The following is a 144,179-nucleotide window of genomic DNA, read 5'->3' as shown; positions in this document are numbered from 1 at the left end:
GTGCTAGTCACATACATCTCATTGCGACAACATTATGATAATTGTAGCGTCTGAATATTGTCTCACAGCATGTCTGTTGGCAAAAAGAAGCTTCAGTCATTCAGTTTGATATTAACAGAAGGTTAAAGTACCCATTTACTTGTCTCAGTCTGCTGTGGGCACTGGCTTTCACCTTCAAACTATTTTCCAGAGAAATTTAGCTAATTTTCTCTGGTCAGATCGTACAATTATAGAAAAATCTATTGCCCAGTGTGGACATGGGAGGAATTGGCTGGTATTGTAATGCATGTATTTTAATATTTGTTGAGGCATATTGTGCCAAGTTGGCGGCTGCGATGCCTTTTGCATTGATAAATGTCAACTTGAATTCTATGTCGTCAAGTAATGTCAGGCAAAGTCACGGAGAATTGATGAGCAGATTATTGTGGGACTTAGTGAGATGCTGTTTGAATATGATGACAGTGTTTGATTGTAAATGTTAATAACATAATTCACACCTAATGTGTTTTGCATTCACACCTTCAGCTCTACCTAATGGGCTTTACCATTAGTCAAGTTAACATTGCGGTATTAATACCCGTGAAGCTTTCATTAATGCCTCTGCTTCATCTACTTTCGGTGTTGTTTGAAATGAAGAGTCTTCACAGTACTTATGCAAACAGCTCGTCTTTGCACATGGATAACTTAGCTCAAGATACAAGAATACGCATACACAAAAAGGTTTATGATGTTTTATTGACTTGTGTTTAAGGTACTGGTGAAGATCTGCCCCAGGAATTACAATACACTAGGCTGTGCTAAAGCCTTATACATTGATAGGAAAGTTGGAAATTTGTGCAACAATTTATTGAAAAATGTGCAAACTCACATGGACATACAGTATATAATAATCATTAATCAGTATTTAATTGCTACTTCAAGGAGTGGGAGGGGCTGCTGGCTATTTAATCAGGGGTTGCAAAGCCTCTAGAGGACTAGTGTGTGCCAGAATAAAGAATAAAAATAAAAAGACTGGACTGTCAACCTTCTGAACAATTTATTTCTGCCTCCACCACTTGGTCAATCCTCACAGTCAATAACTGGTGTGACCGCCTTTATTCTTCAACACAGCCTGAACTCGCTTACGAAGCTTTCTTAAAATTTATTTAAGCAGTCTTCAGCAATAGTCCTCCAGACTTCTCATAGGACATTCAAAGTTTTTCTTTGGCTGCCTTTTGTTTTATTCTGTCAAGATGATCCCACACTGCGCCAATAATGGCTCCAGGGAGGCCAATCCATGACTGATAAGAGTTGCATTATGTGCTTCTCTGTACAAGTGGGCTTTTATTCTATTGGCACTGTGTTTGGGATCATTGTCATTGAAAAATGAAGCTGCTGCCAATCAAATCTGCCATTCCCAGGTGGATTAAAATTGCACGGTACTTTCCTCATTTATAATTGCATTTTTACAAGATCTCCCACACCTCTGGCTGAAACGCAGCCCCAAACCACGACAGGGCGTCCACCGTCATCTATAGATGACTGTAAAGACTCACTGTTGTACCTCACTGACCACCTCAATTTTTGAGCCAGAAATTTCAAATTCACTCCAGCTGTTGCATAATTTGCAGTAACTCATTTTTCCCCTCCCCATTTTCATTTCTTAAGAGTGGCTTCTTGACAGCCACCTTTCCATTGAAAGGTAATTTTTCTGATGAGGCTTCATCGGACAGATCAGGAATTTTTTTAATCCTTTGTCCTCCACTTGTCCATTTTTCTCAAGAAAGGAAACACTGCACACCATGCCAAGATATGCCAGAATTTCAGCTAGTAGCTGTTGGCACAAAATAATATTTTATGCCTATTAAATAGTGTGTGTTTTTCTTACATTTTCTTTCATTTAGATACAACTAAAGAAATGCCCCAAAATATGTGTTTTGCGGGAGGCTGCTATCAACAAAGTGCCTAAAGATACAATTTAAAAGTGGTTCTTTGCCAAGTTATTTGTTGTTTTTAGACTCAACTCTGGTTCATATCTTGAATTAGGGCAGTGACAAGTGGTCAGGTACAACAACTGGACTGAAACTGAGTGAAAAATCAGTTAGTCTCCAAAGAAAAACTTTTGGAAAGCCTGGAGAACTTTAAAAATATAAAGAAAGCCTGGCTCTCTTGAAGAAAAATATAAAGAAATGAGGATTGGCTCAAGTGTAGATAAGTATGGCAATTTTGGTTTGTCCAAAAAATAATAATTTTAACGTATACCTGAGGATATGTGTAGGGAAGCTCATTTATAATTTAATGAGTGGAATATGTTAACTGCACAGCTGTGCTTCTTATCGTCATTTGCTCCCCCAAAGGTGTTCGGGCCAAAAGAGTCCCCAAGGCTTCCAGAGCACCTTTTAAAGGTTCCAGGTGACACCAAGTGTAATTGACGAGGGGATGAAATGGGTATATAATCCTTTATTTTAGATTACAGGTTGTAGGTCAGGGGCCAAAATATTTATTTAATGTTTATTGCTTTTTTCTGTAGTGGTGAAAAGCTGTTATTATTAGTTATATAACCCCATACAGTGGTATGATTGGTGGGTCAATTACAAGCAGTCTATTCGTGAGTGGTAAGTGAGATCATTCATAACAAACAGGTCAGTGCTCTCAATAACTTTATCATCAGAATGGCCCTTTGACATTGTTGACTGAGTGAAAACGCTGTTGACAAATCATGAAGTATTACTTGTTGAAATGATAAAAATCCACAATAGGATATGCAATACCAAAATACAGATTGAATCAGGAAAGGCATTTTAAAAAAGGAAGATTATGCAATGCTATAACAAGAATGAGCAAAGAGTCAGTGCAGATGTAAGGATTTAAATTATGAATACATTATCATCTTTTTTGGAAAATTTAGATTAAACATTATTGGCAGAATATTAATATTAAAATTTTAAAACTATTTCTGGATAGTAGCCACATAAAGAAGAGAGGCACACATATACTTGTTGATTTAAGGGTGGAACAGCAGAGGCAAATTGTCTCTCTGGTTGCCTTGTATACAGTACACAAGAAATGTCTCCTGGGGCGCACTGAGATGCATCGTCAGTGATGTATCATGGGCTCGTTGGGTGTCTCAGGTCTTTCCCGCCACACCAGCTGTAAGACATCACTGTCATCAGTCCTTTGCTAACACAGAGAGACAAATAACAATGCCTATGGCCAATGTAAAACACCAAAATGTTGTTTTCAATATTTACAAATGATAAACAATGACATAATTTCCCATGGAGGCCCTCTCCCTCTCCCCTGAAGTTACCAATTCATTCACCTCCCTGTTGAGAATTAGCTATAGCTCACTTAAATGACTCCTTCCCCCGTGGCTGTCTGGAAGACTGACAGCGACTAAACGCAACAAGCCAGTTTTCTGAATAAAATATACCTGCACCTGCCTTTCAAAGACAAAGAGGTGTTTGTGAACAAGCATCTGGCCTTGGGCTTTATTCTCTCCTTAGTGTGTGTGTGTGTGTGTGTGTGTGTGTGGTGTGTGTGTCATTGGGCGTGCATCTGTTAGTGGCTGAGATGCCTCAAAAAGAATGTAATTAATTCATGAGAACACAACCATATCCTTAAATCCCATAGGAGTGTTAGTGAACCTATGGCCACTGAACTACTTTTCTCATTAATTCTCCCTCAAAGTTCATTAAAAAAAATCTCTTTAAACATAATTCTTACTTTGTCTATTCGGTCAACAACTGAATAAATGTATGAATGTATAAATGCTGGACAAATATCTTTGAACATAATCTTTTCTGAAAGGTGTCTAGGAAAAAAATTCACCCACCATCATTTCTAAGGTTTTAGGCATCAGGATAAGTTACCAAGTGTTAAAATTAGGCAGATGAATAAGAATCTCAGGTAAGCAAACTCGTATGAACCACAATATATAATATATTACATGGCGTTATTATTTATTTAACAGAAACCAAGACTAAGCCAAAATGAAGAAGTAGTGTGTGAAAGTACACCCTTATTGCTTCCACATGAATTAGGAGGGTAAGTGGCAGCCAGGTGCTAATAATAAGATACACTTCATTAACTGACTAGTGAGCAAGTGTGAGCACCTCTAAAAACAAAACAAAACCAAGGAGACATTTTGGCAGTTTGCTGGGCTGAAACATGGTGTGTCTCAGCATATTACCGAGGAGAAAAGACAGCGGTGATCTTAGAGAAGCAATTGTTGCTGTACATCAAAGGGTTAAAAGGCCATTTCCAAACTATTTCAAGTCCACTGGTCGGCAGTGAAAATTTTTTTCACAAGGGCAAAACATTCAAAACAGCTCCCAGTCTTCCCAGGAGGGGATATCCCAGCACATTATCCCCAAGGTAAGATTGTGTAATGGTCAGAGAAACAGCAAAAAACCCAAGAACTATATAACAGACTCTACAGGCCTCAGCTACCATGTAACATTTTAAAGTTTATCACAATATAATTATAAAAAGACTGATTAAGTATATAGTTTATTTGATATCACACCTGTATTACTGAAAATAATGTATCACAATACAAAGAATAAAACTATAACTAAACTTCTAAGGTTCTTACAATGTAGAAACAGTATACTGCATAATACAGTGTAATACACATGTATGCACTTAGAGATCCTTAAATAAAGTTTATCTTCATTATTCACCAAGTATCCGTCGCAAACTACAATCAACTAGGTATTCAGTTCAGATCCTTATAATAAAATACCTTGTCTGTTGAGTAAAAAGAGTAAAAAACAAACAATCAAAACAACATTAAAAATGGGAATAGCAGGAAAGTGCAGGAAAAAGGAAAAGAGTGCTTTTTCTGTCAGTCTACTGCTCTACTCACATTCAGTCTGGTGCAGCAGGAAAGAGGAAAAAATACATATTGTTCTTATACAAAAGAGTCCTCTTCAGTTGTTTAAAATGTCATTTTCCTCCTGTCTTCTACAAAAGAAGAACAGCTATATTTTGTTCCTGTGTGCAGAATGAAGAGAAACACCCCAGTGAGGTCACTCATCCATAGTAGGACCTGGGAAGTTAAATGCAAATCCAACATCCGTCACCCTGGGGAAGCCTGAATGTGGAAAACCTTACTTAATCTTCCATCCTTCAAAAGTGTATCTGGAAAAAGGGGTTGAAAATAAGTAATGAATGTTACATGGTGAAAGGCCATACAGTAAATCATTATCTACTAGGCAAGGATTGATGTTAATGCTGAGAATCTGACATGTATTTGTAAGACTTGGAGCAATCAGTCCTGCTAAATCTGCTCTATTCAGAAAGAAAAGATGAAATGATGCAGGGTTAGAAAGGTCCCACTTTAATATATGGAGCACAGTACTCCTCTTTTCAAAAGTCTCTCCAGAGCTGCGTTCCACCACAAATTTGTTTAACACGTGTAACATCAGGGAGAGTATTTATGTGTTATTTTTCCCCACCATCTGAGTGCATCATCCATTACCACAATGACGAAACTTTATACCTCTTCTTAACATCTGAATAAAGTATTCATCATATTCCTGTCCCCTGGAAACACCAAAGCATCCATTAGACCCCTTACCTTTAAAGTCTATGTTATATTTTTAACGGAGGCAAAGCCCACCCTAAAACATGGATACTTTAATCTACTTCTGCTCCAAAATAAATATTAACAAACGGCTCAACATTTTGATATTTTGCAACTTTCAGCACATAAAGAACGTAAAAAAAAATACAAATTCTAATTGCAAAAAATAATCCAGGTGAAATAATCCACCTGTCCAAAGAACACACTTCCTTGTTGTCTGTAAATGTCAGTGTTACAATGGTAGAAACTGCAAAGAGAAACCCAGTCCTGCTCCCACCTCGTCACAGTTACTGCCCTAATAGAAAATGTGCTCTGCGTTAAGAGCTTGTTTCACTGAACTTGTTTCATTGGTAGGACTTCAGCGTGAGCCATCACGGGAGCCATCAATGATTAAGTGCTCTCCTCACTCCTTAACAGGATCTGCAGGTGTGGGGCCGCAATCAATCATCTCTTTAATATTGTCAATTCTCATCCAGATTAAGCAAACACCCTTTTTCTCTCTTTCTGCTTCCCCTGCACCGTGTAAACGTCTCTCTCTATCGTTCATAAACACTGCTATAATTCACAGAAATCCTTCTGAAAATAACCCTATTGGTTAGATTTCTGTCATACTGGGCAACCTTTTGGCAGTTTGCTTGTATTTGGCTTCCATAGAGAGTAAGTATCTGACAACTGAGAACAGGAAAAGTGCACAGCCTTTCCACATGAGCATCCAGACAGATTTATTATGACTATTATGATTTTTTTGTAAGGTATTCAAGACCATTTGGATTTATTAACCCCTGAAGCCTAATGTCCATACAAAAATGAATGCTCAGACAAATGTTTGCAAAAACACCCCAACATGAACTCAACAGTAACCCCTCCAAGTCTCTCCTCTTACGACACCTCCTCTCTTCCACCCCAACTTCACAGATGCAAATCTTTCAGTCATCAAAACACAAGTTCAGTAAGAAGACCTCGCCTCACCCTAGAGTTACTGCCCCTACGTATTTAGGCGACGCTAACTCTTCTTCTCTCTCATGTTCTCATGTTGGTTTATTTGATCCCATCAAAGACCAGTACTATCTTAAAGAATGATCTGGTACTCACCAACCCTCAGACACCTAAATAGGTTTATCGATCCACATATCTCAGCAAAGACTCATCCTTCACACCGACTTCAGCACATACGGCAAAATACCACTTTAATAATCTTATCTGGGTAGATGCCACAGTCATCGCTGATATTCCTCATGAAAACACCATTACCTGTCCGTCATGCTGGAATTAATCTTGTGGTTAAAGGGAAGTTTTTCTTCTTTTTTTAAATGCCTATCCCGACCTCTGTGAGTCAGCTCTCTGAAAGTCACCTGAAGAACCATGCCGGTTCTTTTCTTTTCCATGCATAACCCACAAGCTCAACCCAGACATCCAGTTTATCTGAAACTCATCATACAGTTACAGTTACAATCTTTATTCTGCCCTTTATTAAAACTAAAACTAGATATGAAAAACATTTTTGTCAACTAAAACAAAAATTTAAAAAGCCCAAGCACACCCGCCCACCCCATCAGCTTATTATAGCAGACGGGTAAAAATGATTGTGAAACAAGAAAATCCACTTCAACTAACTGAGACTAAACAGGATTTTTTAAAAAGTCACAGTGAAATAAAAATAAAAACTAATTAGAAAATACAAACTATAATAACTCACATTCATATCTTGGTGTTATTTATATGTCACTATTTTCATGTACGCAGGCAGCTGTGGATACTGACAATATAAAAGTGTGAATGATGGACGTGTTTCGAGACTGCACAACCAGTACAGTACAGCCCTTTTCAAGAGGCAAGTTTTATTTTATTTTTTTTAAGGTCAATTTTAGCAATTCATTTTTTTGTGTGCAAAAGAAGAAAATTGGCTTCTAATTTCAATTCTAAATGGTGAACCTGAGATACTCAATCCAGTATTAAACATGATCCCTGCACGGCTGCAAGAATAAACAGGATGTGTACAACTTTACCAAACCTAAACTGGCTGTAGGTGTGAGTGTGAACATAGTCTGTCACTCTGTGTTAGGCTTGGCAGCCTGTCAAGGGTGTACCCCTTTCATTGGCTGACGGCCGGGATGGACTCCAGCCCCCCTGGATGGACGGAGGGATCTCAGCGCAAATCTGAGTAAGAAAGGGACCAAAAGTTTGACCTCAGTGAGCAAGTGTCATTGCCCCCATTGCTAGGTATTAAGTAACTGGTGCCTGATAAAAGAAGAAACAATGCCAACTTAGTGACAATCAGCACAATGGACATGAAATTGACCTACCAAATCCCAAATCACAGGGGAGAATGTACTCTACTGAAACATGGTGAAGCTAGAAACTGATTCTGTGGATAGATCAAAAGCCAAAGCTACCACATAAAGTCTTTGAAAATGCAGACGTGCACAGGTTCCCACATTTAGAGTTGTATTTTTGCTCATTTTTAATTACCACACTGATGTCTTTAATCTCTTTGATATCAAAGACACTAGCATTGCTGCATTAAAGTGCCATTTTTTTAAAGATATGAAAAGGGACTCACAACATGAAACTGTGAAACACTGTAACTACACGTTTTCCAGTTTTACCACATCTTAGCATCGTAATGATCATTTTCTCTCATTAAAGCGTTATAATCCCAGAGTGCCCCTGTGTACATACATGTACATGATCACCATCTAAACATGTCTTCATCAGCATACAGACTCCACAAAAGAAAATTTACTGTGTTGCTCAAAGGCTCAAAGTGGCAGCTACTGACAATTAACAAGATGGAATGGTTTCTTGCATGTTACTCAGTGTGTGAGCTGATGCTGTGAATCAATTAACACTCTTTAAAAATTACTGGTTTGTTTTTATTGGCTCTCTTGCATGTCACAGTGGTGACTGATTTTCTTTTAATAAGCATACTGGTGCAGGCCTCCACAACAGTCTCAGTTTCTCACATGGCCCCTTGGGAAAATTAATCGCCCACACCTGATTTAGCGCTTAGAAAGAAGAATAAACAGGATTATGGAGACTGTGCACATTGTAGTTCCTCCCTTGGTGCTCCTGTAATGCCACACTTTGTTTTCTATTATTTTCTCATTCCTGTTAAAAACTTTTAAACCTTAGTTTCCCCTCCCCTCTCCTGACAGTCTTTCTTCGTATGATTGCAGTGAATAATTTATCGTTACCAGGATTTAGTCTTAACTTTAAGAGGAAGTTCTAGGAAAATGTCGTAATTCTGAGTATTTTCATAGAATTTGCACACCAGGGGCTGATCTTAGTAGGTGGTTGTGAGAAAGGAGCCTAGATCAGAGGGATGACCAGTGTTTGTGAGATCAGTTAAATAGCTCGATTTAGCTTAGTGGCAGCAGTTAATATTAATAGGATTTGTTGTACATCTGAGGTTAAAGACCTGTGGGGTCTACCTTGTTAAAACTAGACACTAGTTATGCAGTGACACTCTGTGAACACAGGTGTGCCCTCGAACCAAAATCACTGCTGTTTCACTTGTCAAGAGAAATTCATTAAGGCAAAGGGGGGTTAATCCCCACTGCTGAGAGCGTAGCCACAGAACAGATTTTACAGTGTGTGCCTACATTATTTTACTTTCATGACATGCATATTGATCAAAGAATGCATTTCCATTTGTTGTTAGTGGCGATAGTACGATTACACACTTGATTAAATTTGTGACTACAGCCCGGTCGCAGCACAGGGTAATGAAATCTGACATCGTGGCTGAAAAAGTGTGCAGAAACCGCCACCGTAAAACAGATGAATGTCCAAAATTTTAACATCTACCGTTCCCTCTACCGTAGCCTCTCTGTAACCGACAAGAACTGAATACTCAAATAGACAGGGTCAAGATGTAGATATGCATTTTTCACATTTCCATATTAATCAGACTTTAGTGTTGCTCCAGTGGGTCATCATGACCAGAGGATGGTAGTAGAATAGAGTTTTCTACTCTAGTCATTAAAAGCGGCCCCAGACGAGTCCTTAACTCCAGGCTCCCAGTCATCCGTCTCGTGTGTTTATGCCGCCACCACACCTCCTGCATCTTAACGCACACTTTCTCTGCCCTTAAAAGTGGAAACACTTATGTTGTTTCAGGAATGCTTAAATAGGTGATAGAAGAACCAATGCGATTTGTTTAGGTGAAGGGTGTTTTTGAAAACCACAGCAACGTAGACCATCTATGTTTTTATTCTATTCTCTAAGTCTCACAACCACTTGATTTTGTTTTCTAAGTTTGGTAATGGAAAGTTGATGATTTGGGTTAAAATATACACATGCAGTATTGTGCAAAAGTGTTGAGAGTTTTGCTTGCAAAGAGCCAGACTTTTTAAAAGTGTTCTTCATCAATATTTCTCCAAGTCTTTCAAGGCTTTCCTTTGGACTTTGCCTGCTTTTTTTAAAATCATTTTCAGTCCAGACCTTGTGCATCAACATTTTCAGAGAAATATTGTTTTAATTGTTGAGCCACTTAATTCAGTTCAGGTCCGTTCAGTTCCATTTTATCTATATATTGCAAAATCACAACAATCACCTTAAGGCACTTTATGTTGTAAGGTAAAGACAATAATAATAGAAAGAAACTCCAACAAGCAAATGACCCTCATTAGCAAGCAGTTTGTGACAGCAGGAAGGACAAACTCCCTTTTAACAGGACGAAACCTCCAGCAGAACAAGGCTCAGGGAGAGGCAGCCAGCTGCTATGATTGTTGGAGGTGAGGAGAGCAAAACAAGACAAAAAGCAGCTGTGGAAGAGAGCCAGAGATTAATAATATTTAATGACTAAATACGGAGCTAAAAAGATATGGTAACTGACCTATGAATCAATCAGGCATGCAAAGGCACCTAACTCAGTGGGTTTAACTAGTGTTCTACACATAGCAAACCACTTAGCACAGAACCAATTTTTAATTGTATCTTTAGGTGTTTTGTTACCAGCAGCATGGCAAAAACACAAGGTTTGTTCCCACTGATGTGCAATATGTCTTGAAGCTCAACAAGTGTAGGACAAAAGAAGAAGTAGCTGGCCTAACAATAGCTATAGCAGATGAACGACACCTGAAGTATCTGACAGTCATATCCTTAAGAAATAGAAGAAGAAAAAAAAAAACAGACTCAGCACCTGAGAAATATATCTGACGAGAGCAACTGGGGTCAGGCGAGGGAACGGCGCCTGTCCGGTTCTCTCCCGTGCACGAGAAACATGAAGAAGCTTGCTTACTTGTGTCTTGCTTTGCAGTGTAATTATATTGCCTTCAACGTTCCAGCGAATAGGTTTATGCTACAAACCTATCAATGGACCTCTATCAGTTGTAGATTGGCCTCCAAAAGCCCCAACCTAAGATGTGGCTCAAGACTTTTGCACAGCGCTTTATAGATTGTCAGAAACATGTTAGAGTGCTGAGTTTAGTTTCCTGTGATGATATTTATAGGCATCTGCTGTAATGCCACAAAACATGTACAACCCCATCCCTAATAATGTAAAGCATAAAAGTTGATTCATAAATCTGAGTTAATTGAATAAAAATGTGTTTTGACTTTTATACCATCCACTACTATAGTTATTTGTTCACTCCTTGCTTTATTTGACCTGAATCTAAGCCTTTTTAGTTTCTGACTGGTATTTGGGTAACGTGTCATTCAGAGCAATTAAGCTGATCATTTTCGATATACATGGTTCTAAGCTCCATTTATTTCTCCACCAGGAGAGATCCAAGCTGGAATTATGTGATCATTGCCATTCTTTGTTTGTGATAATCAAGGGGTAATCATCATCCCCATTACTGATTTTCTTCTGCCAAGTTGAGAAGCAACACTGTTTATTTGCAAGTCAGACAAACCAAAACTAGATGGAGAGGTACTGTAAAGCTTGGGTGATGGAAGAAGCCAATAAGTTCAGTTGGTGCTCCAGATCAATTTCTTAAAAAAAAAAAGAAAAAAAAGTAAATACTAAAACGGGCATTAGCCTTGGAGGAGAATGTGCTCTCCGAGTGCCTTTCCAGTTCAATGTTAATAAGTGTCAATGCAGTGAGGATGAGTTTGCATCATTTGCACTCCCTCAGTTGCATGGTGCTGTGACTCTGACAGATAACAAACAGCTGCACCATAGGGGATGCGGCAAACCAATGCATCATGAAAGGAACCGTCACCCATCCCTTCTTCATCTTCTCTATATTCTCCTTTCATCTGCTCTTCACACATTCTGCTATTCCATGGCCCATGTCAATCCCGTAATTTGTATTTGTCGGTGTTCGCTGCTCGTCTTTGAAGGCCCGCTGTGTCTCGCCTGGAAAAGAATGAAAAAACATTGGCAAGTAGTGTTTAGGAGGTAGAGCAGTTCAAAGAAAGGATCAATCCTTCCTCATTTGCATAGTCGTTGTTTGCTAGGCACTGTCAGTGCTACAAGGTTGCACGTCATTCTACAAGTAAAGGAGCTCTGTCGCCTGAGTCCATATACGAAGAAGAATAAGAGGAATTTTTCTAGGTGACATTGTTATAGAAGTAGCCACTCAAACCGTGAATATACAGAAAAATACATAGAGAGTAAAACAAGACAACACAAAGCACTTGTTTTGTTATCAGCAGAGAACTAAACTCGAGTCTCCTAAAGAGGCTTTATGATAGTAGCTTGCTACACCAAAGTGCTGTCTTACTTTCCATGGAAAAGACAGAATTAGGCCATGAAAACACCCAAAGGAGTCCAATTAAAGTCTATAATATTAGCAAGTAACAGTGAAAACAGTGGGGTTAATAGCTATTTAGCTATCCAGCTTAATTACCAGCCTGCAGCTTTCTGTGAGTCCTACAAATCCCAGGTTTGCAAAGTAGTGCATTGAAAGACCCGAGGCTCTGTCAGGTGCATTGTCTCTTATCCTGGTGCATGAGACATAGATTTAATGAAGTGTTACGATTTTACCAGATTCTATTATTATCATTGCGTGGAAGGAAGGTATTATACATTGAAAAAAATAACATTAAATGTAAAGAGAAAGGTAAAGACAACCTCAGAGATACTTTGAGGAGTTTAAAGTGGGCCATTAGGGCATTGCTCATTACTTGGATGAGTTTACAGGGCCAACGGTAGTGATGCTGACAGTTTTGCAAGCCATTTTAAAGGCTCGGCGCTCTGGAAGCTTAACAAATGCTGATAACAGAAAATACAGCAGGACGTTCAAACTGAACTGTGCCCTTTAGACCACAGTGAGAGTTGCAGGAGTGTCATTCTTGAACAATAACTTTTCAGTAATTAAAAAGGTATGTCCTGCATTAGGAGAGACTGGAATCCAGACGAACCCAAATGCATAAAAACAGCTGCAACACCTACAGTAGTTTAACTCTGTGGATAATTGTAGGAAATACACTTTATTAATTTTAAAAGATCAATAATAAGCATACACCCCTGCAGGTAGTTTGTGTATTCTGATTGTTTTTCCTAATAGGTGGGGTAAAAATAATGCTAATGCTATTATTTTTGCAGACATTAAAGCTATTCAGTGGAAATACAAACACGTTTCTGAAACTAGAACAACGTGAAGTGAAATCTTGGACAAAGTTCATACTCCTTAGATCTGCTGTAACCTGCTCCCACCTGAATAGTCGCAAATTATTAGATAAATAATTGATAATAATTTGTATAAATAATAAAAAAACAGCCAGTGACTCACGCTGTGGTAATCATACGTTAGAAATTTTGTGTCATAATGTAGAGAAGACCCAGATACAGACACTAGTAGATGGGTATTGTTACCAGTTTTAAAATATCTGAGAAAACACATTGTATGAAATAAGGCCTTAAAACTGGGACACTCATTGTACCTATAGCACAGCTGAGCTAAGATTAAATGTAAATCAGATGCAAATGACATGCAAGATAGTAAAGCTCCGATACATTAAACATATTTGGCTTAATGCCCAGTGACCTCCAAAACAAACTGCTTATAGGTACACCCATAGGACAGCAAACATGAGAAAAAGCCCTCCAGGGCAGCGGTCACCAACCTATTTTGCTCCACAGACTGGTTTATGTCCGACAATATTTTCGTGGACTGCCCTTTAAGGTGTCGCGGATAAATACAACAAAATAAAACCAGTACCGGTACCAAAAAACACAGAAGATTTATTCATAACACACGGGAAAAGACCCAGTGGCCCGGTACCAAAAGACTCCGTGGCCCGTGTGTTGGGGACCGCTGCTCTAAGGTACCAACAAACAAGCAAAACAAGCCAAAGTTCTGCTGTAGCTTTCTCATTTAGTGGGAAATTAGGATAAAATTCCCTACAGAGTCCTTTTGCTGCATATGTGGGAATCTGGAATCTGGCAAAGCCCACACATAAAGAGAAACTGTGATAGTACTCTGAAATGATTAAACAGAATTAAATGAAGAGGACAGGTTTCTGCTGTTCTTAGAATCCATTAATCAGTTTGTCTGCTATTGGCTAAGAAATGGAAAATTATGCTCCAATTGATGGCATCATCTCATCATTTAGTCTGATAAGATTTCCAGATTTCATCCACAGTTCTTTAACACTGTTCTGTACAAGAGTGTGATGAACTTCCAGCTGTAGCACATCCAACAGAAACGACAATGTGCATACTGTGTAAAGTCCAGATTAAATTTTCTCCAGATTTATGTTTAATCTTTCCTGCTATCCAGCAGTGGTTATAGCTACATGCTACAGTTACCTCGGGGTGCACAGGACATTGGCAGGCAGTGGATGCAGAGGTCCACTCCGAAGCTGCCTCTCTTTATGATTTGGAACCACACAGCAGCACTGAGGATGTACTGATTTGACTTGATATTTTATTGACTAGTTTTCTTCTGGCCTTGCAGCATCCAAATAACTCTCTGGAAACTGTATGTGGGGACTAGATATTAAAACAGCTGTAATGCAATACCTGTTAAAGCCATTACATTAAAGCTACAAAAAGTTCTTATCCAAAAGCCACTTTAACTGTTTTTATTTTGTTTTTTTAGCTATAGCTGTCTGTCATCATTCCTGTCAGTACTCGTGGACAAAAGAAGACTAGATTAGACTGTTCTTTGATAGATTTGTGATTGTTTGGATAACAGCAATCAGTCCTGATGTGCACAACATCAAGCCAGCTGATTTTCTTTCATCGAACACCTGAACAAAACAAGAAGGGGAAATGAAGTGTAGTGTACACAGTAATATTACATTTAATATTAGTGAAGTACATCCTTTAGAACCTCCCAAAAAAGATATCACACATGAAATACATGAAGCAAACAGATTTAACGCGTGCCATCATTAGACCTGGCTGGTTGTGATAGAATCAGATGCTCATGATCTTTACGAAAAGATGGTCAAGCAAAGATGGAGCCGTAGAGTCTGCGTCTTTTGTCAGTATCCACGTTCATCCTCATATCTGCACCGGAGATGAAGATTCTGTTCCTACCTCCCAGAAGTATTCCCACCAGTAAGCACCAGCTCATTGTTTAGCCTCTTTAATCACTATAATGATATCTAAAAGCCTACGACAGCTGCAACAGGCTCCAGGCCCTCCGGTGACCCTGAAATGAATAAGCAGTTAGGAAAATGGATGGACATCCTTATGCTATTTTATGTTATCAATGCTCGCACTCTACTCAGTTTTCTTCAATTGCTATGTTGTTTTCCTGCTACTGTGTTACAAACAGGAGCTCCAGCATAGCGAATCACAGTCCCAAAGCCCCACATCATCAGTCAGCGGATCATAGGGTGGAAATGTAAGACTACAGGGAGTGCTATCCTGCACAGCCTGTGATATTTATGTCTGAGATTTAATGAGGGGGTCTCTATCATCATGGGCTACATTAAGCTTTGTATCACAGCACACATCCCTTAAGACGTTCCACACATGTGACGAATCCAAAACCTGTTAACTCCTGACATAAAGCACATTTCAAAGAAAAACAAAGAGGGCTTAAACTGAATGACGGAGCTTCACTTAAGATCCATAAGCTGCACAGTGAAGAGTGACATAATTTGGGTGACGCTCAAATACAAATACCACCAGTCGAGCGTTTCAAAACTTCCTGTTTGCTAAGCGCAGCCATTTAGAAGACTGAAGAGAGATGAAATGCCTTGTTTCAGACAGTATGTGAACTGAAGAGAGGCCCAGTATAAATTAGGATTATCGCAAAGGAACATAATATAACACCTGGGGCTCAACTCTAGCTATGAATTTAGTTTTTTTTTCAATTAAACATTTATATTGTTGCTTACTAATTAATAAAATGGAATTTGAAACTTTTGCTGCACAATTGCAAATTTTACGGATCTGGGTCCACAACAACAAATGCAAAATTCCTGCTTTAGTCTGTCACGCGAGGATTTTAGAGTCAAAGTCCTGTTTTGACCTTGTTCTTACTCACTGATATACATAAAAACAACTCAGTGGAAAAAGAAGGTGCTCTCCCAGTTCTTACCGATACAATAGCGGGCTCAGAAATCAGTCGCTTTGGTGTTAGAGATTCATCCCATGAGCATAAGAATGACACATCTTAACCTTTTCCCTGATTACTTATTCATATGAGAACAGTTCAGAGAAGTGTGCTCTGCTCTGGGCTTTTGAAAATATTCCATTTCCTCTTTTGATTCTCCTTTTAAATTAACATGAATGGAATCATCAGTTTGCAAGTAAACAGAGTGCAGTGCTGCTGAGCCGCTGGAGTGCACGCGGGTCTGGTCCCAGTCCTTCTGCGGCACTGTAGTATGTATCTATCATTTTTCTGTTTTTACGTGCTGAACAACTATCTTTATTTGTCTCTTTTTTTTCTTCCTTTTTTTGTTTTGTTTCGGGGAAACTAGAGTTATTGACTGACCATGCTCTCAGCATCTCATTTTGAAATTCCATCTGGCCTGATAAATAAGTAATGCTACTCTACACCCCAGTGTGTAAATTCTGCCCACGTGTTTCCTGATGTGTTTGTTCAGGGTAAATGCAATGAAGTGCAGAGATATTTTTAGATGTTTCAGTCAATAGTAGTAAGAGAGAAATCTATCCACAGCTGGAAAGAGTTAAGATTCTCGGACTTTTTCGCTGTATTTTCTTTGTGCTCACACAGTTGTTCCTCTTTCACTTTGTGAGAGGAGTTACAGGGGTTTATTTGCAAAAGAGGCACCTAAGAGGTGAACCAGTGTTGTGTCTACACATAATACACAACTTAGCAAAGAACTCTTTTTAAATGGCATCTTTATGCACTGTTCCTTCCAGCCTGTCACAGAAAGACACATTTTTTGCTTTTATTTCTTTAGCCGAATCGATCAAAAATACCACAGTTAACACTCTTTATCTCACCCTCTATCTCTGCATGGTGTGCAGGGCATCCTTAAAGAAATTAAAGGAAAATGGACAAGTGGAGGACAAAAGAAGAATCTACAGCATATGAAAGTCATGCTATTAAGAAATATGAAAAATCCAGCAACGACCTGAGTAATGTAGCTTCAGTTTAGCCAAAGCAAACCCAAAGTCTACCCAAAGGGCGGATTTTGCCTAATAAAGTTCAGGATGTGGTACAGAATGAAGGCAGCCTCCACATAATGACTCTCTGCTTTATGTTCTGTATTTTGCTTCCACATCTTTCAGTAAATTGCTGCATCTTTTTCTCATTTTGATAGGCTGATAGGTAAAGGCCCTAACATCTGAACATATACTTACAGATTTCATTAAGCATGTTCTCTAGGCAGGTTTAAGTCATGTGTGCCTGGATTTCACAAACTGGACTGTGTAGTTTTTATTTTTATACTACAGGTCACTGATGAACAATCATTGGCATTCGACAAAAGTGCTTTTCAAATTCTGTTTTTCAGTCTCTTGTTTGCTGCAGCGCTTCAGAGGACCAGCATTATCACGCAAGTGTGACCATCAGGGTCTTGGTTTCCTCTCTATTCACCTTTATTATCCTGGTCTGAAAACAGACAGCCATCAACAGCTTTGGTGGACTGAAATGATTACATATGTTGGACTATTTATGTCTGCTGTGTGTTTGATAACTTTTCAGGGGCAGAGTCAGAGATCTTCCGATCAGCAAATCATTCGGTCAGTCTGCCAACTTAACCTCTCTGGGAAATAGGCCTACAGATTCTACAAATCCATATGCATGTACATGTACAATATGCATAGATCTCGAACTTATTGCTTGTCTTTAAGGACTTGTTTTTACTGCACAGACAACAATGGCTTTTTAGCTGAGGCTGTGATAGACATGTGACCTGTCTGGGCGTGTGCTGCCTTTCCCAAAAATAACAGCTGGGATAAACTCCATCCTTCTATAACCCCGAATTAGATAAGCAGTTTAAAAAAATGGGTGGATGGATGGATGAACTTTTGAGTCTCAATACGTGCTCCTAAATCATATTTAATCAATTCAGTGTGCCATTTTTGGGACATGTCAAAGTGTATAGAACATCTGAACTGTAACCCAAATTGAATGGCCAATTCTTTGTTACAAAAAACAACAAAAGGGCATCTTTTTAAGAGGCTCCCACTGTGGGCTGATTCAAGATAGAAAGCGCCACAATAGCATGGTGCTTTTGGAAAGATAAATGTACCCTTCAGAAGGGTCAGACCTTCAAAATGTCACTTCTTAGATTTAGTAAGGCATATCCCACTCGCAATCTTTAAGCAGTGCCTGTAAGAAGTTGTTGTCCCTCATAAATCTAGAAAATGTCCACTGTGCTTTCTTTGAGACACAAATGAGAGGAGGAGGACTACATTAGGTAAGGTGAAGGTTTTTGTTGAGATACAATAAAACAAGTTAGAGGGGGCGAAGCCACTAAAGCACACCTACCGTGTTATCCATGTCATTAAAAGACATGTACGTTTTTAAAAACCTGAAATAGTATTTTCCTCTAACGACGACTATTCAGGTCACTCATGGAGAAACTACATGTGGAGAATATATAGTGATTTTATACACACAGCATCGGCTTCTGTGTTGAAAATCAGGTAGAGTGATCTCACTTATCAACCTGCATATCAATTTCTTCCAGCACCCGGCTCCCCAACATCACCTGTGGTCAGAGATGGGCAGTAACGCGTTACAAGTAACGCGTTACTGTAATCTGATTACTTTTTTCGAGTAACGAGTAAAGTAAGGGATTACTATCGCAAAAACGGTAATTAGATTACCGTTACTTTCCCGTAGGAACGCTGCGTTACTGCGTTACTAAAACCGCGATTTTTTGCGAGAATGTCTCACGACAGTGACGTAAGCGAGTGCGCCGTTCGTGGCAACAACTGTGTGCAGATCAACAATGGATCACATATCGAGTGCGGGAGAGAGTATGAGCGTGCAGCGTTTAAAGTGTGGAAGTACTGACCTTACTTTGAGTTTGATTCCATAAAAAGTGACAAAAACATTAGTGTCCGCTGATCACTGCGTGGGAAGAAAACTTCTTTTTACAGCGAAAAAAACCCCTAAACTTCCAAGCAAGCACCGAGTGCACTACGACATAATGGGAAACTCACAGAGAAACTCGCGGATTCTTCAACTGACCGCTGCGGCACACCTGCACCAGGGTAAACCTCCGCCTACCCCACTCCTGCTTTACAGGTGAAAATAGAGCAACAGGACCGCTGAGTCTTTGACTTTATTTATTTTCTGCTGTGTTTTACTTGCATCTATTTGAAAGAGTGAGTGTAAACACAAAAAATATTTTATTTTATGTGCTGGAATGTGCAGAAAATAGGTTTAAATGTTAAACTAATTTATTCAAGTCAGAGAATGGTGCATATAATTAAATTTTTGCTTGATGCATAAAGTTAAAAGATTAAAACTAATAAAACAAGTTTTAAAAAGAGACTTTTCCATTTGATTACATTTTGTATGATGGATTATGCAGAAAAAGTAGAATTGGGCTGAAAGATCTATCGCTTTATCACCTATTCAGGTTGTAAATTGTGTTTTTAAAAAGTAACTAAGTAACTAAGTAACTAATTACTTTTGAAAATAAGTAATCAGTAAAGTAACGGGATTACTTTTTTGGGGAAGTAATCAGTAATTAGTTACTGATTACTTTTTTCAAGTAACTTGACCAACACTGCCTGTGGTAGTCGTTAACCCGGGCCCCGACCAATTTGGAATATAAGCCTAAATTTTGATGATCCGAATGTTTTGTTTTAACTGTCCTTCATGCAACCCCTCCCCATTTATCCAAGCTCGTGGTCCAACCATGGCTGGGTTAAATCAGTGCATGATCCTTCCCAGAACAGGCCCAGGATTCACTGGCATGGAATACAAGAAGACTTGGATCGCTTTTCTGCTGTAGCTTTCATCCACCTTCCTAGTGATTTTCATGCACCCACAAAGTCAGCATCCTTCTTTTCCTTACTCCAGTGGGTGACATTACCAGGAGCATGAACTCTGGATGGCTCTGCTCTTGGGATCTCAGGACCACACGAGCTTCTTCACCACAAAAGATGACAATCCACAAAAAAGACCAGCTCACAGTATGTAAAGACTTTATGGTTAACGATCTAATGTATTCTTAATTTCTACTTAGCATCAAGTAACACAACATGCACAGCTCTGATTAATCTGTGATCTTTTAATACCAGCTTAACAGCTTTCTTATTTTCTCATTATGACCTGTTCCTTTGTGTATGTATGTGTGTGTGTGTGTGTGCATTAATGGTTGAAGGATGGCTTAGATATTCTTTCCCCACTTAAAACATGTTGTTGGCTCACCCCTGTGTGAATTTGAGTCTTTTCACATTTGCATAAATAGACATGTCCTCTCAAAAATGCAAAGATGTTAGAAAATTAACCCTACCATAGAACCAAGTCCGCCAGAGCTTATATTATATTTTTACATGCTGTAGTGCCATTTTTGGGCGCATTTCAAGTTGATATACATCAAGACAACCATTATAGCCCAAATTTTAATAAAATCTACGCATTAAGTGCATAGTACTTACATAAATTGCAAAACAGTGCAATAACCTACAAAAAAATTGAAAATCGTTTTTGTTTTTTAACATATATTTCTAGTTAGGGAAATTTAAGAGGCTTATCCCTCAAAACTGTAAATACAAAAATGTTGCACAAAATAGTTTCCCACCACAGGAAATTTAGTTTGTATTTAAGTGTCTTCATAGTTTTATTTTTTAAATACACCAATTTTCATATACTGCAGGAAAAACAAAAATGAATATTATAATGCAAATTTGCAAAATAACAGCATATGCATCAAAATAAACTATTTCCAGCAGTGCAATATGAGTCCTAAGTATCCCAGAAACGACACAGAAAGTCAAACATAACTTTTAAAAACACCAGTATAGGCTCATAAGGCCCTGATGGTTAAATAAAAACCTACATTTCCGCAATAGTTCGCGATAGTTTGCGCTGATGGACGTATGAAGTGTTACAAACAGCTGATCGGATCGGCAAAGCGTGTTTCTGGAATATTATGTTTTTGTTGCTACAAATGCTTTTTATGCAGTTTTGTGGAAGGAAACTGTGACCTAGGACAAGCTGATGGCATAAGATGTAAGTACAACTCCTCTGGTTTCATATGCAAAAAAAAAAAAATTATTGCGCTAGCTTACGTGGCTGCAGTGCTACCGGGATTTAAAAATAGTTAAGCAAAACGAAGCGTGTCCGCTCCGACCGGCTTTAAAGGGTTAAATACATCTTAGGCAATGTTCTTGAGAGAAAAATAATTCATTTAGATACACAAATGAATAAGCTGCTGGGCTAAATGTCATTTAGAAAAGAAAAAAAAGTGACACCATAATTTATTCTACAAACAGCTCCCACACTAACAAAACCAAGAATCCTACTGGGATTATTTAAAGGCTTTGAAAGGAATAACTCATTTTGCGTATTTCTCAACAAATATTTCACTTAATTTTTCCTTCTCTGCATTATAATCTTTGATCTAACCACAATAAGGAACATTATACTTGTATTTATACCAAATCAAAGTAATCTAGCCTTTTGGACATGTGCTTTTGCCTCCCAATGAAACTTTCTTTCATCACACACACAAACAGGGCGAGACCTCTGTACTTCCCCTCCCTGTCCTCATGACTCTGTCAGGAAGTGCTGTGTGGCAGGCAGGAGTTGGACCCAAGATGCAGGCACTCAGACTCAAGGGATGAACTCAAAAAACTCAGCTTTATTTGCTGACAGGGGAAAAGCATACAAAACTAAACTGGGAAACTATAAACTTACACTTTGCAGAGAGGCACACGAGGAAACACACAGCTTGAGGGACGAGGCAACACTGACTCAGAGAAACACAGGGTTTAAATACACTGGAAGGAATGAGGGGAATGAGACACAGAGGGAGGGCACAGCTGGGAGACATCAGAACGGAAGAGACAAGGAAGCAAAGTAGGATACACTCAGATGAGACACAGACCTTCAAAGTAAAACAGGAAGTAGCACAGACGCAGACTTGACTAGGGGAGACAGCGCAACTAAGAAACACAGAGACCAACAAAGAGACACAGAGGGCAGCTACTAAATACTCAGTGAACTAAACAGAATACAAGAAAGCCAAACTAAGACAACAAAGAGAACTAAGATCATAATACAAAAACTCTCAGACACAAGCAACTCAACACTGGGTCACCGACCCAGGACCGTGACAGACTCTCCATTTAACTGTTCCATTAAACACTAGAGGGCCCGCAAAAATGTAGTGATTTATTTATGACCAAGCATCACGAAGCACATTTTCAATCCTGCTATGTAAATTCAGGCCTGTTTCGCCGAACATAAAGCTCGAAATAAACGTTCTTTTGTATATCACAGGCCAGAGAGGAATTTCTCAGCAGGGCGACACTGAGGGTAAGTATTATCCTCAGTCAATCCTAATCACATAGACTATCTGGATGCATGAATGTAAGAAAGGATTAATTACAGGATGAAGGAGGCTCCATCGTCATTCCCATTTTTCAATTTAACTGGATTATCATCATCTTCCTTAGCGCCATGAAATTGCCTAAGCTGCCCAGAGTCTGATACATATTTGCCCACAGATACTTCTGCCCTTCAGTGAGCAATAGAGGAGAGAGTAGAGGGGAGCCATTATCCTCCACAAGAAGATCACACATTCATATCCCCTTCCTTTCTGCTGTCTCAGTTTTTAATGTTCCTCTGCCGCCTACCTGCTTTCACTCACTTTCTCGCTCTCTTTTGCTCCCCAGAAGCCTCCTCCTATCTTTATTTTCCTCTCTTTCTCCATTTCTCTCTTCCACTCAGGTCTCTTTACTATCCCACACAGCTGTCCATCATTCTCCCTGCCGATCTCATCTTCTCGTTCCCTCTCTGCTGTCATGGCTTCTGTCCCCTCTCATTTCTTTCATCCTTCCCACGTTCATTTAATCTTTCAAATTAATCTGCTTAATGAGCCCAGCTTCTGTGCAACTGAGCAGCGCCACATAAATGTGTACGTACCAATCTGCAAACAAAAACACGCGCAAAGGTGTCTTTGCACGTCTGCGCGCATGCACAGTGATGCGCTGGCGCACGCCGGAGGCACCTTTGCAAATAGGAAGCATTCAGGTCACGAACAGGAACATTCAAACATAGGTAAATGACCCAGCACAATGTTTCAATAGTAGTCATCACTCTTTTCCTCTAATAATACTGACAGCAACCAAAAAGAAAGGAAGTCTTTGATTTATGTGTCCAGTGATTTGATTGGGTAACCCTTTCATGGCACTTCATTAATTAGCAGATGGATACAAGTAAATGGCAGGGTGGAGTATACCATAAAGGACTAGTCGGGAGGGGCTGAGCCTTTTCCCATAATTAACTCCTGCATCTGAGGAGACATGAGCTGGATCAAAGAGCATGTGTAATAACGTCCACAACCAAAAAGCAGCGAGCAGAGTTTTTCTATCATTTGTCTCTTTTCTGATGTCGTCTCTCTGTAGTGGGCACTTGAACTTTCATTTAGTTTACAAGTGTTTTGAGAGAAAGACTTGCTGGCACTTATACAAGGCTACAGGCTACACGAAAATCTCTGTGCTCCTCCTGGGGAATTCAGAAGTGGGTTCAAGGAAGACATCCCTTGGGCGTATCTGTAAAACCCAAAGAATCATTTTCAGAACCGACTCCTTTCTGTGTCAAGGCTCGTCTCCGAGCTCCCTAAGCTGTGTCATCTACACAAGATAACAAAATACTTTATTTATCATAGTTATTTGAGAAATTCTTCAAGATATCAAGTCAAAGCTATTCAGTAGCTCTTATCTTTCGACTCTTTCACTGTTGTTGACTTTTGTGATTTTTTTTTAAAATCTATGCGGCTTGTCTTTACTAGTTCACCTAATCAGAACATACCTATGAGGTTAACAGTGAAATTCTAGCTCCAAAATCTAGCTTCAGTAGCACAAAAGTGTACAGCTTTAGGCTCCTCCCTGACACCGATGATTATGCCAGATACTATTCACACATTTATTAAGGATTGAAGCAGGGGTGGTACAGTATGTGACCCCTTGTGAGCCCTTTAAACTAAAATATTTACCTCAGTGAGGAGGTGTGGCTGACATGGGTATTGTAGGTGTGACACATTCTGTCAGAAAAACGGAAATAAAAATGTAATCTGAAATAATGTGCATTCAATGTAGAGTTAAATTTGTAGGATTTAACTGCACCGAGTTAAATCTCTGTTAAATCCTGGTATTATAAACAATGTATGTGCAATGTTCAGTAACTAGTAATAAACCATAATTAGTGGTACTTTAATCTACAACTGCTTTTATAGTCACATAGTGAAGACATATAATTTATAATGTCCGGAATCATTAAGGCTGTGTTAAAATCCCCTAAATACTCAGAAACATTCATTTATCTTCAGGCTGAGGAATAGCAGAGACAATTATATGATTCAGCTGATGGAAATGCAACAAAGATCAAGTTGGTTTACAACAATAAGCAGCTTAAGATGTATAAGGAACAGATTTCATGTAACTGTCTGCTATAGAACATAGATGATTTCTCACAGAAGACTATAACCACAGGCATGTTGTCACTGTGGTTTTCAGTGAAATGACTGAAAAAATGATAAAGTGGACAAATATTTTTCTAGTTTTCTGTATGATGGTGAGCAAATCTCACCTTGAGGAGAGTCCCTGGGATACTGGTGCTGCTCTAGCATCAACCTGATGGAGAAGAAATGTGGATGGATGGCCTCCAACAATAAAAAAGAGTACAGGAGCAGTGTTACAGAGTTACATCAAGCCTCTAAATGCAAATAAACCAACACCTAGATATTATACATTTGTGTTTCTTTCTTTCAGAGTGGTTTCCGTTTACGCGTCACAAACCGTATGGTCAATCCAGGCAAAACTGGGCTTGTAACTTGGGTGAAATGCAAATTTAAAAATTGGGCTCTGTATACAGCCGTCCACTCTGGATTAAGTTCCTCACTTGTGGAGTGCGACAATCTTCATTATCATCCTCATCACTGTCACTATAATTGTGCTTGAAAGTTTCCAGGATTTGTGTGGTATTGCAGAAGCTTTAATAATGACTTTGTGAACCTAATTTGGTGTGAGCTGCAGCTCTCCATGTCAAAACCTTCTCGTTAGTTAGCCAAGTCCCTGTTCAGCTATGACCCATGCTTTCACTTTGGACCATCTTTTTTAATTCAACTCAAACAGGTAAATGTTGATATATTTTATATTCATTACAGGTTAAACTGAAATAGTAATTCTAGCTTATAGCTCATGTAAAACAGAAAATCTGTAGCTCAAATCATAAGAATATTAAAAATCAAAAGGATAAAACAAAACAAACAATAATGAAAAAGGTTCACAAAACAGAAATGTCCAACTACAGGACTTGGCTGGGGCTCCTTTACCATGAATTACTGCATCAGTGAAGCGTGGCATGGAGGTGATCAGCTTCTGGCACTGCTGAGGTATTATTGAAGCCCAGGTTGCTCTGCTTTGTGGCCTTTTTAATAATTTTTTTTTTCGGTCAGGGGTTTTCATCTTTCTCTTGACAATACCCCGTAGATCACAGATTCATTATGGGATTCAGGTCAGGCAAGTTGGCGGGCCAGTCAAGCACAGTAATAACATGGTCAGCAAACCATTTGGTAGGGGTTTGGCACTGTGGGGTGGTGCTAAGTCTTGCTGGGAAGGAAATCAGCATGTCCATAAAACCTATCAGCAGATGAAGAGGCTCTAAAATCTCCTTGTAGACATTTACATTGACTTTTCACCAGTTGGCAGATGTGATTCAAAACGCTTTCTTAAGCCATTTTCAGAAAGTGTTCTGGAGGCATGTGTTGAGCATGGCCATCTTGGAGCGATGTCCAAAATCTCATACACAGAAAAAAAAAAGCACACTGTTACTGTGGTAACGCTTCTTGTTTACAAAAATGTGTTTATTTTGTGATGGTGCTATGATGCGCATGTGAATCCCATCAATTACACCCAACAAGCCCAAGCCTGCCATGCCCATGAATAGCCTTTTGTGAGAGTGCAAGGTGTGGACGTCCAGTGGAAATTAAATGAAATGCATCACAATGTGAGGATGTGAAAGAGCTGTAATCATTTGTATGATCACTCTGCCGATGGAAAGCTGTGACAGACCCAAATCATTATTGCTACACTGCTGCATTTTTCCACTTGCCAAATATCTTGGTGTTGTGATCACTTTCATTTCAGGCTTTACAGCATTACTGCACTGGGTAGGAGATGTAATGAGATTGCAACCACAAACATCATCCCTGCATGATCTAATCTGTAGCATTTCATTAACTCAGTGTCATTCAGCGTTTGGAAAGGATTTCTCCTACGCCCTCTTTGTCTCTCCATCACTTTTTGTTCTGGTTACGAAACTCGTAAGCATCGTAAAAGTCCTTTTAATGAATCTTTCTTACTAATGCAAAGATTTCCCCCTAATTTTAAGGAGAAATTCATAGAAAACTTCATAATTCCATGAATTTTCTTACTAGGAAGCTTTTAGTTGGTGGCTTATCAAATTTCATTTCATTTGGCAATTTCAGTGATTTAAATTAAAAATATAGCCAGATAGCTACAGGGCTAGACAAATTGAACATAAATGTAACATTTTGTTGGATAAATTAAGAGTTAAAAAATTCACAAATGGAGCACAGGAAGCACAAGAAAGAAGAGACAAACATGGTGGAACATATCACTCTATGTACACTGCTGCCTGATTGCAGAACAAGACACAGGTGAATCTCCTGAGGACGGGAGAGAAAAGAAAAGTCCAAAAGTCAGAAATGAAACTATAATAAAAACAAAACAAAAAACCCCAACCTTTAAAGCATGAAGTGATCAAAAGACAAAACACTAACACAGCCGTGACATCACTAACACAAAATGTGATTGCAGAGACAGGGGGACACTGAAGGTAGAGGAACAGAGGAGGAAACACAAGAAACCAGCTAATATAACCAGGACCACAACAGAGAGTTTGAACAGATTTCAGAGTTTCATTCTCAGACTCTTCTCTCAATTCACTAAGTGCCTGATACAAGACTCAGACTGCCCTGCATGATCCATTTTACCCACACTTGTAAGACTTCATACTTTTCCATACTAATGTGCTTGACTGCTGAAACTAAACACGGCTCTCCCTCCAGGAGTTAAGCATCTAAATGGTTGGTTGCAATGGCGATGGGACCTAAAATTCAGAGGACATGGCTGCAAGTCATGTTCATTAAAAACACATTCAGATGCAACAAACCTCTGTCATGTCACCAGTAACCATATAAGGGGAAAAACTGGTCCATTGAAAAGTTACAGGAGAGATCCCATGTGGATCCCTTACAGATGTAAGATTTAATAATTCACTAGAGCCTCCAGTTTAGTAGCTTGGCATCTATGTTTTTAGGAAAACTGAACGTTATAAAGCCTGATCATGTAAAATCAAATCACCTTTATTTTATAGCACCAATTAACAACAATCGTCACTACAAAGTGCTTTATATTGTTAAAAAAAACCTACAACATTGGAAAGACACCCCAACAATCATACAACCTCTTACAGTATGAGCAAGTCTTTGGTGACAGTGGGAAGGAAAAACTCCCTTTTAGCAGAAAGAAACCTCGAATAGACCAGGCACAGGGAGGGGCAGCCATCCGCTGGGTTCGACTGGAGCTGAGGGGTAAGAGAAGAGAGTAGAGAGAGATGGGACAAAGACACAGTGTGGGATAAACAGCCAGAGTTTAATAATTACTAATGATTAAATACAGTAGTGGTGTATAAACACACAGGGAGTTAAAAGAGATGAGGGAAGATCACTGAAACACACTCTGGAGGACAACGACAGGTCCCAAGCACTATCTCCAATCACACACCACCAAGAAGCTAGGTTCAGCCGAGACACAAAGAGGAAATTTTAAATTTGCACTCTCCATTTATAATCTGTTTTTGCGAGGATCTGAATGTGACTTCTTTATTTAGAGCACAACGAAGTGTTTCAATTGCCTCAGTAGTCTGCTGACTTGCACATTCAGTTTTCTGGGTTATGAAATGTTATGGATTAATCATTTGAGATGTGATCAATTAACACACGAGTCAGCTAAAAAACAAAACAAAAAAAGACAAAAAATAAAACGCAGACGAGAACATTTCTCTCACATGCGACAAAACAAGGCAGCGCGTCTACAAATGAATGCATCTGCGCTCATCAGTCCCTCTTTATCTCTGTTATTCAGTGTTGATGGGCTCTGTTGCATCCATACTTCCGTACCCAAAGTGCAAATCATATCACAACTAAACTTGTATCCTCTCTATCTATGAGCGTCAGAACAGATGCTAACACACGGCTTTCTTGAATAATTGATGCAATGGGCCGGTGACTCCACCAGCAGTCTAACATCACTGGCCATGGGTGGAATGAATCTGCGATGTAGTTGCAGCAGCTGCAAGGCACATCTGCTGAGAATTAAACTGGAGATAATTTATCAATAGATCCATAAAGCTCAGAGAGAGAAGTCTCTGTGTTGTGCTGGTAATATAATAAGGCAATGTTAGAAGTAAGATGCTGCTTAAGGCCACAGAGAGCAGGCTAGCTTGCATGCATACACATAACCTTTGATCTGTGTGGTAATAAGTTCGCTGGACATTCGTCTTGTAGCATGTGCCATCCTGTGATTAAGCATCAGTGTCCAGGAGCTCTTTTTCCAGCTGAGGGCAACAACACAAAAATCTCTTGCTTAAGCTGTTCAGTGAAGCTGCGTCAGTTATGTAGCTGTGAAGTAGAGGATATTCTGACTTGTGTGGGAGAGTTTGCTGTTCCTGTACTGCACATATTCATGTTCAGCAGGAAGCCCAGTGGAGGACTCCAACAGTAAACTGCTGTGTGAACGTGTCATTTTTTAAAAGTGTAGTCAAAATGTTGTCTTGCTTAACCGTATCAAACTGATTTGGGATTTAAAATTTTAATAATTCACTTGCTTACTCACATCACAGGCAATAAGTATTCTTATGAGTTAAATGGAGATTAAAGTGATTATGAATGGAAATTTCAAAAAGCAGCAATGGATAGATGTTATTTTTTAATGAATTTTCAGACTTAAGGGCCTCCATATGAAGGGCATGTACTGTATGTGAGGAAGCATACAGGACAGTAACCACACTCAAACTACTCAAGCCTGTTTTCAGACTTATCACCACATGGGTTAAAGGTACAGCTATACTTTATTATCATTTTCATAGCACAGTCAGTTCTTTCGAGGCGTGTAGTAATTTCTGTAAACACTGAAATCTTTCAACTTTGGAAAATTGCAGAAAATTAATCCATCTGAACAGCAAAGGATAGCAGTCAGGCAAACTCCAAAAAATATGTCTATTTTACTGTATTATCGAAAGCATTTTATTTCAAGCCAAAACTAATTAGTGAATAAACTGCCAGCAGGACAAGCTGACTGTGGCTGAAAGTGGATGGTTTGGGTCATAATTTTCTTTTCTTTTTTTTTTTTTGGTGTGTGTGTGTGTGTGTGTGTGTGTGGGGGGGGGGGGGGGGGGGGGGCAGATCTATGAAAAATAAATGTGCAGCATCTTCTTTTCATGTCTTTCTTCTGAAAACAAACAAAGAACATTTGGCTTTTATTAAACGAATGACAAGCATATTATATTTTTATTCAACTGGCCCAACTCCCTTGCTAAGGCTTCAGCGAGGTAGGCACAGACCAGTCAGTAAGTGCCAGGCAACCACTGTTTGCTAAAGAAAAATGTAGACTCCTCTACTGGTTTGTGAGGCGCTGCTGGTTTTTCTTGGGTGAAATTGGTCAGATTTTCATGCTGCACTACAAGTTCCCTCATCACAAGCAGTTTTCTGTGGTCACTTGCAGTTTAGAAGATGGCAAATTGTCTGCAAACATTGCCCAACTACTCTCTAAGTCTTAATCAAACTGTGAAAAGTGCTGGTTTATATTGCACTGATTTTTAACCCACACAGAAAGAATGATATATACACGTTTGACATAATTTCACTTTCAAAGTAAAACTTTAAATATAACTTTTAAAGTAGAGTAAAGAGTAAGAGACTTTCAAAGTAAAACTTTGGAAGTAAAACGTGTCTGCAAACACTTATCAATTACTTGCTGATCAGTAGTGAAAGCTGAAAAAGAGCAACGCAAACTGGAAACTTGGAAGGTTTCCACAAGTTTCACACGGTCTCTCGGTGAGTGGTTGGCGAGTTGGTTGATGTTTGGAGACAAGTCGTTATCGTTCTTGCAAACTACAGGCAACAGCGTCAACCTGCTACCACCAAAGGAACTGCGAGGAGAAACAGTAGTTTTAAACCTCCTTGCAACTAATTTGTAACCAACCTAGTGAGCAGTGGTCGCCAGGGGTCACCAATCAATCCCTAGGTCTGTGTGACCGATACCTAAGTAAACACAATACGTGTTAAAAAAAAAAAAGTATGGTGCAATTTAAAACTCCTGTTTGTTATCAAGGTCGGAGTCACATATTTCTTGCATAAACAGTGTCACTCCATCACAGCAGAAAATTGAAAAATAGCTCTGAGAACCACCTTTCAGCAGATTTATCCACCTTAAAAATTACCACTTGCATTTTTCTTTGTGGTTGTTTCCATCATATTCCACCAAAATCTGCTTAGTTTGTGACTTGCATAGCACTCTGCATTCATCACAGCTGGGAGTAACAGTGAGGCAAAAGATGGTGACAGGTTACCCTGCAGTTGACCCATGATGATGGCTTTCCCTGCTCTCTAGATAGAACCCAGACTTTAGAAAGGACTTCTGTGTTGTTGCCATCTTCAATCATTTTTCTGATCTTAATTACACTGTTATAATAATTGACAGCGCCAAAGGCCAGAGCTTTCAAAATGAAGCCAAAGTTATAAAAAAGGATCTGCCTTTCTCTTTCCTGCTAGGAATCAATCCTCCATGAATCATAAACCCGAAAAAGCATCAGAACTCCTTGAAGCTTTACAGGCTCTTTCTTACAACCGAACCAAATCATCATGAGTGTCAACAGGCAGTACCTCAAAATCATCAATTACCAGCATAAACTCCCATATCCCCTTATCCCCACACGAACCGGCCATGCCTTTATACTAAAGCGTCATTAGTAAACTCACTCATCTGTAACTCAGTGCCAGCCTCAGCAGGGACCGAGCTATATAGAATATGCGTTTCACTCCGATTGAGGTGAACATACAACACTCATTCACCTGTTTCATTTTCTAAAACGTATTGATCCCATGATCCCCACGAGCCCATGTGAGCAATCCATCAGAAGTCATTGAGGTTATTTAGCCGAAATTATAATTGATCTTTTAAAAGCTGACTGCGGGACACCGCAGGTTAAAGAACATCTTTTCCAGCCCAAGGAGAGCTGCTTAAGCGAGTATTATAAGTGGGACTCGTGCTCTGTCAAGTGAGCACCCCCTCAATTAGAGTTAAGCTTAGACATCAATGGAATCAGAGGGGAGGATTTGACTGCTCTTCTCCCTTCCCTCGGATTTTGTGGCAGCCAACGTCTGTATGCAGCAGCCCTGTTTCACAAAGCAGATAAGAGCCATTGTGGAAAAGGCGATTCATTGGCCTTATGCATCTGCAAGGACATTCCAAGGGCTATCCACATAAAGATGTACTATAGTGTCTGCATTAAAAGCAAGGTATTTGCCTTTGCTTTAGGCTTTGCACTTAACATTCTGACTGTTTACCAGAAACCAAACGCTTTAATTAAGGTGCAGTTCAAAGCAAGCTGCCTGCTGTTCTCACAAAACCCGCAAGCTGAATTAGAAAAATAGCACAAATTTTCTTCTAAGTGCGCCATTAAAGCAAAGCACTGTGAACTCAGAATTGATGCAGAATGCAGATTGATTCGCACAAAGACTTGTGATGCTTTCATTATCTTTTGATTGCATTTCCATTCAGAATTTAAAATGATACTATCCTTTTGCCTGCCAGCAAACACAACCGGAGCCGGATCTGCAGTAGTTCCCCCTCAAGCCAGGCAGCATAATGCAGCCTGGTAAGAACACGTGCTCTTGTGTTTTCTGAGATTTTTGCATTGAGATGTGAAGATACCAAGTCAGATAACTTTAGGCCAGAGTAAAATATCTCATGAACTTGACAGATTTCCATTAAATATTATACAGAATTTCCCGCTGCTTAGACCTCCTTATGACTTGGAGGATACCCTGACATTTCCTCTAATTCTGCCAGGAAGAGGCTGCTTACTTTGAAAAATGATTAAATCGTGTTTTCATATGAGTTTAAATTTGATGTCACCATCAGGCTTTTAGAACAAATACTGTTTCTCTAATAAAAAAAAAAGCCACTTCCTCAGCAGGTTAGCATTGTCAGTGTGAGCATGTTATGCACTGCTGTGCCAAAGGACATCCTCACAGAAGTCCTGGCTTGGCTGACACTTTGTCTTGTTAACTGAGAAATAACACTCCTTACAGAAGAAATAGAGCTTTAATAATACCCGAGGGGAATTTGAAGGGATGGGAAATTGCTTTGAAATAGTTGCTGAAATATGTGAAAGTTGCAAAATTATATATGAGCATAAATTCCGAAATTACAGGAAAGCATTCATTCATAGCCTGGAGTCGTGAGGCGACATGCAGCTGATGATGTCACGTGAGGTTGTCAGGTTAGCGGAGGGAGACATGTAAACAAGAAATAAGGTGACAGGTTGAAAATTCCCTCGCTATGTTGTATGGACTGTGGCGTATGGAAGTTAGAGACTGGAACAGTCAGTCTAATCAGGGAATATCAGCACGAGGGCCCTCTGAGGTCCCTGCACACAGAGGGAGAGTGAGACTGCAGAAGATGGAGAGAGGATTAAAAAAGAGGATGTGGGGGAGCGGGGGCATTAGCAGGGAAGACTTTGGAATAAAGACACAATATAAAGTTCAAAATGGGAGATTCAAATGCCCTGAATGTAAAATGAAACCATACATCATTTCAAATATTTTACTGTGAAAATCTGTGACAACCAGCTGTAAGCAGATAATCTCCTTTATCCGGTCAGATTATGACAAAATATAGACTTTATAAGATGGCTTGAATGTATTATGGCTTAATTTTGTGCTTTTCAACTTATGCTCCAATCTCGCTGTTAGTCTCATACCACATTAAGGAGACGGCTCTTCCTCTCTGATGCTCAGAAATTGTAAAAAGCAACTTTCAGCCTTGTCATACATGTTCAGTTTGGTAAAGTCTTATGAAAATAACATAATCTGGCATCATACATTATCCCATTCATGTTATGAATTATAGTCTGTAGCACATTGGGTCTTGACCTTTGCTGGGCCCCATGAGGGATGCTTTTCCTTCACAAAATTAAGAAATTAACGGTAATATTCTCTGTGGTAGGTTTTGATTTTATATGTACATATAAGAGCTCAGCTTGAATGTCTTTCCCATCGGTGTTTGTGTCAAGATGTGCAAACAGTAATTCAGCCCCAGATTTCAGCTGCAGTCTGATTTGTTTCTGTGTGTTTGCACACTTTGCCACAAATGAAATGAGATCACACCGGGGATGCTGCCTAGCTCTTTCTTTAGTCATCATTGTGTTATCTCCCATTTCTTTCGTAACTCCCACCTAGCTGATGTCTTGAACTCAATTCCGTAACTTCCATTCCTAAACAGCACATCAGCTTCTTCTACCCTCCCATGTCACTACTGCATCCCTGCTCCACTTGCTTCTTGTTTCAAATACAGAATGAGTGCAAACCATCCAGAGGTGAAAATTTAAGCCAGAGCCAGAGTGCAAAAAACTGGAATTCCTCAAATGGCCACTTGAAGCCGATACCAAAGGTTTACAGCAGAGCCATGTAAATATCTTTACTGCCTGATTTAAATGCAATGGTTTTGGTCTCTAAAGCTCTTTAAATTATGCTAAAGTTGTGCGTTATTAGGCGAGCGGCCGCTTTGACTGACAGGCAGAGGTCAACACAGGCTTCTGCTGAGGCTTCACCTCCACTAATCCACGAGCCACTGTGTACTTTTATTGTAGCAAATGAATCAGGCTGTCAAAGAAGTGTGTGTTCATGTTTTTTGGGTGTGTTGAATTGTAGTATATATCTATTTATATCTTAGCATATATATCTTTTCAGGCATTTAAGTATCTCCGTTTGTTCATCCCACCCACAGGTGGGCTTTGCTGTAAGTCCAGCAAATGTTACCTGCTAACAGCTAGCTGCTAACTACTGTAACTTCTGGCTAAAAACAGACTTGACAGATTGTTGACAAACTACCAGGAGACTTCACAAAACCTACATACCTCTTTCTGTAGCCTGTGGCTTAGTCCACAGACTATAGAAAGATGGATTCAGTGGGTTAGGCTATAGTCCTAATATCATCCACTTGCCTCGCAATCTCTGGATGATGATCTGTGTCTCCAGAAGAAATGTAACCTTTTCACCCTGTTCACAGAGCTACTTTGAGCTCCATGTGAGCTTCCTTTTTCATATAACAATAACAACAACAACAACAACAACAACAACAACAACAACAACAACAATAATAATAATAATAATAATAATAATAATACGAACAAGAAGAAGAAGAAGGGAGACAGGCATTCATTGCTCACATGTACAGCTAATTTACAAACACCAGAAAACCTAATGTGCATGTCTTTGGACTGCAACAACATGCAAACTCCAGCTGCATAAAAGGTGGATCTTGTTGCTGTGAGATGACAGTGCTGCACCACTGCGCTTCCCCCTGGAGAAAATCCATCAAACCATTTTGGAGAGTTTTTGTGTTAAATCCTATGAGGGCCATCTTTCAAGTCATTAGTCAACTGCAAGTTAAATAATTAATGGATTTTTTTGGCAGACTAAATGTCTCCTGTGATTCTAACACGAATTAGGAGCATCAGGTTTGACAGCAGAACGATGTTTAAAGTGTCCACACCACCGGAATTTATTAATCCAGAGGAAGGAAGGAAGGATCGAAGGATAGCGAGATACATCGATACATAGATAGCACTTTAAACACATCCTTTCAAAATGTGGTTTTAGAAGAAAGATGAATTCACCCCAGATTAAAGTTTTATGATTCTTTGTCTGGGTTTGTCTGGCAGACTCGACTGACTGCACAGTCTTGATCAGGCTGGCAAAATAAAACACCCCAGGGATGGTAGAAAGGGATCAGCCAAGAGTAACAGGACAGCGGGTCATTACACACAACAATTGTCTTGTGGGCTGTGGAGCTGGAGTGGCGGATTGCTATCGGTGAGGTAAATGTGTGGGTGTATTGCAGGGTCACTCTTTAGCAAAAACGTAGCTTTTTTGGGGGGATGTGTTTCTTTGTCATTGCTCAAACTTCATCCTAAACTGTCTTTATTCCTGAAACAAACTGTGCCAAAAAATATCAAAGTAAAATGCTGCTTTTATTTGCTTTTTCACACATGACCGATCCCCTCTAAACAAAAGTTAAGGGAAGTGTTTCTGTGTTTAATAGGTATGTGAAATGGGAGACTGCACAGTGGATACAAACAGTACAAATTCACACAATCACAATTCCCTCCCAGCATCTCCGCAGCGTCCCGGTTAGACATTCAGCCATTGGCTCGGAATGACCAAGCCCACAAAGGAAGACCACTTCTTCTTTATGGTTCACGTTTCTATCCTTCAGTTTAACCCCTTTCTGATAAAGTTGCATACGTTTTACTTCATTTAAAACATTGCCATCGATACCAAATTATGTTTAAATTATTGAAAAGCTGCTGACTTTCAGTGCACCTCCAACTGCACCTGGCAACCTGCCTGGGGAAACAGGGCATACAGTCTCACATCCACACTTAAGGGCGCCTAGACTTACTAAGCAACTTAGCAAGCATGTGATTGGCCTGTTTGAGGAACCCCTGGATGGAAGCCACACAGGCGGAACAAGCAAACCCCCAAAACCTTCTCAATATGAAGCAACAGGCTCTAAAGCAGCTGTGTATGATTAAACTCCAGCATGTTTTCTCTATTGGGGGTATTTCCTATTTTCACTGTCTCACATTTAATGATGGGACGTGTGTGTTTTATATTGCATCTGTGCGCTTGTTCAATAGCTGACGCGGCCTAGACTCTGTTAATGTTTTGCCTGTGTTATTGTCACATTGAATGAAGACTTGCAATTCAATTCAGAACACCAAAGGAGCCGCTTGCTCCATTATCCAAGTGCTACAATGAAAACTGAACAAGGACACCAAGAGCCGGAAAGAGAAGCGGTTCAAAGCGCATGTAGCTGCAGCAGTGAATTTTCAGGAAAAGCTAGAGTAAACTAATTAACAAAGAGCTTAAATAATGAACAGAGTTCTGTCACTGCGTTGTGTTTCTGTCACTTTACCACAAACGACTGTGAATAAAATGCCAGCGGGTGCAAACGCCGGATGAGCCTGACTGGTACAAGGACGTGATGTGGAATGCTGGCCCCGTTGTCATGGCAATAAGTGACAAAGCTATCCAATATCAACATTTTTTTAAGTCTCTATGGCCCTCCAAGCAACCTAAAAGGAATCAATAAGACTGAAGTGGTAAACTGTGAGAAAATAGAATAGAATTAGAATAGAATTCAACTTTATTGTCATTGCACATGCACAGGTACAGGGCAACGAAATGCAGTTTGCATCCATCCAGAAGTGCTTTAGTGATATAGATATATTACAATATATATTAGCAATAATATAGATATGTGAGTATATTACAGAAATGGGTCTATTATGGTATGTTATAATGTACACGGTATGAAGTATGTTGTGAATATTCTATAACTATAAGTATGTACAGGCTGTAGTGAGTACAAGCTATGTACAGGCTATGAACAGGATATAAATATGAAAAACTATACAGAATATGAAATAAATAACTTTACAGAATCTGGGATATACAGCTATACAGAAATGGGAACTATGCAAGTTGTAAACAGTTGTAAACAGAAATGGGAACTATGCAAGTTGTAAACAGTTGTAGGATTAAAGATTATCGAATGTACAGAATGATTATTTACACAGAGCTATACAGTAGTGCAGTTAAGATAAGTGAGGGTGTAGATAGTTTCTACAGAGGCTATATAAAGTGCTAGTGGTTGTGAGTGGTGGTTCAGTCCATGTTATTATTGTGTTTGAGGGTACAGTTGTCCATTGTGGGTGTGTGTATGTTCAGTCCATGAGTTTAACGTGGGTCAGATGTCAGGAGGCAGAGTTCAGGAGTCTGACAGCTGTGGGGAAGAAGCTGTTCCGGTACCTGGTGGTCTTAGTCCGGAGGCTCCTGTAGCGCCTCCCAGAGGGCAGGAGGGTGAAGAGTCCATGTGATGGGTGACTGGGGTCTTTGATGATTTTCCCAGCCCTTTTCAGACACCGCTTCCTGTAGATGTCTTTTATGGCAGGAAGTGGTGCTCCGGCGATGCGCTGGGCAGTTTTCACGACCCTCTGCAACGCCTTCCGGTCCGAGGCAGAGCAGTTCCCGTACCAGACTGTTATACAGTTGGTCAGGATGCTCTCGATGGTGCAGCGATAGAAGTTCACCAGGATGTCTGAGGACAGGTGGTTCTTCCTCAGAGTCCTCAAGAAGAAGAGGCGCTGGTGAGCCTTCTTGACCAGCTTGGAGCAGTTGGTCGTCCAGGTGAGATCCTCGGAGATGTGGACTCCCAGGAACTTGAAGCTGCTCACACGCTCCACAGCCGTCCCCTTAATGTGGATGGGTGGATGTGGGTCGCAATTCCTCCTGTAGTCCACGATGAGCTCCTTGGTCTTCTCGGTGTTAAGCAGCAGGTTGTTTCTGTCGCACCACTCAGCCAGACGATCCACCTCCTCCCTGTAGGCGGCCTCATCGTTGTCACTGATGAGGCCAATCACCGTGGTGTCATCTGCAAACTTAATGATGGTGTTGGAACCATCAGCAGGTCTGCAGTCGTGGGTGAAGAGGGAGTAGAGGAAAGGGCTCATCACACAGCCTTGTGGTACACCGGTGTTCATTGTGATGGTAGATGAGCAGCGGTTATCCAGCCGGACATGTTGGGGGCGGTTGGTCAGGAAGTCCAGTAACCATTTGCAGATGAGGGAACTGATACCCAGGTCTGTCAGTTTCCTGATGAGTTGTGAGGGGTGGATTGTATTGAATGCTGAACTGAAGTCTATAAACAGCATTCTGGCGTAGGTGTTGTTGTTGTCCAGGTGTGAGAGGACAGAGTGCATTGCGATGGAGACTGCATCCTCTGTGCTCCTGTTCCGGCGGTATGCGAATTGGTGGGGGTCCAGGGTGGGGGGAGACAGGATTTGAAGTGTGCTAGGACCAGTCGCTCTAAGCACTTAGTGATGATGGGGGTGAGTGCTACTGGGCGGTAATCATTGAGGCAAGATGGGTTGGAGTTTTTGGGTATCGGGACGATGGAGGTGGATTTGAAGCAGGCCGGTACCACAGCGTGGGCCAAGGACAGATTGAATATGTCTGTGAGCACTCCTGCAAGCTCCCCAGAACACGCTCTGAGAACACGCCCGGGGATGCCATCAGGGCCTGCAGCCTTGTGGACATTGAGCCTGCTCAGCACCGCTCCTACATCGGTGGGGGAGAGAGTCATAGGTTGGTGGTCTGGCGTCATGTCTGCTTTGGTTGTGGTTGTGGGGTTCCCTCGCTATAATGTGTCACTACTACAAAATCATTTTCGCTCTAGTTTTGCAAACAAGCTGATTTTTAAAAAGCTAAATTTTAGAAACAGGACTTTCTCATTCCTCGAAAAACGTTTTCCCCTCCATAGTGACTGCTTTGAACGACACCTGCAGTCAATAGCTACACTAATTTTAACCTTTGCTGATTTGAATCATGGAACTGAACATATCTGCTCTGTGCTTTTGGTGCCATTCGGAGCATTTCTAATGCAACCATCTGGCACATAATATAGCTAGCCTGTGGTGCTGCCCCTCCTACATATTTGTGGTCCCGCTGTGTCGAGTGAAATTCTGGTATTTTATTAGTCTGTTACAGAACTAATTATCAGGTACTTGTGTCTGTGCAGTGCACACATACAATTTATGGATGGAGCTTGCCAGCCAGGCTTGCAGGTGTTAGCTGATAACTTAGCACTTCACCCTGCGGTCCAAACAGGATATCTCCTTGCTTAATAAATCCAACATGGCAGTGGCCATGATGCCAACATGTAGTGAAAGTAGTAAATACTTTGCTCAACTTACATTGTGAAATTATGGATGACTGTATTTGACTTCAGGTTTTTGGGTTTAAGGACACTTTTGTAAGCAAAATTTATACACAAATGAGCCGTGCCTGCACTCTAATTGTATTAGCAGTTAACCTCTCAGCTGTATGAGCTTTAATGTAGCAAGCAGTTAGTCACTGTGTTCAGGAGAGGCTACACACTTATGATGACTTTATAAAAACATAATTTCCCAGCTGCACCTGGAGTTTGCTCGGGATAAAAACAACATTTCTGTGTAACTATGAGCCACAGACTTTCAGCTGCACGCAAATAGGACACAAATAACACTTTGACTAACAGAATGGTAACTAGGAGGGGCACAGTAGAGAAACTAATTACAGCCATACATCACAAAATCCATCTATCCATGTGAATTTGATTAAGACAGAAGCGAGGCTGTGGGTGTTTAATTTAGGGGTTGGCAAAACAGTGACCCCATGAAAATGATTCATTATAATTAAAAAAGTACTTGGTAACGATATAATGATTTAAAGTCTATGCAGGGCCAGTCTTAAACGGTCACAGTGATATGTATCTCATGTCGATTCCAGACAATTCATCACTCAGGTAAATGCAGACAAAAATTCAGCCAGTGATTAATAAGACAGGCTATACACATACCTCACTCAGCCTCAGGAAACCTGCAGGGGAAATTTCATCGTCCTAGTCTGACCCACTGACCCCGAGTCAGTCTGTGCAGTGAGCTTATGGCCTTCAGCATGTTTAACAAGGAACATGAGCAGTTTCTTATGGTCCGGCCCTCTAATTAGGCTCTGCCATAGATGTTAAACTCTCAGTGGTGCAGCCACAGCTGTTTTCTGAAGGACTTCTCCCCCCAGTTCTTAGCTTGTTTCTCTTTGTCATTCACACTGAAATGCAGAGGATTCGTTATTACAATGATAACATTTTAACCGCTCCACAACACAGTGTGCTTATACTATAATAAAGCTGGGGAGTGAAGCAGGTGATCAGGTCAACATGGCTGTCATCAGCCTGAAAAAAAAGAAAGAAAAAAAAACACAAGAAAATCTCTCTGTTAGAATACACTGAGGGTCTCTGTGTCACAGCTCTGTTATTGCTTTGTTGCTACGTAGGTGGTAGAGGTTGTGTTGTTATATAGACACACACACACAACTGGGTGGTCAAAAGCCAGATCCAAAGCACACTACTACCATTAAGGGGAAAGCCATCATGCCTGCCAGTCAGTGTGAAGCCTAGACAGGCGATGACCTCACTCTTTGTTGAATCTGGAAAAACTGGTGTGTGATATCAGGGCGAGCAAGACACATCTGCAACTCTGCAGTGAGAGAAAGGAACTGGAGCATGGAGAGGATGGAATTCTGTTATGAGGATGAGAGAAGGTTCGTGTCTTGATTTATCTGAGGAAATCGATGGGACGCTACAATAGTCAGGATCAGAGGTCAACGGAAGACATGAATATATGGTACCCTTCGGCTCCTTAGTGTTCCTCCTGGAGTAATAATGCCCCAAATTAAGAGGTTTCCGCACCCTCCACTCCAACAAGTTTGAGCTGAGTAGCACTCCCTGCAGAGGGAAGCAACCACTCTCCTTTTATTAGGTGATATTAGATGTGACTGGGCTGTTCTGCTGACTGGAAGCTCATTATCAAAAAAATTGCATTACCTCAGCAAGCTGTCCTTAACCATGTCTATTCATAAAGAGGGAAAAGGGGGTGAAATAGAAAGGGAATATAGAAAGCCTTTGATAAAATTTAAAGAAAAGGTTTTACATTTGCTTTCCAAGAAAGGTACTTAGGATGCACAGAGAGACCACTGAGCACGTCGGTGAGCAGGACATAGCCTTTAGAGTGAATGCAAATCAGGCAAGACCAAAGGATAAGATGTGCACTGTGGGAATCAGCTGCTTCCCTAAATGGATATTCTCACACTAAATCCTCGTATGCAAGCAGACACACACAGACAATGCCAAAACAGTCCCATGTAAAGCCTTCACAGGAGAAATACAATGCATACTCCCAGGCTTCAGGATTGGTGGCCCATGGTCAGGCATTCAGCGTCACTCATTAGAGGTCTTTTCCAATTACAGAGGGACTGCCTGTACATCCAGCTTCACGGTTATTCAGGGGGCTATTGTTTAGAGAGCTCTGCCTGTGTTGTTCCAGAGTTTGGAGCCCGAGAGGACGGATACGAACCAGTTTATGCTTTGGGGGAACAATGGCTGCTCTACACTGAGTGGGGTCCAGAGAAATGGGGCTTGCTGTTTATGACAATGGGTCAAGAATCTGCATCTACACCCGCAGAGAAAAGAAGTGGGCTAAAAATGGGAACAACATGGCTGCTGTTGTTGTCCTCACACACAGGCAAAAATGCCTGTGTGGTCTCCCAGAGTTGTGTGACCTTCTTGCATGGGAGGAGAAAGACAACAAGAAAAAAATAAAGCCTCCCTGAACCACTTTAGAACAATGGTCACAGACAAGCACAGCGCAGCCTTCGAGGATCACATTTAGACGAACTGAAAGTGGTGAAGAGGTTTGTGGGTGGGGGCTGGAAAACAATGCCCCAGAGAGATGAATAGCCAAAAAGACAAAGGTTTGAAAAGCCACTGTACTTGATAAGACAGAGAGAAAAAAATTATTCATAATGTAACTAAAGAATAAGTCAGTGTGAAAGACTAAAACTAATGGTTCTCCAGGTTCTACACTTGTGTGTATGGAGTGCTCAAGTTGGTAAGTGGTTTTTAAAAGCACTAGGGAAGATTTCTCCCTGCTGAGTTGCTAAGACTAAAAGGAGTGAAACAATTGAAGCATGCTCTTGAAGGCACAAAGTACATTTTCATCTGGATGTAAAAGAAGTGCAGAAGAAAAAAGAAGGCAAAAGCCTTACTGGGCTTAAGCCCGGTTGTTTTTTCAGAAGCCCGGGGTCTTTTGGAGTGTAATTTTTTTCCAAATTACCAAAAGTATCACCGTATCATAGGTACTCATGTATCTCGTACCTAGTGTTTCTTTTTTCGTTTGTTATTTTTTCAAATTCTGTTTTCATTAAGTTATGCAGGCTTGTTTACACAACAAAGCTAGATAATTATATAAACTTTTCTCAATCTAAATAGTGGACTTTGGTACACATACACATGATACAAAAGCTATTTGAAACTTACCATTTTTAGTCTTTTGTGACTGAATCAATCCGGACTATGAACAACAGCAGCATTTTTGGGAAACACACCACAGCACAGAAAAACCTCCTATCAAAGTATGTGATCTATTACTCACTATGGGCTCTGTTCTTTTCCAACTCTTCTGGATCTGAGTTCTCCATTTAATACCGCCGACCATGAAATCCTTATAAACCCTCTTGAATGCTGCTGTGTTGGCATCAAGGACACAGCTCTTACCTGCTTTCACTCCTCCTCATCAGACAGACCCTTTTCTGTTGTAATGGAAGAGTTCTCCTCATGCTCAGCCCCCTCAGGGGTCGGTTCTTGGTCTTATTTTATTCTCCGTCTGTATACTTCCATTGGCTCAATCAAATACAGTGTTTTAGTAAATTCGTAACATAAGGTCAGTCTCGCTCTCTCTGATAGTAAATGCTGGATGTCACAATACTTCCTGCAGGTCAGTGCTTCCAAATCTGATCCTGTTTTATTCAGTGCCTCTATAACTTACCTGAAATTAAGAAATCTGTCCTTCAGCATTTGGAAATGGAGTCTAGGTATGATCTTTGACTCTGAGCATGATTTTTTTTAACTTTATTTTTATTAGAATTTTTCCAAACATGCACGAAACAAAACAGGACTGCTCTAAATTTACAGCACTCAGTATTCACATAGTAAATCCAGGGTCTGCAAAGAACCGGAGGTCAGTGGATTGATCATTGGCTCCAAAGTGGGTGTGAATCCTAGATTAAAAAACACTTGTTAATCTAGAGCAGAAAATTGCTGTATACCAGTCCACATACAATTGACCAAGGTTGTAATGCTTTCTCAAACTAAGAAATACTGAAAAAGTCAAAAAGAAAAAAAAACCTCCAGCAGGCCTTGAAAAAGTCCTCCATGTTTTCACATTTGGACTGTTAGAATTCCCTCTGCTCAGGTCTCGGTCAAACGTCCTTCGGCTCTTTCAGAACTCAGCTGCCAGACTTTAAACAAATTCAAAGAGACTGGACCACATCACTCGCATCCTTGCTGCACTACATCGGCTACTTTTATTGATTTCCAACTTTTATTAATTACTTTTAAAGCCTTACATGGCCTCGCTCATACACACACTTATGCACCTCATCAACCGAACCACTCTCTGCCATTCCTCGGGTCCTAACCTTTCCCAAAGTCTGCCGCATCACAAAAGGAAATAGAGGTTTGGAACTTTTTTACCAGAATAACTAAACTTAAAAAACTCAGTATCCACTTTTAAATCACTCCACAAAACGTATTTCCACAGAAATCAGGTTTTATTTCTCTTTAGCTTTTTCTTTATTGACTTATTTTACTGGAATTTTTTTGTTCAGGTTTTCCTGTTGTTGAAACTCTTTAGGTTCTTTTCAGATTTTGATTGGTGTGCAGAGCACTTTATGTTTTGAAAAGCGTTACACAAAATTTATAAAAATCCTTAGCGTAACACAGTGGCCTCATTTAAAATGGACTTTTTAGCGATTTTATCTCAGTTTCCAAAAACTGAAGTAGTTATCTTACCACATTTTTTCAACATCAGTATTCTAGTTGCAATTTACTTAGAAGTAATTTGGCACAGCTTGAATAGTGGGAATACAGCCGAGGTGTGCTGGATGAGGGCAGATAGGTAAACATGCCAAGCACTGGCAGCATTGTGAGCAAAGAGAAGGGCAGCTGCGGCATATATCCTGGCAGCTTCAAGTATTCCCACAGTTTAAACCTGTGGGAGTGGATATATCCAAACTGGGAACTGTTACATATCCAGTCCGGCTATTGGCCGATGACAGCCTCTTCCGGTGTAGCCAGATATATCCAGGCAGAGACATTTTTCAGTGTTGACTTTAAGAATTTCATGTAAAAAAGAAAAAACACTTATAAATGACCACATTGATATGAGAAGAGAAGACATGTTGGCACATGTTCTTCTTTGCTCTCCACACAGACTTGTTTACCTGCTTGTAGCCAAAACTCGCTCAACAACCACTGGTCAATGCTACTTGGAATACAGACTACAAATGGAAACGAGGACGCTCCTGGCACCTATATTTGGTCCCTTTTAGGATTCCTGCACATCTGTTTAAACATACTAGGTCTATAACTTGTTGGACAAAGATGCAATCTTTGTAGGTTTGCCTCTGTACACCGCCCAGTGGATTTAAAATCAAGCAGTCCATATCTGATCAAAGTGCAGATTTTTAGCTTTAACTCAAGGGATTTTAAGGAAAATGCATTAACTGTGTTGGAATCTCATCCATTTTTATACCTCATCCTCTATCTTCTATTTTCAAAATTAATTCGACAAACATACAAATTATTTTTACTTGGTTGAAAATCCTTGTCTAGAATCCATGGACCTCAACACGTGCTGTGTTTCTCCCCCTGACATGCTCTTCTAGGTCTTTACAGTATTGCTTTGGGTCTTTATCCATTTTCTCTGTGGAGCTCTGTCTGATCAGTTTTGCAGCATTTGGCTGAATCTGAGCAGAGAGTCCTGTATGCTTCATAATTCGTCCTGCTGCTTCTATCAGCAGTCACATCATCAGTAACCCGCTTCCACAGGCTCAGGCCACAACATGACCTCCACCATGTTTAACATGTCTCTGCCCCTCTTCATGCTTTTTTCTTCCCATCTCTTGAGTGTAGCCAGTGGTTTGGAGCTTGTTGGAAACTCTCTGTGTTTAAAGTCATGACGTTTTTTTGACTCTAGACTTTGGTAATTATACGTTTAAGACTCGTTTCGATCGAGTTAAATGTTGGACAGTAATTTTTCTTTAGCATTGAGCTCATTCTGGCAGTATGTGCTTTACTTGTCTTCTGCGATCTTCAAATCTTTCTTCATTGTTTTTGCCACTCCGGCAGTTTCTCCTGCCTATCTGACAGGATTATTTTGGTTTTCCAGGCTAATGGTGGCCTATCTCACTCTGTCTTTGGGGCACATATTTATAATAAAAGTAAAATACTGAAGGGCTTAAAGTTCAAAACAGTTGTTGCATAATCTTTATGAAACCTGCTAAACTGCATTTCAACCCATTTGATTTAAAGCCTAGTGCGGTAAGTAACAGAGGGAAAATTACATAAATAGTGTCTTTGCCCAACAGATTATGAACCTAACTGTATATGTCATGATTCAGTGTTGTTGTTTATCTGTGCTTTCCTCATCTCTCATTACTTTTCCCTCACTCCAGAGGGTCGGGCCAGATGGCTGCCCTCCCTGAGCTGAGAGGTTTCTTCTGTTAAACTAAAGTTTTCCTCCTCACTTTCACCAAGTGCTTGGTCATAGGAAATCGTTTCATTTCTCTCTGCAATCTTTTAAGGTCTTAACCTCAATAATGTAAAGCTCTCTGAGATAACTGCTGCTGTGACTTGGTGCTGTATAAATAAAACTGAACTGAATTAAATATATACAAAGGGTCCTCGCACCTGCAGTATACAATGAAATACATTATTTTCTTTCTTTTATTTTGTTGCCACCCAAAAAAAGGGGGAATGTGCCCTCTTCAAAAATCACTCATATAGTCACACCTTGATTGGACTTAGGTTTAATTAACTTAAAAGACTTGCCTCACTGCAAGAAGGTTCAGAGTTTGACTCCAACATCTGCTTATGGCCTTTCTGTGTGGAGTCTGAGTTCTCTCCGGGTGCTCCGGCTTCCTCCCACGGTCCAAAGACATGCAGTTAGTGGGTTTAGGCTAACTGGTGATTCATAATTACCCATAGATGTGAACATGAGTGTGAACAGTTGTCTGTCTCTCTGTGTTAGCCCTGCAACAGACTGGAGCCCTGTCCTGCGCCCCAGTGACCCTGAATTGGATAAGTGGAAGAGGATGGATGGGACATGAACTGCAGCCCCTGGTCTTGAAGTCATGCTCTGTGGTAGCCAACTCCAAGTTACTTCTTTAAAGCCTTTGCAAGAATGTAATTTAATTAATTTGTATTAATTGAATTACCTAATTTATTCTTATATATATATATATATATATATATATATATATATATATATATATATATATATTTTAATAAAACATACTTTTTGGTTGTTTTTTAAAGCTACATTTGGTTTCTTGTCAGGACGTCAGGGTTGGAAGCAGAACTCCTGCTGCAATGACATCAAGACAAATTACCGTACATTGTGAACATTAAGTTGATTCTGACTAATGAGGTACAAACCTAATGTACTAATGCAATGCTAATGAGGGCTGTGCTTTCTTTCTGTTTGTCCTTTTCCCACATTTTGCAGATTTCTCTGCTTGTCCTGTGTGTCTACACCATCCACCCACTCCACCCTTTTTACAAACCTCTTTTTTCCCCTGCTTCCTCTTCTGTTTTACCTCCGTCCTTATATATGACTAAAGACGGGAAAATCAATGCACAATGCAAAGCCTTCTTGGGTGAAATTATGTGCAACTCTGCTTTGCAATCAGCAGACTTTCTAAAAATCAGGCTGAAAATTGGCATGTGAATGTGGCTTGCTCCCCTCCCCGTTCACTGTAACTGACAGTGATTGTTGTCTGGATGTATAATACGCATCAGAATGTGTGAATGTGCCTGGGTAACAGATTGAGGTCGCAAGACATCCTGATAAGAGAGTGGTAGGGATAGATGTTTGTTTCTTTTTGGAGAAATCACCGTCTACTGGCAGTATTAGTCTGTCTGACATGTGCCCACAGTTTCTTGGTGTATTAGCACATCAGACAACACATCTGCATAAGTCAAAAATATTCTCCGTATTAGGCTCTCTTTTCATGACAATGCAGTGTTTGTGTATTCCATTTATATATAAAGTGATGCTTTCATACACACTTTATTTCTGTGTGATACTACCAAAATTAAAAGGCAGATTTTATACTCTCACCAGCATCCTCCAGGTCTTGTTATTTTTTGCTTCTCGTGATCAACTCCTAAAAAAACAAAAAACAAAAACTAAATTAGATGATGAATCCCAATCAGTATAATTAGACATTACATATACTACATAAGAGTAATGCTATATAAATGATGAATGTATTAACAAGCTAACACTGGTTGTATCTGTACCACTTATAATAGTGTCACAGTATTAAGCATTATTAAGGTATCAGCAAGTGCTTGTCATGGTCCTGGGCCATGTGGGCCCAGTATTCTCAGTTCCTTGTATTTTTGTATTTCGTTCCTTATTTAAGTCATGTTTCCTGAGTTGTCCTGTTATGTTGTTCCTTATTTGACTTCCCCTTGTGACTCTTATCCCCTGTGTGCCCCTCTATGTATCTGTGAGCCCTCATCTCCCCTCGTGTTTCATTTCCATGTTTCCCCAGCCCACTATGCCCGCGCTCTCTCTCTCCTCCTGTTTGCACCTCTGTGTACTTCCTGTTTTACTTTGACAGTCTCCCGTCAGTGTTGTTTACTCCTGCCATGTCTTGTTATGTTTATCTGTGTCAGCTGTGTTCCCATGTGTGGCCACTTCCCCTGATCATCCCTCTTGTGTATTTAGTCTCTGTGTTTCATGTAGTCTGTGTCGCGTCGTCTGTGTTTCCACCCTCTATGTTTCCATGCCCGGTCTATTGCATTCTTAGTCATAGCTTTACCTTAGTTATTCCCAGTTTAGGTTTCTGTTTAGCCACGCTATCCCTGCTGTATTTGTATACCTTGTCATCAGCCACAATAAAAGGCTCGCTTTTGTTTAAAGTTCACTCCCGTCTGCTCACCTGTGTTCGCACCTGGGTCCACCATACACACCACCGCACGGTCTGTCACAGCGGACCGTGACAGTGCTTAATTCATCATTTATACATAACTACTCCTTAGTATGTAATTTATAAATGCAGATGTTTATCCTTCTGTTACTGTTACACCATGTACAGCTATCGGTGCAGTACATGGTGTAACTGTGTATAGCCATCACTGCCACTATTTCACTCCTAGTAAGAATCACAGTCATAATAACACAGCTATATTTATAAATGGTATACTACATAAGAGTAATGCTAAATAAATGATGAATTAAGCAGCTGCTAATACCTTAATGATTCTTAATAGTTAGAGATTACTATAAAGCGCTACTGCTGTATTTTATCGTTTTTACAACACTGGAGCCATTCTGTGACATTTTGGTAACAAAAAGCAACAAAAGCAAAAAAAAAAAATTATACATGTGTATATATATATATATATATATATATATATATATATATATATATATATATATATATATCAAAGAGTGGTGATTTTAACAGAAAATAAGTTGCAAAATTTACTACTCATGGCTAACATCTCTGGCTGATAGAAACAATGCTCTGCACAAATGACACATTCATTTACATCATGCATTGCTGCAGCAACATGATAGGATTGTGTGTGTTGCGATTTGGCATTTTTGGTGCAATCAGTTTTAGTGTTTTCTCCAGGCACGATAGTCAATTTGAGCTTCTTTTTTTTTTAAAGTAAATAAAATGTATTCATGTAGCATCTTTCCACATAAGGATGACCAAGTGCTTCACAACAACTAGCAACAAGTAAAAATACAAATATTAATGTGCAGCAATGATATGCACAAATTAAAAGGAACCCTAAACTAATGACAAATAAGACTTGAGCTGCTAAAATCTTCAATAGAGTCCACAGATGTATTTCAAATGTAATGTTCGTGCTCGCCATAGTTTAGAAAACACAGTCTCCTCTAGTTTTTTTTAGAACCAGGAGTCACCAACGGGTGTTGGTCTGGGGACCTCAATGACCTGCACATTGCATACACATGTAGGAGTTCCCTTATGTAAGGACACATTTCACCATGCAGAGATCTCAAAGTGATCACCAAGCTCTTAAACCAGCATCTGAACTTTATTGGATCCAGTAGAGAGATGGGGTTGTCTCACTTTTTGAATGAACTGATACACCCATTTCATTGGATCAGTGCTCTCTCAGAAGTGGGAATTCATGCTAACCAGTGACACTGCCATACTAATTAATTATATATGAAATGAAAATGAGAAAGATTGGTCTCATGACCCAAAAGGGCCTATATTCCTTCCTCTTCCAGTACTTTCTTACATGAAAGTTGCACTCATTTTGGTCCAAATAATCATGTGAAAATATGAGTCACCTAACAATCTACATGACATATTATCAAAGGAAAAAAAAGAACATTGCCCCGAGGTAACACACTGTGCTCTAATGGTATTGCATAAGCCCAAAGCAGGTATACAAGGATGGAATGCAAGCATGGTGCACGGTTAGTGCACAAGTCTATTTTATTTCAAGGAAAAGAGTTAGAATTACAGTGAATCCAGAGAGTGTTCACAGTGTTTCGTTCCACACTTGGTCATGTTACAGTCTTACTCCAAAGTAGATTAAATTCATTTTTCACCTCAAAATTCTGTATGTAAAATCCCAAAATGACATTCACAGAGTGGTCAGGGAGCCATTCCTTTATTATGATGGTTGCGCGCTTAGGCTTGTCCTATCAGAAGATGAACCTTCGCCCCAGTCCAAAGAGCAGGGTGCTCTGGAGTAGGTTATCAGGATGTCTCTGTAGGATATCTCTGTACACTGCTGCATTGATCTTTCCCTCCACCCGGACTGATCTGTGCCTTGATACAACCCCCGTCTCAGTCTTCAGAAAATTCCTTGGATTTCACAGCTTCCTTTGTGCTCTAACATACACTGTCGACTATGAGGCCTTATGTTGACAGCTGTGTGCTTTTCCAAATCATGTCCAATCAGCTGAATTTACCACAGGTGGACATGATTCAAGTTGTAGAAACATCTGACAGATGATCAGTGGAAACAAGATGCACCTGACCTCAATTTTGAGCAATATACTCGCATGAATTTCAAGCAAACCATTTTCAGTCTGTCTTTATGGCACATTGTAGAATTTTGTGATGAAAAGTCTGTTTAATCCATTTTGGAATAAGGCTTTACTATTACAAAATGTGGAACAAATAAGGCGCTGTGAATACTTTCTGGATGCACTGGATCTAAATGTTTTTGCCATTAATACAATGATTTGTAATGAAGCTTATGCGTAAGATCATTAAAAAAGATCTGTAATTACTCATCTGCTAGTCTGTTCTTTATTTAACTTTTTCTCACACTGTCAAAGTCAGTTCTGACATCATTACTCTAGGCCAGTCATTTTCTTCTGGAAACCAGTCAGCCTCCATTCTCTGTATTTGAAATTTCAATCCTCCTATGTCACTCCATTCTTCGAACTCTCATTCGTGCAACCCTCCTCCTCCTCATCTCCACCTCACCCTGGTCAGTTACAATTTCATCCAAGCCTCCATCTCTATCTACATCTTCATCTTCTCAACCACCATCGTAACTCCTATCTCTGCTGAGATGCTGTTCTGATATAATAGGTCATTGGAGTCTAATTGCAGTATAGTTGAACTGATTTCAGTTTCTCAGTAAATCAGGTCCATTTCTTCCAAATGATCTCTCCTTATTGAAATGCATTTATAAGAACATGTAATTCACATCCTATTTTCACACATATTAGAAATGCATCCGCAGGTTTCGTAAGGCACTTCAAAAAGTGGAGGTGGTGCTGCCAGGTGATGAGGGTGATGATGACATGCCATCTATTGATGTGGAAAGATGGTGCCAATCTTGCAAGAAGAGAGTGAGAATATCCTCAGACCCTTTTTTCAGAAGTCCACCAGCAGCAAACACGACCTAAGAATGAATTTTCCAATCATCCTGCTCTGAAGTCTGCTTCTGTACCTCCTGTTTCATCGTTAACGGTTTCCTCATCCTCACTCTGAACTTCTCCCTGTTTATCTTCTACTGCTGTGGCACTTCAGTCTCCCTCACCTCCATCCTCTCCCTTTGGGATATCTACTATAACCTCATCTTCCTCCTCACTCTATGACATCTCATCATCACTCTCATCAGCTGGCAGTCCCATCTTTGCTTTAAGACCTTTTTAAACTGCCACACAAGATGTGTGGATGTGTTTTTCTGTTGAGAGGAATGCTTCCTCAATTTTTATAGGCAGGGAGGTTGTTGTATGTGTGCGTGTGTGTCTATGTGCTGGTCAACATGCCTGTCCTTGTGTGTGTATGTGCATGCTTGTAAGGATAAAAAAAAACATGGATTGGAGAAGGCTATGGCGACTGAAAACAACACTGATTGTAATGGATTGAGATGCTAATTTGATGACACGATGATGTAGCCGTGTTTGTGTTCCACACACACAATAGCATGTTGTCTGAGAGCAACAGCTGGGTATGAAATGTTACTTATCAATAGAGATTAATGTGTAATGCATCAGAAAATACACAAATGTGCTACTTCAAGTGCTTGGTTAAAGAAATTGATGTTTTTTGAAGTGCAATTCTTTTTTCTGCATGAAAACATCCAGTGTTCCAATTTGTATCTTTGATATCAAAATGCGCCCCATGGAGAACTAACTACCTCGATGTTCAGGAAACATCATGACTTGCTTTGAAGTTTCTTAGCATGATTAGAGTCTCCTCTGCATCCTCCTGGTTACAAAAGAGGATGCAATGGGTACTCAAGCACTGAGTTTATATAATTGCAATGACATGAATGTGGAAATTCAATATATTTCTCTATATATACCAAGCATAGCACATACACTTATCAATATTTTCCAGCAAAGGCTCTGTCAGTCCAGCCTTTAACTTTGGGCTGAGTAGCTTGACCAAACAATCTGAATTTGCTGGAGGTGCAAGACTTGAAAATCCCCATTAAAGGAATGACCTAGCCTAAACTAGAGCACAGTTCAAAAAGGAAAAGTAAGAATGCGGGGGCAGCTTGACGGAAAGCTTACTGTCACAAAGAGAAAATAAGAATATGGCCAAACTCAAATCTTGTTTAGCGCTTTGTCCGAAGCTTCCAAATATCAGGGTACTTTCTACTGTCAGCTTTCAGCAACAGGAGCTCTCAGCTGTGAAAAACAGAATAACCATTGGAACATTTTCTTTCTTTCACTTCATCAGTTCATCAAGTATTATTGTAATTAATAAATAAATCCCACCAGAACAATCGCTAATCTAGACTACACTTCCTGACTTCTTTATCAGTGCCTTTCATCTGTGAATGGGACTTAAATTCTCTTTTATACCTCACTTTGGTTTCAGTTTTCCATGGCTGATGGAAACTCTGCAGGTCAGCAGAGAGAAATTCTCTGCTCTGGGAATGTCTCATCTATGGGGTGCCGGATCGTATGTCTGATAAGGAATTGTCTGTGAGGGCTTAAATTAAAACACAAAAGGTCAAACACTTGCTGGACAAAATTAATCCTGTGCTTAGTGTCTGGCTTCCTGTCAATAAATTGCGGTCAAAGACTTGTGCAAGCAAATTCTTCTGTGAAAACTAAACTTTCTGAGACTGTGACTTATGCCAAACCCAATGAAATGTAAATTTGGGTCTGAAGACAAACAAACAAAAAAGAAAGTGTTTGAACAACTTGGGATGCCTGGAAATTTCAGAGAAAGTGAAAGTAACACTAACTAAAGATCTTTGCTATGACAGAAGTAAAAAAAAAAATGTATTACCTAAAACTCTATACATGAGTTAACAAAGCAATCCCCTCCCAAGGGGTAAAAACCAAATGTAATTTCAGAGTTTTTGATAAAATTACATAATCTTTCTCGGATTTTGACTGTTCTCATGCATTTAGCAGATCAAATTTTCAACAAAATCATTTTTCAACTTTGCAACAAGCTAAACAACAGACGTGAAGTGCAAATGAAAAATGAACCTTATAATTGATGATGAAGAGAGCGCAAAAAGCTACTAAATAAACCTCGGTGGTGCTGTGCTGGTGACTATTGCTTCAAATGTCAGGAATGGATTTTCTTTTTCAGTCTTACGAAGGGCATAGAAGGGAAAACAGATCTTCTAAAACACAAATTCTGCTTTACTCAGGGTAATAATTTTAACTGGGAATGTGGCATCCCAAAAGATTAGGGTGGAATATGTTTTTTGTTTTTTTTCTCATCTCTTGTGTTTCTGCAGATGTTCTGCTGAACCTTTTTTCTTAAACTTGCATAGTCCAACTCTCTGCAGGAAAAGACCAACCCAGAAATTGTCCCCGTGTATCAGGGGAAATGTAAAAAATATTGTATTGCTCGATAATGAAAAATTTATTGTGAGCAAAAAGAGATGAAAAAGAATACCTGGGGACATTCCTAAGTGCTAATGAGGATACTGACAACTTATTTTCTTTATCTAATGTTCCAGAAAAGCGATGTTTGCCTATCACCAAAAGTCACCTGTGACAAGAAACTAGTGTGAATGGATCATTTAAGGCCAAATTTAATATCTTACACTATATCAGCTTTATAAGTTGAGGGGAAAATGGAAAGACACCTTCTGGAAACTCTAGTTTTACATTTTAGTACATTATAAAAATAATCAGGTCTTTGGCAGGACTCATATTTAAATAAATTACCCAGTGTCATCATCTGTTTAATGGAAATTAAGCAAAGATGCAGAAAGAGAGAAAGCACATGCTTCCTTTCATAGGAATTAAGAGGTTAAGTAGCAGCCGGGTGTAGCTAATTCATTACACTTAGTTAATCGATCATCAGCAAGTGTGACCACCTCTATAACTGCAAAGGTTTTGGCAGTTTGCGTGATACAGTTTGTCTTGATCAATGCAATTCTCACATCAGGAACGTTATTCTCACCAGTTTTAATGCAGTTCTCAAAACACTAAAGGCAGTTTCATAAAACAAAACTGTGTGAAAGACAGTAAAACAAAACCCTTTCAAATATGTCAAAACATGCAAACGTCAGTCAATCGCTTCAACTATGTGACCAAAGAATAAAAACCCTTCGCTATCATTTTAAGACAATCATTGGGTTTTTACTTTTATCAAAACCTAAGTGACTTTGCAAAGACAATTAGTGAATGCAAAAGAAGAAAAAGAAGAAAAAAATGTGAAGACAAAAAATGAAATGTGAAGAGTTTATTTCATACTTTACAGAATCGCTGAAATCCTGAAAAGGAGAATAAATGAAACAGTGCATCAGAAAACAGACAAAGAAAATACATGCAGTCTAAGAACATGTCCAACTGCTCATTAATGCAAATATCTAATCTGTCAGAAACTACCTTGACCTTGACATGGTCAAGGTAGCCTTCTGAAGTTCAAAATGAGCATCTGAATGAGGAAGAAAAGCGCTTGAACGTGGCATGGTTGCTGATACCAGTCAGGCTTATCCGACTATTAAAGAACCTCCTGGTTTACTGGGATTCCCCCCACAACCATCTCTAGGGTTTACAGAGAATGGTCCTAAAAAGAGAAAATATCCAGTGAGCAGCAGTTCTCTGAGTGAAAATGCCTTGTTGATGTCAGAGGGCAGAAGAGAATTGCCAGATTGCTTCAGGCTGATAGGAAAGCAACAGTAACTCAATCAACCAATTATTACAAACAAGGTGTGCAAGAGAAGGTGCTCCAAGAGAAGTGGGGTCCAATCTGTTCAACGTGTACGGTGCTCACAATCACCAATTCAGGGTCAGGCTCACCACACCATGGGTAGGATGCCAAAAACCTGTGCACAGGGAAACAGAGGGTCAGGTAGTTTGAGTATGTTATGGCACTGCTAATTACACAAAAGCACAGTTTGTAAGGTAAACATTCCTAGAACTGGGCTGAAACCCTTTTGCTTTCAGAGCATCCTTCATTCTTTGTGGCACAGGTTCAACAAGGTTCCATTCCTCAGAGATGTTAGTTGATACTGACATGATAGCATCACACAGTTGCTGCAGATTTACCAGCTGCAAATTCAAATCATCCAAATCTCCCCTTTGACCCCATCCCAAAGGTGCTCTAAAGGATTGAGTTTTGGCGACTGTGGAGACCAATGCAGTACATGTTGAAGCTTCACCTGTTCCTGATCACCTGGTTGACGAAGCCACTATTTAAGGCAGTGGCTGAGTATCAGATCGCTGAACTGAAACATTTAGTCTGCGATTGCACTTCTATTTGTTTTAACTAAACCTCTTCTGAGAACGTGTTTATATTTGATTTCAATTGAAGGACACTTTCACTGTTACCACTGACAGCGTGTAACTGGTCTTGCTCTGTCATATGTATTTGAAAACAGAAAAGTTTAAAGTAATTTGATTGAAAACACTGCAGACGGTATTCAGGAAGGTGAAGGAGAAATGCAGAATTCTGGCTGACAGAAGTACAAACTGTTTTGTTGAGTTGAGTTCAGATAGAACGACATAATAACAAATGTCTTTAGTAGTGCAGTATGCATAGAAACAATAGCAGCGTTCACAAAAACAATGGAAAAAGGCTGGAGTGGATGGAAAATTTGTTGCTGATTTGCGAACTGCATTAAGAGCAGTAAGAATGATGTTTCTGATGTGAGGACTACACTGATGCAATTGAGAAAAACTGTAATACGGTGGCGAGGAGGAAAGACATCAGCAGTGATCTCAGAGGAGCAGGCACTGTTATCCATCAATCTGGAATTTACAAACACGAACGCAGAATCGGCTTTCTGGGATTTCCTTACCTGGATGATTGAGTACACATCAAGAAAAAATGTAAGTCAGTCAAGTTCTTCTACAGTGAGAAAGATTGTTCAGTACTGGAAAATAGTTATGGCAGTTGCCAATCTTCTTAGGAGTGGATTTTCCTCTACCCTAAGGTCAGACTGAGCAATGTTCAGAGAAACTCTAGAAACCCTAAGAGCTGCTTCTCTGACTCTACAAGCCTCAGGTAGGATGTTAAAGTTCATCCATCCGTGCACTTATTCCAATTAGGAAAAGACTGAACAAATATGGCTTGTTTGGAAGGGTTGCCAAGAGAAAGCCTCTTCTCCTCAGAAAAGAACATGCCAGCAAAGCTTAATCTGCACAAACCACAAGACATTTCCTAAAGATGAGACCAAAGCTGAGATGTTCCGCTTTAATGCGGCACAACATTGGGTGAAAACCAAACGCAGCCTATCAGCACAAACACCTGATACCAACTGTCAGCATGGTGGTGGAGTGATGATTTGGGCTTTGCAGTAAACTGCTCGGTATACCATCGGCTCATCTATCCGACAGCTGAAGCGTGGCTGAAACTGGTCCTTACAGCAGAACAATGATCTAAAGCACAGCTGAAAAATCTACAACAGAATGCTTAAAAAGAAAAAATAAAGATGTGACAATAGTGCAGACCACAACCTGATTTAAATTCAATGGCAGGACCTTAACAGAGATGTGCAGAAACTTCAATGAAGAGAAGCAACAATGTAAAAAAAGAGTGGGCTAAAATTCCTGTGAGACAACACGTGAAACTTACTGATTGAAAGCAATCGAAGTAATAGAATACTTCAGGTTGTTGCTGCTAAAGTTGTGTCTACAAGCTACTGAATCATGCAGTGTGTTTTAGGTTTTAACACACCACTGAATAATGAAACACTGTAATATATCGTATGTTGTTCAGCTCAGATTCTTCTTGCCTCGTTTTAAGACCTCGCGAGACTAGATCGTTTCTGATTATGTCCTGATATGTGAAACCTTAGAATCTTAGACAGATCATACATGATGTGCTTTCTTAGTACCATGACTGTACACGCTGTGTAAGTCACTCTTTGGCAAATATAAGGGAAAATGCAATGTGCTGTGTTGAATGCTTTTGTTTACATCAAGCACATAAACATGACAAAAAGAAATAACAAGGAGGGTTTAATTTCATTTACATATATATGCAGTATAAGAGCCGTAAGATTCACACCAGAGCTGCTCAGCCATTAACCGCCTTTGACAAACGCTCTATTGTGCCACTTGCATGCAATAATACCAGTACATCATAACCAGTAAAAACCTGGATACAGTCAGTAACAGCTCCAGTTCACATTCATATTGCTGAGAAAACAGACAATTGAACTGTAATGATAGCAGGCGACACTGTGGACAATAGCTTCTAACTGTACAGCCCAAATAGAGCCGAGATTAGATCACGGGATTCAGGCCACGATTCAAGTTATGGTAATTGCACCACACACCATGAACTATGGAGGCGATGACAGTTCTCCGAATCGCCCATTCAAAGATAAGAATAGTTTCTGACTTAGATCCTTGGCAAACGCTCCTCTTTTTCACCTTTGCGGTTTTCTGTCTATTTCCTGATTCTCCCATCTGGAAAAAAAGAGAAAAAAAAAACAAAAGAAAAAAAAGAGAGAGAGAGAAAAGAAAAAACTACGATGTGTTGACTTTCAGATCCCCCAGGGGCTATTATCCTGTTGTTGCAGCATGGAGACAGGGATGTGATATGACTAAATAAAAAGACAAATGCATTTGTCAGTGGGTATATTTCGTGTCAAACTGATAGTAGTGAAATGTATAATCTGCGGCTCTAAATATCTTCAAGCAAATAATTTCCATAAAGAAATCTCTTTTTCATTTCTGACAAATACAATGCAAAGTGGCCTGTGCTGAATGGTGGATGCAAAGCTGGAGGTTTAAAGATTACTAGTAGATTATTACTACTTGAGTGTTTAACAAATGCTGTGCTGAAAAGAAGAAGTTCATTTATGTTTGAATAATACTCACAGAGATATAAACCACAGAACCGCAGTGGTTAGGACTGAAGACACGGAGCAGCTAATGGGCCTTTTTGTATTGGCTCTAAAAACAGTACAAAACTCTGGCAGCACCAATGGGCCAGAAAATCTGGAATGGAGAAGCAGAACGTAATCGCTATCCATCACGACACCTCTGCACTTCTGTCAAACATAACACCCGGGGACCAGAAAAGGCCGACAAAGACTCCAATCTGGACTGCTGGATTGGAAAACGCGAGGAGGGGATAGATACATGTATCATCATAAGTTTTATGATAAAGACCTCCCTCATGGCTATTCCTCCCTCAACAATGTAATTAAGTTATAGTTTCCCACTATCTAATGTAGGGAATTCTAATGAATTAACAAAACCTTTCTGTTGTACAATTACAGAACAGTCTGGGCAATTACACGCCACAGTTTCTTCTGTAATTTTACCCATTTATGCTCTTTGAGCCCAAAGAGTCATACTGACAGGTTTCTTTCATGTACTACAGCAGCATTTCTTCATCACGTACAAAAACTGAGACAAACTGTTAAAATTGCACTTCTTTTTCTCTTGTTGTGTCTCGTAGTGAACGTGCAGAGGGTCATTTTTCTACTGTGCCGTTTGAGTTATTCTCATTTTCGATGGACTCACCATTGTCACAGATAATAAACGTGTGTGCTTTAAAAAAAAAATTACCCAAAGGAATATAATTTATTCAGTCTGTTCTCCAAAATTGGCTGTAACTCAGGTCAGGGTGGGTTAACTAGCAAGAGGTACTTGGACCTGAATGTAGGCGCTGGTACGCACCAGGTGGATGTACAGGCAATTTACAGCAACAGTTGGGACCAGACACGTAGGTCAAAATCAGAGTGTCTGCAGATTGGCTGGACGTCAAAATCAAATCAGGCAAAAAAAAATTCTGACAATTGCAAAAGATAGCAGATGGGAACAGCTGAAATGATAAGGGATGAAGATAACACAGGAATCGAGCTGGTACTGATGACAGGCCTATACTGGAAGGCTCGTGAAGGAGTGATTGACGGCTGAGTTAGACCAAAAACCCATTATATTTTGTCCGAAGCCATGTAATGCAAACACAAGAGGAAGGCTCGACTGGATGATGTTTGGTTACAAGTACATATTTGTATTTTTGTTTCCAAGTTTCAGTTTGGTTATGATCTTTCTATGTGTAACCATTCTGTCATTCAGTGCACAACATGATTGAAAAATGTCCGAGAGAATGACGGAAAAGAAAATTAGAGCCAGCGAGGGTGAGCGAACGAATAAAAGGGTGCAAGATGAGAAAGGAAGAAGGCATTTTCCACGTGCATAAGAAAGTTAAACACGTATCTAGTGAGAAACACAAATGAAATTTTATGCCACACTGGCACCGGTCAGCCATCAGCTTGTCCACTCAATCCATCTTAAAAACATGTAGCTTACTGCAGAGCCCCAGACAGATACAGGTACTGTAGAATACAAACTACAACAAGCCCCAGAAGGATAGTCAATCCACATAGACTGAAACAAGACTGACCAGTTCTCTCTTTGTTGCATTTAAATGCTGATAGTTCAACCAACAATTAGATATCATTTTAATAATCCTGTTAATTACACTGGCAACTTGCAGCAGATCAATGCATTTTAACTAAAATGAGATTATTTTTTTTTAGCTCAGGCTGTAATGAAAAGATATCCAGGATAGCTTCGCTGAACACAGGCAAAGCATTTAGGACAGTAATCACATTAAGTGGATCGGATGGGGCCATGAAGCAGATCGTCTGCTCGGTTTAAGTGGGACAGACTTCAAGCCCCCACTACCACCGCCTTCACTATAGCAGCTACATGAAGCAAAGAGCGAGGGCACCTTTGTCTCAGACAGAGACACAGTGGTCTATTTAAGTCCAGTGGCAACAAGGCGGAAAGGAGGGACGTTAAAGAAGTCTCTGATTTTTCAGCTTCCACAGCGATCAACAGACTGTAGAATTAGATAGATAGATAGATAGATAGATAGATAGATAGATAGATAGATAGATAGATAGAATATGAACAGACACAGAGAAAATCTTTACATCTGTCTCATCCTCGACCGTGTTTACCACTGGGATTTCAGCCAGTCTGCTCTCTTTCTTCTTGCCACATGTCTTAATTAGACCACTGTGTCTCTGTCTGGATCTGTGGCCAAGGTGCTCCGAGTCCTGACTCTGCTGTAGCTCCTTCTACTTGGTGGTCAGACCACATCTGTCACAGCCACTTGAAATATATTGGAACTTTGAACCATGATTACACTAAAGTACTGCAGTATTTCTTTAAAATTAAACACCAAATAGCCAAGCGCAGAAAAAAGAAAGTCATATGGTACATCAGTGCCATGTCAAATTCTCTCCTGTCACGGTTGCTTGAGGACTGAATCATCTTAATGCTCACCATAAAATTAAGAATATAGACATGAAATGCACTTGGAGATCGAACACTTCCATTTCACCGCCAACTTTCTTTTTTATTCCTCCTCCCTTTTCCCTCACATGTCTCACTGAATTACAATGCATTCAGGTCCCGTAAAGCAAACAAATCACTCCCCTGCCCTCATGTTTCTCTCTAACTGCTTGCCTGAGTCACTTTGTCCTGCACACACTCTCATCCTGCTTCAGTGTCTTGCTCACACCCACACACACACGGTCTCTCTCTGCCAGTATGAGTTAATGAAATTGCAAATGCCAGGCAGTAATCGAGTCTGGAATCAATCAGTGCAGATGTGATGAGCTTGATTTGATTACATATAAAATTGTGATTTAATGTTTGGCTGAGGTCTTGTGGTTATTATGGCCACCATTGACAGGGGTTTGAGCAGGCAGACTGGAGTAGCTATTTAAATGACTTATTGACCTGTTTGTTTTTGTTTTGATGGGTTATTGGCACTAATGTGTCATGATAATAAGACTTTAGTATTGCCCCTTTTGTGAGGTTGAAGGCTTTTGAAAGTTTGTCATTGTCCTCTAAATATGGCAGATGTTTGAAAAAAAAAAATATGAGCATAATATTCTGATCCAAGAGCAACAGCTTCAGATTTGTGCCTTTGCTGTGCATCTGTCTCAAAATGAGCTCATAGGGTCATAAGCCATGACTGCTTTGCTGTTTTCCACTGTCACTCTTTGATGCTCTAAGATGGCATGTGTGGGATCTGATGCCCAGAGATAATGGACCTCTTTTCACTACAAAGTGCTTTATGAGTGCCAGTGTAGTAAGTCACAAGTTTGCCAGCCATGACATCACAATTGATCTGCCAGTATTTGGAGTTTTGTGCTTTGTGTTTTGTATGTTCGTCATTCATACTTGTTGGTGAGGTGTAAAGACCAAAAAAAAAACACATATAATACCAAAAAATTATTAAATAAAATACTTTATACTTTAAAGTTTAAGTTGAAACACTTTCGTTAAATACAAACCCTCACATCCTTAAAAAATTGCTCTGAGTTTAAATGCGATGCAATGAATACCTTCACAAACTTTGATACGTATAAGTTGGGAGTATTCATATCCATCCCACTATTACAATAAGGATATGTGGGGTATCATAATTGTTTTTAATCCTGTAACGTCCAGTATATCATATTTGATACATGAGTTTTTGCAGCTTTTTGAGACCTCTGCATCATCAGTGTGATTTTCCCCCCTGAAAAGCCTAAATAAATTGCTCAACACATTTTTTAACAAGAAATTGTAATAATGTAAATTTGTGAAAAGGTTCAATGAACAAATTTACATTATTACAATTTCTTGTTAAAAAAAAAAATGTGTTGAAATGTGTGAAAAGGTTCAATGAACAGGGCAGCACGGTGGCACGGTGGTTAGCACTGTTGCCGCACAGCAAGAAGGTCCTGAGTTCAATTCCAACATCAGGCCGGGGTCTTTCTGTGTGGAGTTTGCATGTTCTCCCCGTGTTTGCGTGGGTTCTCTCCGGGTACTCCGGCTTCCTCCCACCGTCCAAAGACATGCAGCTTGTGGGGATAGGTTAATTGGATAATCCAAATTGTCACTAGGTGTGAATGTGAGTGCGAACGGTTGTTTGTCCCTGTGTGTTGGCCCTGCGACAGACTGGTGACCTGTCCAGGGTGTACCCCGCCCCTCGCCCTATGACAGCTGGGATAGGCTCCAGCGCCCCCCGCGACCCTGAGAAGCGGAAGTGAATGGATGGATGGTTCAATGAACACTCCAGTTTCCAACAATGTTAATTTTCTGTCAATTATCAAACAGTTCCGGCTATACAAGGTTAGATTATAACCACTAAGTAAAGAAATAAAAATATCAAAAATACTGCATTTGAATTTCAAGATGAATTTTTGACCATTTAAAGCAGATCAGAAGTCAGCGAACACAACACTGGCTCACATGTATGGCAGTTGTGGTGTATTATTTACATAAAGTCATGGGCACTTGCAGTTCTTTTTCTTTTGTCTGATCCCTTTAGGGATTTAGCTCCATCTCACTCTATCCCTAGCATCCTCTTGTGTCACACCGGCGAGCCACACGTCCTCCTTCAGCACACCCATGAGTCTTCTCTGTGGAGGTCCTTTTTTCCTCCGTCTTCAATATCCTTTACCCGATGTATCCACGAGCCCTCCTCTGCACATGCCCACACCTTCTCAGCCTCTCCTCTCTAAATCTGTCTCCAAGCTGCTCATACTGAGCTGTTCCTCTGATGTACCAGCAGTACGTTTCCGCTGTGGAGACACTCTGCAGTTCACAAACCCCTGTTGACTCATGATTGTCTTATTGGTTAAGCAGAATTTATCACTTACTTGCAATCATATTATTTGTTTTAAAAAAACAAACAAACAAACAAAAAAAGAAAACCTGACACATCCACATACAAGACACACGTATTGCCACTTTATTCCAGCTATTTATCACGCCTTACAGTCCACACTTTAATTATCCAAGTTAAAAAGTGCTAAATGTGACACCAAGGAGAAGAATGGAGGTCCAGAAGACCTTATGCATCCCAGTCCTCATGATTTTTGCAGCCTTTTAACAGAATGAGAGTTAACTACAGGTTAACTCTACTTGGTCTCTGCTGTGATTTAATGTGACTGTTGCTACAGAATAACCAATACCTCTTTGTTTGGAAAGTAAGATGCTAATATATAAAGTAATAATAAGGGCATAAGATGAGGGGGAAATAGTCTATAGTATCAGCAACTTGTTTCTTGTCTCTTTTTGACATCTGTAATATAGGCCAAAAGAGCTGAGAGTTACCAAAACTTTATACGTGCTTAGAAGCACTATAAGACTATCTGCTTTAGTAATAAAGGGATACAGGCTCATCCCTCACATAAATCTTCCTCACTAGACTCTGTTTGACTCATACTTATCTATTCCTCAGTGGCAGCGTACAATTACCCCTTGAAAAATGCTGCATAAGGCATCACTCGCCTTCCTTATCAAAGGCAGCGCAGCTGTGCAGACAGATAAAGAACCAAAATAATAAAATAAGTGTCTTTTCACACACACTGGATTGGCCAGATGAACTTCTTGCTGAAATTCTGACCTGTGTGTTGTACAAATCAAGGCGAGACACTTGCTGATAGAAATAATAGAATGCCAAAAATTGAGTTTAAATTATTTATCAGTTATTACTGACTTTAGTTCAGTCATACCCCAATGCATTTATTTTTACATGGTAGTTTATTTACACGGAAAACAGTTCTAGATCATTCAACCGTGTAACAAACAGTCTCGTTATTCATCTGAGAAATGGGCCAAATCTATGGTTCTGCCTTGATTGTTGTCTGTCTTCTATAAACTGTACAGATGAAACTGGTGAAAGCAGTCTAAAGGGGTGGACATGACTGGCAGCAATGCTCAGGCAGGCTGTGGTGCGCCAAGAAAATATCCCCTACACATCACCACCACCAGCAGCAGTCTGAACTGTTGATACAAGGCAGGATGGATCTATGTTTTCATGTTGTTTACATCAAATTCTGACTCTCCCATCTAGATGAAGCAGCAGAAATTGAGACAAGGTAAATTTGGAGGACAGCAAGGTGTTCTCCAAGCCAGTTGGAAGATGTCATGTCTCCAGTCCGTCATGGGGCCTACACCTGTTGGGACATGCCTAAAGGTTTACCACTGTCACCACTGGGATCCTCTCTTCTTAACAAAAGTCCATAAACATCTGAGAACCAAAGGGACCAGCAGCTGGACATTTGGGAGAGGAATGTCCCAAAAGAAGAATTTAAAAAAATTGTTTGGCCAGAGAAGTTTTTCACTTTTCTACTTTCCACCCTTTTGTTTCCCCAGTCCAATGTTTTTTCAAGAGTTGCTGCTGCCATCAAATTCAAAATATTTTTCTTAAAATGATATATGTTCCCACTTATTTCCCACTTCCACATATTATTATGTGAGAGCACCTTCAGGTAAATATTATTTAATTAAATCTTTATTTGATTAGATCCGGTATAAAAGAATGTGATCACAAATCACGACTCCCCAAATAGTGTAGAAGACAGAGCAGTTAAGCTGCCTTTTGTATTTTAGCGATATGTTTTATAACAAGTGTGGTGTTGATGTCTTTTCACCTGCAACCGTTCATGTCTGCACAAAGGGGGTTGCACTTGACTTCAGACTTGACTGAAGAACTTGTAACTTGACTTAAGGCTCACACTTCACTGACATACTGCAGTCCGTCATTTGGACCTGTTCCACTATCTCTTTTTGAACCTGACTTGAACGTTTCTGCACTCAGCTAAAGGTTTAGTTTCAAATCAATAAAGAACCTTTGAGTTTGGAAAAAAAAAGGCTAGTTTTCAGTACCTACTGCTGTTCTCCTTTGACTTTTTCCATCAAATGTTTGGCTTCAGTTCCTTAAAGCAAAAAAAGAAGAAGAAAAAGAAGAAAAGTGGAGTGTGGGTTCAGGTTTGTTTCTTACCAGAGCATGTCAGCGTGATGTCAGTCTGTACCACATCACCCCACCAGTCTTGAGATGCTGCAGCTCATTGTTGCCTGATGGCAGAAACAAATGTCTCCTTCCGCTTTCACTCCCTGCAGCATGGCACAGCCTCTGTGAATGTTAACTGTAGTGATCGATGGATATATTGCTAGCTATTGCAATATGCTAAATATATTACCAACTTCATCAGTGAATGGATTTAATTAACTTTGCTGTAAATTATGTGAACTCTTCTTATATTGCTGTTTTTGCTGTAAAACATTTCCTGCCTTAACTGTGTGAGACTCTCCCCCCTCCAACCCCACTCCTTACAGATTTTATATGATTAGATAAAAAAAAGTCTGCAACATAATTGGATACATGGTGTTATTAGAGAAGCAATTTCCTTCCAATCTATTTCTACCCATAAACATTTGGGTTGCAAGACTTTGTGTTCAATAGACACTCGTGATTTTAATTAAATTTAGTTGATTATCGACAGATTATTTTTGCCTTTTTTTAAGAGTCTCATTTGCAGAGAAAGATTTAAGAGCTTTTTAACTTCATTAGGAGACAATTGTTGCTGTTTCCATTATGCAGTGCAAATGTGATTAAAAACCTCTATCGACCAGATAGAAGCAGAGGCTGGAAGGAAAAAGTTTTGAGTCATATTACTCTGGCAGATGTATTTACATTTTTACATTTATTATTTCAATGAAAAAATATGTATATGAATTGTCTATATGCTAAATAGTAAGTATTGAGATTGGGGTCGGAGGTGTCATCTGATTGTTGGGTATATCTGTTTTCTTTGTATTATTGCAGGGTCCTTACCTTATGCAGCGCCTTGGGGCAACTGTTGTTGTGATTTGGCACTATATAAATAGAGTTGACTTGAACTGAACTGAACTGAATTGGACAACTAACTTGGACAAAGTAGTTCCAGTTGAGTAGACCAAACGTAACAACACCCCCGAGCCCTCTTTGGACAGCAGAGTGCTAAAGTTAGATTGAACACATGCAAAATCTTTCCAGCATTTTTGGGCTTGAACTAAAGGGACAAGTTTTTAGAAAATATTGCTATTGCTCCAATAAACCCATTGGAGAATAAAGCGGCCAGGAACTGAACCACCAACCTTTAGTTGGTGGATTAGTAGATGACCTACTCTTCCTCCTCAGCTACAGCTACCCCCTTAAAAGTGCTTGCTGTAGATTTTTCTCTGAAATACATTTTAAGACTTCATAAAGGGAGCAGGGATACAAGTTAAGAGATAATGCAGTCAGTAGTATCAATGCTTACTGTAATAGTTTGACACTGGTGAAGTGGTAACATGTCTTCTTTAATAATCTAAGCATTACAGCAGGAAGCAGAGTTAATACCAAATAGGGAAATGACAACAGGTAAGCTCATAAGAGGGGATTACTATAGAAGGGAAAAAAACAAACAAACCATCAAAAGCAAAGTGTGTCGGTGTCATCTGTTCATGTTTTTCTGAAGGGAGGAAACATTTTCACGGCCGGAGGCTTGAAGCAGCTCTTCCTTTATTCTAGTTATGTTTCTGTAGAGTTTCCCTGGTGGCACGGGGGCAGAACTGAGTATTAATGCAGTCAGAGGAGGTTTTGAACTGCTCTCTGTAGAGATTTTGCATCAGCAGGAGCACTAAGGATGTGTGTGATGGTGCATATAGAGCACAGGAACATGCTGACTTTGGATGGCAGAGCACTTTGTTTCTCCGACTGAAGAAGTTTTGTCCTCCAGATGCTATCGCGTCAGGTCATCTGAGTTATTGCGCTAAATATCCCTCAAGTGTGCCTAACTTGAAAACACTGCCATGCTGGCACACAGCTGTAACTCACAGTTAATGTAATGGATTATTATCACCTTGCCACAGCGTTGCAGGGCTCTGCAGCGCTCTGCTCAGGCTGCTGGAGCAAAACTTTAAATGTGAGCAGAACAAACAGAAGCATCAGTGATTTTGTAATTAGTTGCCTGTTTGAAAATAGGTTTTACATTTTAGTGATTAAAGACATGGCTTTAAATGGATTATGGTTCAGAACATTTAATCACCGGTGAGCCAGCGCTCGCACCCCAGTAATTCGAGCTGGAGTTTACCAACAATTTCTGCATCCTGGTTTAAGTGAGCACTGGGTCGCAAGGGCCATCGCAGCAGCTGCCTGGAGGGTATGAGGCAATCAACAGTCTTCAAGGTTTATGCTGCAATGCTGCTGTGACAGTAAACTTTATGCAGTCAATAGAGGTTATTGCTTGGGGGCAGGAAATCTTTTTTATTTTCCTTATAAGCTGGGCACCCCAAATAAAGAGAAGAAGAGAAAGACTTAGATAGGGGGTAAATGTGCTGTTGAGCTTTGCACACCTGTCTGTCTTAATGGAGAGGGAGTCACAACAAAACCCCTTTAGAATTACTTGTTTCTCTGCTTTAATTAGTTTAACAATGTCACCTAATCCCCAATAACACACAGACAATTACAGCATTTCATTCCTTTGTTATAAATGTCGACAAATAAATACTTTAAATCTCTGAAATTACTTTGTAGTACTTAGTGGTGGGACCTTTCCTTTTTGATTGATATCAGATAATTCAGATCAAACTGAAGATGTGTTTTCAGTAAGCTAAGGCAGCTCTAACAAACTTTCAGACTTGTTTCACTAATTCCACTCATGCAGTAAGTGACATACTAACCAGCCACGCCGTTCAGTGGTTTGTTTCAATCAATATAGAGACAAGAACACCACCGTGGCTCTTTTTCTTAGCTGAAATTGATTGTTGGTAGTTGCTGCTCATACAGTGCTGTGCAAAAGTCTTGTGCCACCCCAAATGTCTTTGTATTTTTCTAGAAAAATGCAAAGTGTACAAGGCAAAAAATATTTTTACAATTCTAACAAGATTGAAAGTCCATATTTGGTTTGATCACCTTTATTCTTCTACACAGCCCGAACTCTCTTAGTGAAGCTCTTTTGTAGTTTCTTCAAGAAGTCTTCAGGGATAGTTCTCCAGGCTTCATGAAGACATTCAAAGCTCTTCTTTGGATGTCGGCTTCCTTTCGTTCTGTTCTCTGTCAAGATGATCCTACACTGCTTCAGTAATGTTGAAGTCCAATCCATGACTGGTACTGTTCCAGTGTTTGTGCTTTTTTCTTTGCAGCTGGTTTTGCAACTTCAAATCTGATGATACTTTTCGACCTTCGTTTAATTCAATTTTGACAAGATCTCCAACACCACTGGCTGCGGCCCCAATGACCATTTTAAATGAAACTCAGATACAGCTGAACTCCCGACTGTCAGTTTTAATTCAGGGGGCTGAACAAAAAGATTACATAAAAATGTGAGGAACTAAAGTATTTTTGAATACACTCCCTTCATTTCAGGGGCTCTTAAGTAATTGGACAAATTAAATAACTGAAAATAAAAATGACAATTTCTAATACTTGGCTGAAAACCCTTTGCTTACAATGAGACCGAAGTCTTAAACTCTGTCCATCTGTATTATGGAACGCTGCTCAATCAATTTGACTGCATTTAGCTGGATTTGAGCAGACAGTATGTCTCTGAACACCTCAGAATTCATTCGGCTGCTTCTGTCCTGTGAGACGTCATCACTAAACACTCTAAACACTAATGTCCCAGTGCCACTGGCAGCCATGCATGCCATCACACTGCCTCCGCCGTGTTTTACAGATGATGTGATGTGCTTTGGATCATGAGCTGTTCCAAATCCAATTTTCCTTTCTATTCCTGAGACTTATGAGTGGCTTGCACCTTGCAGTGAATCCTCTGTATTTACTTTCATGCAGTAATCTCTTTATGACTTGGATATCGATACGCCTACCACCAAGAGAGTGTTGTTCACTTGGTTTGCTGTTGTGAAAGCATTCCTCTTCACCATAGAAATGATTCTGAGATCATCCGCCACTGTTGTCTTCCATGGACATCCAGGTCTTTTTGTGTTATTGAGTTCACCAGTGCTTCCTGTCTTTCTTGTTTTCTCAAGCTGTACCAAACTGCAGTTTTTGCCACTTTGACATGTTGTCTGTTCACAGTAAAATCTTCCAAATGCAAGCACCACACCTCAAATCAACTCAAGCCCTTTTTTCTGCTCAATTGATAATGACATAATGAAGGAACTGCCCCATGAAATATCCTTTGAGTCAATTGTCCAATTACTTATGGTCCCTTTAAAAAGAGGGTGGCACATGTTAAGGGGCCGAAACGCCTAAACCCTTCATCCAATTTGAATGTGGATATTCTCATATGAAAGCCGAGAGTCTACACATTATAACCATGTCCATTATATGACTATAACTGAAATATGTTTCAGTGAACAGGTAAAAAACAAAAAACAAAAAGAACTTGGGTTCACATATATTTGGACAATGACAACTTTTTTCAGGCCTGACACTTCTTCTGTCCTCCACTTTTCCAGGCGGACAAGTGGAGGACAAGTATCTTAAGTACACAATACACAGCAAGCTAAAATATGCTGAGTTTTTGGGTAATGGCTCTGTGTAATCACCTTATTGTTGCAAAACCACTATTTTATCCCTGTCGAACTGTGTTAGCTTTGACATTTTTCAAAGATTTTACTAAAGAAATGGTGACAGATTATGTGTTTTTGTGACAGGCTGCTGTAACAAAAGATATTGGTTTGTAAAAATACAATTTAAAATTGGTTCTTTGTTGCCTGTTATATGTAGACAGAGCACTCATTCGTCCCTTGAGGTTACATTTGACTCGTGGGGAAATTATTACATTGCTACATATACACTGAACAAAAATATAAACGCAACACTTTTGTTTTTGCTCCCATTCCCCATGGGATGGACGTAGAGACCTAAAATTCATTCCAGATACACAATATAACCATCCCTCCCAAACAGTGGTCACAAATCAGTCCAAATGTGTGGTAGTGGGCACATCTGCTATATTGAGATAATCCATCCCACCTCACAGGTGTGCCACATCAGGATGCTGATCTGACATCATGAGTAGTGCACAGGTGTACCTCAGACTGCCCACAACAAAAGGCCACCCTGGAATGTGCAGTTTTGTCTCACAGCAAAATGCCACAGATGCCACAAGCAATGAGGGAGCGTGCAATTGGCATGCTGACAGCAGGAATGTCAACCAGATCTGTCGCCCGTGCATTGAATGTTCATTTCTCAACCATAAGCCGTCTCCACAGGCGTTTCAGAGAATATGGCAGCACATCCAACCGGCCTCACAACCGCAGACCTCGTGTAACCACACCAGCCCAGGACCTCCACATCCAGCAGGTTCACCTCCAAGATCGTCTGAGACCAGCCACCCAGACAGCTGCTGGAACAATTGGTTTGCACAACCAAACAATTTCTGCACAAACTGTCAGAAACCGTCTCAGGGACGCTCAACTGCATGCCCGTCGTCCTCATCGGGGTCTTGACCTGACTCCAGCTCGTCGCCGTAACAGACTTGTGTGGGCAAATGCTCACATTCGATGGCGTCTGGCACGTTGGAGAGGTGTGCGCTTCACAGATGAATCATGGTTCACATTGTTCAGGGCAGATGGCAGCTGAGAATGTCCCAGTTCTTGCATGGCCAGCATACTCACCGGACATGTCACCCATTGAACATGTTCGGGATGTGCTTGACCGGCGTATACGACAGCGTGTACCAGTTCCCACGAATATCCAACAACCTCGCACAGCCATTGAAGTGGAGTGGACCAACATTCCACAGGCCACAATTGACAATCTGATAGACTCCATGCGACGATGTGTTGCACTGCATGAGGCAAATGGTGGTCACACCAGATACTGACCGGTTCTGGGTCCCCAGACCCCCAATAGCGCAAAAAACTGCACATTCCAGGGTGGCCTTTTGTTGTGGGCAGTCTGAGGTACACCTGTGCACTACTCATGATGTCAGATCAGCATCCTGATGTGGCACACCTGTGAGGTGGGATGGATTATCTCAATATAGCAGATGTGCCCACTACCACACATTTGGACTGATTTGTGACCACTGTTTGGGAGGGATGGTTATATTGTGTATCTGGAATGAATTTTAGGTCTCTACGTCCATCCCATGGGGAATGGGAGCAAAAACAAAAGTGTTGCGTTTATATTTTTGTTCAGTGTATGATACACGTGCACAGGAGGTTGTGTTGCTCCAACATACAGACAGAATCTATTCACAGACACACACAAATACCACGTCTAATCCACGTTTGTGGCGATTAGAAGTGTCTTCCCATTCACAGAGAATCCAGTTTCAAATTTTATTGATCACTTTTGATCACTACATAGTACGACTCCATTTTATATCTCGACACTCAGACTTTGATCAACCACCTTATTTTGAACTCAGACCCCTCAGATCAGAGAATCAGTTACCATCAGAGGTTCCAGAGTGCAGAGTGCTTAAATCAAAGGGGGAGTTATACTTGTGCTGAGGGTTTGCTGTGGGATAAGCTCCAGTTTGATTTTTTCCCCTCCCTCTATATATATTAATTTACTTCTATAGAAATAGACTGGCTTTGTTTTTTAATAATACATGTCATGTCACTATGGATCTTTTGTCTTTTTTCCCTTCGTTAATTCTGTGAAACACATTTTAAGTGTTTTTGAAACAAATACCAAGGGCATTATCCCAGCTGGTGAAGAGGGAAAGCATCCTAAGAATAAATTATGACACTTCTACTTAGTTTGCAATCTGCAAAAGTTGATTCTGTTCATCTGGACGTAGCGTTTTGTGGGAGGAACGTTTCGTCACTCATCCAAGTGACTTCTTCAGTCTCAGCTGACTGTTTCTCCAATCTTATAAACAGTACATTTGCATAATGACTGAAACCAGCCCACTGAAGGAACAATGGGCTGGGAGGTCAGTTCCTTAATCTTAATTATGCAAATTGTCATGACCATTGATCAACAACCACTGATCAAAGACCACTGATCAATGGCCATGAGTACCATTCAGAGAGAGTTGGGGAACGGCTGCAATCACAGCATTGTAAGATGGTGATGTACCCTTAGGCCCCCTCGTCGATTCAGAGATGGTTTTTCCCTTTTCACGTAAATGGCTTCCTTGACTTCCCGCTCAAACCAGCGTTCCTCCCTGTCCAGGATGTGTTCAGGATCCTCATCCTTGAAAGAGTGTCCACTGGCCTGTAGGTGTAAATAGACTGCAGAGTCCTGGCCTGACGAGGTAGCCCTTCTGTGTTGTGCCATCCGCTTCGCCAGAGGTTGTTTGATTTCCCCGATGTATAAATCCTGGCAGCGTACACTATATTACTCTGTTTGCGTCGGGGGACCCGATTCTTGGGGTGGACCAATTTTTGGCACAGTGTGTTTTGGGGTTTAAAAGCCACAGAGACACGGTGTTTAGAAAAAATGCGTCTCAACTGCTCGGATACTCCGGACACATACAGGATCACTACAGGTTTTTGCTGGGGCAGCGGTTGTCCTTCTCTCTTGGATTGGCTGGAGCTTCCTTTAGATGCTGGGATAACCACATTTACTCAGGGCCTTCTTGATGTGCTGTTCTTCTGCCTCCCTGGCTGCTGTGTCAGTGGGGATGGTATTCGCTCTGTGTTGAGTGACGAAACGTTTCTCCCACAAAACGCTACGTCCAGATGAACAGAATCAACTTTTGGAGATTTACTTTCCTGGATGATTGAGAATGCATCATTAGTTTCTAATCATTTTATATTTGAATATTCATGTTCCAATTATGTAATCTTTTTTTTTTTAGCCACAAGTACAATTTTTCCAATATCTAATGCACTATAACAACCTGCATTGTATCCATTTTCTTCTCCTGACGGTTTATTTATTTTTTGTTAAAATAAAACAACTGAAGGCCACACGTAAATCATAAAAGAACTTTTATTTCATTTTGGATTAGAAAGTTGTTCTGCATTACTCATTACAGTACAAACCAGGAACCAAAATTCAAAGGCTGCACATTGCAGCTGATGGACAGAGTAAAAACAAATTACTTCTCAGGTAGTAGAGTAGGCGCTGAAGAGAAAAAGGAAATGAGGAAAAATGATGGGAAAATTAAATTATCCAAACATAAGCCTTCATAGAAGGAGAGCTTCCAGATTTCCTGCAGCTGATGCTGCAAAGAGTGACTCGTAGGAGAAAAGCATCTCAAAACAGGAGGCAAACATTATTTCACATTTGATTCTCCGTGCACCAAAAACATAGCTGTGACTTAATCTCCTGTGTTATGAGCGGTTTTCTCACACCGGCCGTGAAACCAGGTGCTCAGGTTTCACTTCAGCGTACTTCACACTTACGACTTGGCACAAGACGTAACACAATCAAACTGAAACTGTCGATGCTCAATTCTTGATGAACTGATAAATCATGGATAAACAGAGGGCTCTGAAACAGCTGCGGGCCAGATAAATCTCCGGGAAATCGGAGAATACCACTCGCCTGCAGGCAAAAGTTGTCACATCCAGAAGAAAGCAACGTCCTTTTTAAGAATTGGGAGGCTGGAAGGTCTTGGAGGTGGCAAGCATGGCTCGCACTTTGGCCATCAGATCCTGCACAAAGAAGAAGAGAGAGAAAAACAAAACATGAGATGAGTTTTAATGTACAGCTTTCCCACTAAGACCCCCAGTACAATGTTGCAACTGGCATGGCAAGAGATATGCCATGCCTCGGTGGGTATAATAACAATACAACTAGTAGTCAGTTAGTTTGATCTAAGCAGATCTACTAAATCAAACAGAACCGATCAAAATTTAGGAGCGGAGCAAACACACTGCACTGGAAGGGGACAAAACAAAGCACTTTATTTTGAAAGAACTACAAAATGGAAAAAGTAGATCTGCCAACGCTTTTCTTTTCTTGTCACAGTGTTTTACTTCTCCTTAAAGAGGAATAGTTTCTCCTGTAATTCTTCAGCAAACTATTCCCTGCAGTACGAAAGAGCTGCTAGTAATGGTGTTCCCACTGAGAATCAACCATGCGGCTGACAGACACACAAGTTCATCCATTTGTTTTTTTGTTGTTGCGTGTGGGATGAATGAAGGCAACACTTTCATTCATTTCATAGAAGAAATAAAAAGCGAAGGAAGGAAGAAAACGAGTATGCAGGAATGTATAAATAGTCACTGAAATGTTACACCAGCCTCAAAGTTTTGTTGCACTGCTATACATTTTAAAAGATTAACAACAGAATCCCCTTAAAGGCAATTAGAAAACACATATATGAACTCCCCGGCCAACCCACACATATCCCTGACAACTGTAAACAGGTTATTTACTTAAAACAATATAATTAATAGGAAGTTGCAACGAGAGTGCACAGCAGGGAAACAGAAACAAAGTGGAAGAAACTGCCAAACAGCAGTTTTTCATTTCCACTTTCTCCTCCTTCACTCTTCAGGTAGAAATGTAAACTTTGCACACCACGGGGGCAAGTGCTTACGCTGCAGAATAGGAAGTGTTAATTTGCATCGCGGTGCACGAGCGATTCATGCACGCATGGACAAATATCCACCCTCGAGCTCTCCTGACAGATGAGACGAATTAACAGCTGTAATCACAAGAGGGGGGAAAGCTGTCATATCAAATCGCTCTAAAGGCCGTTTCTCTCAAAACCCTGATGTTCTCGGATATACACAGATAACGGACACGCACAACGACAACGCTCAGAATTATCATCAAGTGGCTGGACGTGTGCTCTAAATACAGCCACAAGTGTCCCGTCTAACTAATGTGCAGCTAAATTCTGGAGGTCTTTGCGTGCTGCACTTCAGTCGTCATGTATGAGACCATGTTGCATGACTTCTGGGACCAAAAAAAAAAAAGTTTGCTCATGAGTAAGCAATCAATACATTCATCCATTTTCTTAACCACTTATCCAGTTCAGGGTCGCAGAGGGGCTGGAGCCTATCCCAGACACAGTCGATACAGTATTAACCTAAACAGTCCCTGCACTGCCCCACGTTCTGTAAAGAAAAAAAAAATTACAAAGATAAAATCTGAGAACATCCAAAAACCAGCAGGCTGCTCAGCATCAGTGAGACACAGCACTCTGCTCGCGTCACTGTAAGTCAGCAGTGGCATGTTTAAATCTGGAATCTAAATCTAAAGCTAAATTTAACCAGCAGGAGTCGTCTAATTGGAACGCTTTCCTATTACTAAATTAATTAAAGACAGACACCTGAGTTTGATGTTGAAACTTTTCATAAAGTTCACATTCGACTTTTTGTTTGATGCTGGAGTTTTAGTTGAGTGTGACAGTTAAATTGCCAGCTGTACTTATACCTCTGTAATAATGAACAGGGATACCTGTAAGAAAAGCATGTTTTTTTTCTCCACACTTGTGCATAATTTAAGTCCTTATCATTTTATTATATTTGTCTCATCTACACTGGAGTAAAGACCAACGGGCAGCTGCTACTCCACAACCCCACCACATATACACTTTACACCAACATAGACGACATTTAACGACCTCCCCGCACCCATAATGACGGTTTTGACACCTCAGTATACATCAATAAAGATACAGTTTGATAACCACTAGAACAGTTTTGGGTTTTTACACGGGTACCAGCAGAGGAAGAGACCACCCTGACTAACTTCTGACGCACACCCACTCATTTTGTTCTATAAGAAGGCCTGAAGACACACACTGGTCGCTTTACACAACGCAACTACAAAGCTACTTTCTAATTGTGTGTCTGTGCTTTTAAATGCTGTCTGGCTTTAAGCTGAGAAGTACAGCACAGTATTTCCTTATTTGACTGCAAAATTACACCAAAAATGTAAAAAACTTTTCCACAGGAAGCTTTAGTATTAAATGTGAACATTTGTGATATCGTAACATTTGTATGTTGGTAATAGTGGGGAAATTGAAGGAATAGATCGTGCGAGGTGCACACCTTCATCTGCTAAAGAACACGGCCTCTATTTAGACGGTTTTGCTGTTGTGTGTGGGGTGGAAATCAGATTGTGGCTGCGATTATTATTGACCGGCTTCTTTAGAAAACAATGTGAGACTGTTTGGAAGCAAACAGATATCACGCCTGCCTTTCTGTTGTATGTCTGATAAAGCTGTGCCAGAATCCTGTCATGAAATTAAACAAAAGGAAATGTCACACATTACAAGGACAGCTTTATTTTTTCACTGAATTGGGATGTTGGGTTTTTTTCCTCATTAGGACAAACTATTTTCCTTGTATGCTGTCAGTTAACCACATTTACCTGTTTAGGATTGAAACCTAATTTTACAAACACTAGGCCTGAAAAAACTAACATGGAAGCACTATTTATAACTCTCACTGGGCCCTTAAGACAGTTTTAAAACTATAACCAGTGGGTCAAGTTAGGAAGTGAGATTACAGAAATAAGGGTGTCACATGTTTGCTTTTAACGGCAACAACCGTTAAACAAACAAAAAAAACTGTTGGGAAAATCTTGAGGGAGCAATGTAGCAGCCACATGTATTGATATCTAGCCTTTCTGTCATTAGATCCCCCCCCCCCCAAGAAACTATGCAGTGTTTGAGATACCCACACTCCTAATTTAAAACACTCCCGGTCCCAGTGCAGTTCACTGTAAAGGTGAACAAAGTATCTTTCAAATGTACAGCAACAGGGAAGACGGGAAAGAAGAAAGAGGAATACAGACAAACACGAGAGAAATAAGAGCTGGAATGAAGCAAATAGCAACTAGGCACCCGGAGGGAAGCAGAGCCCATTAGGCAGATGAGGATGTGCTGAATTATTCAAGATGTGTTTGTAAAACATCACAGATGGGGTATAAGTAGTTAGCAGTTTTGAATCAGAGCATGTTGCAGCAGCATGTTTCCACCAGCTAGCTTGTGTTGCTATGTTGAGATGAAGGTGGGAGAAGCGACTACGAGATAATGAAAAAGAAACTGAAATAGGACTTTTTTTTTTTGTTGTTGCTGATGACAGAAGAATCAAGAGATGTTCATTGTGGAACACACACACACGGCCAGGTGAGCGAGTTAGTTTCACTTCAGTTGAAGTTATTCCAGTGTTCATAGAAGAGTTAGTGTGAACGCAGAGGCAACAGTATCGACCTGCATTACATCAACTCCCAGAAGCTCTAGAAATCCAGCACACTGCAGCCTCACTGTAAGATGCTGTCTAGTATGTACAGTATTCAATACATGTGAGAGCACCGCTGTGTTTATTAAATGACTTAAAACTGTATCGCCGCTTAATTAATGCATTAGTCACAACCGGAAAAAGAGTATCTCGCCTTTTAAATGGCGTGGATATCGTGATGTGAACCGCTGACTTGTGAAGACCGCCTTGAATCCTTAAGATAAACATTTTCACCATCGCTGTCTTAGTATTTTAAAATTGGATGTGAAACTGCATGCCCATTCACTCCTGACTCTGCTCTAGGCTCATCTTTTTATATCGTGTCCAGTTTTACACCTACAGTGAGGTGAAAAAAAGCTTTTAGTCACGCTAAAAATGTTTCAGATCCTCAAACAAATTATAATATTTGGCAAAGATAATCTGAGTAAATACAAAATGTAGCTTTAAATGAGGACTTTATTTATTAAAGGGAAAAAAGTAATCCGAACCTACCTGGCCATGTGTAAAAAAGTAATTATCCTCTTGTGAAAGTATGAATTAAATGATTACTCACATTTATGCAAAGTTGAGTTCAATTTCCCTCACCACACCCAGGACTGATTAATGTCAGACTTACTGAATAATGAAATCACTTAAACAGCACCTTTCTGACAAAGTAAAGCCTAAAAGATCCTAAAAGCAACTCATCATGCCATGATCTAAAGGAGCAGCTGGAACTGACATCTATCAGTCTGGAAAAGGTTACAAAGACATTTCTAAGGCTTTAGGACTCCAGCGAACCACAGAGAGAGCCATTATCAACAAATGGAGAAAACCTGGAACAGTGGTGAACCTTCCCAGGAGTGGCCGGCCTACTAAAATTCATTTCCCATCGAGGACTCATCCAGGAGGTCACAAAAGAGCCCAGAACAAAATCTAAAGAGTCACAGGCCTCGCTTGTCTCAGTTAAGGTCAGAGTTCACGATTCATAACAAGAAAGAGCCTGGGTAAAAACGGCATCCATGGGAGAGTTTCACAGCGAAAAACACTCTGCTGACCAAAACATACAGAAAGGACACAACACGCACGCACGCACACGCACACAGAGGGGCTTTGGAGAGTCTGGACCAACTGACATGCTTGGCATGACCTTAACAAGAGGAGCTATTAAAGTGTGACTTATATGCAAAAGAGAAAAAGCACTGAATGGACTGCATCTGTCTAAAATCATCACTGATCTAACAGTTCTTCAGGGAGACTAATGATACATTAGAAAAACAAATATTAAACACAGTTGAAGCAATAATCAGGAGGTAGAGAACAAGCCATGGTCCCACTCAGAATCAGAGTGGCTGTTCGCTGCCAAACACACTGAACTACTTGCACATCTTTGAAAACAGACGGACAAGTGCTTTACCCTGGGCACAGGGGTTATCGCTGGAAATTACAGCTTCTGTGTTGGCTCAGGCAGTGTGAAGAAAATAGCATAACATCAGCTTCTATGGACAGTGCCCCCCCCCCCTAAATACCATTTGCTCTTCAACATAAAGGTGCAAGATTACACTTTGCTAAAGTACCAGAAAAGAAGCCTGACTGACACTGGGAGCACCTCCTTCAGTCAAATGGGAATATTTTTGATATTTTCCTCTGATGAAATTAGGGCTGCCACAAACGATTATTTTGATAGTCGACTAGTCACCGATTAGTCAACTAATCAGATCATGCATCCATTGGACGTACAGCGTTCAGCTTATTGCACCAGCATGAATCTGCTCTTATATAACTATCATTAGCTTACAGCTTTAAGTGTTTAAGGTATGTGCTAACTAAAAATAAAGACAAGATGGTAGTTTATTAAATTTTAATGAAATTTGCAGATTGTTTCGGTGAAGTTTAATAAACTCCTTGCTATCTAAAATATAACAGGACACCGGAGTAAACTCTCTACCATCTCACACTTCTGATAATCAGTTGTCTGCTTGACGTTTATTCAGCTGTCTAAAAACTATAACTTTAATCTCAGCCAAACCGATTTACTCAGGAACAAATAAAATACTAAAAAAAGCCAAACAATAAAATTTTTAAGTTATCTAAGTGACTTGTATATGTTTAACCTGAGTAGCGAAAGACGGCGGTGGGTTTGAAAACGATCTGTCGGGAGTCCGGGGTTCTCACCGGCTCTAGTGAGCCTTGCCCCCGGCTAACACTCGAGCTAGTGGGTAACAGACGTCTCCGAAAACGTCGGAGCGCTTTTGAAAATATGTGGTGTCTTGATAAACTGAGCAGATATTTGAGGTTTACACAGCTACATTCTCGCCTGAAAATATGTTAAACATTTATTTTGTGGCCCAAAAAGAATAATAAGAGTAATATTAAAACTAACTAGCTGTCGCCATTGTTGGAAACTGAGCTGGGCTGCGCTATGAATTCTGGGACAGAGCTACTTCTTCTTCTTCGGGGTTTAACGGCAGCTGGCATCCTTGTACATGCAGTGCTGCCATCTTCTGTTTCAGTCCGTTATTGCACTCTTAAATCCTGCTACTTATTCCTGCGTCTTTTGTGATCTTACAAAGCTTCAAACGACACGTCGACTATTAAATCAGTCGTCGACGATTTTGATAGTCGACGTAATCGTGACTAGTCGACTAATCGTGGCAGCCCTAGATGAAATCCAGCAGGCTACACATGAACCTGCCCAAGACTGCCACAGTGAATGCATAGTCATAAGAGTAAAGAAAGGAGGTGGAAATAAAGATGAGATGGGCTGCACGGACACAAAAAGTGTTGGAAGAGGACACAGATGTCACCGTGAATGCCTGAGGATATGACAAACTCCCGTCAGACGAGATGACCTCCAGCCTCCAGAAGCGCGGCAACAGAGGAATATTCCTGCATGATAACAATCTAAAGCACACAGCAGACACACTGTGATGTGGTTAAGTACGTCACCTAATGTCAATCCAATATACCTTTGGAAGATTTTAAAGAAAGGCAGAGCAACATAAACCCTCCAGACTGTTTATGAATAATGGCAGAACACTTCTCCAGATTTGGCGCCACATAAAAATCGATGCGAAAGACGATTAAAAAAAGAAAAAGAAAAGTCAGTGGACAAACAAAGTACGGAAGAAATAAAAGATCCAAGTTTACATGCGAGTAAACGCTCTGCTCAGCTTAGAGAAACACATTCCCAGTAAGGTGACACAGTTCTGAATAATCAGTCTTTTAGGTGATATTGCACAGGGCTGTACTCCCACGTTTGACACTTTATGTTTACCTGCATGCTAGGTTTATTTCGCTCAGTTGGAGGAGAATCCGTGTATCAAAATAATGCATTGCAGAGGCAAGTATAAATTAAATTACTGACATTTAATCAGAGAGGTTTATGGTGATGTAGACCTAAAAATCAAAGCACGTACAGACATTTTTAGGCTTCTCAAAGTTCTCCTAAGGTTTTCAACAGCAGTCAAATACAAGTAGATTAGGAGCAAAACAAAGAAGCTTCAGGAAAGAGATAAAAGCTACATAATAAATATGAATCTAAATGAGCACAATGTCCAAATGAGGACTGACAGGACTCAACAGTAACTGCTCGTGTTTTTGCACTTTTGTTTTGTGGATTTTACAACAATTTTAAGGAGAATCATTAAACAGACATTAATAAAGACAGTGTTTAAGAATATCAATGATCTCTGTGGATTATATAACGCTTCGTCTGTAGAAGTGATACGCGTGAATGCACTTAATCTGAGGTGCACTTCTGAAAGCAACAAAATAGTGGCTATAAATTGTCTATAGCAATTTAAAAACATGCAGGCAAGGACAGTGCCTGCCGGGGTCAGAATTTATTGGCGAGCCGTGTGTGAGGTTACACTGTGAGTTACGGGTGTGTAGCACTTACTCAGATGCAACTGTTTTTCATTTTTCGCACCCAAATGAGACAAAACACCAACACAGCCTGCCACTTATCTACATTAAACAGGCCCAATATGACCCAGACGCACTATAACAATACAGCAATAATTATGTGACACCAATAAACACGTTGGTTCTCTATTGGTCTGGAGGTGCCTCTCACTGTCAAAATCAAAGGAGAACCTGATGCTACGATGTGCTTTTATATTTTGAGGCATTCTGTGCTTCAGCAGCTTGAGGAACAAATACCCCGTTGCATAAAACAAGACTGAGATGCTGCACAAGCGCTAATTTTACTGTTGTGTTGTTTTGTGTGTGTTCGCAGAGTTTTCAGCCATGCAGCCTATTTGTCAGCCACAAAATGAAAGGGTGGACTAACTGGCATTGTCCCGTCTAGACAACTACAGGATAGCTGCTGTAATCCATGTCAGTGCCACCTTATCAGGCTGCATCAGAAACAATTGTATGCAAATGTTGGATTACTGTTAAATGCATGGCACTGATGTAAGCAGTATGTAAAATTCTCTCAAGCGCGCGCGCGCGCGCGCACACACACACACACACACACACACACACACACACACACACACACACACACACACACACACACACACACTATTTTAACATTTGGTTTAGTCAACTGTCAGAAAGCGGCTACACGCAGAGCTCTATGTGCAGTTACTGTAATTTTACAGCTGGAAGTGTCTATGCTGTGCTCATCACTCAACAGGAGACTATGGGTTGCATTAGGGCATGACGACAGTGGCAACTATCCAATCAAACCTTTTCAGTAAGTTTTCTTTGGGTGTTTTTTATTAAAACAGAAAAGAAAAGCCTGACAATTAATTTTTTTAAGCAATTTGGGGAATGTGACTTCTCATCCTGCGCTCCCAGGATGAGATGCGCTGGGCCGAAGAGCAATCTGGAGCCAAGATGCACTGCCACGACGAGAAGTGATGAGAAGCAAAACTGACACAAGGTTCAGCTTTTAAGTTGAAGCGGCAACTTCTTAGCAAACACTCGCTTATTTACACATCACGTGTGTCGTTTAGTGCCAAGCAGGTAGTGTATGGCGAGCTTTTACAGCTTTAGGCTTAAACCCAAGCTTCCAAAACTGTGGGCTTAGTTTTTACACAGCTAAGTAATAAACTAAAACAAGTTATAAAGTTATGTGAAGCCAACCTCTGCTTCTCTGTTGCGTTATAAAATGTAAAAGAAAAAAAACACATGGGGTATAAAACCATACTGAATGTTGAAACCTGCCATTTTCTTAACTTGAACTGACAACTTGCTGAACTTGACCTTGTGTTTCTCAGCAGTAATGGTAATGGTCCTTCTTGTCTGAATTTACAAGTACCACTGGAGAAAACATTTTCAAGACCATGTGCTGCTTCTGCCTCCTTCCTTTGCAGTGAAGTGAAATCCATCTCCCAAAAGACTTCGGCAAGTTTGCAGAGGTTTCTGTTTTTGCCTCTCGCTTCATCGGCGCCAACTAATATTCAGTCTCTCTTATCCTAAATTCTTGGCGAAGCTCCCAGGATGAGATGCGCAGGGCCGAAGAGCAATCTGGAGCCAAGATCCACTGCCACGATGAGAAGTGCTGTTTGTTTATTAAAATAAGAGCACATGTACCCCAAACAGTGGTAAACAAGACCTCAGCAACACGGTTCAACAATGTTATCCAACAAAACACTATTAGAAACCTGCGCCATCAACCGGTCAACCATCAGTCGACTATAAACTTAGCAGACACTTTTAACAAATCGAGGCCATCTACAAATCCGTTCTCACCGCTTTGTTTTGACAAGTGTTACTTCCAAGGTTATGAGAGAAATGTTAAGTTACATTTTTATCCAAATCAAAATTGATGACAAGTCCCAGAGGCAAGCAAAATCATGACGGTTTAATATCGGTCGTTCGGTGGCAACGAACCAAATTCAATTTGCTGCGGATGATCATTCAATATGGCTGAAACCGAATGAACCTGGAGTCCGCACAGTTTTCTTAACAACAGTTTCAAACTGTCAAGAAACAAAATCAGACCGGCAGTTTTTCTCCAGGTATGATGCATGAGATTGGATTACACTGCCACTGAATACAGAGTGCAGCTTTATCACATTTGCACCACATATAAATGTAAGACATCGGCCTCCCCATGGTTCAAACAAACAAATATAGCACACCGACGTGCTGTAAAAACACACAGAAGGTACCGGGAGAAGTGGATAAATATAAAATGAGTTCAAGTCAAAAGCTCTAAAAACTAGCTTTATTTTGGTGTATGAAAGAGAACAGCACTTTCCATCCTTCCTCTTTGCATGATGGAAACAAAGAACACCACTAAGTACTTTCATTGGATGGGATGGAAAAGTTCAGCAGGGGATGCATCTGGGATAAGAGCAAAGAACAATACCTGAGTTATTTTAGACTGAACAGAGGATACTATGGATGAGGACACTGCCTTGTCTTTCTCCAGAGAACCACCCCTGAAAAGAAAACAGAGGAGAAGGACACAAAAGAGTCAAAAAGCATAAAATCAATCATGTAAGCAGGAGAGAATATTCAATATTTATGATGTTTCTCTGAAATGCCCAAAGTTCGACAGGCATTGAGAGCGATAGAAAGAAAAGATGGAAGGAAGGAAAGAGGTGAAAGAAGTGTCCTGTAACATTGAAATTTCCATCTAGAGTTAAAAGACCAAACACAGACAGAGTATTTAATCATGCAGACAAATTTCAGGCCTCAAGTTCAGCTTCACGGCTCCTTCCGAAGCTTAAATGTCTCTACAGTCCAGCATTTCATAATTCATCAAGCGATTAAAAAAAAGGAACAAATCATGTACAAGTTGATTGAACACAACAGGTGAACATAACTGCAGAAAAGACCGCTGCTCATGATAAAAAGTTTAGCTTTTCTTCCTCTCACGAAGATGGAAGATTTCAAACGTTTGTGTGTGTGCACGGCACTCAGTATAAAGTACTACCTGCCCCTCCCGCTGTTATTATGGCATCATGATCTAGTTTCCTTTCCCCGGAGAAAGTAAACAGCAAGACCTTTCATGCTTTCACCCACAGTTTAGGAAGAAAGGGCAACAAAAGACTGTCTTCTATTGGAATGACTCCTGCATCTGCCAGGATAATTGCGCCCCACATGAAAAGACGAGCATTTACTAAATCTATGGAAGAAAAAGCATTCTCCTTCATAACAAAGCACATGAGACGGCTGATATACTGGTTAAGCAGAGCTTTTAAAAACATTAAATTATGGTGCATGCAATACTTCAGTTTGAACATAAAAGGAACTGTTGTGTTTTTCCAATTTTGCAGAAGTCAAAAATATTTACATTGTTTCCTGTTTTCCCAGAAGCCTGTTTTTTAATGACAGCAGATTTTAAAAGTTATGCTGGGTTACACAAACTAAAGACTGAAAAATTAAACTTTTAAACTACAAAACAAGTGAACATCCACAAACGCACTGGTTGGTATCAGCTAGAAGGCATGACGCTTAAAATCTGGAAACTTTGCAATAAAACTTTGGAAATAAAAGAGGTGGAATTTAAAATATTGTTATTTTGTAATTAACAGGCTCTATTTACCAACAAGCCACAAGTTCATAATGAGTCCTTCTCTTTTAGTAAGATATTGAAGTGAACAGAGTGCGCCTGGCCAACATTTAGTCTTCTTGCATTGAAAAGTCAACACGCTGCTAAAGTGGCAGACTACCAACTGCAAGTCTTATCAAGTCTGTGGCCAAGATCATTAATGCGCTTTTGCCCTTGTGACCTTTAAGCTGAAAGACCCAAGCTGTGCGCTGTGATATCAGGAGAGCAAACACTGTTCAGTAGAAGGAGTTTAGAAACAGAAAAAAAACAACAACAACAACATAAAAATAAATATTTCTAAACATTAGTCAGTGAAAAAGAGTGCATCAGCATAACCTCTGTTAGGTTCTTAAATCGGCAGCAGCTGGAGTGTTCGATTATCAGACCTAAAGGAACAATCTATTGTTGCAAATAAGAGAGATTTAAATGCAAGAATACATCTTCTCATTTACTTGAAGCTAAAACAAAAACAAAAAAACCCCAAAACAAAACATTTAAGCCTTCAGTAAAGAGACTTTCATTTACATCTACATGCCGGATGCAAGCTGGATTATTGACAAGCGTCTGGAGGGGTTACCTTGAGTGAGCCAGGCTGGAGGCGGGGCTCGCTGATGGAGACAAAACTCTGCCGGGTGAAGAGTATGGTGAGAACGAGGAGGCCGCAATTTGCATCTGTCCTGAGGATGCCAAGGAGCTCCTCTGCTGTTCAGGAGGAGACCTGACAAACGCAAGAAGAGCACAGCAGGAGCTAAAAACTAAAACGCCTCAATCAGATATTAACACTGCACAATAAACAGTGGTGGTTTGTATCTGCCAAGCCTTGCATGAAATATTGGTGTACTCAAAACAAAATGTACAAAATAAACGTCTTTAATTATAATTTAACTGAGCATATGAACTGCTGTAATATACACCCTTAACTTCACAGGCAAATTAAACTCTATTTAAGAGGCATTTTGCATAGTTATTCCCAGTCTCTTACTCTGGTTTGAACAATTCCCTGCAAATTTCATTCAGTTACAAGATTTTTGAGGATTTTCTTGCTTGTGCTGTTGTTTGTTTATAATATTGTAATATTAGTATTGCCTTGTGGTAACAACTAGTCCATTTCATAAGGCTTCATTCTTTCATCATTATCGTGATGAGAGGTCTGTTTCTGGTTCAGCTCTTTCTTTTGGACGGATGCCTTAAAAATCTTTAGAGACTCTTTGGTATGTTGCAGATTTCCCAGGTGAATCAATGACAGGAGGCTGCCCAGTGCCTAAAGCAGTGAAACGCTAGTGAGCATATTTTTTTTTAAAAAGACTGTACTTTTATTTTTTGTAACAATGCCTATTTATCTGTCGGTATCAAGCGACTGTTGTACAATTATAAAGACAAAACTATATTTACTGGGATGAACTCTGCAATGCATTTGCCAAAACTTCCTCATGCCCTCCCCTTTTTGGGGAATCAAACTGTCTTCGAGTTACATGAAGTTGGCCTTAATGACACATGGAAAACCTTGAACACTGATAACGGTTCCCCCGCTGCTTTTGTAAAAATAAAGAAAACTGAAGAATATCAAGAAAATATGGACTAACCACCCAAGAGTCGCATCATTAGTGCCCCTTCTCAGCTTTAAAGGCAGCAAAAATCTATGTTTTTAGTGTGAAAACAAAGCTGCATGTGAGGACCTATGACTTGTGAAGACACCTGCTGTTAGATTTACCTGGATCTTGAAAGCCCCCTGGGCAAGTTGGAGCTGCTGCTGGGATGATGGTGTTCCCGCTCTTTCTCCTCGCGTCTCCTTTCTGATGAGTTGCCTCTTCTGTCTTTTCTCCCTGGGGAGTGTGAACGGGATCTGGACAGAGAGCGGAACAAAGAGAATGAAAGATGGAAGAAATCGTTAAATATCAGAAGGCAGAATATGAGAGAGAAGCAAATGAATTGGAAATAAAGAAAAAGAGGAGAAGAGTGAGGCAAAAACAAAATGATAAGCCTAATGGCGTTAAAGTGAAAAAGAAAAAAAAGGCGACATGAGGGCTTTGCACAACTGAAAATGAAGAAAAGATAGGTTTGAATAAGACTTTCAATTATTTCAGTAAACTTTTGGAAGACCTGAACGTGGTGCAATTTACAGATAAACACTGTTTAAATACTGAGGAACTGAACAGGAAAAAAAATCATTATTCAGTTCATTACTTTAATACAAGTTATATAAAAGGACTCACAAAATGGAAATACTACTTTTATTCTTAACTAGGCAGAAAAGCATTACGTAAGTATTCATAAATATTTTAAGAAATTAATAACCTTGTCAGATTTCTTTCCATAAAGGGCAGTCAAATTTATTTTGTCCCACTGCCTAATATGCAGAACATGCATGCCATTTACAAACACAGCATAGCAAGGCTGGAAAATGAAACAACCAGGATAAGATTAAGAATACAGCCTGTGTGTGTGCGTCTCTTTCCTATCACAATGTTCTAATAGTTGAACCTCTCAGTTCAGTTACCTTGCTCAAAACAAACAAACAAAAAAAATCCCCAAACCCCACAAATCTGTAGAAAGGCAGCATAAACTCAAAGCAAAACATAATGACAAAAAAGAAATAACAGAAGCTTCTTTTCAGCCGCCTGTGGCTGGAGTGAGCAGCATCACTGTTGCATTCACTCTGACTTTTTTGTGGTGGATTAAAAGAAATAAAAAAAGGCTGACTTTTCAGTGGGAGCGTCTTACCTGGACCTGCGGGATCTCCTGTAGGCACTGGGAAGGGAGTGTTTGCTCTTTGATCTCGATGCTGACCTGGATCTTGACCTCCTCTTGTGTTTTTTCTTCTTTTTGTCTTTGTCTCTCCCTTTGTTCCTATCCTTGTCTCTGTCTCTCTGTCTGTCCCTGTCTCTGTCTCGATCTCTGTTTCGATCTCTGTTTCGATCTCGATCTCTGTCGCGATCTCTGTCGCGATCTCTGTCGCGTTCTGGACCTTTGGAGGAGGTAATATACGAGGAAGATGATGACGAGACGGATGGGGGCTCCCTGCTGTGGTGGCTTCTATGGTTCTCCACAGACAATCTTTGATCCTGAGCATAAACAGGTGGTGCAGGGGATACTTGAGGAGGTGCAGGATCCACAAAAGCAGAAAAAGCTTCTTGCAGCTAAAGAAAGACAAAATGAGGACAGAGAGCAAACAAACGTCAGTTTTATTTTGTTGTTTATTTCCCCCCACATGCACAGTACCTTCCTATATCTGATATTGTGGACAATTAACAAGCTTGTCTACTTAAAAAGATGAAGGCAATGGACAACCCTGGCTGGAATGTGTTTACCCTAGCTGGGGGAACACTGTGCAAGTAATTAGGTTAACTGGTGACAGATCAGTAACATAACCGGGTATTAAACGAGCATCTTAGAGAGCCATTGTTTCTCTAAAAGACAGGCAGAGATTCACCAATCTGCAAAACACATACGTCTACAAATTGTGGAACTATTTCAAAATCCATGTTTCTCTGTACAACTCTGAAGACTTTGAATATATAACATCAAAAGATTCCTGGAATCAGTATTGGATGCTTGTGATCTTCAGGGCCTTGAGTGGTACTACATTAAAAACAGGCATAATTCTGTTATGGAAATCACTGCATGAACACAGCTCACCGTGACATTCACAAATGCAGGTGAAAGATTTATCGTGAACAGAAGCCACAGATAAACATGAACCAAAAACGCCACTCTGGGCTAAAGCTCATGTAAAATGGACTGAGGCAAAGTGGAAAACTGTTGGTCAAATTAATTTAAATGTGAAATGTCTTTTTGGAAAACATGAATGCTCCGTCCTCCAGACTAAAGAGGAGAGGGAGGATGTGGCTTTTTCCAAAGCAAAGTTCAAAAGCCTGCATCTCTGATGGTAGCTTGCATATCTGGAAAGGTGCCATGAAAGCTCAAAGGTATATACAGGTTTTAGAGCAACATATGCTCCAATTCAGACAACAACTTTTTCAGAGAAGGTGTTGCATATTTCATATCATTCCATATTTACATCTAGATGAGGCCTTTCACAGCAAGACATTGCTCAACCGCATACTGCATCTATTCCAACAGCATGGCTGCCTGCAGTCCACACCTTGGACCAGCTGACAGCATTCGTTGTATCACTAAATTTACAATCCCAGAAGTCCCACAATTGTTGAGCAGTTGGCTACTATCAGACAACAATGAGACAATAGGCCTCTCTCAAAGGGGGGGGGTTGCTACACAGTGGCCTTGTCCCACGTTTTTTGACACATGTAGCTGCCATCAATTTTAATATGCCCTTTTAAAAAACAAGAAAAAGAAAAAGGACATATACTCCTAGAAATATTTGATATATTCTCTGTTTTATATTGTAAGTAATGATTGTATTTTGTTTTTATCCACATTTACACAGTCACACAAACGTTTTGGAGGTGTGGTTGCATTACACTATATTATGCTATAGATAGCGGAGCTACCACGGGAAATATAAGGGTAAAATATGCCTAGTCTGTATTCACGTATGGTGGTTAAAAATGCTTTAGATAAATTTGATTAATTGTTTTCTTAATTTTCTAACTTGACTTATTTTCTGCTCTAAGGCCTACAGCTGCACAGTGTCTAAAATCACAAAAGGTGAAGAAGAAAAATGTACTTGAGGGTTTTTTTTTCTCTCTTTAGAGACGGTACTATAAATAGTCATATGCACACTGAAAGGGACAAGGGATTGTAACAAGGCTGGCTCAGGAAAAGTGAAAGTTTCTTACTCTCCTGGGAAATTATTGCTCATATTCTCTCCTTTAAAACAGAAGGAAAACTGTGGTTACACAACACAGTGCAGCCCTCTGGCTACACACTGAGTTACAACTGTCAGCTGCAAAGTGCCTCTAATTACCCCAGTGTGAGTCAGTCTGTTCATTTTAGATTGGTCAGCTGCTGGATTCACACTGAAAAACTGGCTGACTGTCCATCAGCGGATTAAATATAGCAATAGATTTTCCAAGGACAGACTTTATCTAACAGGGTTAGGTCTTAGATTGCTCCTGAGACGGCCAATTTTAAATTTGTGTATATTCCTGGTACTAAAGGGGCATCTGGATGAAAAAGAACATCAAACGGCATCCTTTATGTGGTGAGATAAAAAAAAGATTATGAGCTCTGCAATAAAGCAATCCAAATAAATTTTTCCAACTTCAGCTTAGTATCAACAGAGCTGTCTCATGGATCTAATTCCCCTCACCCATCTGCTAAAATTTGTAAGAAAACAGAGAGAAAGGGACAAAGAGAAATATGGGGTGAGAGATGATGATGATGAAACAACATGAGAGAAGAAGCCAAAAAAATAGAAAGAAAATGTGCTCATGACAGAAGAAAAGAAGTGTCTTAAAACAGACAGAAGCAGAGAAATGGAGGATATTTATTACACTGCAGTTTTTACACCCAATCTGGTGTCTAGCTTGAGGGAAAGATAATGAAATGATAGGAAGAAACGATGGTTTCAAATTGGGATTGGCATATGGGAGGCTTATCCCAACACCAGGCACACAAAACGTCTGCCCTCTCACACCTAGCAAGATATAGAAGTTCAGACAGTAAGAGGCGCGGGAAAGAAAAGTACTGTCCTGGGAGCATAAAGATGGTAAATGGTAAATGGCCTGTATTTATATAGCGCTTTACTAGTCCCTAAGGACCCCAAAGCGCTTTACATATCCAGTCATCCACCCATTCACACACACATTCACACACTGGTGATGGCAAGCTACATTGTAGCCACAGCCACCCTGGGGCGCACTGACAGAGGCGAGGCTGCCGGACACTGGCGCCACCGGGCCCTCTGACCACCACCAGTAGGCAACGGGTGAAGTGTCTTGCCCAAGGACACAACGACCGAGACTGTCCAAGCCGGGGCTCGAACCAGTAACCTTCCGATTACAAGGCGACCTCCCAACTCTTGGGAGGAACAGAAGCAAAGGGAAACTACATTTTCCAAGTCTTCGAGATTTCTCGTATACTAAAAATGACCTCGTATATAATAATAAAGAAAGCATTTATCACCTAAACCATGTGACCAACAGAGAAGAGCTCTTACACAGAGAATGGTCGTATATTAAGCTGTCAGTTACTGAGCAATCATTATCTGCTACTGTTGGTAGCCAGTTAGGGGACCGAAAACAATATCACTGCTTCATTATTGCCCTCCATTTCACTCCTCTTACCAACAGAACCAAAAGGTGCCATCTTTAGCACTAACATGTTCGAATGAAGCTGTAAGAGCAGCTGAATTGAAATAAAATGGTAAATGGTCTGTATTTGTATAGCGCTTTACTTGGTCCTAAGTACTCCAAAGCGCTTTACACTATACACAATCATCCACCCATTCACACACTGGTGATAGCAAGCTACAGTGTACAGAATTAACACACCAAATCAGCTGAACAGATAAATGACACAAGCAAAGCCAGACTGAATCTGCACCAATCTCTGAGTATATCAATCTGCAGGAAACACAAAGCTACATATCCACCACCGTCACCATTTCAGCCAAAATGTAATAAGAAATGGCTAAAACGGCAGCAAATCACAACACTGAAAGTGTCACTTGGAAAAGGATAAATTGCCTGGGCCTGAAACGCTTAGCCAGCGGGATCTGTTTACTCATGTCAGTTTACACTATCCACTACACTGCTGCAGGATAATCAACATGATGGGTACTATGGGAAACATGGAGCGCTTACATCAACAGTTCCAAGTCAGCTCATTTTGCATCGCATCAGCAATCACATCTGTCCTCAAAGCTACTAAGAGTTCCACCAAATTGTACTAGTGGATGATCCTTCTTTGTGACCCTCCAAATTACTGCCCCTAGGATATTCACAACAATTCGTGTTAATCACATTAATCCCTTTCGATTTCCATACACTTGCAACAAATTCAGGTAAAATTTGTTCTTCAAAGTGACTCTCCAAATTAATAAATTGGTGAACATGTCTTACTTAAAGGGGGTTAATCTGCAAAAAGCTTTAATAGAAACTGAAAAACCTATTGACTCGAACAATTACACTGCACTACTGTCTGCCTTGAGGATGTGTGACTTTTTACAATGTCCTATTCAATGTGTACCTCATACCAGCATTACGTAGATTTTACTACTTTTTCCCACCACTGAAACAAAATACTTTGAAGACTGAATACACACAAAATTCAACCTTTTTTTTTCAAATATTTAACTAGTACACAGCTAATTTACAGTAGGCTATTGGCCTGACTCTTTCCTCAGGATATTTACGCTCTGATAGCCACTGCAGAAGACGGAGAACATCTGGTAAAGAAAGAAAGAGCTGGCACAGTAGTGACAGCAGGCTGTCCGTTGCCACCTGGTCTAACAGGCAATATTCCAGTTCACCACAAATCAGTTGGGCTAACATGAGGAGCTGACATGCAACATCCATCACACAGACAGGCAATCTACACATCAAATGACCACTATCAGAGACTTATTTACACTATAAAGTATTGCTGCCTTTTTGTGACAGACAAAAGGCTTTAAAAATTTGCATTATTGCAACACCTTCGTAGTACTTCACAAAGGAGAATTTTAAAACAGAATCTCCGTACCCTACATGAGGTATGGAGATTTGAGAAATAGAACAAAGGAGTGAAGAAAAGAAGTTTTCTATAATTCAGTTTGTATCTTTAGAGTGACACTGGGATATGCCGATAGGCTCTGCTCCTCTCCATTGGAGTCTATAAACATTTTAGGGAATCAACAATTTAGGTAACTACAGCTGCATTAAGAAATTTACATACATTCATCACAGGCATGTATGTCAGCCTAATTTTGGGCTTTTAATTCTTTTTTAACAGTTTTCCCCCCGGCTGGAATGAGTGTACAGCAGACAGCTTTAATGACTAGGAAAAAAAAACTGGGTGCATTTTGTACTGTATTGTGTATTTTGGATTTTTAAATTATTTGTCTTGACATAAATAATAATAATAATAATGGATTGCATTTATATAGCGCTTTTCGGGACCCCTCAAAGCACTTTACATGCTAGAGTTTATCGAAATGTGTTGGTTTTTCAGCACGGGCCCAGCTTTTAAGATCAATCCACATATTTTCAACAGGGTTGAGGTCGTGGATTTGGGAAGGACATCCCAATAGCTTAATGAAGGCCTGCTTTATACAGTCCAAAATCAGTTTTGATGTATATTTGGGATCATTGTTATGGTGGAACACCTGATACTGGTGTTTCTACCATTTATCGGTGAAGTTGACGAATTTGGAGGTAGTCGTCTCTCTTCACTACTCCATCCACTTTGTGCAATGTATCAATACCACTGGCAGCAAAACAACCCCAGAGAATGATGCTACCACCACCACGCCTAAGAGCTGGTACAGTGTTCTTGGGTTTGAAAGGCTCACTGAGGAGAAATTCAATTTCACCACAGTCATTTATAAAGTTATACCAAGGACTCTAGAACAAAATGCAAAGAAAGTAGCATTTCCCACACTTTGAGTAAGAATAACAAAGCTTAGTTTAGGACTCGTGGCTGTGTAAATATGCATGCAAAATGTGGTGACTACATATGGTGGGTATGTGCCCCACTATATTTATGCCATTTTAGTTTTTGAGTTAATGTAGACATGTGTAACATGAATAATGATTCATATTACACTTACTATCATTTGTTAAAAATAGAAACACACAGTGACGAACACTATGCAACCGTTGCAACCATGGACCTACCTCGAGTTGAGCACATGCATCTAGCTCAGCTCTCTTTGCCTCAGGTTCTCCAGCGAATGGGCTGCGGAGAGTCTGTAGGAAGAGTGCTGCCTTCCTCTTCCTCTCTGCCTGTAGCTGTTTCTCCTTAGACTCCTTAGATGCCTGGGCCAGCTTCTCCCTGGCTGCCGCCGCTAGACGATCCTCCAGTTTCTGCTTAGCTAAGTGACGAGAGATGAGAGGGTAAACACAGGAGACATGGTTGGATTGCAGGCATTGTCCCTTTTTTGTTTTTCTCACTGCCAGATATGCAGCTACTAAATGGCGGGAACAAAGGATTGACTTGCTCTGAGAGAAAAGTGAGAGAAAAGGAAAGCTTGTTCTGGTCACAAGTAAATTCCCTGTGGAAATAAAAGAATTAAAAAGAAGAGAGAGCAGAGAGACACGGAATGAAACATGAAGAGACAAACAGTGCGGGGAAAAATTCACATTTGTGAAGCGAAAAACAAGCAAAGACTTTAAGAGTACATTTCTGCCCTAACTAAGGTAATGTCTGGCATTTTTCTGACTTTCCAAGTGCTGAAGACTGACAAAGTTTCTACTCTAAAAGATAAGGCCCGACGAAATCCCCGATGATGCATAATTTCATGCACTTCAAGGTTTGTACAGAGTAGGAGGGAACGTGGGTGGAGAAGAGAAGACAGGCATCTAACTGACAATGGGAGTGGAACAAAATGCATGGTTTGAGAGATGAGGAAAGGAGATGAAGTGACACAGATGGGTAGGGGATACATAGGTAAGAAGAGCACAGCTAATGTAATGGGGCACAGGGAGCAACGGCATGAGCGAGCAAAAAAATAAATAAAAAATAGGGAAGACAAGACAGTATAAAAGCAACTGCTTGCGGAAAACAAGTTGTATAAGTTATGCAACCTCTGGGTCTACTGTTATCTCTTTGGGGTTAAAAATAGGCTAGCTGCTAAGGCAAATCATATTTGAGTACAATGAACAACAGTCAAGTGGAGCAGAATCGGTACCCTAGACACTGACATAGTCCTGCCTAGCCTCAATCTGACTCCTGTATTTATAGATACATTTGACTAATGTAATAGAACAATAAAACTAAACCAAACTCCTTACTTCCGTTTACTTCCACTTCATCATTTGGAGCTCTGTCAAGTCGTTGTTTCAGTCATGTATCAGGTAAACCGTCAAACATGATCTACCTTTAACTGTTTTTCTTGGTTTAACGCTTAAAATGTTGACATGAAGCCTTGTGACTGTTAAAATAAAAGTTTATTAAAGCCTTTCTTGACTTCTTGCAAAGAGCCAGAAGCCCAAAAAGTGAGGCAGCAGGCATTTCCTGAATTCTCCTAGCTGGAGGCTTCAGGTCGTCTTTTATTTCCTCCAACAAATTAAGAAATGTCTCGGCAATCGATATGTTCTGCCAAACACCTTCCTCGGGCATTTCAAATAAAGTACCTCAAGTGGAGAAAAATTCTCTTTCTTCTACCCCACACGCTCTTGTTCGTCACAGAGCCCGTTCTTAGCAGCAACTACTGCATTCATATCAAGCACAAAATGGGTTACGCTGCATTTTTGAGTGTTGGGGTGCACTCACCATCTTTAGTCAATACCAATTCCATGTGAATGAAATAAAATAATGAAATGAAAATTGTGTTTGTACAAAGACTAAAAACACACACATTTAGTCGAAAATGATGGCAGTCTGAACAATTTATGCAGCTCTCCCTAAAAACCGGACATGATGGCGCTGTTCCAGGCCATCAACACAGATTAGTGTTTTGCAGCCTGCCACCATTTCTCCTATCTGATCAAGTTAGGCCTGCTGACTGACAGCCACTTTGCCATACAGCAAAACCAATTCAGTCAGCTTTTTATTAGGGTCTTCTAGTCTTTCTCTTTTGTCTGTCAGCTCCAGGAGAGGCCATCACACTCAAAGAGTGTTCCACTGAACCTAAACGGCACCGGTCAACTATCTTGATGCTGAAAAGTGACACATTTGTCTTTGACTGTCTGTCCGTCTATCGTTTCAGGCTCCGTTCTGCAGCTAAGAGATTATTACTCTTGCTCTCTATCATCAGACATCAATGCGGCATTCTTACAGACGTAGATGTCTGTTGGGCATTAACTGGCAAAAGGCCGGCATGTCAATCACATCTCTCTGACAAGCACGGAGATAGACATTTAATAACACAGGTTTAAGTCATCAGGGAAGGTGTCCAGTTTTGCTGAAGCTAGGCACCGATTGCAGGTTTCTGAAGTTGGCAAATTATAACAAGATTAAAAAAAAACAAAAAAACAAAAGAACTTCAAGTACAATCTGTTTTCAGATTCCAATAAAATCAATTCATAAATACATAAATAAACGATACAGCTTTAAAATAGATAAAATAAATAATCGAGTGGATAAAAAGTTTTTGAATATGTGACTAACCCTGAAAACTTAATGGGCAAATTCTTTTCTTTTGATTTTTAAAATCTTTCAATCGTTTTTGAAGAACATTCTGTAAAAACTATCATCAAAGCCCTGATCGGACCACACAGTGTAAACTTCTTGGAGAACAAAGGGGGGATTTTCTGTGTATGCATTAGGATGCAGTATTTCTATATTTTAGGCAACATATTTTCTGTTGGAAGACTTTGCTGAGCCAGCATGATGACACTCTATATCTATAATTCCATTATGCCTTTGGGGGAGATGTATATCATGCACTTTACTATACTATATAGCTAGATTCTTACCTTAGGGTACACCCTGTTAAGGGAATTCATAATTTAGACTTTTGTGGATTTATGCATCTTCTCACTTCTTTTTTAAAATTTATTTTCTACCAACCCTCCCAAAAAGCCAGAAGGTGTGAGAGAAATCACTTGGAAGCTGAGCTCATTTACAAAAACCTCACTTTTAGCAGGCCTGCATTAAATCGTCATCGAGCTGGGGAAATCATCCCGTTTTTCCAATATCCTATCAACTGTACAGGCAGTGGGGCAGTTTGAGAGCACGAGAATATTTTATGACTTGTCCAAAATTATTCTCCAAATATATTTTATACTGCTTTCTGTTGCAGACATGGCTAAAATTAGCATTTAAAGAGCTACAGAGCTTTCATACAGTCATTGCATTATCATTTTTTTTTAGACCTTTACCTTGCTTTGCTTCTAACTCCTCCAAACTGAGGGTGGGTTTCTTCTCTTCTGGTACGCTGACTGGAGGAGGCTCCTTATCAATCATCTCAGCTCCACCCATCACAGCTTCCAGCCCCTCCTCTTCCAACAACTTCAAGCAAACACATCAGAACTTATTCTTAAAAATGGTACTAAAACAAAAATGAGTTTTAAATGTGCAAAAACTACCCCAAGATCTAAAGTGAGTGCAATAAACAGACAAAGCTGAGCTAGACCTTGTCCTCATCCGAGTCATCGTCCAGTCGAACTCTGTTCTTCTCCAGTGGCAGCATGTCATTTTCCTTTGCCTTGATGGCAAAAGAGATGGGCGCAAAAGAGGCTGTAATGGCACAAAGACACGAGTTAAAATGATTTGAGAAAAGACCAAAAAGGATTCAGGTGAGTTGATATTGGAGAAAAAAAAACAAAAAAACATTGCACAACTGGATTTTTTTCTTGACAAATCGAAGTTAAAAAGAAAAGTGAAGCATGGAAAACATTCAGGAGAGAAAAGACTTTTGAAAAATAAGGGACAGACAATAAGAGCACAGAAAGACAGGTGAACATGAGAAAGACTGACATGCACAATGAAAGGTAGCATTTTATAATCAAATATCTGTGGTCTACTGGAGATGAAAGAGATCTATTGTTTCCCATTCCCCCACATAACCTTAATACAAGATCCTGATTCTTATTGTGGAGGGCTGGATAGTTTACTTGTGCAACTAATCCAACTAGTTATTAGTTTTGCCTTGCGTGCACCCTGATATACTGCGTCTGAGGAGTCTGTGAATGCGGGCCTTAATTTGAATATGCGTGCATGTTTACGGCTCCCGCCAGCGTAGTGGTAAGCAGGCTCTTTCATCTTTGCATAGCCATTTCCGGCCTGATATTACCAAATGAAATTGCCCGCATAAATACCAACAGACTCACAGGCGGCAATGCAGAGACAACAGCATATGACACATACAAACATCCACATGCACACCAGAGCAAATATACTCATATTTCCCCAAAGGCTTTGCATCCCATTCACTGAAGTAATAAACTAAAAAAAAGGGAGAAAAAAAAAAAACGCCCAAAACAAAACAAAAAACGAAAAGTGCAAGCAGCCCTGCAATCTGAGAATGAGTTTATTTTTGCATGAGTTTGTGTCCTACCTTTTGTCAACTTGGACTCCTTGGCTGCCTTGTCTGACTGAAGCGTAGAATCCTCTACCTCTTCGCTCTAGATGATGAAGCACGAGAGAATAAGGAGAGAAAATGAGAAAAGGATCATCCTGCTTTTCTTTAAAATGTTAAAAGCTAAGCCATTAACATTTTCCAGAGGCTTCACAAATTCTGTATGTCTAAACCTTGTTGCATTTTTCAGCAATGAGTCCACGTTATGGGTAAACCAGTAGAACACGAGACAGATGGTGTTGTAAATGGTATTTCTTGGGAACTTGCATGCCTTCATTTTTATAAAAGATACTGTAGATTTGATGTAAAGCAGCACAATGAAAAAAAAAAAAAGTTAGTGCTGGGAAAGTTTTTAAAAGATATACCATCTATCCACTGTCGGTACAAGTAAACAATATTTAATTGGCTGGGTGGTTGAAAGAACCAACCTTTAGTGTTGGTGTATGTTATAGTCAAGGTATAAATTCAATGATGCATGGATCACTGAATGAGTCATTCCTGTGGTTTCCAATGAAACAATAACTCTTGTGTATAATTATTGTAATTATCCATCTGCAGGGACTTTCACAGTGCGCTAACTATTTTTTTTCAGGGTATTATAAAGTAAAACCAACTTGACAAGTCTGAAAGAGCACATTACGTTTTCTCCACATAATTTAAGTAGTTATTAGAAATAGTTCTCCAGGCTTCTTGCAGGACATTCAAAGCTCTTCTTTGGATGTTGGCTGTCTTTTGTTCTGTTCTCTGTTGAGGTCCAGGCTCTGGGGAGCCCGATCCATGACTGGCCTGTTTTTCTGTCCAGTGTTTGGGATCATTGTCAGTATTAAAAATAAAGCTGTTGTTGCCAGTTAGACACTCTCCAGATGGTATTGCACGGTGGATCAAAGTATGATGGTATTTTTCTGTGTTGATGATTCAGTTTTTGGCAAGATCCCCAACACCACTGGCTAAAATGCAGCTCCAAACCATGACAGAGCAGCTACCAGTTTATACACGGCTTTAGATACTCACTGCAGGACCTCTCATGACAATCATCTTGTTACTTTTATAATACTATTGAAACTTGGCTCTTTTTTGAAGTCGTCTATTATATGTAGACAGAAAACTCGTTAATCCTTTGAGTTAGGTGCCTTTTTTAATGCTTGAATGCTTCATAGGTCAGTGTTAAGTGGCTTAACAAACCAAAAACAACATTCCTTTGAAAATGGTCGGGTAGCCAGTGCATGAAGAAAAGCTTTCAAAGACAGCCTGCAGAACTATTGCTCAAGACCACATTAAACAATTATAAGAAAGTCTGATTTCGTGGAAGCAAAATATAAAAGAATGAGAGGTAGCTCAAGGATACCACTGACAATAGCTCGGGAATGTGATGAGCAAGTGCATAAGAAGAAGGAAATCATTAACTTGTGTGCAGCAGTAGTCCCCTAAGATAAGTGAGAGTTTGTTCCTGCACTCATGTCAACATCAGCACCTCTTGTATCTAACTAGAGAACACAGCACTTACTGGAAAATCATTGGTCCTTGAATATGGTTTGATGGGGAAAGACACTGTTGACTCATATCCTTCAAATACTTTTGTTAGGAAAAAAATTATAGTAAGAAATTAGATAAATTAGAAGACAAAGCCTGTGATTTAACAAAGAATTCACTTTTAACTATTTTTAGTTTATTTCATTAGATAAATAGTAATTTAATTTCCTCAATTTTTCTATCAACTTCCGAAGCTGTATTCATCACAGCATAACCTTCTGCACTGCAAACTGTAACGAACATTTTCTTTTTGTTTTATAGCAGGAAAAAATTAAAAACTGATTTTTGAATATTAACTGATACACCTTAAGTAGTTAGGCATTTCATTGAGCACTCATTTCTCTGAATGATAACTTTTTATAACTCAAGATCAATTAATATCATTTTTACAAGTTTAATTTCACTTCTCGTTCTCCGTTTTCACTCCCATGTACTTAATTAGAATCGAAATTACACCCTTACGTTGCCTTCTAAAATTCCTCTGTTTGGTCTGTTACTCAAATCAACAGAGTATCTTCACAAAGCCTTTTTAACAGGCTTGTGTGCACAGACCAGATCAACAGAAACCCTCTGTAGTAATACCTGTGGACCAAGTGCTCTTAGCTGCCATCCCAAATTTAAACTACTGATGGGATGAGATGGAAAATTGATGATGAAGCCAATGCCACAGGAGGGAAAACCCTCAGGAGAAACATTTTATCATGCTTCAAAGGCAACTATCTACTATTCAGCTGTAATTGAACAGTGCTTTCAACAGTCAAAGCACTGTGAAACGCCCAGAGAATAAATCTTAGGGGAAAAAAAACAACTTTCAAGTCAAAGCTTACAGAAGAAGCACACTAAAACATTCTGGAATAACCTCAATTGTAAAATGCAGGAATTTGATTGCTCTCACAATTACACCTTTAACTTAGCTTTTACGTCCTTAAGTAAACGTATCTGCAGGTAACTCTTGAACACAGAACAGTTAAAAGGGTAATAATCCTTCCTTTTCTGGTGCAGCGCTCCAAACTTGGGCTACTCAAGGAATTTGGTTGGATTTCATAGAGCTTTATAGCAACACATTTTCATACTTTCCCACAGCCTACAATTGACCCTTTGCCAAACGAAATAGATTGAGGTCCCTGCTTTCATTCATTTCTCTGACTTGTTCCAAAAAACACTTTAGCCCCTATTGAGATTAAACTGTCAACTCAATATAAAAGTAAATTGGAAAATAGGCACAGCTATTGTGACATTTTGTTTTTGAAAATTAAATGAATTTAATCTCACATTATAGTTTTCTAGCAAATACAGAACATTGTACTTGAGGCGCAAAATTGATTAAATCATGGTTAATATAAATCAGAGGGAATGAAAACAGCTGTGCTGTAGACCTTACATGTGTATGTGTCAAGTGCTATGCGTAAATTCAACCTGTCAGCTTGTAACCCTGATATAATATCCTTACAAATCTGACTTCAGTTTTGTTTTATTTCAAAAAAAATAAATAATCTGTTCATGGTGCAAATTCTAATCCCAGTTAGACCGTCACTGAGATACTCCAATGTTTTATTACGTATTTATTTTTTAAAATTATAAGATGCTTCTATAACTGATGCAAAAATGAAAGCATCCATTCAAATATTGAAAGCTTGGGCTTTCAGAAGGTGTCACATTCAACCTAGAATATCAACATAAAAGTGTGAGGAAGGTTTGGACTATTTACAAAAAAAACTCCTTTTAATATAATTATATTTATACACTAATAAAGTGAAGAAAATTTCAAATATTAAACATTTTATTGATACTATATGAAGCAACATTAACTTTTTTCATCAAGTATGAAACTACAAATAATAGCACTGACTGAGAGCAGCAAACCTCATCCCATTAGCCAGCAAAAAATAAACACAAGACAGATTTTCTGATAGAAAAAGCCAAGCACTGCTTGTTGAAACAGCCTGTGCTGTGTCATAATGGACCACACTTCTTTGCACTCTGACAAGCTAATAAATTTGATTTGACATAAAACAAATCGCTCCTTACAAAATTCACTTACTTCTTACCATTTCTTTCTAGCTCTGACATAAAGCCAATATATAGTATATGAAATATGCTTATGTATTCATACGTATGAAGGATCTCTCCATCCATCCATTTCACTGTTGACATCACAGAGGCACCTCCCGGGAGCAAAAAAAAAAATGGACTGGTAGCGATCTGACTTACAAACAGATGAGAGAACACCAATGCTCGGCTCGGAAACTCGAAAAGCTCCCAAGCTGAGGGACACCGAGCATGTTAAGCAATTTCTTAGTAACTCAACTTAATATCTTATTTTTTGATTGCTGTAAAGTACCAGATGAACTCAAAGTGAATCAAATTTCTAAAACATGGGAGACATTTCTGGTAACAGGTGGGATTATCTCAGCAGCAAAACTTTGAGCTTTAGAAATGTTGAAGGTACAGACTGAAAGACAAGTTAAGCTGCTGAGCTAGTGTATTACTTTGCTTCTCAGTAGGATGGCTGGATAATAATAATAATGGATTGGATTTATATAGCGCTTTTCAAGGCACCCAAAGCGCTTTACAATACCACTATTCATTCACCCTCGCATTCACACACTGGTGGAGGCAAGCTACGGTTGTAGCCACAGCTGCCCTGGGGCAGACTGACAGAAGCGAGGCTTCCATATCGCGCCATCGGCCCCTCTGGCCAACACCAGTAGGCAAGTAGGGTAAAGTGTCTTGCCCAAGGACACAATGACCAGGACAGAGAGCCCAGGGATCGAACCGGCGACCTTCCGGTTACAGATGCGATTCCCAACCCCCCGAGCCACGGTCCAACCCTGGATCCACCTCTTGTCATTTAATCTCTTCCTTGTTCCCTGCGTTATCCTCATTTATCAATTCCAAATTCTGGTTAAAGATATCTGTAGTGGATACGCAACAAAAGGAACTAATTTCAAAGTTGCAAAAGCATTAATTTAAGAAAGAAACTACAAATAAGATGACAATAATCCCAAGCATACCTGAAAACCATGAACTACATCAAGAAGCACAAGCTGAGACTCCCCAGAGCTCTAACTTTAGATCTGCAGGCAGATTTTATAGACACTGAGGGCAAGACAGACTAAAAATATCACATATGGAGCCCATCCTTCAAGCGCAGCTGAAAATTCTAAGATCAACAATACATGGGGAAGAAATAATAAGAAAAAGGAAATGATAATACACATACTGAGGAGATTTCGCTTAAAGTCAAGTCTGATTAATTGATTATCAATCTTATTTTGTTTGTGCAGCATTTGTCCCTACTCTAGCACATAATGTCTTCTTTGGTACTTTCTATTGTGCATTTAATGTCGTCACTCTGGATGAAATTTAAAAACTTTCCATTGGTTTGGTTTAGTGATTTTTGAAAAATTAGTCACACTGATCTTTCTGTAAGAAACATTTCTTCACAGTCTTTGTAAAACTGCTTCTAGTCAGTGTCCATGACAGCACCGCTGCTTGTGAGCCACAGCTTTATTAAGCTCTTAAGGGCTTTATGCAGTAATCTTGATCATTTATGGATCTGTAGCAGTGATGCAAATGAGAGAACTGCTTCAGTGCAGTCATTATTAACTGTTATAATTCATTATTATTCATTATGTAGGAACAATATTTAATACTTAGAAGTTTCATGTCTGTAAATGTACATATACCATTAACCAAACCACACACCTTGCAGGGTATTAAAAAAATAAGTAATTAAAGTTTTGATTGAAGGAACCATTGTTACATTAATGTTAAATGGCAAAGAAAGATAAAGAGAGTTAGATTAATACGCACAGAAGCATAATGTATACAGCGCAATGCTTATATTACCTCTGGCAAGCCTTTTCCTTCCTTTTGCATGAAGTATTTCTTCTTAAATTCATAATAGGTGTTGTATTGATGCCAGGACTGCAGAAATTCAAACCTACAGTGCACAGAGAGAAGAAAACATACAAAGATGAGAGGCGAGCGCTCAGAAAAATGAGCCGGGGGATGATAAAGAGGTTATGCCATATCTGATGGCAAAATTACTAACAGGAGTTCCTAAAGTGAGACCTGACTGGAACAGCAGGTTTATTTCTGGTAAGAAAACTTACCGCGGATCATTCTTGGCCCGGACGCTCGCCTCAAACTTCAGACCATTTCTTGCAACGTACTCAGCCAGCTTGTCTATGACCGGCTGGATGTCGGGTGGTGGGGGAATGATGGCTGCTGCTGATGGGGTGGAAACTGGAAGTTCAGCTTTTGAACTGTTTGGAGGGGAAATTTAAGATGTGAATACAATTTATCTTTGAAAGTTTCAACTTTTAATATGGCATCATTTTCATTCTTGTATTTAAATACACTATGTAATAATTGAATTTAAAATGTAACTTCAGACAAGATAAGCAAAACACTAACTTAGCTTTTTGGGTAAATAACAGTCATCATTATGCTTGATCAAGGTTCTTAAAGAAAACACATTTAATCATTTCTGATTAAGGCAAAATTAAACTAACTGATGTCAAGGCTACCATAAAGAAAAGTGAAAAGCGTTTCCATGCAGTGTCAGAGCCCACCTGATTTCTGGTACACTTGCTGGAGGAACAGAGCTGGAGTCCTGAGTGGGGGCTGTAGCTGCTGTTGCTACTGTGACAGTTTCAGCAGGGGTGGGTGCAGAGCCCAAATTAGCCACGGCCTCGGTAGAAGCAGGTGGTGCCATGACAGCTGAGGTCATATTATTATAGTATGAGGTGGCATCTATACCTGGGGGAGGCGGAGCTAAGCAGAACGATCCATCTGGCAGCATGTAATATCCATAGTACACTGCTGCTGAAAACAATTGAGGCAGGAATTAGATCAAATACACATGCCTCCAAGAAACTATTTAACTGAAACAACACCCCCACCAAAATGAACTAAATATATCATATATTGTAAGTTGATGCCTCTTTGTTAAGAAACAACTTTCACATTTATACCCAAACATGCTGTAGCCAGTCATATGAACATTTATTTAGCCAGGAAAAGCTTCGCTGGTATGCAAATATAAACTATTAAAAGTTAAATAGCAGCACACGTCTGAAAACATCCTCACACACTCACTGCTAAAATGCTGCCACCTGTTGACCAAACTGCATGACCTAATTCAAACCATTTCCACACTTATCCAATAAATAATAACTTTAGGAGGATAACCAGATTCTGCTTTAGTTAGGATACACTTAACCACTCAGCCAACTTGTCCTTGAGTGTGGAGCACTTGTTTTGTGTCCACCTCATGTGCAGCTAAAGTGAAAAGTGTGAAGAACTGTGAAATAGCTGTTGAGATTTTATATAAATTGATGGGGCATTATAATAGATTCTAACATGATGAAGTATTTCATTTCAGACTCAATTGTGCAAACTTTTCATTTTAACCTTGGTAAATAACAACCACAGGTCAGACAAAAGTCACCTCTAACTGAATATGGAAACTGTCACACCAGGCTTGTTCGGTAAACCTTTAAATAACTGATACATTTTCAAGATTTTCAAGGCAGGGAAAATGGGAGAGGTGGAGAAAGACAGCCTCCTGATCACAGCAAGAGTGTTTTTCAAGTTTAAATTGTTTCTAAACCAACATTTTTCACCTTTTATATAAATAAAAGGTATCTATATATTTTATGTATTTGTTGATGTGAAATTCAAATGAATTTAAATTGTTTATAGAGGTAATCACAAATGCATGTTTTTCCACAGACTTCTGCAGGACCAGAAATCTCTTTTTGCAAAGGTACCAAAACTTGATCGTCTTAAAAAGAACGCAGTGTTAAGGAACTTCTGTCAAAGTCAAATAATCTCTTCTTTTAACATTATAAGTTCACTAAACAATCAACATGCAGTTATTTCGATTGGACCATGTGAGAGATCTCGAACAATCCATATACAAAGGCATCTGCAGTTAATAATCCTGCATCAGGTTTATCGAAAAAACTCAAAGTTTTACTTTTTTTTTAGTGAGCCGTTTCAGTCATCTTAGCTTGAACTGAACAGTGAGCAAATGTTATAGAGGACCTTAATTAAAAACTTAAAAACAAGAAAAATAACTCCACAAAAGATCTGTTGCAAAAATAAATGTAAAACAATAAAACTTTTTAGCCAGTTTTATTAATTAATTCATTTTTTGCTAATCATCTGCAGACAGAACTCTAACTGTTTTACCTAGTCCCAACTTACAGAGGTTTACAGGTTACACAGGTACATATTCAGGTTAAGGTGGCTCTGCAGAAAAATAGTTCAGCCACTAAACTGGCCTGCCTGCTGTGCAGCCACGACACCCATTTAGTGTCATCAACTGAAAGCATTGATAGCAACTGGTCTCCATGTTCCCAGAGTGTTGTCAAAATTCTGTACTGCATCATCGTACTACTGTTAAATAAATACAGAATTGATATCACTGGCAAATTTACAAAGACTTCCAGCTATTTTGGCAACTGGGTTATAAAAGTCAATGTGTGGCCCCTGTCCAAGAAAAGTTTCTCAGTCATCAGCAGGTTTATATCACAAAGACTGTTATTGAAAAAGAAAGAAGAATGTGCAATAAAGGGACGAGGACAAAATAAATGGTCAGTGTCAAAGTGGAGGCTGGGATATATTAACACGTTAGTCACTAAGCTGGTTGACTTTAATGACATATCCAATTTTCTCTATCAAGAAAACTGAAAGTGTTTTTAGGCGTTTTGACAGATTGCCTGGGGTTTTCACCCTTACATGCAAAAGACTTGTTGCACAACATCACCCAATGAAAGGATGTTCGCTCTTAAATTCAGAGAGATATCCCTCTTTTTAATATTATATTTGAATACCCGTAGCTAGGCGTAATAACATCCTCAGTAGTCTGATGTTTTGCGCAGAAATATGGAAAAGTCTTGATGTTCAGACCTTGAACATCGAACATTAGAAATTGATTAGATTTTTTTCACCCTGACATTACTGCTATCATCTAAAAGAAGGATCTTAATCAGAACTGAAACTCAAGATACTGGAGTGTGTTATCAAGAGAAAACCATCAGTTTAAGTCACAGGATGCATTCAAGTCTTGTGCTACCTTGAAAGTTATAGTAAAATCCCATTATGCTCTGACCTGACGGTCAAGTGAACTAGGGTGGCATTCAAGCACGAAGCCATGTTTAGACGTTATCAGATTAACTTAAAAAAGAGTGAATGTATTTAAAAAAAAAAAATACAACTCGAGCTTTTTTAAAACTCTTTAACTCATTTCATTGTTTGCACATTCATTACTTGAACTATTCTTTAAATTTCTAGGATACTCATTTTATTTATCTTGTTAGAATTTTTATTTTGTTATAGTAGAAATTTTTTTAATGGAATCTGGCAAGATAAGGATTTCATCGAACAATATAATCTCCCTGTGTTTATTTATACATGAAGTCTGAGCAATCACTTTAAAATCACATGTGAAACAGTTCATTCAAACACTCATCTGATACCCAGATTAGCACTGCAGTACACGTTTATCATGTTATCAAGCCTTCGATCTCTTTGCCTGTCATGACCCCAAGCCAAAGGTCTTTCTGGATCTGAATACTGGCTCAGGTCAGGTTAACCGTTTAGTACGCTTGGCCTACCATGGGAAAAAACCCACTGAATTCAGTATTTCTTCGCTGCAGAGACTGGAAACCATTTTCCTCAATGATAGACTACACTCAGTATTTGTTGAAGGGAGTTTTGATGAATAACTGGCAGTGTATAAGACAAAAGCTGAACAAAATAGTACAGAGGGACCCATCATGTAAAGACCATGACTGAAAAACTAAAAATGTCAAAATGCGTTTTTCTATCAGAATGACTCTACTCACGGTCGGCGCTGTATTGTGTTGGTAGACTAGCTGGAGCTTCCTCTTGGTTTGTTGCCACTGCTGCTGTCCCATTTCTTTCCTGTTGGGCTTTTTGAATTAGTGCTGCCAGGGGATGATCTGGGTCCAACACCTTAAGAGGCTACAAGACAAAAAAGGCCAGTCCGGTGAAAATAACATTTCACACCATTATGTTGTTTGTTGCAAAGCGATACTAAAACATTTGAGTTCCTGCAAGCATTACATGAGAAAGGAGCATTTAATGCATTAAAATATCTTCAAAGCCCTCTAAAATGGCATGTATTTAAATATCTTGCATTATTCAAATCATACACATTAATCGTCCTTATTGTGGTATTACAAGTCTACAAGATTTAAGCTTTAACCCCATGAAACCTTAAACATTAAAATATGAGTCTTCAGTAGAAAATTACAGGGGAAAATCTGATAACGAATCCCTCTTGATGGGAGACAACTGTTAGGCAGCTTCTACTAAAAGAAGCTCATTATGTTTCTTTAAAGAGGCATGCTCCCATTATTGCTGCACAAAGACTAATGGCTCTAATGACAAGGCACATGAAAGCACTAACAACTGAAGTAGCATGAAGACCGGGAAACAGAGTAAAGCTCTAAGATATTAGTCTCAGTAACAGACTTGGGTTGCATTAAAGGCATGTAAATCAATTTTAGATGCCAGATGGTGCTACTGGTTAGAAACGGATCAGTCTTACAGAACACCCCCCACCCCACAAAAACCCCACCCAAAACATTAACTTATGTTCACAAATAAAATTATGCAGCTCAACATTTGAGTATCTTTTCAGAAAAATATCAGCATTATATTTGGCTGAGAAATTTCTCCTATTAATATTCCAGTCGACCTAAAAAGAATTCTGTGGTAACAAGCCTGTTTGTGGAAAACTTTCTACTATAAGAAAAAAAAGAAAGAAAAAATTTACAATACCTTCATTAGCTCCTCCAGGCGAGAGCTCCTTTTAGGGGCAAAAAGACTGGGATGGAGGTAGCTCCCATCTCCATCATCATCTGAATCATCAGAATCAGATTCTGCAGAACGAAAAAAACAATGTACAGATGAAACAAATTATTGCCAATAATGAATGTTTTTAGTGTATTCCGCACTGTTTGACTACTTATACGTTGTGATCAATCTAACAATTACACATTAGTTACCGTACGAGACACATGCATATGCAATGTGGTGGATCCAGTGAATGCTTTCTGTAACTCACCCTGCGACTGCTCCTTCTTGCTGTCAGAGGCAACATTGTATCGACCTTCCTTCATGGACCGCAGGATGTATTTGTAATAAGGGTTCAGGTAATGGTCAAAACGAAGGAAGTCAAACTGGGAGTTACCAGACTGCTTCGCTTTCAACACTATCTCAAACTGAGCCCCCTGCTGACAGACAAAGTTGGCCGTCTTCTCAATGATGTTGTGGGTCTTGGTGGTTGCAGGCTACAAAAGAGTCAAGAAATTAAGAAATTGCATTTAAAAATGCAGACAGTTTCTATTATTATATTTCAGTTTCTGAAAAACACACTTTTTTTTTTTTCAATTTGCAAAGGAGAAAACTTTTCTCCTTTAAGACACGTGGTGAAAAATTTGTGACAAATAAGCATCAGCACCACAGACGGGGCATTAAGATGCAACACACAGTACACCAAGAACAGAGGCAATTTTGTTACAGAAACATTTTCATGCTCATTGTGATGACATTAATTCTGAAAATACACATGGGGTGGAAATCAGTGGAACAAGAAATGGTCCATTATTCATTCATTATTGGTCGCCTTGTGTGCTTTCAATGATTAATCTTTGCCAATACCTAGAGAGTACAGAGAAGTGCAGCAGTCTTCCAAAGAATACACATATCCCATCAAGTTGAAAGTCATAATAAATACCACCTTTCAAAACACTGCCAAAAAAAGACTGGCGTCCAACAAAAACAGATCATTATTATCTTTTAAGCTGCCAAGGACTTTCTGACATACACAATCCCTTCTCACTTCCACTTACGAACTTAGCAATTAAGGGAAAAGGGTGTTTGGAACTTTTACGTACTTATTTTATCTCATAAAAAAAGAGAAGAGCATGGTGTCTCGCACCTATTATTCTGCAACACTGTTACCCAAAGAATAGCCATTAGGAATGCCAATGTGAAAGTAATATGTAATGTTTCCAACCATATTGTCTCTCAGTTAACAAAGGTTAGTGAGTAGAGATTAATTTGCACCTGTACTTATTACTAGAGCTGTACTAAAATGTGACACCCTGACCTTATCTAAAATGCTCAAAGACATCCTTGGCCAAGGACCTTTTGAGGTAAACTGCTCTGCTCTCTCTCAGTGTTACCTATTATTAAGCTATACTTGTGAAAACAAGGGCAAATCTAATAATCATAAAATAATTAATAACGGCGAATGAAAGTGGCAAAAGTCCACCTTAAGACTACTAAAACAGAACTAATCCAATTAATGGACTGGTAGCTGCTATAATAAAAATGTATTTTTCATAGCATATGAATAATTTAATTTTACCAGCTTAATAATTTTGAACCAGGCCTTGAATAGTTTCATTAAGAAGCTTGTGAGAAATAAGGCACGTCAAACTGAGCCATGCTCTTATTTTAGTGTGTCACAGACATATTTATCTATCCTTCAGGAAAATATTAGAATCCCATCAGGCTGTGTTGTGAATTTGCCCAATATTCAAGGGCTTCTCCTGGTGATATTCCCTACAAACCAAGGAGTAGAGATTGATAATATATGCAAATCATACAGAGCAGCAGCTATGCTGTGTTTGTATATATGCAAACACAAGGTTGTTTTGATTCTCATATACCCACCATGGTATAATACTGGCATTAAAGCATGCCTTTTTTCACATGCAACATTTGCCGTAGCATTTCCTTAGGGAGGTGTTATGCTTCCCGACATGTGTTAATCCCTGACAGGGGAGAATGACTCTTTTATATTCATCTTTGAAAGAAGGAAAGCAGGAAAAACGCATTCGTTGCTTTCACATAAAAAGACTCTCCCTATACACTGTCACTAATTCCTAAGTGGGATGGATCACTTCTCAACATCTGTGTACAACGGCAGGAGAGACCGACTCTCTTTGCATAGGACAGTGGCTACAGGGAATCATCAGGCTTCTGGCCGTGGATATAAGACACAACAAAGCAACAGAAAATCGTATATTTTTCTATTACTTCAACTGTTTCCTTCTTTAGATGGTATGTCAATGTGAAACATTATCTTTTGGCACAGAAGTGTTTTTTCACAAACAAAAACTATGTGGCATTCTGCCTCAGAGTAAGGCTGGACAGCCATACAATTTTAGGACAAAATCCCCTTTCAGCAAACCCCTGTGAAACTCACAGATTTTCAACTTATTGCAGAGTCATTTCTGTTGCTTTGGTTTGCGTGTTATATAGAAATTATTTGAATCTGTGATTCAAAAACAAAGGCAGACAACACAACATAAATCTATAGTTAAGACACATGTAGAATGTCGTGACATCACATTTAAACATAGAGCACACTGTACATACAGCTCATTTTGAAAGTCTACAGATCATTAAGTTTTCTGCATGGTTAGTTTATTCACTGAAAATAAATGCCTGAATTTGTTTTTATATGAAGTATTCGGATCCTTCCCATATTACTTGGTTAAAGGATTTTGGACAGACTTAAATCTTCTTGGGAATGATTCTACAAGCTTGGCACACTTCTCATTTTGAAGTTTTTTCAACTAGTAAGTAAGTGGCAGCCATAATAAGAGGCAGCTGAATTCTCTGAATACAAAAGAAAGGCGCTTCAGTATTTTCTTTATTAGCACCTTTAGCACAGGCTGCACCAGCCTATTCTTCATGAAGGAAAAGGAGATACAATTCAAAGTGACCACCACTCGATCATCTACAAAAGCGAATGATCAGCATGTCTGACAAGGTTGCAAATCGGCACATGAATTACATTTCCAGCTCATCACATTAGCTAGTATTCTGATTTTGTTTTGTTTTCTAAAGCAAAGTAACCTAACCCCAGCTTGGTTTTCACTCTGACACGCCATCATCTGTGAGCTCACTACTTATTGTGAAAGTAGCGAGCATTTGTTAAGTGTGTACAGTATTTTTGTTTTTTAAATATTGTGATAATAGGATTTTGAAAATGGTTTTTTGGTCTGTGAGAAAATGAGAATGAGAAAAAGAAAAGCATGAACTGAACTCATTTAAAGATCCACCTAAAAAGACAGAAAAAGTCAGAGTTTCAAGAAACGAAGCAGAATATCTAACACTCACCAACTCCACATCAGGAGGGATAGAAAGCCCTGCGGGAGCAACGAATGGTTCTTCACTCTCTTCAGGCTCTGCCTCCTCTACACAAATGAAGGGACATGAGAATGGAAAATAAATATACCGATAAACAGATTAACTTTTGACAATCATCGGCAACAAAAAACGAACAAACCCCACTTTATATCTACCCAGTTCAGCAATAACATTAAGATTATTTCTGAACTCCTAAAACATTTTAAAAATGGATGAAACTCATGCCCTCTACCAACCTCCCCACTACACAAATACATTAGGGCTGGGCAAAACGATTATTTTCCTAATCGATGAATCTAGCGATTAATTTTTCGATGCATCGATTAATCTAACGATTCATTTTTCAATCCGATTCGATTTCGATTCGATTCGATTAACGATTTTTTCCCCATTATTTGACTTGTATAGCAATTTCACATTTATTAATTTATGTATATAAATGAAAAACACAAATCTATTCATTTGAAGACCTTTTAATAAAAAATAAAAAAATTGCAAAATAAAGTTGTAGAGGTCGTACAATCAATACAATAGAGATAGCATTTAACAAGAAATGAAATGTGCAAACATATATAAAATTAAGGAAAATAAATAAATAGCAACAATGGTGTCTTTAAACAAACAAAATGTAATATTCACTTTGCTTTCTGCCAAAAAGTGCTCTTCCTTCACAAAACAAAATCCACAATAACATTGTACTACAATCTTCTGTTTTTAGCAAAAAATTAAATGTTTTGCAAAACAAATATAACAAAGGAAATCATAGCAAAAAATTAATAATATACAAACAGCAGCAATGGCGTCTTTGAACAAATAATGAAATGACAAGTTTCCCCTAAGTAGGACTCTGTGACCAGACTTGTCCAAGCATCAGTGGTAAGGGAGATTTTGGATGTGGCTTTTTTTAGTTCATTCCTTAGTTTCTCCACTGAAGTTTCATACTTTCTCTCCATCATGCTTGTAAAATGACGCCTAGACGGCAGAGTGTAACCTGGTTGGAAAGTGGTCAGCATTTCTTTGAATCCCTCACCCACAGCAAGTGGTCTCTTGTCTTTTAAAATCATAGCTAAGACGCTCTCAGTAAGTACAGCCACCTCCTGGGGGGTGCATGGTGTACTTCTTCTCTGACAGTAGTCCTCCAGACTTTTCTGTTTATTCCTGAAATCATAAATCACACACAGCACACAGATGAATTCGAATAATTACAAAATAATTATATGGAAAGCATAATATCAAAATAATTTGATAAGGATCTGGTTGAGCTAGATAGATAGATACACACACACTGTTATGCCATGTGCTTTCATAGCATAACAGTAAGAGGTTAATAATAATCCCCAATGTTGAACATATGATATGCAGTAATCATGATGGCTGGAAAAGATAATGTTTAAACAGCCATAGCTGATGGCACCTTTACTGGTGCACTGCTTTCTAGTCATTAGATGGCATAACTTTGACTTATAAGATCAAGCTGGAGAAGCATAATGTATAAAAACAGCGTTCAAATAGGATGAAACACATTAAATTTGACAAATCAAGAGTTCATTGTCATTTTGCTTTTGCAAGCACTTTAACAATGTTGTAACAGTGTCCACGACGGCTACGTTTAGCAGGTGGTGCATTATCCTTGTTAACATTTCTCCTGCGGCCAATTCGCTGTCTCACATTTTTGTCTTTCGCCGATTCTGATAATCAGCCTGCGTGCATTCAGACTCATTTTGCCAGCATGGGCTACAAAAAAAAAACCAATAACAACAGCAGCTGCTATATGTTACTGCTCAGCAGCTTAAATGAGTTTTGCATTTACGGAGGTTGGGTGTTTATCTGTGTCTATGAGTGAGTGTACGTCTACGTGGGGGGGGGGGGGGGGGGCGGTCTGGATGAATTAACGGGTAAAAACTAGCGTTAGTAAAAAAGTTGAAAACTTACGGTGGTTTGTCCTTTGCAGAAGCTGCTCCTGGATGCCGTCGTTTGAGGTGCTGGTGCATAGCCGTCGTGCTTTTATGATAGGCCATTTCCACCTCACAAAGCCGGCAATCACTTCCTTTTCTGTTAAAATATCCCCATACTGTAGAACTGCGTGTTCGGGTGGAGTGATTTAAGTTGACTGCAACTGCCTCACTCATGATTCCGCTACTCGCTGCCGCCATGTCTTTTTTTGAAAGTGACGACGCATCGACGCAGATTTTTTTACGTCGACGTATTTTTTGCGTCGACGTAATCGATTACGTCGACGCGTTGTCCCAGCCCTAAAATACATCAAAGCAAAACAGCACTCTAGCCTTTACCTTCATCTTGATGACAACATACAGGTCAGGTGGAAACGAGCTTAAATATTTAACCAGGTACTGTAGGGAGTTTGCTCCAATAAGGGGTCCTTTATATTAACAAAAGGCATCTCTGAAGCAATTAAAAAAGAAAAAAAGCAATGCTTATGGATTCCACTTGGGTGCATGTGGAAGGTGTGCCATGGCAACAATATGTAATCGACAGGCTTATAAAGGGCTATACAGTAAAAGCAATAAAAAAGCAATACTGTTCAATATAGTTATATAATAGCACTGTTATCAGGGTTAAACTACTTGCAACTTTATAATATAGCTTGTTCTTAAATCTTATATAAAGTAAATCTCATTGGTAATTACACATTAAAATAAAAACCATTGAAACGGATCATTTTTAATGGGAAGTCCAGCATTGTCTTTATTTAAAGCCACACTACAGAGTAGCTACTCAGTGAAGACAGAGTGAATTATTTAAATAACCTCAGCAAAGAGATACTGCTTATTCAAATTAGCTTCCTTATTTTGACAGGATGTTAAACTAATTGGTATATTGTGAAATGACTGGCTAATGATTGGTGTGGGGTTTAACAGAGAGGCTAACAATAAGACGCATTTATCATGTTTTGACAGAACACGTAATAAACTGTACTGAATTTAACCTTCTGGTTTGGCTATCAATCAGAACCAAATAATTGAAATATAAATCCAAAAAATTGATTCTGTTCATGTGGACGTAGCGTTTTCAGAAGGAGAAATGTTTCGTCACTCATCCAAGAGACTTCTTCAGTCTCAGCTGACTGCAGGTGAAACCACTGATCAGCCAACTCTTTGTGGTAATCATGGCCATTTGTCATTGATCAATGGTCTTTGATCGGTGGCTGTTAATCAATGGTCATGAAACTGACCTCACAGCCCATTGTTTGTCAGTGGGCTGGTTTCAGTCATTATGGAACTGTACGGTTTATAAGGTTGGGAAACCTGCAGTCAGCTGAGACTGAAGAACTCACTTGGATGAGTGACGAAATGTTTCTCACATTGAAACACAATCAACACAAACACAATCAACTGTTTGGGATTTCCTTACCTGAATGACTGAACTTGGTATATTACTGTGATATATTTCCTTAAGCGCTAATGCTCTCTTTGGTAAGAGGGAAGTTCTTGACCACTTTTTTATTAATGTTTCAGAGTTTAAATAGAGCTCGACTCAAACTAGATCAAATGTGAGACCTTTCTGACTTTTTCCACGAAGTCACCCTCTGCAGGCATCTGAATCTTTAGCAGATGTTTGAATACCATGGGGTCAGCTCTACAAATTCACCAGAGACACAGAGAGGCATCTAGTCTGCTTAACTAGTCTGTGTGTATATCAGATATTTAAAGCAGAAGTAACTGTGTCAGGGTCAGTGTCTATCTTTTAGGAAGCAGTGTTTTTTTTTTTTTTTTTCTTGAGCATGAGGATGTTTGGGAAGTCATTCCAGACATGACAAGGGTGTGTTGGAGGGCAAAGGGTCTGTTTAGATGACATTTGGGAAAAAGACTGTTAGTTTAACCTCCTAGGACCTGGCGTCCACATATGTGGACATCACATTTTGGGTTATTTAGACCAAAATACTCAATTTTGCTCTACAAGGGCCTGAGATCCACTTACGAGGACATTATGCTGCTACTCTTCTATCAAAATTTTAAACAAATATCCTCATATGTGGCTCTCATTTTTCTTAGAAACAAAAATCAGGTAAAAAAAAAAAAAAATCTGGTCATTCTTTGTTTTTACATTCATTGGGTCCCAATCAGCCCAAATATCAAAGAGAAATCAAAAATGCATGCCGTGGAAGAGTTCGGGTCTTAGGAGGTTAAGGTTTGCACAAGGGAGCAGGGAATCCATGAAGGCTCCTCACAAAATAAGTCATAACAAGAAGTCACAAACAGATAGAGGACTAAAAGTAACACAGATGGTGCGAGGTGATTACATGAGGTGATATTCTAGTGCAATACTGAATTTTTTGCACATTTGTCATGAGCTTTTTTTTGGGCAAAAAATAAACTTCAGCAAACGCCTCAAGTGTATGAATGGGCAGATGGCTGTTTGGATTAAAAAAAGTTGGTTTTTGTAAATGTTATATATCAGAAAGAGCTGCTGTGTTCTTCACAGCTGACTGCAGCACACACAATCAACTACAATTCTAGACGTGACACAGAGCCCACGGTAACTACATTACTCTGGGAAGTTGTGACGAGTTCTCACCTGATTCCTTGTTAGCATCCTCCTCCTCAGTGGGCTGAGAGGGGTCATAGTAGTCAGCGCTGTATTTAAAAGCCACGGCGTTGTAAGAGCCTTCATCAGCCAGAGCCTCACTCAGACGTTTATACTCCTCCTCTGTGAAGGATTAGGAAACACACATAATCAGGGAAAAAAAAGAGACTGCAATGTTGAAGAACACTTTAAACCAGTCTGCACAAACTGATGATGACTTTTGATTTTGATGAAGGACATCTATCTGTGAAGATAACGAATGTTACTCTTTTTAAGTTGATACTGTGTCAGTTTTAATTAGATATACAGTATACAGACGTGTAGTGGATGAAAAATTAAACAAAACAATGACGCAGTCCTGTCTTGTGTGTTGATGAGACCAAAATAAAACTTTGTGGTTTAAATGAGAAGCATTCGTTTGCATTATTTACTGCATAGGTAGTAAGGTAAGGTAGAACCTCCTGCTTCCCATCTTTGAAACACAGAGGGGGTTAGAAGTGTCATCGTATGGATCTTTGTGTGTCACGCTTGGGCCAAAACAACAGACCATCATTAATAGAAAAGAAAAGGGAATTCTGAATAACACCAAGGAACACTAAAAGAAAATGTCAGGATGCTTGTCTGAGCTGAATCTCATGAGAGAGTTGGTCATGCACAAAGAAAGGTACCTTTTGCACACAAATCAATTGTACAAAGAAAGGTAAAAGATGAATTGGAGTGAGTACAACCCCAACTGCCCTCCAAAATTGGGATGTTATATAAAATATAAATAAAAACAGAACACAATAGCTTGTAATTTCCATAAACACATATTTCATTAATAATAGAATATAAAAAAGTATCAGATGTTTTAACTGAGAAAATATTACATTTTACTTTGTATCAATAGGTAACTTCACATCTGAGCAGACAAGTATCACATGTGGAGTTCCCCAAGGTTCCATCTTGGGACCCCTTCTGTTTAACATCTACATGCTCCCACTGGCACAGATTATAAACAACAACAAAATAAACTATCACAGCTATGCAGATGACACACAAATATATATCACAATGTCACCAGGAGACCGAGGCCCTGTACAGGCTCTTGGTAAATGCATTGAGGAAATCAATGACTGGTTGTGCCACAATTTTCTCCAGCTAAACAAAAACAAAACTGAGGTAATAGTCTTTGGCGCCAAAGAAAAACGATTACAGGTCACCAGAGAACTTCAATCTATACATCTAAAAACCACAAACCAGGCGAGAAATTTGGGTGTAGTGATGGATGCAGACCTAAACTTAGAAAAACACATTAAGACAATAACAAAGTCAGCTTACTATCACTTCAAGAATATATCAAGGATAAAAGATCTGATGTCTCAACAGGACCTGGAAAAACTAGTCCATGCATTCATCTTTAGTAGGCTTGATTACTGTAACAGCATCTTTACAGGTCTACCTAAAAAAATCAGTCAGACAACTACAGCTCATTCAGAACTCTGCTGCTCGAGTCCTCACTAAGACCAAAAAAGTGGACCACATCAGTCCAGCTCTGAGGTCCTTACACTGGCTGCCTGTCCGTCAGAGGATAGACTTTAAAGTTCTGATGCTGGCCTATAAAGCTCTGAATGGTTTAGGACCAAAATACATCAATGACCTCCTGACCCAGTATGAACCATCCAGATCCCTCAGGTCATCTGGATCCGGTCTTTTATCAGTTCCCAGAGTCAGAACCAGACACGGAGAAGCTGCATTCAGCTTTTATGCTCCTTATATCTGGAACAAACTCCCAGAAAGCCTCAGATCAGCTGAAACACTCAGTTTATTTAAATCCAGGTTGAAGACTCACCTGTTCTCAGCTGCATTTGAATAAAGCACCAAATCCACACTTTAAGCTTAAATTTCAAAACTTACATTTAACTACTGATTTTATCTACTGTTCTGATTTTATCTGTTTTGATTTTATATACTGTTGTTTGTTTGTTTGTTTGTTAATTAGTTAGTTAGTTTATTTGCTTGTTTTATTCAATTTTAAATCATGCTTTTTATTTGTTCTTGTTTCTAATGTCTCTGTAAAGCACTTTGAATCACCTTGTTGTTGAATTGTGCTATACAAATAAACTTGCCTTGCCTTGCCTAAGAATAAAACAAGGTCACTTTGAATTTGATGGAAATGACGTATATCAGAAAAGCTAGGGTCAGGCTGTGTTTATCACTGTGCAGCATCCCCTCTTCTTTTAACGCAGCCCGTAAACAACTGGGAACTGAGCAGACCGTCGGACTTCTGAGAGGAATGTTGTCTCATTCCTGTCTGATAGAGGATTCTAAAAACTCAACAGTCCTGGATCATCTTTGTTGTATTTTTTCCATTTCATGACACGTTAAATGTTTCAGTTGGTGAAACATCTGGACTGCAAACAGAGCATTTCAGCGCTTAGACTCATCTACTACAAATCGATGCTATTGTAATAGATGCAGTCTGCGCTATAGGAATGTCTTGGTGAAATATAAATCTTCTGGATGGGAGCGTATCTTGCTTTAAAACCTGTATATAACTTCCAAGACTGGTGGTGCCTTTCAGATGTGCAACATGTCAACTCAGCCGCCCCCTTCAGAGATACAGGCTTTTGGACTGAATGCTGGCAGTCCATTTGAACTGAGTTTAGGCTCAGGGGAGATGGCAGCATTTCCGGATCACGTTAACATCATGTCTATTTTTAATGCAGGGGCACCTGAGGGTCCAAAGATCACAGGCATCCATTATTTATATCTGGCATTGTCCCTTGCGCACAGAGATTTCTTCTGATTCTCATAATGATATTATCTACCGTATATAATAAGATTTTAAAAGTCTTTTATGATTTTATGTTAAGAGACATCATTGCAACATTACTGTTCCACAATTTGTAGAGAGTTTTTCAGCCGATTGGTGAATGTCTGTCCATCTTTACTTCTGAGAAATCCTGCCTCTCTAAGATGTTCTTTCTCTAACCAACGATGCTACAGATCTGTTACCAGTTAACCTAATTAGTTGCAAAATGTTCCTCCAGCTGTTTTTTTTTTAGTACCACTTACTTCTCCAGCTTTTTGTGTCCTCTCTAGCTTTTTGTGTCCTCTCTCCCAGCGTTTTTGAGATGCCTTTCTGCCATCAAATTCAAAACGAGCTAATATTTTTCGTAAGGTTGTACGATACTGTTGTTAATTGTTTTTGTGTACTTTTAGGACATACTCGTGCAGATATATAGAAAACTTTAACAGGCTCACAGGCTCACAAAATTCTTCTTACAATTGTCCTTTAAAGCCTAATGTTTATTTATTCTGGTTTGAAAACTTAACATATCTTCCCTTAGTTTGGTTGCTTTTCACCCAGAAAATAAATATATGAACTAAATTGCATTTTAAAAGCCACTGAAGAACGTTTACTCCACTCCGAGATGAAAGCAACAACCTATACATACATACAGCTGGCAAGCAGTGCACAAATGGCTTGTTGAAGGACTGTACTTAAGTGTGTCTCAGTAGCCTCTGTATTTTATTTATATATATATATATATATATATATATATATATATATATATATATATATATATATATATATATATTAGGGGTGCAACGATACACAAAATTCACGGTTCGGTTCGGTTCGATACTTTGGTGTCACGGTTCGATATTTTTTCGATACAAAAAAATGTTCATGCATTTTTAATTTGTCATTTATTAAAATTATAAATATATATTTTAACTCAAAAGTACAGTTTTTGAATTTAACCCTAACCCTTGTGCGTGTTTTTTATTTTGACAGCGAATGCGCACCTGCGGACCACTTATGTGCAGCCCTGGTTATTTAGCTCGTCATATCGCAGCCACAGAAATTCTTTTGTCCATGAAACCATAAAGCTGCACTTTCTTTTTGCCTTATAGTCTGATTTGTCATAACTTCTCCGTTTTGTGGTAAGCTTTTCTTTGGCTGTCACTTCTTCACCCTGACCTGTCTTATTTGGCTCAGCAGAACTGAAATGCTTTTACACACTCACTCACATAAGCTCAGCGATTCTCTGCGCGATCAACCTCTCACATGTTTAAGCTGCGGGAGATTTCACTTGTCATGTTTGCATAGTAAGCTAACGATTAATAAGACGATGTCAGAGGAATTGGTGCACAAATTATCATCACTCACAGATCAGTGCTGTCGCTCTCTATACACAGTTCGCACGATTGCAAAGTGAAAGCAAAAAAACAAGCGCAAATTCAAACGCGACTTCAATATGTCACATATTGACAGTGGCTCACCGATGCCAATGACATAATTACCCAGCTACATTTCCGAAAGAATGCAAAAGCATTGACATATATTTTTCCTACAATAGCCCGACGGGCAGGGAAGAGATAGATTTTGGTAGCCCGACTGAAAAAATCGCTAGCTCCGGGACGTCGGGCTAGCGATATTGCAAGCCCTGTATCTGATTGAGGAATCACTCATCTTTGGAAAAGAGAGTTTATTACAGAGAAATGTCTCTTTCCAAAATAAAAGCTATACTATCCGCTTCTTCTGGGCTATATTCTCAGCAGCATAAGGAGAATCATGTGCTAACAGCTGTCTAAATGACTCGGCTAAAGTTAGTAGCATGCTTGCTTTTTTTTGTCTGCTTCCACTTGTCTTTGCACTAGGATGATGTCGGCGTAAATGTGCAGTCATATTCGTTGTGTTCCCACTAGTGCTTTCAGGTTAATCTCGTTGAAATTACCTTAACGCCACAACACGGCAAATCTCCGTTAACGAGCTACCGCCGATCACTCCGTGCATGGGGCTAGACGGCCAACACGTTAACGAGCTAACTGCGCTAACACACTAGTTCACACCAATGTAATTGAGCATTGCATGGCACATTCAACATACTGTTTTACTTTAGTCCATGACTCGCTTACCTTCAGGGTCATACGTCACATGAAAACCAAAATAATTCCAAACGCCAGATCTGAATGACGTTCAATTTGCCTGTTGCAAGGAGAGCTTAACTTCTGTCTCGCTAGCTTGCCCTGCGCTCTTCCTTCTGACTATGCTGTCTGTGTTGAGCGCTCAGTGGATCTGCGCTCGACAGTGCAGCCTAGGCGGAGTAGTCGAACACAGATTCACTGAGCGCTCAACACAGACAGCATCGTCAGAAGGAAAATTGATAAAATAAATTACAAATGTTGTATTGTTCGATACATATGCGTACCGAACCGAAAGCACTGTATCGAACGGTTCAATATCGATACGAATATCGTTGCACCCCTAATATATATATATATATATATATATATATGTAATCTCAAATAGGGCTGGGCCATATTATACCGTTCACGGTAATACCGGTATAATGTTAGGCAACGATAGGAAAATGAAATATCGCGATAGAATATGAGTAAAACGCGCATGCGCAGTGCCTTTGTTTTCATACGCACATGGCTGATTGTTGAGTGAAACAGATGAACCAGAATTGGTTTGTAAAAATGGTGCAACTTCAGTGATGTGGAACTGGTTTGGTGTTTGTCCTTCAGATACACGACAAAGCACATTTTTTTGCAGAACATGCAAGCGGCCGTCGTTATTGTCGGACTAAGATGCTCTTAAATCTGGGAGTAATCTGGGTCCTAAACTCCGTATCGTTCAGGTCAAACAACACTGCAGCATCACTGAGAGTTAAAAACTGTCTAAATTCTTTCATCTTTAATAAAACGATCAGCATTGCTGCTTTACCAGGTGTAACTATGAAGTTTAACTTCCAGGCATCCATGAAAACAAAATTTATTACATTTAACGGAGTTAGAAGTTAGCAGGAAGCTAGCGGAAGTTAGCTCGCTAGTTTTGCTAGTTACCTTAGCATGATATAGCATGTTCTGACTGAGAGATTTCTGAAAAAAATCAAACGTACAGCTCTGCTATCACTTCCAACATAAATGAAGACAGGAAACTAAACAGCAATGACGTTTGTAAGGTTACTGAAGTTGGGCTAGCTGGTATATAATGATGTGCTATGTGATCGCTAGCGACACAGCTATGTTAGCATAACATAAACAGTGAAGCTGGAGGACGAACACTAACACTTTTCCACTTATAAAAGTTAACGTTAAGGTTCCTGATAGTTAGAGACAAATGCAGTCGCATGGCAGGATGCTGTAAACGGACCAAACTTCAGTCAGGAGAACAACTGAGATGATCCATCCACAATACAAGGTTAGTCATTACTATACTGCAACAACATGGGAATAGAGCAGCTGCCAGAGAATTCAACATTAATGAATCAATGGTACAGAAGTGGAGGAAGCAAGAAGAATGAGTTGAATAAAGTTTGATTTATCTGACTGCTTTGTTTCGCTTAATGTGCCTTATAATCCCGTGCACCTTATGGTCCGAAAAATGCGTACTGCACACTGCAGTTTAATGTTGCAAAGCACCTCTTTTTAACTTCAGTGGATATTATACATGGTTATGCTCAGGATATGTCAGCCCATTTCTACTGGAAATGCCTTTTGGTTAAACTTTCAGCAAGGAATTTGCATTTGCACTGTTACATTTTTATAAAGCTTTAATGTACATAAAAACCAGCTTCTTGTTTAAGTGAAAATAAATGGAAGGTTGTCTTTTTGCGCTAGTAATGTTGTGGAGTTGTATTTTGTCTCGCATCAATTATATCGTCAGTTATATCGTTATCGCAAATTTTCAAATATATATCGTGATAAATATTTTTGGCCATATCGCCCTGCTCTAATCTCAAATAACTCATGATCATTATGATATACAAATAGTTATAATGCTACCAATGTAATATATAAAAGGGGACAGGAAGTATGCATGTTGGACCCTGTAGGCAACCCTTTTCTACTGAAATTCATTGAACTCTATAAATATTTCTTATGCTTCCCACTGCCCCTTAAGTGGACAGATGGGTAATCGCCTCAGCAAAATGGGGTCAGATCTCCAAATTCAAGGGCAAACCGGACTGCAAGATCCACCTTCTGCAGTGTGTGTGTGTTTTACACAAACCATTAGCTGATTCCTTCTGACCTGTCAGTTTGAGCAAAAGAGACCATATTTCACTTAAAACTGTGGCTTATTAAATTCAATTAGTCATTACGTCTGTCTTTTGGAAGGATGCTTTGTCATCAAAACAGCCAGCTTCATTATATTATGTAAAATGAGTGAGATGCAAGTATCCTAGATGAGTCAAATGTGATTTCCATAGAAATTGCAGCTCTTCAACTCAAGAGTTAAAGCCAGCCCTTTTTAAGAGTCTAAAAGCTGAAAAGGCCTTAGAAAGGGGGCGTCACTCTACTCTGAAGATTTGGCCTGGGAAAAAAAAATCCAGGGATTTTGTTAAGAAGCATAGATTAAACTTTTTAGCAAATGTGACTTGTCAATTTTTGTTGGGATAAAATCCAAGTTTTATGTGCAGTGGCAGTCTGCAGAAGATGTCTCATAAGATGATGCATGCCTGAAATTAAAACGCACTGGATAGTAATTAAAACACTGTCACAGACTGCCTTTGAAGAGAGTGAAGATTTCTAAACTGTGAAAAAGCAAGACAGGCATGACACGAGTTCAAAAGAGGACCTGATAAATTGAATTAGTGTAATATGACAGGCATGACAGAAGCAGCAATAAACATTAACCTACTAAGTTTGTAGTAGTTTTTCATAATGCAAACCTTCCGTTTCACCACATCCCTAAGGTGCTCTAATGGATTGACATCTGGTGAGTGTGGAGGCTATTTGAGTGCAAAGAACTCACTGTCATGCTAATGAAATAAGATTTAGGTGATCTGAGCTTTGTGACACACATGCGTCATCATGCTGGAAAGCCATCAGAAGATGGGTAATAAAAGGATGGACATGGTCAGCAACAACACTCAGGTCGGCTCTGCTGTTTAAAGTTGGTAACAACGAACCCAAAGTGTGGCGAGAAAATATATCACACCAATACATCAGTGCCGCCAGCCTGAACTGCTGATACAAAAGTAATGGATCCAAGCTTTCATGATGTTTACACCAATTTCTGATTCAACCATCCAAGTGTCACAGTAGAAATAAGGACATCAAGATCATTGGTTCAGTTCTAGCCAGAGACTTAAACTCCTTCCCAGCAAGAATTCTGGCTTCCACAGACTGTGTCCATGTAGCACACAGAAGATACTCAATTTGTTTCATTCCTACTTTTCCACCAGGGACAAGATCATAGACCTGCATAAGGCTGGAATGAGCAAACTGTTTGATGAGAAGTTGATAACTCTCGAAAGAAATCAAATGAGCATCAATTATTCTTGCAAAGCCCACAAAGTCCCCCTGCTAAAGAAGGCACGTGCGATGGTCCATCTTAAGCTTGCCAGTGAACATCTCCAAGGCTTGGGAGAAAGTGCCGTGGTCAACCCAAAGTGCAGCGTTTGGGGAAAGAGAAATGCTGATTATGACCCAAAAAACACCATCCCCACAGCCAAGCACAGAGGTGGTAGCATTATGCTTTGGGGCTGTTTTTCTACTAAAGGTACAGGACGACTTCACCACATTGAGGGGCTAATGGGCGGGGCCCTGTATGATAAGATCTTGGATGAGAACTTCCTTTCTTTAGCCGGAACACTGAAGATGGGTCATGGATAGATCTCCCAGCATGACGATGACCCATAAACATCCGATCAAGGCAAAAAAGGAGTGGCCGAAGAAGAAGCACATTAAGGTCATGGATAGGACCAGCCATTCGTGAGTCCTACAGAATCTGTGGAGGGAGCTGAAGGTTTGGGTTGACAAACACCAACTCTAAAGCCAAAGGACTTAAGCGTTTCAACAAAGAATCCCTCCTGAAACGTGTGCACATGTGGTGAATAACTACAAAAAAAAAACAAAAAACATCTTACCGTTGTGCTTACCAACAAGGTATTTCAAACAAGTCATATTTAGCTTCGGGATCAAATATTTACTTCACTCAGTGATATGCAATTTAATTTATAACTTTTTTCCCTGGAGTTTTGGATGATATTATGTTTATTTCCATTAAAATCAAGCTACCCGTTTACCTGACTGTTCATTTTTTTGGAAGCAAACAAATTTACAAATTCAGCAGAGGATCACTTAATTTCTGCCCCCAGCGTATTGACAACAAGCTGTAACTAATGCTGGGCAGACACTGTGCGATTTTTTCAGTGGCGCGATTCAGCTCCTGCTCAAACGGCACGATTGACTCGCAGGGGTTAGAAGTTCATAGGACACGATGCAGGGTCTCACACTATACGGTCCGATGCTCTGATGCGACCTGAGTGCTCACACTGTGCGTCCATAAAATGAAGGTTATAACAGAAATTCTGTCGCTCGCTCTCCCTCTCTGTCTTTCACTCACACAGACACACCACCACCATCAACTTTGCTAAATTGCTAATGAAAAACATTGATCAGGCAGCTGTGATTGAGCAGCAGTGTAAATCCAACTATTTTCACGGTTGTTGTGGTCGTGATAATTTTGTGAGGCCACATTGAAAAGGCTCGGATGAGCTTTCCAAAGTTCTACAATTTGTGCCTCCATCGCTTGTGTCCAGATCACATGCTGCACTGCTGTGCGCAGTGTGAGAAACTGCGGTGACACCCTCACGACGGTCGCGAGGATTTCAAACAGGTTTGAAATCCTCACGACCAAGCGATTGATGATCGGGAGCTGGTCGTGAGGTGTTAATCGCTTCTCGTTACCCCACGTATACTACACGATGCACGACGCACGATGAAGGCCAAAATCGGGCCGATCGCCAAAACGGTCGTAGGACTCAAAATGGGCCAATTTGAGTTTGAGCAGGAACTGAATCGTGCGACTGGAAAAAAAAAGAAAATCGCACAGTGTCTGCCCAGCATTAGCAATAAGTAAATGTCAGTGTGTTCATCACAAATGGGAAATCCTAAGAAGCAGTAGACATTACCTTAAAATTTCTACTGGAGCAAAAGATGAAGACAGCAAAAATGCTGTTAAGTGAGCATCCCCTGACATATGAGCCCATGCAACTACATCTTTATTAAAAAGGCCTGACTACAAACGGAAAACAAGTTTGAGCTACTGACACAAAGTCAGCTTTTGAAAACAGATTACGAAAGTAAGGTCATGATATCCTATTTAAGAGCTCCAGCAGATTTAAGGTATATAAGATGTTTTGAAATTATTTTTCCTTGCCTTTAATATCACTCTTTTTTTTTTTTTAACTATTACTGCTAAATGTTTAAACGAGCATCCTGCTCACCTTGTCTAGCTTCCTCTTCCAGCAGGTCAGTGTGCAGTGCCAGGTACCTCTCCTCATCGCAGAGCGCCTCAATCCTGGCCTCTTCCTCTGACAGCTGGTAGGATGTATTCCATGACCCACTGTCATACTCTGAAAGGTCATGTAAGTGACCACGTCCATCATATCTGTTGGATGATAAAAAGGATTAGAGAAAAGGAAGTAGACAAAACTTTTCATACAGAACATGGGCCTACTTACCAAGGTTGTAAAACCTAAAACCCACAATATAAAAGATATAAAACTGGTCTACCTCTGTAAGTCCTCCATGAATGTTTTCTCAAAATGGATACATCACAATAATGATACTAATTAAGTCTTTGGGAATTATTTTGGATAGAGCTCTGATATACCTAGCAAGTTTTCTGTCTGTATTTTCTTCCTGTTTTTACAGGCCAACAACATTAGAAATGAAAAAGAAAAAAAAAGACAAACAAAGCAACTCGCTTCTTACCTTACAGGGTTCAATAATCCCCTGTAACACTCATCATTACTTCTAAATCTGCAAAGAAAGTTACATTCACACAAACCCGAGCACATAAATACCTATCCGTAAGAACCCAAATGGACGACATTTTCCAAGGTTCGTCCCTCTACGCCATCTCTCACTTGCAGTTTCTTCATGAAGACAAAGAAATCTGGAGCTGAGGTTGGCATTCGGGGTTTGGAAGGACCCCTTAGCCTACCTTGCTGTGGAAAAACTGGGTTATGTAATAAAGACACACAAACAAAGGCTGTACAAATGAAACATAAGTTGGGTCTGAACACTAAGGTGATTCAATTGATTTAATATGTTTAAAGAAATACAAGACTCAAGGAGGTTTACAATGACTTTGCAACAAGGACAATTTCTATGTAAAAGGTGGAAAAAATTAGTCAAAATGATACACTGAATCACCTTAATGACAGTAACTTTTGTCTTTGCTAGAATTTGCTCTGGCAAACAAAAGCATAGTAAAATACCAAGTTTTGTAGGGACTTCACCACTTTATATTAGAAAACGTCCGTTTGAAAAGAACAGGAAAAAGACATGTTATAGCTTAGACATATTATTCATGTGTAAAGCATGAAAAAAGCTTCTAGAGGAAATTCTCATAACATGCCAAGATGCAAAGCCGATTTCACAGATAACTTGAGTATTTTTATATATTTACTGCAATTGCCAATTTAAGAGGTACATTTAGCGCGAACTATGCAGGCCTATGTGGTCTTAAACCAGTCTCAAATAAACTTTATTCAATCCATTTGTCCAATGTTCTCTTATAATGTAAGCTGGAGTGTATAATAACTTGACAGCAAAAAGCATAAATAGGTCAGTCATGGCTAACATTAGCAAAGACTGACAGGCATTTGCAAGTTAGCATGTTACCGAAGAAACTTTAGATACCAGGTGTTTTTCTTTTCCCCCCAATTTTCTTTCTTTTTTAGTTCAGGACATCCAACAAGACACGTTAGGAGGCAAGAAATAAAACAATCGTCGCGAGTTGCAGGTGTTTCCAAGCTTCAACAAGCAACAACTCCAACGTGGTCCCTTGAATTTTGAGACAGGCTAGCGGACAGGAGAGATTGTTAGCATAATGTTTCGGTCTAAGTTTGTTCAACCGACCTATCAATCATGATGCTCTTGTCCCCCATCCATGGGATAAGATGCTTTCCGTGATCATGGTAAAGAGCCCTTTCGTCGTCTCGGAAGAGTTTGCAGGCATAGCCGAAAACCAACAGATCGGCGTATTTATCACTGTCACTCACATCCTTCTTCACCGGCTTGCTGTCTTTCTTTGCCGCTCCACGACGATACATCTCCCAGATAGTCGAAGGAATAGATTAGCTTAAAGGACGTAACAACAATGACGGTATCGTGATAGCTTTTTGTTTACCAGGTGGCTACCAGGTCCTCCAAATGTTACATTAATCCGTGGGATTTTGCACCAAAACAAAACACTACACGCCAAGAGCCGCCATGTTGAAAAGTGAGTAAATGCATCTGTGTATCCGGTCGGCACTTACGACAATTTCACGAGAGCACAGTTAAAGTTTACACTAATGTTCAGTAAGTAAACGTCCTAATGTGTAGCTAAACATGTCCACTGTTATGTTATACTTTTTTGCTTTAAAGTACTCTGTATATAAACCACATTTTGTGGTTCCCAAATTATCGAAAGTGCTGCTGTGAAATACCCTATTATATTAAGCTTTTGTTCAACAGATAAATTCCTGTGTTCAAGGTAATTCAACAGTTAGTTACTTTAAATATATGGAAACAAAACATTTTTATCATAATCTTAAAGTGGATTTGACAGCACAGCTGGATGTTTAAGATTTGTAATTATTCAGGCTGTTAATTATTTTTGATAAAGCTATTAAAATATATTAATTAAAAAATTTGAAAACTGTGTTGCAAGCCATGTGTTTTGGTGTTTAATGAATTTGGATTTGCATAACCTGATTAAATCACATGATGCTGAGTAGTTCAAGGATTTACTAGAGACATCTTTTACATATGAATTATGAGTGAGATGTCAAGCACTTTGTGATGAGAACAGGGACAATTCTAGGATCAGAGCTTTGGGGGTGCTGAGCACCCAGAGAGCTGCCCATCCAGGCAAGGTAAACTTTACTCGTCACGATGAGACTTCTTCCCTGTCTCTGTCAGTCCCTGCATCCTTAAATGTCTCCAGTTGTCCCGAGTTCCCTCTGACTGTCTCCTTGGTGCATTTAAACCCCTGTTCCTCCCTGTCCTCATCGTCTGTTGTCTTCATCTCCATTATCAGTCATCATAATTTTACCCTCTCTGTGCAAGTCTGCAAATTTCTTTATTATATCATAAAATTCTTAAATTCATCAAGTCTCTCTGTGCCTGGGTCCTCGTCACAAAACATGACATCACTGTTTTGTACATTTTAACACAACTTAATCCCCACATTTGTGAAAGAAAAGCAAAACACTTTTTTTTAAGTCTGTAACAAAACCATCAAATCTGATAAAGGTTATTTAAATGCTGCTAAAGAAGAATGGATTGGAATTTTTTTTTTTAAAAAAACATATCCTAACCTTAATTACTGCAGGAGAATAATGAATGATGCTCATAGTGAGTAAAAAGTAAACTAAGTGCATTTTTTGGACAGAGATTCACTTTTAAAGTGTATGTATAATACAATACAGATACATAAAAAAATACACTCCAAAAATAGAAGAGTCCTTGAAATGTACAAATTATTATTAAAAGATTAGAAAAATGGAGACACCCTGGCTTATGGTACAATGTATACAATGTATGAAAAGATGTTTACTGCAGATACTCCTATGGCTCTGCAGATCTTTGCTTTTCTTTTAACCTATGTCGCCTCACCTTGAGGTTGGCAAATCTGTCTATCACATTTTGGTGGTCAAGTCTCTCAAGCATCTCTTTCTCAACTGACATCACAGCCAGGTGCTGGAGTCTGCTTTGACCCATGGTCCTTCTCAGCCAGGTATGGAGCTGAGTCAAGACACTAAAAGACCTTTCACAGCTACGGCTGCTAACTGGATTTGTTAGGGCAACCTGAATAACAGTTTTCAGTGTGGGGAAGATCTGATTATCCTGAAGATTGTACAATGTTAACATATCTGGGATGGCACCAGCCTCACTCTTGAGCTTCAAAAAGTTTTTGGCAACCGTGACTTCCTCTGACTGAAGTTCAATATGGTAATGCTGCATTACCATTTTGAACTGCATTACTAATGCAGTGCCAGGGCTGACAACCCAGTTTGTTTTTCAGATTAGTTAGTTGTTTGTTTGTTTTTTCTTTGCCAGTTTAACAGTTTCTGTTATGCCTGTTAGTACTCCCTGTCTGTTTTCTTACCTGGGTCTTCCTGATCTTGTACTCCTCAGGTTCCCCTCTTTCCTCTCTCCCTCTTTGGACTGACAATCATACACAAATAGATTGTATTCAATTAGATTAAAAAAAAATACTATTAAGATCACTAATAAAAAAGTCCTCTCTCAGTGTACTTTCAACCAAAAGGCAAATAACCAAACCACATATATATCTAATAAAGGATATAAATATTGAAACACTGATCCAACATTATCCTTTATTGACGGATCATTTGATCTTACACTTTTACCTGAATCCTCATATCCGTTATGAAGCTGGCTGTCTCTCTGCACACACACACACACACACACACACACACACACACACACACACACACACACACACACACACACACACACACACACACACCAGGAGTTATAAGGTTAATGGGCATCCAGTCAGTTAGCTAGTCAGTACCTTGGGTTTAATATCAGCACATGCACATATGACAAAGTAACCAGTTTCTCTCATTACATTTCAAACAGGACAGTGGTAACAACAGTAGGCTATGGACAATGTTAAGTTTTAGATTTTAAATAGGCTGTATAAATTTCAATGGGAGCAACAGGACGGTCAAATGTTGCTGATTTTACTACAGAGTAGGACAGATTGTAGGGTAGCAAACATCGTCGGAAAACAAGTTTTCAACACTGCAGGTTACCTGAGTGTAATGTTTTTCAGCTAAAAAGAAACATGGTCTGTCTCCTACCTAACTATATAAAGAGTAACTGAAGGTTAAATGCAGCTAATATGTCCTGTTTTAAGCCAGGCACTTCCACCTCCGCTCCGCTGCGTCTCAGCCACCATCGCTCTGGCAGCAACGGCGCTAGAGTCAGAGTAGGGGAGAGGTGGGCTGGAACAAACCATTTTGCTGAAGCACCCCCAAAAATAGGCTAAAATTGCCCCTGGATGAGAAGTATGAAGATGAGACATACTCATTTGTGTCCATCTATTATACATCATTTACTATTTAAGATGAACAGTTTGTTTATAGTCAGATGATTTATCACAGACAATCAAAGCAGTCCAGTAAGCTTAACAAAGTACACTTCTGAGCTTTTATACTGCAGCATTCAAAGACAATAGAGATGCATTTACTTTGCAGCTCTTGCCACAAAGACTGTATTGGTCCTTTCTATTATTTACAGCTTCTGTGTGTGTTTTTCTTAACATTTCTCCATAGGTTCTCAGGGATGTAGAGGCTAAAAAAAAGGTAGGACAGAGAGAGAGAAAAAAAAGGCAGAGAGCATTGTTCAGAGGGCTGCAGTGGATACACTTGTGTATATTATATATACTGATCTGGAGAAGTTTCATTTTTATTTATTTATTAGATTTTAGTCACAGGGGTCTGTGCACATTTGGAAATACTCCATTAATCGCCTCTGTCAGCGCGCCCCAGGGCGGCTGTGGCTACACTGTAGCTTGCCATCACCAGTGTGTGAATGGGTGGATGATTGTATATAGTGTAAAGCGCTTTGGGGTCCTTAGGACCAAGTAAAGCGCTATACAAATACAGACCATTTACCATTTAATCCACTCTTAATTACTTGGCTTTAATGTAATACACACAGGACACTATATGCAAAAACAGCCAGAGAACAAGCTAAGGTTAAGCTAGGTAACAAAGTTCCTATACTCTTATGGATTTAACCTCCTAAGAGGTCAGCTTTTGAGATTCCCTTTATGCTGTATTATCAGGTACAAAATGGAACAAGTAATGCATTTAGTATAGATCCACTAGTCACTTTGTGATGTATACCTATTTAACTACCTGTTAATGCAGCTGTGGTTGGCTAAACATGTATATGTGGTCAAAATACCTGTTGAAGGTCAAAGTGAGCATCAGAATGAGGAAGAATGGTGACTTAAGTGATCGTGAGCAGGGTATGTTGTTGGTGCCAGACGAGCTGCTAGTTTACTGGGATTTTCCCATACAAACATCTCAATGGTTTACAGAGTGGTGTAAAGGTGTGGGATATTTTCTTAGCACACTTTGGGTTCCTTGGAACCAATTGGACATTGTTTAAACACCACAGTGTACCTGAATGTTGTTGCTGACCATGTTGATCCCTTTAAAATCACAATGTACCCATATCCTGGTGGCTGCTTCCAGCAGGATAATGCACCAAAAATCAAATAAAGCTTAAACCATCTCCAACTCATTTCTTGAACCTGACAGTGAGTTCAATTGTTTACTTAAATGACCTCTACAGTGCCAGATCTCAATCCAGTAGAGCATCTCCCTAATACAGCTAATAAATCAGCAGCAACAATGTGAGGCTATAATGTCAATATGGACCAAAATCTCAAAGGAATATTTTCATTTCCTTGATGAATTGATGCCATGAAGAAGACACGGTTCAACATGGTAGTAGCAAAGTGTACCCAATAGTGTTCAGTGAGTGAATATGAAATTCTGTTATTAATAGAAATAAAGATATAATTATTCTGCAATAAACACACATCACTGTAAACATCTAAGACATTGTTCCAAATTTTAGAGGGGTATAAAGAAGTGTAAAATTGGTAAAGAAACAATAAATAACATGATCAAAACCATCAATATCAAAATAATGAGGGTGGGTAATTTTGAATAGAGAGCAAGACAAATTACACTAACTGCCTCTAATATCAGCAACCCTATAAAACAACAGCATCCATCACTTCACTGACAGCAAATCAATGTGGCAGGCATTTAAAAAAGTAATTTTAACTGGAAGAAAGATCCAAATGAATTCATTTAATTTTGTATTATTTTATTTTTAATGACAGTAGTTATCATTAAAGTAAAGATGCAATGACATGCAAAGAAAAAGATTAGTAAAATATAAAATAAATTAAGGTCACCATATTTCAGCACAATAATCAAATAAAAATTTTTTAGTAGACTAAAGTTAGTGACTGCAAAGGCAGTCAATACATACTTACACCAAAAATAAGTGAGATGTTGTAAATCTCAGGGGCTTTAAAAGTAACAGTGAAAGAATCTTCCCAGGCAATAGAACCTTGTCCAGTAGGGAAAAACGCAAGTAAGAGCAAAGTCAGTGGTATGAATATTTAAAACAACTAACTTTAACACAAATACTCAACTGAGGTAAAACAATAGTAGCTGAAAAATGTGTAGATTCAATTACTGCTACCGTGTAAATATGACTCCTTATTTCTGCTCACTGCTATATTTGGATAGATTTGCTATTGCAGTTTAGTAACAGAACGTTTAGTACATCTTATTACTGACTTTTACAATGATTTGAATGCTAACTTATTTTTTTTTGTTATTTCTGCTCCTGTTGTGATAGATTGAAAATGCAAAAGTTTACAAGTAACATTATATGGTACTGCAAAAGAATAGAAATGTTGTATCAACACAATTATCATCTACTGTAAATAAAAAAACTTCTCAATTTTAAAATTGACATATCATGCTACTGCCTTCTCTTGCAAATGTGCAAATCACGCAAAAGAAAACTCTAACCTGCAGATTTGAGTGACCATTGTAAGCAAGCTGCAGTGAAACACATTGCTTCATTGCTTTCGGGGCTTAAGGAGTGATCGATATCTTGTGCTGACCGCTAATCATTTAGTCATTTCTAAATAAGTGATGTGTCCGCTCCTCTAATATGTATGGAATATGAAAGTGAGTTCAATTTTGTGCAGCTTTAAAAGAGAAAGACCAGAAAATCTGCCACACTTTCAAACTATGTTACCAAACGACTGATTTCTAATATGTCTGTACTTAGGACTGTATTACATGCTTGAATTAGTGTAATTTTTATTATTACTGCTATTCCTTGAAAACTGAAGAAATGGCATTTCAGAAAATAACAGGGGAGCAATGAAAGAGAGCAAAAGGCACTAAAAGTAAAGTGTAAAAGCAGTTTAAAAAATTATTACAGAGTGCAACAAAAACAAGGAACAGAATCAATCAAATCAATTCTCTAAAGCACACTTGCACACATTCTCAATTATCTTTAAGTGTTGAAAAAGTTGCCACAGTTCTTCTGTGGATTAAGTCCGTCTCAGTTGCTTATGTGACATGTAATGTAATCTGAGACTGTCTCCATGATGTTTGGGGCCCTGTTGGGGACATGCTATGTGAACAACTTTCTAAAAAAAAAGTTTCACAAGCACATTCTAGCATACTCTCATGACTTGCCAAGTAAAGCAAGCTCTTCGCTCTATTAAGGTGCATGTTCTTACAGAGCCTTTATAACTATATATCCATGCAAATTTATGGATTTGTTTAAATACAACTTGGTGGAATTATAAAAGCATTTAATAGTTAATACTGATAGAAAATATGTCTAAATAGGGTAACTATTAACAACAGGGAAGATACCTCAGTAATTGGCTGTAAGAATGACTAAGGGGCAACAACCTAGAGAAACGCTGAATGATCTAAGTTTCGTCTTTAATCTTGTTGGATAGTTCTCTGAGAAGATTAAACTGTCATATTATAAAGATTTGCATTTGTGGAGAATAATGTAAGTCTCCTAATTCCCCACAGTGAAATCCATAACCTCTTGCGTCAAGGAATTGTATAGCAGCAAGAATGAAAAATGCAAATCTTGAAGCATTTAGACACTTTGTTTAGTTCTTGTTATGATTGGCACAGCATGTCAAAAATCACTTGGAGACAAAAAACAAACCAAACAAAAAAAAAAAAAACATTGACAGCCTGGCATTAAAAAAAGGGTTTTGTTGAATTTATTCTTGCAGAAGAAAAAACATTTTGTGACTAAGCTGGGATAGTTTTGACTGATATAGTGACTATAGCCAACTGCTGCGAGGTGTCTAGTCTGGTGTCAGATATAAGACAGCACTGTTAGAAATGACTCTTTGGCTCTTCTTATCACCTGCTTCATGGACTGTCATTCAGTGAGAGGAGACACGCCACGTCTCATTTACTCTTCATGTCAAAAATTGTGCAATCAATCCAGTTAATCACCTTCATGGGTGACAGGTTGAACAAAGCATGAGGCATCAAGAACAAATGTCTTGGTGGTGAAGCTGTCACTGTTATTTAGAGGCAAAACAAGTAAAGTTGGACTGTGCTGCAGTGGCAAGTGGATTTATTGGGATTAGTGAGAAGCCTAATGGGACCCCTGGGCTCTTACCATTATTTCACACAGAGAATACCCTTCCAGGTGGGATTAACCAAAGTATGAAATTATTTTTTAAATATTTATAGCGCTCTAAAATGAGACCCTGATAGTCAGGATTTTTTTATGTGTGAAAATGATGAAAATGAGATATTTTGAGTTTGGCACCTTCAGGGCTGTTTACCTGCTTTGTTCACATTATCTGACAGATTAATGCTGTGATTAAGTCTTACCTAAGACAGATTTTAGCTTTTATTAGACACCAAAGGTCTGGCATCAAAGTGTTTATGATTTGTCTTTAAGTAATTCAGGATGTGCATAAACACATGCGTTTAAGCAAATGTGCTGATACAAACCCACAGAAAATGAGATAAAAAAAAAAGAACATTATGAGATTGCACAGAAGATCCATCAAAGGTCTGCATGTGCTGAATTTGATTAGAATGATTATGACTTCAAGTTGTATATCAGAAATTGATTGATGTTTCTTTTAGTCTTAGACTCTTTCATAAATGGACCGGTACTTTCAGAGCACTTTTCTACTAAATTTGAGCACTCAAAGCACTTTCTACTGCAATCGTCATGCACCCAATCACAACTCTTTTATCTATACTTATTCCCTTTTTACGTAACATTCATATGCACATTCCCTCCAACGGATGGATCTGGGGCGACTCAGGATTTGGTATCTTGCTCAAGGAAACATTGATACATTGACTAGAGGAGCTGAGGATCAATCCACTTGAGTAACGGCCGCCACAATGAGATACAGGCTCTTTATGTTCCCCCAAAAGTCCACGGGAAGTAACAGAGAGTGTCCACGTTGTAGGACTTTGCTCTCTAGCTTAAAATTTACAGATCTCATCAACATGATCCATGAGTAGATTGGTCTTTTGCTAATACACAGTAGACAACATGACATGAACTCTGAAGTTTTATTTAGGGGCTGGTCAAAATGTATTACTATTTAAAAGTAACATTTTAAAAATCAATGCAGCCTCCCCTTCCGTAAATTGACCTTCTCCCGTGGCCTTTTCTCATGAGTAAGTGAAATGCTGCATGACAACAGCTCTCAGCAGGATTAAATTAGTGAGGAGTAAAGTGCATTTTATCCTGGCCACTGTCTCTGGACATAAAGATCCTCTCACGAGGCCTAGGCATTTAGCTTATTGAGCAACAGGTCAAAGACACCTGATGATAGGACGTACCAGTGACCAAAACACCTCTGGTGACACCGTGTACACACATACATTCAAGGTCCCCAAAGGATTAAGCTTACTTACTTTAGCAACACCCTGATGTTGTAATAAATTGCATAAGTGTGATACATACATGTATTGATGGTGTCATTAAAAAAATGTCAATCCTCATAGAAAATGCCACATTTTATTGTCATGGTTTTGGTCAAAAACAGCTGTTGCCACTTGGTTTTCATTGGTAGCAGGATAGGCACTCCCCTTAGATAAATCTGAAAAACATACCTGGTGTAAACATAAAACATTATTCAAAATAAAATAGGTCAGTTCTGGAGTTTTTCTGATTCTAATGACAAAAGAGAGCGCAATTTGTACACAAACAAATACACTGCATTTTCGTGACTATTTTATAGAAAATGTCAATAAATGACCCAGACAGAAAAGTAAGGAGAGCAAAAACAAACTAACTGAGAGGCTTGGGGGGTGTCAAAAGGTGCTCACCAGACTGGGACAAACCAAATAATGGTTGGAGGCAAACAAAGCAGCAGACAGATACTGGTGAAATTCACTTTTCAGACGTGACCCAGTATTTCTGTGGGGAAATCTCCAAAAAAACTGTGTGTCTATCCCTGAGCAAATGATGAATAGGACACTTCAGTGGCTCTGACTGGGCTGTGGTCAGGGCACAGCAAAAGAGCTCATTCTTCTTCTGGGCTTGGTTGGAGTCTAATGGAACTGCAGCTGCTTGACAGTCTTTGACAGAGAGAGCACTGAAGGGCAGAGAAGGGGCATTTTTCAAATACTGGATATCATTGAGTATAATATCATTTAATGCCATTTACATCTTAATTAACATGCCTAAGTAGCATGACATCATAGCTTTTTCAGGTGTTGCATTGCCTGATTATATATACAATTTTGAGACAGACGTTGACTCGCTTAGAAATAAGTCACAAAATAATTTGTAATGTGAGATTCGGTAGAGTAGAGGTTATAACCAACTGCATTCTATAAACAGATGAGACATGAGCTATCATGGTTGCTTTCAATAACTAAACAGCAGAATTTTTATTATAAAGGTGGAATTTAATTAATGACCAAATATATAAATAAATAGCATCATTAGGTTAAAATCAAACTGATCCCCTTGACTCTTGACACCACAGTTTACCACCAATCCAATATAGTCCAGATGGTACCAGAACACTGAAAACGACCTATAGTTTACACTTTAACTCATCTAATCATTAAATAACCCAAAATTTGGCTGGAAAACTTGAGCCATCTGTCTGTTCTTTATGTTACAGATGCTTTTTAATGTTTTAAAGTGCTCTTGAGTAATATCACTTCAGGCTTTCTGAAGGCATCTAACTTAAGGATGGATCCGTTTTGTGTCTACACATGACAGATTAGCAAAGAACCAATTTTAAACTCCATTTTCAGATGAATCCATTAAAAATGCCAAAGACTTAGTTTGAAAGACATTAAAAATTGTATTTGTGCACCACTGAGCTACTAGCAGAAAATTGTGTATCAAATATCTTGGCATGGTGTGCAATGTCCATCCATCCATGTTCTTCCACTATATCTGGGGCTGGGTCGCAGGGGCAGCAGCCTAAGCAGAGAAGCCCAGACCTCCCTCTTCCCAGCCACCCCCTCTTGCTTATCCGGGGGAACACCAATGCGTTCCCAGGCCAGCCGAGAGATATAATCCCTCCAGCGTGTCCTGGGTCAGCGTGCCCGGAACACCTCACCCAGGAGGCGCCCAGGAGGCATCCTTGTCAGACGCCCGAACCACCTCAGTTGGCTCCTTTCGATGTGGAGGAGCAGCGGCTCTACTCTGAGCCCCTCCTGGATGGCTGAACTTCTCACCTTATCTCTAAGGGAGAGGCCAGCCACCCTTCAGAGGAAGCTCATTTCCGCCGCTTGTATCCGCGATCTCGTTCTTTCGGTCATTACCCACAGCTCGTGGCCATAGGTGAGGGTAGGGACGTAGATCGACTAGCAAATTGAGAGCTTCGCTTTTACACTCAGCTCTCTCTTCACCACGACGGACCGGTGCAGCGTCCGCAGCACCAATCCGTCTGTCGATCTCCGGCTCCCATCGCTCGCAAACAAGACCCCGCGATACTTGAACTCTTCCACTTTGGGCAGGAACTCATCCCCGACCCGGAGTGGGCACTCCACCCTTTTCCGGCAGAGAACCATGGCCTCAGATTGCAATGTATCCTTAAAAAAATATGAGGAAACTGGACAAGTAGAGATCAAAAGTCAAGTCAAAGTCAAGTATTTTAGAAAGAGGGAAAGACCTGAAACAGGATCTGAGAGCTACATCTGACCCTTTAGTTGTTCTGAAGTTTCATCAGTGGAAGAGTGGCTTTCAAGAAGCAATTCTTAAGAAAGGGAAATACAGTGAGTGAGAAAAGGCTGAGGTATGCTAAATTACAGAAGGATCGGTCTGAAATTAAGTGGCATGTCTTAGGACGCGATGAATCCAAACTTGAAATTTTTGGTTCAAATTGTTGTTTTTATATGGAGCAAGTTAGCAAGTGAGGAAGAACGAATCCCGGCTTTGTCATGGTTTGGGGCTGCATTTCTGCCAACAGTGTCGGGGATCTTGTCAAAAATGATTGAATTTTGAACACAAAATAATAGTATTAGACTTTGATTCACCTTGCAATACCAATACGGGAAAGCTGTTTGGCAACAGCTTCATTTTTCAACTTGAAAAACTTGTATGGAAAAAAAACACAGTGGAATAGTCATAGATCCCAGACCCTAACATTGCTGGGTTGAATGCCCTGCAGGAAGACTTGAAACCTATTCAACAAGCCTACTTAAACAAATCACATGAAAATATTGACTCTCAAACTCATTAGAACCGTACAAAACCTGTTTTTGCCTTTTTTTTTTTTTACTGTATTTCAATCATTTTTTTTTGCACATTTTAAGAAATTGGTGCACATATTTCTCATTTTCCTAAAAAATACAATGCTGAAAAGATTTTTTGTAGCAGCTGTCATAAAAGCAAGAGAACACAATCATGTTTGTCAAATATGAAGTTTAAAAGTTTAAAACTAAAGATGACATCATTCATGTTTTTATGTCCAAATCTGAGTGAAAATCACCTTAAACAAGCACAATATCAAGCACAACATTTGACCACTAAAAATAATGTTGAGGAATACAAGTAAATAACTGTAATTTAGCATCTTAATAAAAAAAAAAATGCTTGAAAATTCATAATAATTATATTTTTGCATGTCCTACATGGGAACAATAACAACTGTTACCGTGATACTGTGTGTGAATGTGTGTGTGGATGGGTGGATGACTGGTTGTGTAAAGCACTTTGGGGTCTTATAGGGACTAGTAAGGTGCTATACAAATACAGGCCATTTACCATACTGCCTATTATACAAGGGTGAATTAACTGAACAGTCATTTAGAGTATTTTCTGTATTTGTATTTTGTCTGTGGAACTCTCATAAGGTTAAAATTTGCAAGGCCTTGGTGGGTGAGGGTGATGACCAGTATTTCGAGGAACAAGCCAGAGATCCACTCTATGAGAAACTTATGACAGCTGTTGTGATGCCAAGGAAATTATGTTGTCAGTAAAAACTGATCAAAATACACCCACACAGTGTTGACACTGAAAAGCATATAGTTTTGAATGTGACTTTTTTCTTGTCACTGAATTTCTGAGCTACAATTTTTTTCCCCTGCATTAAGCTTTTTCATGTGTCATTTGACACTTTGCTCATCTTTGCTGATATTTTTCTTGAAGGTCCTTTTTTATTCTTCAGTTAGCAGTAGCAAGTAATTTATTCATCCCAATGTCATTTTAACTGGGTACTGATATTGTATAATAAATGCAGCTACTGATTTACAATGACATCTTTAGAAGCAACTATTTTCAGTGCAATTACTACCACCAACACAGTTACTCCATCTGTGGATTACATGGGGGAAAACACCAGTAAAGGGCTTTTTCCCCAATTCTATTAACACCTAAAGCTTATTAATGTAGTGAAGCAGTGTACAGCCACAGCCGCATAAGTTGGAAGTAATTGGAGCCAATAAAATAAACATTACAGGCTTACTTCCTCTGAGAACACACAAAGAAAGAGCCTCCTCCTAAACAACTCCAGATAGCTACCTGTTGAAAGTGTCATGAAAAATGATTTATTGTCTTGCATCTACACTCAATTACACTGTTTGTATAAAGAAGTCAGCATATTGTGTCTCTGCACCACTGCTGCCGCCACTGCTGTAGGGAATATTTAGCTGAAGAATTAATTTGGTTCATCTTCTTGTGACAGGCTTGAAAGCATGTTTTGTACCCAAGGGTGAAATATTCTAAAAAGAAACTACTGAATAACTCCAGTACATTTTTGCAACTTGATCATATTGCCGATGTAATAAGGTTCTTGTTTAGAACCAATCAATTGGATGGCAATTGCTTTGTGTCCAGTGCGAGCATATTTTCCTTCACTTTGTGTGTTCTTGCAATGGAGTAACAAAGGTTGCCGTCTCTTTACTTTATGCAAGATGTCGATATTTGTATAACATTGTATGTACAAAGGACATAAAATGGTTTAAAATGAAAGGTGTTAAAAAAATCTTGTATTTTTATATTTCAAGTGTTACTCAAAATGATGAATTTTCTTTAGATTTGATAAACATGCTGAGTACTTCCTGTCCCTGGGTCTTGGGACCAGGGCTTTGTGTTCTTCTTGGGTTTTGGTGATTCTTATTTTTTAGAATCACTTATGTTTTGTTCAGCTCTATTGTAAATTAACATGTTTTTAGGGTTTCCATTGACATTTATTATATTCTATATGTAGTTAGCTTATATTTCAGTTAGTCTTCTAGGTTTTGTATGTTACCGTTTGTGGTCCCTGACTGTTCCTCCTTCATGTCTCTGTGGTTGTCTGGTCTCCCTGTTCTGTCAAGTGAGTCTTGCTCACCGCAGTTAGTCATGTCTCTGTGTTTGTTTACCTTTTTCCCGTATCTAGTTTGTACGTCTTAAGTCTCGGTTTCGGTCTCAGTGTTATTTTGTCGGACTGTTTTACTTTGATAGTCCCTCCTCTTGTCTGCATTGTGTTCGGTTTTGCTTCCTGCCATCTCATTAGTTAGATTCTGTTCAGCTGTGTTCCCCAGGTGTCTCCACTCTGTCCTTGCCTCATGTGTGTATTTAAGTCCTCAGTTTCTCTCTGTTCTCTGACACATTGTGGTCATGCCTTCCATTATGCTGTGTGCGTTCCATCTATTTCTCTGAGTTTCCCAGTTTATTGAGTTATTGCATATTGTATTTTGAGAATACAGCAATAAAGCTGCCTTTGTCAGTTACATTTTGTCTCTGGAGTCCTGTGTTTGAGTCCATTCTCTGCCTACAACACAGCCAGACTGTGACACTTCCCTCTTCATCAAAAAATTGAAGTTTTAAATATGCAAGATCCCTATTGGTGTGATTTACTCTCTTTAGTGGAATAGTGTGATAACAACATGTAAACAGTACTGGGTCACCATTGGTAACCACACGGGGTGCTTTTAAAAGGTACTCTGTGGAGCATTTGATCATTTGTGGAAGAACTAAAATTTGCAAATATCTAAATACTCTACCAGTATATGCAAGTACATGCACTTGTATTTCCAATAAAAGGAGAAGAAAATAAACGCAAAGTGTGTGTGTCAAAATAAATAAAAGAAGCCTTTTAAATGTTTCACGAATATGTTTAAATGTGCATTTAAAGCAGGGGTCCCCAATCCCAGTCCACGACGGCCGGTGTCCCTGCAGGTTTTAGATGTGTCCTTGATCCATCACAGCTGATTTAAATGGATAATTACCTTCTCAATGGCTGTATCCCAATTCAGGGTCTGCAGCCTTAAAGTACGCAGCCTCAACGGTCCACAAGGGCCGCGTACTCAAAGACCACTAAGGCTGGAAGTGCGAGGCTTGTGAAATGGGACGGTCTAGCCTCCGTCGCGCTGCCCAGGTTGCCTAGCAACCATGATACTAACAGCTGGAAACGTTTCATACAGCTTTGTTTGACAGAAATGAAGGAGAAAATCTTTTGTTCATTTGTTTGTTTGTTTCTACATGAGCTTTGATCATTCTCTGTAAGATTAAGGTCAGCTATTGAACGGCGTATATTTTAAAGTAAAGGCTTTAAGTTAGTACAAACGTCACTAATGTCACATAACTTTGCCGACATGTGGCCAACAGTAATGTTTTAATGTTCTTCGTTATTAAACATTTGCACATAAACAAGTGGCATAATATTCAGTACTTAAAGTTTACTCTTCGGGCGCCCCTCATCCACCGTTTTGTTTCGGTAAAATTATCCAAACCCACCGCCGCGCTATGCATTCTGGGATATGTTGGGCCACGAAGTCTACACCGCCACATCCTTAAAATTCAGGGAAATGAAGGACGCATTTGAGGGCCGCATTTCGAGCAGCCTTCGAATTGGGACAGCCTTCGTCGCGTCGCTGTGACATAATCGGCCTTAAAATGCGGCCTTTAAGGCTGCAGACCCTGAATTGGGATACAGCCAACATGTCTTGAAGTTCTCCAGAGGCCTGGTAATGAGCTAATCATGTGATTCAAGTGTGTTGACCCAGGGTGAGATCTAAAACCTGCAGGGACACCGGCCCTCGTGGACTGGGATTGGGGACCCCTGATTTAAAGAAAATGAGTAAATACAAAAAACTTAGTTAAAGCATTTTTAATTAAATGTAGTCAACTTATTTTTCTGCCTCTATTGGAGGAGTTCTGATAGGAACAGATGTTTCAAAAGGATTAAACCTCCAGCTCCAATCATCCAATCATTCTCACAATTGTGTCTTGTTTTGTTTTGTTTTTTTCTTTTTTAAATCCCTGGCAGTTTGTGTGAAATTATCACTTGTGTGGATTGGTGCAGGATGCTGTGAGGTACCATATAGACAAGCCAATAATGAGGATATGATTCCACACTTTACCTCAGCTGTGAAGGGTTTGAAGAAAGTTGAAAAGTAGGCAAAAACAACAGCAGAAGAAAAAAATAATGGTGCTGAATGATCCTACTTCCCAAGTCCCCACTGGACCCACAGGCAACAGAGGAGCATCTGCTGTGGGCTACAAGAGATGAAGGGAGCAGCTAGATGTTTTTGCATTCTGCATTTTCTACAGTAAGAATTATGAGGTGTATACATGTTCTATTTTTTGGATGCTTTCAAAAGCAACTCTCCAATTAGCACTGAATTATATGTTAGGACACTTACAGTGACAATGATATTGTTTCCTGATATAAGAATCACAAATGTATTACATTTTTAAATGTCAGTGTAAATATTGAAGTATCAACATGGAATGAGTGACCAAACAGTGGAAATATGGTAAGTCCCTACAGGGAGGCTGCTGGCAGACCCGGAGCCTAGCATAAAGTAGTGATGAGTATGCACCCTATATTTGACAAGTAATACATCTTAGATCAGGACAGCTGAGAAAACACTTCAAGTTATGTATGCTAAGATTAATTTTCCTCTGCTACATTGGTGAATGTAAGTTTAGTACTTACACTGAGAACTCTCAAAATATGCTCGACAAGCAAGAAATGTACAAATTATAGAAGTATACAAATGCACAAAACATAGCAGTGGCATTTCATCAGAGCAAGCAAGGCAAGTTTCTAGTGAAATCTAAAAGTAAATATCAATTAAAATGTACCAAAATGAAAAAACTCTCTTCTTTCTTCTCAAACAGGTTATGTTTTAAAGCTTCTCACCTGTTTGCATTCATCCTTGTCAAGAGTTTTTTCAGTCCATTTCTAGGTGTAGTGAGTGTTTTGTTGTTACATTTATTAAATGAATGATTTATTTTGTTGTTTAATTTAGGAATTATCACCAAATAGCCAATATGGATAACTATAGAAGTACTTTACAATTCTTCAGAAAGGAATTGGTGGAGACAGGTGAAGATCTGGGAAGAGTGCAGTTGCAT

General features: G+C 39.5%; 1 protein-coding gene across 5 annotated transcripts; it reads right to left on the bottom strand.

The window, feature by feature from the left end:
* Window positions 1-72,676: 72,676 nt before the first annotated feature.
* Window positions 72,677-128,009, bottom strand: sfswap (splicing factor SWAP). Of its 5 annotated transcripts, none has more exons than XM_086300501.1 (20): window positions 127,647-128,009; window positions 126,005-126,168; window positions 115,764-115,895; window positions 111,198-111,274; window positions 108,127-108,352; window positions 107,841-107,941; window positions 106,880-107,018; window positions 103,785-103,850; window positions 103,598-103,667; window positions 103,136-103,288; window positions 102,870-102,963; window positions 97,467-97,533; window positions 96,543-96,646; window positions 96,289-96,418; window positions 93,142-93,338; window positions 87,125-87,540; window positions 86,115-86,246; window positions 84,981-85,121; window positions 83,216-83,288; window positions 72,677-73,362 (listed from the first exon to the last, which is right to left on the bottom strand). In XM_086300501.1, the coding sequence occupies exons 1-20, from the start codon at window positions 127,838-127,840 to the stop codon at window positions 73,297-73,299; spliced, it is 2,742 nt and encodes a 913-aa protein (XP_086156627.1). In that variant the 5' UTR covers window positions 127,841-128,009; the 3' UTR covers window positions 72,677-73,296. The 5 variants fall into 5 exon arrangements, with proteins under 5 accessions (XP_086156627.1, XP_086156628.1, XP_086156625.1 ...); XM_086300502.1 differs by having other exon boundaries at window positions 103,785-103,847; XM_086300499.1 differs by having other exon boundaries at window positions 103,598-103,850.
* Between the last annotated feature and the right edge of the window lie 16,170 nt (window positions 128,010-144,179).

This window comes from Aulonocara sp. 'chitande type north' Nkhata Bay, linkage group LG7 (assembly GCF_057382095.1).
Source record: "Aulonocara sp. 'chitande type north' Nkhata Bay isolate Kocher_YH1m ecotype deep benthic linkage group LG7, A_spYH_male_GT1.1, whole genome shotgun sequence".
In the NCBI taxonomy this organism is placed as follows: domain Eukaryota; kingdom Metazoa; phylum Chordata; class Actinopteri; order Cichliformes; family Cichlidae; genus Aulonocara; species Aulonocara sp. 'chitande type north' Nkhata Bay.
This window is presented reverse-complemented; position numbering and strand designations above follow the sequence as displayed.

What these genes read in the sequence shown, in the direction of transcription:
- sfswap (XM_086300499.1), bottom strand. Translation starts at nt 127,840, where the DNA reads ATGTATCGTCGTGGAGCGGCAAAGAAAGACAGCAAGCCGGTGAAGAAG. An exon ending in TCCCTCCTGATGTGGAGTTG is followed by an intron (nt 108,353 to 111,197) that starts GTGAGTGTTAGA and finishes ACTCTTTTGTAG; the next exon opens with CCTGCAACCACCAAGACCCA. An exon ending in CGGGCCAAGAATGATCCGCG is followed by an intron (nt 102,964 to 103,135) that starts GTAAGTTTTCTT and finishes TGTGCACTGTAG; the next exon opens with GTTTGAATTTCTGCAGTCCT.